Below are 140,284 nucleotides of genomic sequence, written 5' to 3' on the forward strand. Positions count from 1 at the left end.
AAAAATATTTAAGTGCAGTATTTGCTGTTCAGCAGTTTTTGATTTCTTCATACAGGTTCGGTTGTGTGCACATAGCCTTACCAGAAGGGTTTTATTTAACATTTTTTCTTTCCATATATATTTTACTTCTTCTAAAACACTGAAACAAGTGAAAATAATTCAGCTATAACACTGTCTCACAATTGAAACTATATGCATTTATCTGAAACAATTTTACGGGGGGGCGGGGGGGGGGGGATGACACACATTGGTATCATTGTGCTTTCCATGTAACTCGTAAAACTCAAATTTTTAGCAAGACAAAAACAGAAGTCAGAAAAGGTTTTCATTTATTTAGACTTTTCATTTCATTCCTTTTAGAACATGTTGCTCACCAAATTCTAAACAGATTAATAAAATTATGCTTCTATGATTACTGGACACACTTTGAAGTAATTATCCTTTTTTGTAAATGTATATACACAAGTACAGGTAAATCCTTGACATAATAAATTAGCCAAACCTCAGGTTTGCACTGTAATTTTTCATATCCTTATCTTCAGTGTCTTTGATATATTCAGAAAGCACACACAGCATTAAAATATCAAAGGATGGTAGCATAATTTGTTTATTTCAAATATTATTCAGAGCAGAGTTTATTTGCATGGTAGACTTATTAAGAAAGGCTGTCCTATAACAGTGTTTGTTGTAATATTCAGGCAAGCATGATTAAAACACAACTTTTGTCCAATGAAATGAACTGCCATGGGAAAGGGAGACCTTGGCATAAATATTCAGTGCAATCCTTGTGGATGCTGGGTCTTGTTACATACAGCAGTTTACTTACAGCCTTTTAGGTCTGTTTAGAATCTATCTCCCATGCATTCTCAATGGCTGTGCCAACCAAAAAACCCAGAGAAAACACATACACAGCTTGACACAAATTGCTTTTAATAGCAAATTTAACAACAAAGAGATTAGGATAGTGAAAACTAGAGCACAAATGGAGGCAAAAAGGAAAATTATCAACTAGATTTTTGAAAAGAGACTCGGTTTTGCTGCCCAGCACTAACAATATGAATCCAAAGCAGCTGAAATGAAATTGCGCTGAAATGTTCTGTCGACAGCTTGCTGTCCTTTTATACCACAGACATGGTGCTGTCGGGGTTGACGCGCATCGGCCGGAAGCTCTTTCTCAAGTCCTGCAGCTGCTTGGCCGGCTTCCCCACCCCTTCTTCAAACCTCTTCTCTACCACTGGGAGGACCGTGTCGTGCAAGAAGGTGATGTTCTGGAGGATGAAGGCCTTCTTCTCCGCCTCCTGCTCGCAGCGCAGGCTGTAGTCCACGTGCTGCACCGCCACCAGAATGATCTCCCGCAGGCTCTCCAGGAGAACCATGTGGAGCTCTGGAAAGTACAGCTTCAGGCCCTCTTCCAGGAAGGCCATCATCTGCTTGGTGAAGGCCACCACAGTGTAGCTGAGGTTGACCCAGCAGTCGTCCCCCGTGTACTGCTCAAAGCTGCCCATCCCACAGCTGCGCATCTCCTCCTTCAGCTTGGCCAGCGCCTCGGGGGTCATCAGGTTCATCTTGCGCCACATCTCCTCGGAGTTGCGGTGCTTGGTGGCCTCGATGATGATCTCCTTGTAGCTCTGCAGCGCCGCCTTGATGTCCTTGACCAGCAGGGACTGCAGGGTGAAGGTGAGGTCCAGGCCGATCTCACTCAGCTGCTTGCAGTGCTCCTTGGCCACCTTGACGCACTCGGCAGCGGTGGAGAGACTCTCCTTGCTGTCAAACACCTGCTTGCTGAAGGCGTCGACGAACATCTTCATGGCCGAGCGCGACCAGACCACGAACGCCGAGTAGCAGCCGGTGTTGCCGGCAAAGTCCATCTCGAACTCCTTGGCGGTCTCCAGCAGGCTGGTGAAGAAGATGTTGCAGAGCTTGTGGATGTAGAGCAGCGTGGCCCCCTCGATGCGCAGCTGGCGGATGGCCGTCTGCACGGCGGCCTTCCGGTTATTCAGGAAGAGCTCGCAGGCCTTGGTGGACTGGCCCAGGCGGATCAGCTGCGAGACGGCTCTGCGGGTGGCCTTGGGCCCCCCGCGCAGCGAGCGGTCGGGGGAGAGCTCGAACACCAGCACCTCCGTCAGCTGCCGCACGCGCTCGTCCACCTTCGCCCTCAGCTCCTTCACGCCCAGGCTCACGGGCTGGTCCTTCAGGTACTCGTTCAGCTTGTCCAGCAGGTCCACAGCGCCTTCAAAGTCCCGCTGAGCTATGCACACGTCCAAGTCCTCTGGAAGCTCCTGGATCCACTCCAAGCTCAAGTCCACCACCTCCTCAGAGCCCAGGGGCTCATCGTCCACATCAAAGGGGTTGGTGGAGACCTCTGGCCGCACCGGTGAGTTTGGCACCTCTTCCTCTTTCTTGTGCCTCTCTTTCACTGCCTTGTTTTTCTTGGTTTCCTCAAGGATCTCCAGCCACTCCTTCTTGATTTTGCTGTTCTCTGCCTGAAATATGCGGCTATCTGGGAACATCAGTATTTTGAACATGTCTTTCATGGGAGGGTTGTCCTTCACATTAACTACAGCGAAGCTTTCTAAATCATACAGAGCATTGTATTTATACTTCACTGCACCCCGGCGGTTTGGTAACCAGGTGGCAATAAGGAGACAGTCGTTCATCAAAAAGGCATGCACTTTTTGGATCTGTGACATATTGTCAACATCATATTCTAACAAGTCCCCATTGTAGACCAAATACCTGCCAGGGGTCTCCATAATGTTTTTACACCCCTCCACTTTCTCCAACAGCGTGGTAAGCGTTCTCTGCTTCACGTCTTCGGTTTCTTTTGGGAATGCTGCAAGCATTTCCTTGGCAGTTTCATCTTTATCCGTGGAGAGCAGCGCTTGGGTTATGCTCTCCATAATGCTTTTCTGCTCTGTCAAAATATGGCTCAGCTGGTACATTTCGCTCTCTAAATATGAAATTTCTTTCGCAGTCTCTATAAACTGTCTGTAATTCTTATAAACATTCTTCTTCAGGTTTTGCGCTGTCTCGTCAGCCAAAGTCTGAATTTTTTGACGGTGTTCCTGCAAATCTCTGTCGCCATCAGACTGTTGTGAGAGGTGCTTGACATAATTCTGGGGATCGAAGTTAGCCGATTCAAGCTGTTTGCGCAGTCTGTTTCCCGTGTCTGCCATCTTCCCTTGTCTTATTTAGCGGCTTTGCAGGATGTTCCGTGTTTTGACAATAATATTTCCGACAACTTGCTTGAAAATACAATTTGGAGCTAACCAGCTTCGCCTTTTTCACTAGCTAGCTGGCTAGCAACTGTTGACCGGAAGGGCAACTCCCTTTGACATCACGGGATCTGAGAATGGTGGCCAAAAATGATGCACTCGTAAAAACCGCGTATATCGAGTATTTAGGCAGAAAGTAATAATAATAATACGCAACACATATACAAAACTATCTCATATTTCTTTGAAGCAACTATACCTTAAATACGACCTAACCTTTTAAAACAAAAACCACTCCACGAACCCCGAGTAACACATTAACTGGACAGCAAATGAGCGCCGCTAGCGTAGCTTTACTGATCTATATATCAATTGCATCACATGTCCCATCCCCTCTGATAGTAGTACTTAGCCTGTTCATGTTCGATAGTCCTTGAGCCTACATGATATGTCGCGCAATGTGACGCCATCAAACATACCGGAACTTCATCCCTCGTCTCTGAACACCATAGAAATAAAACTGATGTCAACAGGAAGCTAAGATGTTGGTTACGTTAGGTAACGAGTGCTAGCTAATTCATTCAAGCTAATTATGTTGGCTAGATAGCAAGATATTGCGTTGTGGTAAGAAGCTAAATGTTTGTTCTTAGTGGTCCCTAGCAGCGGCACTGGTCCACAGGTATAGTTTATTTTCAGTTTAATTAGATAGCGTTAAGGAACGTGGCTAAACTGGATCGTCTAAACATGTTATGTATTGAGAGATGTTAATAGTTCAGCTATGGACAGCACTGGCTTGCTAGGAAGCTAGCCACTTTGTCCACAAGTTAGCCAGCTAGGTTGGGTGATGTTTGCTGTGCTAGCTTGCGAGTGGTAGGGCTCTGCAAAAATGGATGAAGATTTCTTGTTAGCGCTCCAACTGCAGGAGCAGTTCGATTACGAGGCATCCACGTACTCGTCGAATGTCGATAAAAGTGTTGATCAAGTCAGTAAGAAAAGAAAAGTCGGAACCGATGACAGCGTCATGCCATATTACAGTCATTCTTTTGAACCCGAGAAGCCTATGTCAATCGTTGATGAGTCATGGGAGATGCTTGACCCGAGTCCCGATGTCCGAGCGATGTTCATGCAATTCAATGACATGTTTTTCTGGGGAAAACTCTGTGGCGTGGAAGTTAAGTGGAGCCCCCGAATGACGCTGTAAGTTTGAATCACATTATAAGCTCCTATTATATTACTTAACATAATTATTGATCAAGCGTTATGTCACTACGTAAGGAAAATACACAGCCTATTGCTTGATTGCAGCTGAATATACCTAGTGTGAGTCAGCTGGCTTACTACTGGATTGTTTTCACTGTCGTTAAATAGTTTAGTTAGCCTAGTTAGATAGTCGGTTATGTAGAGAATGAAGCAATAAAATGTGTGGCTTAATTAGGTATTGATGTCGATGCTAAATCTGAAGTGTTCGACTAATATTATGCGAGAGTACTTCATCTTCCAGTCAACGGTATTGGCGAAGTATTCCTTATAATTGTGTAATTTCAGGTGCGCTGGTGTGTGCTCTTATGAAGGACGAGGCGGACTGTGCTCAATTCGTCTCAGTGAACCCTTGCTGAAGCTGAGGCCACGTCGCGATCTGGTCCAGGTGTCTGTCATTCGCTTGCAAACCTTGAACATGCAGTGCCATTCGAACCTGTCGATTGAAAGGCACCATAAACAGTAATTTGTGTGCCTCTCTCATTTTCTCATATATTTAAAAATAAAATATTCAGTAAATTATGGTAATAAATAATTGGTCCCCGGAGTGACATCAGAGAGGGATGAGCAGATGAAATGTTGATTTTTTTTTTTTTAAACAGACACTTCTACATGAGATGATACACGCGTTGCTGTTTGTCACTCAAAATAACAGAGATCGGGATGGACATGGGCCAGAGTTCTGCAAGCACATGGACCGAATTAATAAAGCCAGTGGGGCAAATATCACTGTAAGTCCTAAAGTGTCTTCCCCTATTGCCAGTCACATCACAGTATTTGGTATTTGTAAATCTGGCACCCTAAACAGTAATTGTGGCACCTCCACAGGTCTACCACACATTTCACGACGAGGTGGACCTGTACCGTCAGCACTGGTGGCGATGTGACGGGCCCTGTCAGTCTCGAAAGCCATTTTTTGGCTATGTGAAGCGTGCCATGAACCGTGCCCCCTCGGCCAAGGATCCCTGGTGGGCAGATCACCAGCGCACTTGTGGGGGCACCTACCACAAGATCAAAGAGCCTGACGACTATGGAAAGAAAGGCAAGAAAGGTGAAGGCAAGGATGACAAAGGCCTGACCAAACCCACAGGGAAGAGCAAGCCTTCCAGTACCGTGACAGGTAGTTTCTCTCCACCTACAAATTTGCATCCACTTTAGTCACTGTCTTTGAGTGTTATTGTAACTGAACTGAGATGTCAGTGACCCTAAAATGATTCCACTGTCCTTTGGTAGTTATTTTGGTAGTTTTTTTTCCTCAGGAGGAATAAATAAATGAGGAAAGGAGGAAAAAACTTAGGGGGCAAGGACACATTTGTCTAGCCCTCATTTTTAATAACACTTCATGGCTCAGGTTTTTTATTCCCATGTCCTTAAAGAAAATAAATAAAATTTAGCAGATTTGAAGGGCTTATTCCATTTTGTTTCATGCACCAAACTAATGGACCTAGTTTTGAAAGTTGGGTGAGCATAATGTAAACCTTTATTATGCAATGCAGCTAATGTTAGCCATGACCTTGTCTGTGTTTTCGTAGCTATATAAAGGCACTAATGTTTTTTTGTTGTTTCTTTGTTCACTTCAGGCAAGTCTGGTTCCCAGGACATCAGGAATGTCCTTCCATTCAGTGGCAGAGGGTTTGTTCTGGGTGGAAACTCTCAGTTATCTTCCTCTCAAAACCCACCTACCAGCAGTCATCCAAGGCCCAATGTCCCAGCTTCTCCCAAGCCTCTGTCGTCCCCAACAGGTGTTAACTCTCCCGGGTGGCCAGGCCAGAGCAGCCTTCATAAGACTGCTAGTACAGCCACCGTGAGCCCTGGGTTAGGGGGACCCCGCCCACTGGGTAAAAAGTCCATCAGCAATACCAGGGCTTTCATCAACATCAATGGGTCTCCAGTAAGGATTTCAAAGGACGGTGGCCATCCGGCAAATTCATTCAGTAATTCCACAGATTTTGCCCGTGCAAAGCAGAGGTCTGTCCACGACCTCTTCAACGCCAAAGGGCTCAAGTCTCCCGATAGGGTGGGGACAAGTGCCAGTGCTTCAAGTGCCTCCAAAGCAGCAGCTGAGATCAGAGGGTCACTTAATGATACACAGAGCGGAAGACCACTGGTGGAAGGCTCGTGCTCAAAGGCGTTCAGACAGCCAGCAGGAAGTGGGGACACTCTAAAACTAGGACACCCCAACAGCCTTCACGCTGGTAACCCTGGAAGCTCAAAGCCTGGGTTTGCAAGCTCATTTGATTCCAAGTACCCAAAATCCCCTGCAAAGCCAATAACCGCTACTGCAGTTTCAAGAAAGAGGCCGTGGGACGACAGAACCTCTGCCAGCATCTTTGACTTCTTCCAACGGAAGCTGAATGAGACGTCTTCCCCGAGGGGCAAGACAGAGGGCACTGGTGCGATTGCCCCCACTCCCACTGTGCAGACCGCCCCTGTTAGCACTGCCAGCCTCACGGTCAGCTGCCCTGTGTGCCAGAGCACTGTCCTAGAGTCCAAAATTAATGAGCATTTAGACTCTTGCCTGACATGATGATTATAGTTCCAGGAGACTGATCTGCAGAAGTGGCTATGGATTGCAGTATTGCTGATTTAGAATGTTTTAATTAGTTTTAATAAATTGGTGAGTAGCTGTATTTTAGAACATGTTGATTTTAAATAAAGGATTCTAAGAGGTTTTAACAGTAGAGGCATTTTGGTGAAGATTCCCAGTTTGTTTGCAAGGCAACTAGTAAAGTCTTTTTTCAGTAGTGGACAAATTCAATTTAAATACTATTCAAGTTTTTAAAATAATGCAACTTTAAACATGCCATACCACTCTCTGAGAACAGTGTGCTGTTTGTTCTTAATCATTTATTTTTGTTTGAAAAATAGTTTTCCAAAGGCTGAAAATGTTTTTTCTATTATGCAGGCTGCTGACATGTCCCTACTTTTCAGCACCTAGGTAGGAATTATTTGCTGCTTACAGCAGATGATTTACTAAGATTTCATGTAAGAGAACAGTTAAGTGTCATAATCAGATAACCAACTACGGTTTTGTCGATTTCCAGTGTTACTCTGTATTTTGTTATGAACAAAATGAAAATTTGCTTTTCATTATTGCCATTGTTTACAATTCTGAGACTTGTGCCTTCATTTAAAAAAAAATGGCACAACAGCATGCAATAATGGTGGTAACATTGTGCTAAATCTTTACTCACATCACCAGTAGGTCTTTACCTCGTATCCCCAACCTATGCTTTTGCCTCTGAAAGTTCAGTGTTGCCCTTACTTGGGGTGAATTGCCTGAATTAGCTGGGCAGTAACTGTGAGGCTGCCATGATTTACAGAGAATTTAGAGAGTCCATTTTTTTGTTCCTGGTTTTGCTACACTGTGTGCTGAATAGGCTGTATTATGTTTCACACGAGCCAGCTGCTTCGCTGATAGTGGCCTTCAGATTCACATTGCACAAGTCTGGGTCAAATTTTGCAAGGGCATATGGCTCTCTTAAAAAGGATAACATGAATACCTAGAGAGATGTCTTGATTCAGTGAAGCAATATTCAAGCCTCTCATGTTATGCACCTTCAAAGAGGTTGTGCTACCAAAATATAACCTGTTATTGTATTTTTTTATCAAACTGTACAAGTGTCATGTTTTAGAAATATTTTCAGTATGACTGCTGTGTTTAGTTTGAGTTGTTGTTTACCAATCTTAATAAATGACTTGCTTGCTGTTATTCAGAATTATGCTGAATTGTGAAAAATTATCTGTTGAAATGTTTTCATACTTGTATTTATATGTCGTTTTGGCTCAAATACTATTAAATATTAAATTTTTACCCTTTGTCTTTTGTTGTGATCATTTTCAATAGTCTCAGATATTTGCGTATATTAGTAAAAACATTAGATACTGTAGTATCAATGACACACAATGCCAATTCAAGTGACTCGTAATCACACTATTATAAAAGCCATGTACTTAAATAGTCTCACTTCATGCTCAAATGCATTTGAATAGATTGTTATTTGCCCCTTGGGCACAAAGGTACTGATAATACCGGACGATTTGCTCTCAAAGAGAACAGACAGGGCTAAATAGGGATAAAGCCCGACAGCGGCACCAGTGATGAAATCCTTTTTTGCAACATATCTATAGGATGCATCTTGACATGCACAGTTTTAGAACAATGCTCTGTCTCCTCTTCGGTGCTAAATGAGTGTGAACTGAAATCCTATTATACATAAGACATTGCTTCTGAATCAAAGCCTATCTCTGAACTAGAGGCAGGTAGATGGCTATTGGATGTGATGGGTGTGTGTAAATCTGCACAGACGAGGTTTTGGAGGCAAGAGAGTGGAAAAAATAATGACACACCAGAGTGGTGATTCTCAGTGTGATGCAAGCTGCAACTAGTGCTGTATTGTTGGTGTGCAAAGTCACAGTGATAACAAAGTGGGCAAACAGAGTTAGGGGTACGATGGCCATTATTTAAGAGGCCAGGCAGGAGGGTGCTGCAATTGTAAGATTAGTAAATTTTATCTCCGCCCCCGCATTCACGTGGAAGTGCCTCTGGGGTAAACACTTAATCCCTTCTGTGGGCGTGTATGTTCCAGTATTTATGCTCTCCTGCTCCAGGACATGCCCACTTAGAATGGATCAAGATTGCTGTTTGCCTTTTTTGAAGTGCTCCAGAAACTAGGGGTTAACTGCCCCTAGACAGCTATCTAACTATATCCAGCGATATCTAGTTATATAATCTACTTTAGAATGCTGAAGACTGTGATAATCTGTGTATTCAAGCCCTATAAACACAAACAGTTCTATGGCTCTATGGTTCTATGTCACGTAAAACTGTCAGTAGCTGACTTGAGCTTGCAGAGTGGCTTGTTAGCAATCCTATAGATATGGTCATATAAAATGTTGCAAAATATTATTATAGCTTACTATTATTATTCAATTGGCCAGTTTGGTTAATAAAAACAATACAAATAATAAACTAAAAGAGCCCCCCATTGTAAAATAGCTGTGTCGGGAGGGTAGACGGAATGAAACTTTTGCCCTCCAGTTTAGCCTGAATGATTAACAGGGAAAATACTGTACCTAAGATAGTGTTTGAGGTTTCTAGGTGCCTGAAATTATAAGCATTTGGGTACTCATTTAGAGAATGAGAGACGATATAGAGAGTTGACTCAAAATATGGATGTGTGTGTGTGTGTGTGTGTTGGGGGGGGGGGGGAAATGGGGGGTAAATGCTGCCCCACTCTGAAGCAGATAATGAATCACGTTACAGTGATAATGTGCTACTTATTGGTGAGGATTTAAATGCATGTATTTTTATCTGGCGTCTTTGCGGACAGCTGCCGTTGAAAAGTTGCCACATGTGACTCTGGAGATTGCTTTTGTCTCTTTGTTTAGGGGTAGTTCATTCTTACAGCTAGACCATGGGACGAGAGCCCACCATCTGTCCCTCAGTGACACCATTGTTCTGAGGTCGCATTTTTGGAATAACCTTACCTTCAGTTTTACAGATTATTATGTCTAGCTATGAAACCAGCAATACTGACTTAATCAGAAAAAAGTATTATTTCGATACGCCAAAGCTGCAGTTGTAGCTATAAAATGTGCTAGTCACTCCCTTAAGATGAATATATTTTATGCTTCCAACTAACTCATTAATGACAATTATATGTATATGCCACGTTTCATTTCAGCACCATCGCTATGTTCAACATGTAACACTAATCTTCAAATTTCCATCAAAGCTGCAGTGATTATGCGTTTTATTTTGCCAACCTTTTTGCTTGCTGTGTTGAGGCTCTCGGAGCACATTTTGCGTTGGTGTCTTGTAGTTAAGTTGCCTTTTGCTTGATACTTGTTATATGAATGGGAAAAGCACATATTGTAAACTGATGTGTATTGTAAGTCCTAAGTTAACTCATGTGCATTCCGTTCACATCGCCTTTGCTAATCAGAACACTGTTGGTGAAGCAGGATGTTTTTGAATATTCAACCAACCCTTCCTGTCTGTCACCCGGGGAGACGCCCAATCAGTCCGGGAGCAATTTAAAGGGACAGGAAGTGGAGCCTGTCAGAGCTAAGGGGAGAGATTACTTGTTTAGCAGTGTTTAGAGGGAGTGGAATGCAGCACGGTGTTGATCGAAGCACCGTGCCTGTTCTCCGAATGCAGTAATCTCAACAAAGGCTGTAACTTTTTTTTGGCTGTTCAAAATTATTTAGATTGTAACGGTTTATAACTACACATATCGATACAATGAATGGTAAATCAACGAACGGTACGTCAGGCAGCGCATTGGCCTGCATCGAAGGGCTACCCCCACTACCGAAGAGTCTTAGTGGCTTGCTGAATTCAAGCGGCGGGTCTTGGAGAGAGATGGAAAGGATGTATGCGAAAAAAACCATGATCCAAGACGATCTGAGCCGCGGCCGCAGTAACGCCGACAGTTTGGTGGCTACTAAACCGGCTAACCTGGATGCGGCTTTGGCGCTTCTGAGGAAAGAAATGGTAAGATCTGAAATCCGTTTCAGACATGGTTTAAACTCCTAACGTTAGCTGGCAAGTTATACGAAATTATTTTGGTTCAGTGAAAACATGCAGTGAAGAGAAAGCAACAGCTGTTCAGACAGGATCACGAGATTACTGTGTAATCACTTCGTGTTTTTCAGTTAGCTAGTCACTCCTTAATCCAGGTTTGTCGAAACCCCCCTTTTGTATTTAGCTAATGCAGCTAATGTTGTATGTTTTACTGTTGCACACCAAACAAAAAGGTCTTTGCAAAAGTGTACTTGCCTAGCCAGCGAGGGTCTACAACAAAGGGTCAAAGGAAGCCTGCTAGTTACCAAGTAGCTGGTCTATATCAAATGTTCACAATTTTAAATCGGTATTTTCAGGTTGGTTCAGAAAATTGCTTGCTGTTCTTGCTGCTTGGCAACTTATTTTTTAACTGGGCTACGAAAATAATCACAATCTATTTACAAAGCAGCAGATTTATTCAGAATATCATGTACACGTTGGTTAAAGCATACAAATAATTGCATTAAGTAGGCGTACTGCTTGCTATTCGTGAAAATTGAATGGTAATAATTAAGATGTTGCTCTCTGAAAATAAAAGTCGGCTGTAGCTAGTTAATATGTCATCCCTTTGCGGCAGATACTGTCGTCAAAACAGGAGAGTACACATTTGTCAATTTATGTAGGTCTCTTAGTGAGTGGGAAAATTGAGAGCGAATACTTCAAACGTTAATTTGTATAATTGCTTGGGTGTATTTAGGAAAACTATGGCGCAAGTCCGCAGTGCGTATTCAAAGTACTGAAGCGAACTTTGTTTGCTTTTAACAATGTGTTTTAGATAACATAAAAATATGAATAATTCTTTTTTTTCTTTCCAGGTGGGGTTGCGTCAACAGGATATGTCATTACTGTGTCAGCTATGGTCCCTTCACGAGTCAATTCAGGAGTACAAAGGCAGTTGTCAGGACCTGAATGCGGCGTCTAGTGCAGACGGGCCTTACGGGATGGAGAACGGCTATTTTGACGAAGACGATGAATACTATCAGGATACCAGCATAACCCCTACCGAAAATCCAGATGCAAGCGAATCCTCCCCCCAAAATGGCAACGCCAAGGACAAATGGCTGCACGACTCCTTTCATATCACCATCTGAGGCACCCCGGAATAATCTCTTTTGCTCTAACGCTCGACTCAACCCTTCTTCACTAGAGGCAATACGCTTTTATAAAGAGCCGTGCCAGGCATTTGATTTTGCTGGCTTTTAGTCATTTTCCCAGCAGATTTTTTTTATATAAAGATACAAATAAAATTGCTTATTTATTATTATATATAATACATGAAACATATTGCAGATTCTTTTTACATAGAGGATATTGGACATTTTATAACCTGAAACTGGTTGTAAGGACTTAAAAAAAAAAACTTATTTTCATCACTCGTGTTTACAGTGAAACAACGCTGAACTCCTGGCAAACGGGTCATTCTTGATAAACACTTTGCATTATTCTATGGTTTAATTGTTCCTTGATCAAGGAAGGCAGTGGTTTATCAGTGCCCTTACTCTTGCATTGAGGTAATCAGCTTTGGAGAGCAAGCATCCGTGACATATGTATAATAATTTGACATTAATATGGGGGCATACTGCCAGACACAGGTTGAAAATGTGAAAAGATTAAAAATGCTGGAAAAATTCACTCTATGTTGAAACTGGAAACACAGGGTAGATAAACATGTATTTATGTAGACATCTTCATATTGTCAACCTTGTGCTCCCTTTCCCTCCACTGTTTAGCTGTCCTTTTATTTTTCAGTAGTTTGTTCCGTTAAGCTCAGTAAAAGAAAGTAGTATCTTGTTGGCAAGTTACTTGCATCCCATGAATGGCAAGTACCTGTGATGACGTTCCTGTAGTATCCAAAACGGATTCTGACTACGGCCGCCTCACGTTACTGTGAGTGGGTGCCGGTCGCGTAAAACCCCAAAAGCAGCTTGAATGTGATCCTCACTGCACAACTGAAACAAATGGTGCTAATGTCATCTTCTATAGCCATTTGGATCTCTCTAACATCCCAGCAGAACCCTTATGCACTCTTGGCATTCATCAGCTGCCTTCCGAGTAGCATGGCTGCTTAAGAAAGGGAATTTTGCAGACCGTGGGATACAAAGGACTTCGCTTTCAAATGCTGTTGATTTTGATTGTGTTGAGTGCAAACGGATCCCCACAGCAACAATATAGTAATGAGTTTGTGGCATGCTAACCAAAGAAATACATTTTGTGTACTGCAAAATAGAACACAAGAATGATATTCTATGAAACATACTACGATGTACAATGAAAATGTCCTAAATGATCTTTTTTGGTTGTATTTAAACACGCATAGCACTTGTAGTGTTGTTACGGAAAGTTGGTCTATCTTGTATTGCTAGTGGTTGTTTCTATGGATGGGGTGTGGTGTAATAGGGAGCTGCACATACTTTATAGCCGGTGGTGCCAATCAATCACACTGCGTGTGATGTCAAGAGAAAGGCTGGCGTACATTCAAGAAAGGGAGGAGTAGGAGACAAGCCTCCGTGTACCCTCCCAGAAATTCAAGTCCCAGGTGACGATGACATCAGGAGAAGTGTATGTTATTTTCTACCTCTCTCTGTGTGTAGATATGCACTAAAATGCAGCATTAACCTGTTTTTCATGCTTCACCATGCACACCAGTGCAATATGATTCCAGTACATTTCAAGATGATCAGTTCCCTATCAGTGTTTGATTTTTTTTTTTAATTGCCATTACAGCCTGCTCCTACATCGTTTTGTGATTAAAATCTTATGACTGACGCAGAGAGACGTGAAGTGATACCAGTTGCGCAAACGAACATTTGCAAAGACAGAATGACTGTTGTCTTTAGAGGGAATTGTCTGACACGTCCCTTGAAATTCTGCGAATGTGCAGAGCTTGAGTTGATCTGTATTTTGACAGAATCCTCAAGTAGCACTGGGTTGCCAGTCACATCAGCAGCTAGGGCTAAGGAATATGTCCTGTGAAAGGCTTTATTAATAATGTTTTTATTTTTGCGCAATCTCATAGTCGCTGTGAAGTCATGATGTTCTCTGCTATCTCCGGCAACACTTTACAGCAATTCTTTCACTGTGTGCCTTGTAGCCATGGTCTGGAATCCTGGCTGTTGCTGTCATTGTTTTGAGTCCTGACCATGCAACACTCTCAATCGCTGCTGGTTGGGACAGTTTTGCCCTTTTCGTGGCGACAGATCTGGTGCACCTCCTCCACCCCCAGCTGCTGCCAATGGATTCTACACCAACATGAACATACGTGTTTCTGTAATGCATTTTGCATTTTTACTTGCCACCATTGCTGACTAGTAAATTCTGTGCTTCCAAATTATGCAGGTGTGATCTCTATTCCGTATTTAAAGATATGTGAAGTGTAACTGTTCTCATTAACTGACAAGTAAAAAGCTTAATTGTCTCTGCCATAGTATCACATCTTATTAATTGGCTTTGTAGTAAGCAATATTTTTTCTAACCAAGGCTGTGACGAAGTGAAAGAGAGGAATCTTCAAGTAGCATTTTTGTTTCTACATTACGTTTTTATATTTATAATTAACATTTAGTGGTTCAATAACTCACCAGCTTCATTTTTATGCCCCCCCAAAAGTTCATAACTTGATAGACTAATTCAGAAATAAAGGTTAGAGCTGAATTGTAGGCAAACTGCCACTATGGGGCGAGGACAGAGGTGAAACGTCATAGGTCTGAACATAAGCTGTAAGGGTGTATGTCTGCAAATTCCTGCACTTGAAGAATTTAGAGAACGCTTTATTTTCAAAATGGAGGGTGTTTTTGGTCTGATCCATTTCTCACATCTGACATTTTCCACTGAATGAACATGCTACTGTATGACAGTTTTGGTAGGAATTTGTATTTTGTATGCTCTCTGTGAAAATTAAACTTATGCATTAAATAAAGGATTATGATATTCATGTCTGTTCTCTATTGAAATTCTATTAAGAAATTATCTGCCTGTGTGTTTTTCTGCCAATTATCTGAACTATCCAAACTTTGCAGCTGGAAACTGGTTGACATTCCTTTATGGTACATGACCTAGTTTAACCATTGACACTGCATGTCACAGAAGGTGAGCTATCTGAAACTACAGGAAGATCCATTTTCCTTTTAAAAGGCTTTCATTGTCCCTGCATAAGACCTGCTATTGAATCCCCCCAGTGGATGTTTTTGTTAGTCTTCTTTCATCTCTTTACACGGTGTCAGAGGGTGAAATGTATCAGCTTTACTGTGCCAGGCTGACGCCTCATACTGCTCCTTCAAATATGTGCTTTTATCAGTTCCATGTTTTGTTTCTTCTCACTCATTGTCTTTCTGAATGACTGGTACAGCCTACATTTGATGTGCTATCCATCACAGCTGGATATTTTGCCAAAATAGTTAATCTTGAATGAGGTACTTAAAAAGTACTACAACAGTTCTCTACCCTTGGGACTGGAACCTTCAGCCATCTGGTTACAAGTCTAATCTCCTAACAGCCATGACACAGTGCAGATCTTTGTGCACCATTACCTTGTGTATAAATTCTGCAAATAATTCAAATTCTTGCCACAGAGATACTGCTTCCCTCCATTGTCTGAAGGGCAGATATTTACAGCACATAAATGCTTGAGAAGCTATTCACCAGCCGCTTACAGGGCGTTTCAATGGATTCAATTTCACAATCACTGCATTACTGCATTGTAACTAGAGCTCAGACCACCATTAAAACCTTTCTCATCTTACAACCAACATTATGATACAGTATGCAGTGTCTCCTCAAAGGGGTCATTTTGTATTTTTAAAAATTTAGAACACTTCATGAATTTCTTAAAATCCCATTCATTCCCTAAAAAGGGCATTGTGCGGTTTTTCCACAAACCAGGACTCCGAAAGAGCAGCTGAGGATTATAGTATTTATTCCTGATTTTTGAGAAATAAGGAGAAAATCCTCAGGAATTTCCTACTGAGATAAAGTTGGCCTCCTTGTGAAAGCGGTTGCACAATACAACGCTCCAAGCATGCTGTTATCTTTTCAGGGCTCCATAGAAAAGCCATGTGTTCTAAGATCACGGCTTGGCTGCTTCGTTATCTGTTCAGAAGTAGGCACACCAATTGAAAAACTTAGCTGTCGTGAGCCAACAGATCAAATCAGAGTGCAGCATAACTTAATCTTCATCCTGTTCCTGAAAACATGTACACAACATGAAAACTTTTTTGTACAGAAAAAATGCATTGCATAGCAGAGAGGCTGACATACAAATTGACTGTTTTGGTATGCAGTGCACATGCGTGGCACTCAGCTTTGGTGAGCACACCTGTTCAGGAGATTTTGTAGGATTAGCATAATCTTGATTGAAAAGCAAAGCCAAGGTATGCGTCAGTCAGCCATAGGGCCCCAGGACATGGCGTCAGAGGGGAGTGGAAATGTGTGCAGCTGGACTTTGACTGTAGTCAAACATCAGTAACAAACTGTACATGAGTGCTGTGTGAGGTCTGCTTGCGGGGAAATCAAGTTTACAGCACAGAACTAAATACACAGCCCCTTGCAAGATCTGACAGACTGAGGTCAAAAGGGTTAAAATCACCCAGAAGAGCTGGGCAATTATGAAATGATGTTGCCCATGACATAAAAGATCACTCATTTCAGTGTACCCTGGATTTCACTGAAATGAATTAAACATATCCTCAGAATGAACCCTGAAGTTCCATGTGAAGTTAATTTCATTCAGAATCTGTGGATCATATCTTCTGTGATCTGTGGATCAACTTTAGGGTGCGGATTAAAGTTTTCCTCACAACTTTGACTCACTATTAAGGGCAAGCAATCATGAAAAATATTTTTTAAGAATACTCTTTATATTGAAAAACAGTGATGCTTGCATTTGGTTGTGAGTCAGATTTAACAAATGTTGATTCAAACCAGGCCTCAGTGCCTCCACCGTGAGTTGTGTGAGATGTTTTCAGTGGATTACCCTTTATTCAGAGGGCTTTGGGGAAAATAGAGAGCTCACAGCCTGGCTTTAGCACAACAAGAGATGCGACAGCACGTGAGAGCTCTCCTGAACTAATCTCTGCTCCAACTGTATGGTGAACCCTTCTCCCCGAATATCCTCATAAAATGTGGTGGACACAGATACACAATACTACAATCTCTATCTCTGTGCCAGATATTACATTCCACATGGTGTGACACAACACAGCTGAAAGGCAGAGGACACAACAGATAATACAGCCAATATTAGCAATGTTTTGTGACTGTGGCATGATGGACTCCATAGTAAAAATGTTCATTTCTCCAACTGAATAAGGCAGCTGGTTGGAAGGAGCCTCCATTTTGTAACAGCTTTAATGTGATTCTTGTTACACTAATCAGATTTGCTGGAGTTACAAACAACTATGTCAGGGGCCTGAAAAGCCTCAGAAAGTAACTCTAGACTAGAGCCAACCGGGTGCCGCAGGGGATGCATAGTTTCAGCCTGCCCAAGAACAACCCTTGCAGAGCGGACTGGGTGTACCTCATTTGGGAAGCTTATTAAAAGAGAGGAGAAACCAGTTTCTGTTATCCACACCCCCAACTATGTCTCTGACTTTGACGTGTCTTGGAAACCCAGTTTTCCATTTCAAAAAAAAAAAACAGCCAAGTTTCCAGGCTTTGGAATGTCCTTTAAAACACAGGTCTACAATTATCTGCAAGCAATCAGGGCCTCTAATAACACACTCTCTGGTCTGAAGAAAAAAAGATGGGTGATTGCAACATGGGTTAGGAAGTCATGTTTACTGCTTTTAGCTGTGGTTCACCAGAGCAGAGCACTCATCTGACCTTAATGACACTTAATTTCTTTAGCATGCCCAAGCCTTTATTTACTACTTTGCAACTTGTACTGTACAATTAGTACATACCAATTCAGAATAATAGTGAATAGCCAATATAGTAGCTAAGACTCATGTACATAAACAGTAACACGAGTCAGTATCAGTACTAGGCAGTGCCACATCTAGTGAGTTCATCCATGGCTCCTCAGATTTTTGTGGTCTGACTGAGCACCCCCCCTCACCCAGGCCTCAGCCCACAGAGACAGTGTGTTTGGACCTCATATGCTTCCTCCATTTGTTAAACATTGTTTACTCCTGACGTGTGCCTGCAAGAAGTTCCAGAACAATGACTGTTTATGACCCAGACACCCCTGATCTCTTACACAGCTGCTCAAATGCTGCTGAAATCTCCAACCAGGGCCCCCACACAACATATCCCCCAACAAAAGTGAGCTGTCGAACATTCATTAGCCTGTCCCAACTTGAAAACATGATGTTGCTTTTGGAATTCAGTCATAGCCATCATAAGTTATGTGAGGAATGTGTCTGAGATAGAACTATTCAGCTAAACTCTGTGCTGAAAAAGTCAGCATAACATTTTCAGTCATTGTGAATAAGTTTATTACTCGGTCAACAGAACACGAAGAGATGCATTTCAGTTGAGAACAAACCTTAAAAAACCATGACCAATTCTGGTTTAACTGCAATGCTGTTGTGACTAAAAATATTAAAAACCCAATTTCAAATATTTCAAAACCCAACAGAAATGGTCTAAAACATTTTCTATGATAAAAGGATTAGAGAATGGTTGACTCACAATCCAGTTTTAATAGATATTAATTTTATGCTTTGTGAATTAATCTGCAACATTTCCTGAGAACATTAACTCCTTCACACCTGATGCAAAACCATAGCAGTATAACAGTACTCACCACTGCAAATAAAAGCACAGGAGAAAAAAAAATTACAAGAAATACCAAAAACAAATAATTTATTTAAAAAAACAGGAACCAGCAAATCAACTGCTCAATAGCTCTATACTCCTTACAGCAGTTACACACCTGTATTTATTCCTTGCTAATTAGACAGGTGTGGCTCATTAACCAACCATTGGCCTTAGGCACATTCACACACAGACACTGATAATTTAAAATATCCAGTTACAAATGATGAAAAGGGAACAGATCTGATATTGCTATTATTAAAACTGAGCAGCAATGATCCTCAGTCTGACACATTTGCACAAAATATTTGTACATTTAAAATACAAAATACAGTACAAAAATCCATTACTGACTTTTGCCTGAAATATCTTTAAAGTCAGTCCAGTCTCTTTGGGGAGAGTGAAGGCCCTTCCTTCATGTAGAGCCACCTTCTGTGGCTGAGATACACTGTGCACCTCTGCTACACGGCTCACCTCAGGGTGCCTGGGTTAGATGTGGTGCGTGTCAAATGTTTGCAATTCCACCACGTCTGGAGTTAATTATTATGTGAACCCCCACCAGTGTCAACCAGATTTCACAAAGTCCAGTCTGATGACAAAAGGATATAATCACTGGGAAACACTTCACCTTACACAAATGTGTCCGATCTTGTGCCTGCATGTAAGATCATCAGAGCTGTCAATGTTCATTTCTGTTTTTCCTACATTACTTTGAGTCAATGTAGACAACTGATGTGGTTAAGTATTCACAAGCCCTTGCACACAAAATTTAATCACAAGACGTTCATTGAAAACATAAAGAACATAAGAACATAAGAAACTCAGTTTGGATGTCACAGGCAAAAGGGAATACCTGCTCAAATATGTATGGTGTCTGTTCTGCAGGTACCTGAGATAATGTTCCTTAGCTGTATAAAGCTATCGCTCAGACGATAGGCATTTCACAAAGCAGTTCAGAAATTCCCAGCCCCGCCACCAACTCCAGCCTAAACACCGAGAGGCCGTCTGTGGAGGTTTCGACATCTCCCTTTCATTTCAGAGGACACACTTCTCACAGTGCCCCTTTTTCCCATTGGCTTTAATTCCCTGGCAGCTCAAGTCCTGGGGAGGGTCAGTGTTGGGTCACTGGCTCAGCAGGAAGTCCTGCACGCTCCACTGCAGTCTCTGGGATGCAACTGCTGCACAGGTTTCCATCAGCAACCCCACACACACCGCCAAAATGGACAGTCTTCTGCTGCAGTTCAGAATGACTGTAATTACAGGAGGGTGCAAGGGGGGTGGACAGAATTTAATTTCATTTTAACAGAATCATGATCACAGTTCTAAATGGTGGTAACACATTAAAAGCTTGTCTGTATTGCAATTTCATGTAGACTTGCCACTGATCTTAAAGCTGAGCCAACACGAAACTATACTAGAATGTCCTTGTGAATGATGTACCACGTTAAAATGACTATCTGTTGCATGAAAAGCCTTATTGTGACAAAGCAACTCTATGGCCTTGACATGTGCTGATACAAGACAAGCTTCAGAAACAATGACTTCCCTGTTAAGTCTGGTTTTCAGGTTCATATATGAGAAATACTCCATTATGAGGCAGGTTATTTTTCCTCTGCAAAGAGCAACACTAAGCAAACAAGACATGTGCTGCTCAAACTGAGTTAATCAAAACATGTGTCACTCAAACTGTGAGTTAATACCTCTTCCTCACAGAGAACAAATGTTAGCAAGATTAGCAGGTGCTGACGTACTGGGATAGCAACAGGCAAAGGCTTGATTGTGCTGTACTTAACTACTAAACTAGCATTAAACCATTAAACCAACCAAACCAACATAAAATTGCAGGAAGATATGATTTTTAGTAGACTGTGACTCCATATGTGTTCAATTGCTTCACTTCTGCCTTATCAGAGGACAAACTTGAATTGTGTATTATTTGTAGGATGTATGGAATAGAATTAAAACTCAATAGATATAACTATTAAAGGAATAAATAAATAAATAAATAAATAACGATACTCAGTAACTCACAGTGAATGCACCAACAGCTAAATTGAAATACAGTGTGTCGTTGCTTGAGTTTAGACTAAATCATACCACCCCCAGTGAGCATTTAAGCATGGCAAGCATGGTCAGATGGCAGTAGGGAAACTTGGCCGATTTGTGGCATCTGAACCGAACACAGATGGCTTTCCTGCACTGACTAAGGGCATTCTGATCCCCTGATTGGGATCAGACTGCAGAACATAGGGCAGTGCTCTCTGACTACTTTTTCCAAGGGTCAGTTTAAACAAAGAAACAGCTGGCAGGTCAGACATTGTCCACTTCCTATTGAGAAAACAATGCATGAATAAGCAGTGCATAAACTACATGTGCCTACACAATGCAGACACATTCTTAAAATACTGAGATAATTTCAGTGTCAGAAGCTTTTACATTCACAATAAAACATCATTATTACTTTCCTCGTGTTTCCCATTTGTGGTGAATGACCAGTTTAGAACAGATGAGTGCTCATTACACACATTAAAAAGTTCACAATCAATAACACTCGAAAATCCAACAAACACAAATAACTGCACACATTAAGAAGTGAAAAACAAGTACTTATTCCAGGCTCCACTGCCCTTAACATGTAGAAAAATGCTACACTGGAGCAGATTTTGAGATACATGAGTATTTTTTTTGTTTGTTTTTCAGTGATGAACAGTCCAACAGGAAGTTCTTGACAGGCTGCATCTGGCCCCAAGCTGCTAGCTGAATAGGCCTGACAGTGAAAAGACTGCATTCTCTACAAAGAGTTGGAATTTAGGGCCCAGAGGGAAAAGCTGCCATCTATTGGTCAGTGTTAGTGCTTGCAGTGGTCATTCCTGAAAAGTCACTGCCCTGTTAATTAGACTCAGTGGCCTGCTTCAGTTGCCTTGCATTTACAGTGCGCACCCTGACCTCTGAGGGTCTGTGGGAGCAATTCCTACCCGGCTCATTCCAGTGACTTTTAATCTTCACGCATGGACTCTGCTTGGCACTCAGTTCTGAATCAAGGATGGACCGAAGTAATGGCTCTGTGAGACTGGCATCACCGCCCCCGGGAGGGAACCTCTACATCTGCCCCACTCCACGGAAAGTGAGACACCTTCTAATCCTATGAGTCAATGAACCTCAGACACTAAACCTATGGTGAAATATGGCAGGCAAGATTAATGGGAAACAGGAAAAAAAAACAGCTTAGGGATGGACAGAGGACACAGCGGCCTACCTCGGACAGCCTGGGAGTTGGAAGTGAGCACAAAGAGCTTGATGAGACTGAAGCAGAGGGGGGAGTAGTCGTGCTCCCATATGACCGCTGGGATGAGCAGCAGCTTCCCATAGCTGGACAGGAGAAGGGCCTTGAGCAGCGTGGGCAGCTCCACACTGGACTGGAAAAACCTTTGTACCATCCACACAAAGGCTACCACTCCACCCAAGAAAACGGCCAACTCTGCCGGAGACAATCACAGACAGTCTCACGCATGCTAAAACGCCGAACAGCAATGGTCCCTCACCCACAGCACAGGCACAGCATATCCATGTGTTTAAACATCTTTCCAGGGTTCTAGTTAAGTCAGTTACACCTTTGTTAATGTGTGTGTCCTCATGCATAACAATGAGGAACACAGCTGTGTTATTTGGGTATTTGTGGTGTAGTGGTAAAGGCTCTTGAGTGGTAATTTGAATGGGAACCTTTATCCTAATTTACAGCAAATATCTGCCTGCAACTTGTAAAATGTATGCTATATGCATTGCTCCTTCCAAGGTTGTCTGCTGAGCAAATACGTAATGTTAGTGCAAAAGATGGCTGTATGGGTGTGCATGATCAAACTAAACAGGGACATATAAACTTTCCCTTATATGATGTTTCTTCACAGTTCTCGTTCACTTACCCAGGGCTGCGAATCCGAACATGCAGTAGAAATCCCATTCTTTGGTGTACCGGATGATGTCTGCCGGATCGCTGCTGTGCTCGGACCCCTGCAGCTGCGACCACCGCAGGTACGCCTCACAAAGGAGGCAGAATACACACAGCTTCCAGTGGATCTACAACAGTGAATTAAATACCTGAAGCGGCAACCTGGGAAAAACGCATCTTCTCTGACAACATTAAATGGTGCAAAAACACTCAACTACAGGGTATATCAGCACACCATTAGCATTATTCTAGGTAGCCTACAACTGATACATAATTTTTCAAACATTTTATAAGATTTATGTGAAATTACAGTGCAGCGTGTTTAGTTTCGGGTTCAAATATAAAATGGTATCATACTCACGTTTATTTTTGTATTAAATATGATGTGCCTGAAGGCTTGGGTTTTGCATAAAATGGCATCAATTAAAATAATAGCTGGATCATATTCGATATACTTGTCCACGGGCTTCTGGCACGAGTCCTGGAAGAAATGAATGGTGCCAACATTCAGCATCTGGACATTACCGTATTCAATATTATTAATGCACGTAGCAGCAGTTTAACAACACATTTCGGAGTCTCGAAGCATGAAAGTGTCAATGTAGTTTTCAAACATCTCTCCAGCTATCTGGCTGGTACAAGATAGCTAACTTAGCAACTCCTGCTACTATCCGATAGCGACCACTTGCAATGCTTTACCATCACGATGAACAATCTGGTACATTCTAGTTCTTTTTTAAGTACTTACACATATGGTTATTTTCAGTATCCCATTGCTGTAATCTCGGTGAAGCTCGTATGCACTGGAGCTACATTCGACACACCTGTATGGTGCCTTTGCCATACTTAGCCGTTTCCAGCAAGCTATCTACAGTTGCCAGTTAAATGAAACCGGGGCAGCCGGCTTGTAAACGCTGACTTCCTGGATTTACAGAGGGGGTGGCTTTCACCGCTGGCTTATCGGGAGATGTAGTCTCAGAGAGTTTTGTCAAGCTATTGGATTTGGAGGAAATTGGCGCCTTGGAACTACATTACCAAAGCATCGGCGCTCCTCACCTGCACATTAAACACAACATGGCACCTGCTGGCCGGGGTGTTGTTGTGGTTGCGCTGTCGTTGCTGTGCTTATGCCGAGCCATATTTTCCACTGAATACTTTTCTACACTCACGTTCTTCAACAGTGACCTGCACAAGCATGGCTGCAGCTCTCCATCCGAATGGGAAGAATACGCGGCGGATTGTGGTGAGCGCTGTTTTTACACACAATTTTGCCACGTACTCCTAATTCGCCGTAACGTAATAGCCATCGGTCACCCGCTTCCGCATCCGTTGACAGGAGGTAGCGGGTTAGCTTGCAAGCTAACGAGAGCCTACACACCGTGACGGGTGTGGAGACGTGATTGTTTTGTGTGGCCACGAAGGGTTTCTGGAGCTAGCATGCAAGTTAGCTACCTGAATTCTCGAGATCACATAGCAGGCTTGTTATCATCGCTCGCTTTACAAGTTTACTGGTTCACTCATGCATTTAGCTAGAGAGCTAGTTATAGTGAGAGACAACATTCTTGTACTGTATGACTGTGGCTGATCTGCTTATTCATTGCCCTTTCGTGATCTTCAGCGTTTCAGTCTCACTGCATCGGTGTAGTGACAATACGTACCAAGCTAGCCAGCAAGCTACTTAGTTTGCCAGGAATCGTAACATCACTTTAGCTGTCTTGCTGACACTTGCATGGAACAATTATGTGAACGTGCTCGTGTAGATTGCCCTACACTGGTGTGGCACGGTGTTTTGCCTGAAATGAATCACATGTGCGCTGGTGATCAAATACTCATTCAGACTTTTTTTTACTTATCAACATTTTGCAAGGGTAGTACTGTTATTGAAGGGAAGCTAAAGTCATTACTAGTTAATACATACACAATTACTGTATTCAGGTGTGCCAATGACATCAACTATCTCTGCAGAGATTTCAGAACATGAATCTGTTATGGGCTGTGTGCCACTGAGTGGCTGTGTACATTTTATGCCCTTGAACCCCAAGTTTCACATTAATGATCCTAGTTGCTTCTAATGACTGCATGTGCCTGGTTACAATGTGGTAACATGCGCGCCTTCTTCTCTTTCGTAGAGGCGTCTATTCTTCAGCTGGAGGACCCAGACTGTGAGGAAGGGGGCAACCCGCCATGCGAGTCAGTCTTCTCTCTGAATGCAGAGAAGATCCTGGTGAGAGCATCTACCTGTGGATGCACAGGCTGATTAAAGATGAATAAATGAATCGGTGGACGTGTGCTTCCTCCATGCATCAGCGCATGCTTCTTAGCATCGTACCAATTCTGACAGCATTGAAGACCCAAGAAATTTATACACAGTTGATTTCCTGTCACTGGTTTATAGGATTTGATGACAGTTACAGGGTGTCTTTGCAGACCACTCAGTCTAGACATTTTACTTTGATGCGATGAACTTTCTGCATCATTCAGTGCTGCAAGGGGAACGATCCCCTTCTCTGGTTTCTCCATGAAGAAAATAAGATAAAACTAAACCCCTTCGATTTTTCTTTGGTGGGTTTCTTAACAGAGCCAGGCGAGACTGTTCATCGAGCAGAAGCGTTTCCCTTTTGCGGTCGACAACCACAGCACAAATGAAGAGCTAGGTAAGGCAATGAAATAGTTCCATATTAATGTCTGAAGAACTTGGCCTATGTAGACCAGTAATTATTCTAGTGTCATAATGCTGGTGTGTAATGCTGTTGATGCATTTCTTTTTAAGCAATAGGATATGTGCTGATTGGAAATGGCCTGTACGATGAAGCCATCAAACACTTCTCCTTAATGTTGCAGGTAGATGACTTGAATTCATTTGAATATTTCAGCCTGTAAACAATAAAACCCCTTTTCACATGCTGTTTTGCAAGAGTCAGTGCTGTGGAAAGACCACACAAAATTGCACTTAATTTTTGCTTATCAAAATCTGTCCTTGGATTTAAGTCAGAACAGTATAGAGAGAATTGTTCTTCCTCTTGCTCAGTTGGGGGTTGCCTGAAGACAGATAGAATAAAATCTTACCACAATTAAGCAAGCTGTTCTCTTGTATATCAGTTTGGTCACGTTTTTTTTCTTTGTCTAAGGGGGATCCTGAGTTGGTCAGCGCTATCTATGGAAGAGGAATTGCATATGGCAAGAAGAGTTTGCAGGTGAGTGGCTGAGACATAATGCTGTGTTTTAAGCTGGTCCCTAAAATGTTTAGACCAGCAATGTTCCCATTGTGACTGTTCAGAAGAGCAAAATATAAATAAAGATAAACTGTGCAGAGCCTCTCCTTCATAATATCCCTTAACATGTGACAGCAGTCAGCATGATGTACATACTATATATCATTGTGTATTTGCCTGTGCGTTTGGGGATGGAGATTGATGAGGGTAGGGATCTGGCAGACTGCCATTTGGTCATAATGCTTGGAGGTGACTATGACCTCTTTTCTGTTTTTCAGGACATTAAGAATGCAGACCTTGCACTTTATGACCTGAGCCGAGTGATCGCCCTGGAGCCGAACCGCCCAGAGGTGTATGAGCAGCGGGCGGAGGTGAGGCCCAGGTGGCAATGGAGTTACCTCATTAGCGTTTCCTCAGTTTGTCTTTCAAAACATGTGCATGAGACCTGCTGAGGACATTGGGAAAGTGACCACCTGTTTCCTGTTTGTATCCCTTGTTTTTTTTTTATCTAATATATTGAGATGTTGTATGTCTCTTGCTGCTTGGGCCAAACCCAGACGTAACAAAACTGTAATTCCAGATCCTCTCTCCACTTGGGCGAATCAGTGAGGCTTTGAGTGCTCTCTCCAAAGCCATTCAGCTGCAGCCCTCTGCCCGTCTCCATAGACACAGAGGAACCCTGCTCTTCATATCAGAAGTGAGTCTGCAACCTCTTTCCTGCTTTTGTTTGTATCATATCATTTGTTTGTATCAATATCTTCCTGACAGTTCCTCTAGGTGTACGATATGTCACAGGTTGATTCAGTCAGTGATGAGCAATGCCTGTAGTTGAGTCTGTGGTCCTGCACCTGAGCTCAGAAAGCTAATAACAGCTTTGTCGCAAAGGAGAGTGGCCTGTTCAATTTTGTTTTGATGTGGTTGTCTGCTGGCACAATTGCTTTTTTCCAGTTGCCTTTCCTATTACCTTTTCTGCACAGGACTATGTAGCTGCTATGGAAGATTTTCAGCAGTCTTTGGAGCTGAAGAAGAACCAGCCCATCGCCATGCTGTATAAGGGCCTGACGTTCTTTCACAGAGGAATGCTCAAGGTAAAAACCCTCCAATTATGGAAAGAATATCATGGTTGTTTGAGTGCCACCACCATTAGCATTTTGACCACAGCAGCATGCAGGTATTCAGCCCAATACTTTTACAACATCTGTTACAGGAAGCCATTGAAACATTCAAAGAGGCTCTGAAATTAAAGTCGGACTTCATAGATGCATACAAAAGTCTGGGACAGGCTTATAGGTAAGCTCATTCTCTTGGCATGGCCACTTAGCCTGACTTTAGTCTGACTGGAGATGCCTTGAGACCTGTAGAATATGCGGGTACTTTAATCATCTACATGCATTCCAACCCAGTCCTCAAACGTGTGTGTGTGTGTGTGTGTGTGTGTGTGTGTGTGTGTGTGTGTGTCTGTGTGTGTGTGCGCGCGTGCGTGTGCTTGTAGGGAGCTGGGGGATTTTGAAGCTGCTATGGAGAGCTTCCAGAAGGCACTGCTGCTAAATCAGAACCACATTCAGTCCCTGCAGCTGAGAGGCATGATGCTTTACCACCATGGCAGCCTGCAGGAGGCCATACGCAATTTCAAGGTAATCTCTGGGTCCTGTTGCCCTGCTTCCCTGTCAAAATTAAGAGTAATCATTACAGTGTCTCATTTCAGTCTCCAGTGCTGTTCTTAGCCCTGCCATTTCAGTGTGTCCCTGGAAATGTGGTTTAGACAACCCCCGCAAAGGACATGTTTAGTCTCGAAAATGAGTTTCAGGCTTCAAGAGGTTTTAGTTTCTGTGATTTTCTTAAAATGAGATGTCTAGAAAACACCCTTCAGGCGTCGTCTGTCTCCCTCAGTGTTTCCCTCCGCCCGTTGCACGCCATGGCATCGCAGCTATTTTGCGTTCTTATTTTTGTGTCAGTGTCAGTAAATTTGACAGCAATAGAGATTATCGGGCAGTTCCCGCATATAATTACAGAGGCATTTTGTGTGTGGCTGTGGTTTGTTGTCATTCCCGCTTTGTCTACGACTGAATGAGGAACAGTTTGCCTGTCGCTTAGAATCCTGTTGCTTCCAAGTTATCAGATTCATGGCTGGGGTTGATTCAGCTGGCAACACGCGTGACTTGTGCCCATCGATTAATAACAGACATGAAGTTGAAGTTTTTATGGCAGCTCTCCTCCTTGACTGGCTCATATGATTGGCTGACATTCTGTCTGGCTTTAGTGTGTAGATTGTGGTCTAGCAGGCGGTGATTCACCAGTCTCAGACAGTTACGGACTGTCTGCACAAACGTGCCTGTCAGCATGGTGAATGTAGAACAGAGTGTTGGAAGAGTAGGACAGTGTGTGATTCAGAGCTATGCTAAGTGTGCCTTGGGAAAGATGCAGCTTTCTCTCTGTAAGAAACTCTTTGCCTTCCTTGGCTTCCTTGCCTTCGTTCTTTGTGAGAAACGTGTAGCCATAGTTAGCTGATAGTTTTATGTGAATTATGGTGAAGTGTTTCTCCAAACAGAGGATAAGAGCCTCCTGACAAGGGTGTATGCATTAATGTTAATCAGTTCTTTTCTGAAGGCCCTCTGCTGTTTCTGTGAAAGGTTATTTCAGTCATCTAAATCTGAAGGACCTGCTTTCTGCTGTTTATACAGAAGGTGTTACTTCAGCCATTTAAATCTGAAGGCCTTCCTTTTCTTCTCTTTCTATATAAAGTGTTATTTTGTTTGGTTAAATCTGACAGCCCTCCTGTTCTGTTGTTTCTATAAAAGGTGTTATTTTAGTTTTTCAAATATGAAGGCGGATCTGTTCTGCTATTTCAGTAAAAGCTGTTATTTCAGTCTCTTTTTTTTTCCAAAGGGCCCTCCTGTTTGACTGTTTCTGTGAAAGGCATTATCTCAGTCCTTTTTTTTTTACTTACATCCCTCCAGCTCTCCTGTTAATGTAAAAGTGTGTTTTTTTTTGCCTTGCAGAGGTGTCTGCAACTGGAGCCCTACAATGAAGTTTGTCAGTACATGAAGGGCCTCAGTCATGTGGCCATGGGCCAGTTTTATGAAGGTATCAAAGCGCAGACAAAAGTCATGCTAAACGATCCACTGCTGGGCCAGAAGGCCAGCTCTGAATATCTCAAAGTCAAATACCTCAGAGGTGAGTGCTGTGCCTCTTTTACAGACGGTGTTAAAGTGTGAAGTTTTTCTAACTGGGAATATGACAACAGCGCTTGATATTGATGTTTCTGTTGTTCCTCTTTTTTTTTTAATTTCATGCAGAATACTCTCGTTATTTGCACTCACATCTTGATATACCTGTGGCAGAATATAATGTTGATCAGGATCTTCCAGGAAACTTCAAAAACCACTGGGCAAAAAATCTTCCTTTCCTTATAGAGGACTATGAGGAGCAGCCAGGACTGCAGCCGCACATAAAGTGAGTGTAGTTACTATACTGTACTGTACTATACTGTATAAGCATCGTAAACTGCAAACATGTGTGTGTGTGTTTGTGCATGTCAGAGTCAGTTCATCGGGACCAGTTGGCGCTCCTTTTTAACTTTTAACCTGGTGACTGCTGTTTCAGGGATGTTCTACCTCAGAACTTTGACAGCTATAACGCTGAAGTTCAGAAGCTCATATGCACTGCTGATCACCTTGGTGCCCTTATGCAGTACAACACGCCAGGATTCCTGCCCAATCACAGAATACACAGAGGTGGGTGGAGCAAAAACACAGTCCTTCTGTTAGGTGTTGATGTTTGTAGAGGCACAACACCAGGTGACTCAGACTTAACCTAACAGCAGGGAGGCAGGCCGTACTTGAATAAAAGCATTATTTAGTTAGTTAGAACAGAAGACTGGAAGACATTAAACACATGTTGTAGCATTCAATGCTACAAGATAATTTAATATTATAGTAGATAGGAATGTCAGGATATATCTGGAGAATTCATCCCTTCAGCTCATGGATGGTTTCCCAACCATCTCAACATCCCAGCCTTGAGGGGGAGAGGTGCAGCTGTAGCTCCTTCCTGGTTTCTACCCTTCAGATTTTGTGCATCGTGGTTGCAGTTTCTGAAAGGGCTTTTTAACAGTGTGGGTTCTGACCCTCTAGCTATGGGCCTGGCCACGATAGAGGTCATGCAGGCCATGCAGCGCACATGGAGCAACTCGAAGGTACGAGTGAACGGCAAGACCAGGCAGATGCAGTGGAGGGACATGTTCGACATAGCAGTAAAATGGAGGAGGTGAGTGATGTTTGGTGTTTATTGGGGAGGTTTCACGGACAAACGGACTGAATGACTGACAGACTTGCCCACTCATTCACCCAACTCGCGCATTCACTTACTCACTGACCTGCTCACTCATTAACTTGTTGGCTCGTTTACTCGCGCTGTCAAGGTTCCCGAGAGAAGAAGCACTCTTTACTTTGGACTTTGTCCTCCCTTCAGACCAGCACTGTATGTCTGTTAATCTGAACATTCGCTGCTGTCATTTCTCCATTTGTCCTCTGGAATTGTCTCTGTAATCCAGCAGTGACGTTGTAAAGGAATCTCTGAAACATTCTCTGGTTGGCTCAGTAACAACAGCAGGGCCTCATACTCCTGTGCTCTCTCTTACAGGATTGCAGACCCAGATCAGCCAGTTCTGTGGCTGGATCAGATGCCAGCAAGGAGCCTCAGCAGAGGCTTCAACAACCACATCAATCTAATCAGGTATCTTTATGACTAGAGTGTGACTCCCCCAGAGGAAACCCAACATTTATTAAAGTGGATTTACAGGCAGTGGTATTAAGCAGCTCATGAGTTTGGCCACATAAAGGTGCTATCCATGGTGTTCTTTGTGTAACTGGGGGAATAGGGCATTTGATAGGAGGGCTTGTGTCACTGCCTGATTCACGTACTCGGCCTGAGCAAATTAGCCGTTAGCTTCAGCCTCCAGAGGGTGGCGTCTCATCTCTCACCTCAGACTTGGCTGTCATTGTGATTATGTTTTGTTCCTGGTGTCTGCTGAATCACATCTATCATTGTGGATTTTATTTTCTCATTTACAGAGGGCAGATCATCAACATACGATATTTGGATTACTTTGACAATATACTCAACTTCGTCAAAGACAGGATATTGGTTTACCATGGGTAGGTAATGGGAAGAAAATCCTCTTCCTGAAATCAATAGTTAAGCTATTTTTCTTTTATTTAATTGAATAGTGCCACAGTCCCTGAAGAACTTGTGTTTAAGGCACACTTATTATTTGTTGTGATAAATTACTGGTATCACTGCACGTACACTGTACCTCATACACATATCAGATGTAAGGTGATATCCGCAGAGGGAATTGCATTGTTTTCACTTTGAATGCCTTTTCTGAACACTAAGATTCTCCAGTTTCCTACATTTTTCAAGTAATAAGTCAGTTTATCTCTTTTCATTTTAAGAGGGTTTTAAGGACAGGTGTGATTAAATTAAATGAAAACTTTAGACTGGATTCATATCTTTGGAATATTTGATGACCAGGGCGTATAACCCTCAAGGGCTGCTGGAAGTAAGACAAGCACTGGAAAGTGTCAATAAAGTGGAGGACCTTCTCCCTATCATGAAGGTAATCAGGTTCTCTGGAACCAGAGGCATATTTATGAAAGACAAGCTTTTGCTCACCATCATGATTACCATTTACAGTTTAAAGAGATTGACAAGAGAGGATTGATTACTATTGTGGGTGCAGATTTCTCACTTATGCATGTGGCTTTGGTTTCTCCCCTGAAGCAGTTTAACAGTAAAACCAAGGATGGCTTCACTGTAAACTCCAAGGTGCCCAGTATAAAAGACCCTGGGAAAGAGTATGATGGATTCACCATCACCATCACAGGAGACAGGTTTGTTTCATATGCATATCAGTGTAAAATGTTCCCACGACTCAATATATATGACCGCATATTCAAACAAAATATTGAATGTAACTGCTACTGGAAATATCACACCATGTCAGATTGCGTGCAGCTCTCTGTATTATTGTTTTGACTATCTGTCAAAAAAGATTTGGCATCTGTTTGACTTTCATCTTTAAACCTATTTAAGTACAATATTCTAATCCCATTTTTAATTCAGTCCTTTTTTGTTGACAGTGTACACGTAGGCACCTTATACAATTGAAGGGTGTTGTAAAACCTCTCTCCTTAATGACAAGATAAACTTTCACATCAGCTTTTTGGAAAGATAAGACAGCAATGTCGTTTGATCATGAGACAGAGGGAAATCAACCCACTAGGGAGGGTCCAAAACAGCAGTGATACATATAGAGTTCCCCCTTTGTGAAGGTGTGCAGGGGCCATCCCAAGTCTGAAATGCTAGAAGAAACTTGATAGCTCCAGCGCCTGGCCTGTTTCTTTTTCATCCAGTTCCCTCTCCATTCATGGTGATCTCATTAGTTTTCCTGTTTATTGAAACTGTGAAATAATAAGTGACCTGTGCTTCCTCTGCTGTTTATCAAGCATGGTGAATGGTGCCAGGTGAGTGCTAAACACTGCTGGATATGATGAGATACTCCCCTCGCTGTAAATGGCTCTGAGATGCTTAATGAAGAAGGTTCCACATAAAATGGAGGTCAGTTAGGATGTCACAGAATCCACCTACAGACAGTGTGTGTGTGTGTGTGTGTGTGTGTGTGTTTGTGTGAACAGGGTGGGGAATATGCTGTTCTCCGTGGAGACACAGACAACTGAGGAGAGAACGCAGCAGTACCAGTCCGAGATTGAGTCCCTCTACAAAGACCTCACCGCCAAGGGCAAAGCTCTCATGCTCTCCACTGAGCTCGGGGTACTGTCTCCTCCTCCTCGTCTGGCTTTTATTCCGCCTGCTCTGCACAGCAAAATAAGTGCTTACTCCTATTCACAGCACTGTGAGATGCATCTCCAAGGATTTCTCAAGTCATTTGCTGTCGTATGTTCAAACAAATGGGCGCAACCATTCAACTCTTATGTATGCAGCGTTTAGACAGTCATTTGTGTGGGCAGCAGTGGGGTTAGTGGTAAGGAACAGGTCTCATAACCAAAAGGTTGCTCATTGATTCCCCAATGGGACGCTGCTGTTGTAGCCTTGGGCAAGGTACTTAACCCAGAATTGCCCCAGTAAATATCAAGCTGTATAAATGGATAACATGTAAAAACTGTAATCTATGTAAGTCACTCAGGATAAGAGCATCTGTTAAATGACAGTGTAATGTTATTTAGTATTGGGAGGGGGCATTGATAAATATGCTGTAGGAGAACTGTATTATGTTTTCTGTCGGGTCTCTCCAATCTTATATAACCTGTTACAACAAGTGGCTGCTAGACAGTTCCATTTCAAGACCTGCAGATGTGTCATTTAAGAAAAAGTCCCATGAAGCCTTCCAGGAAAAAAGCTTTTTAAACTTAATCGAGCGTTAAGCTTCAGACTGGTGAAGTATGGCGTATGTAAAATGTCTGCAGTGGTGTTGCACTTTCATGGTGATTTTGGTGGTGTTTCGCTAGGTGTTGTATGTCAATGTTGTGTTATGTGCTGTTTCTCCAGGATGCTGATGCTGTGTGCAATTTAATCCTGTCCCTGGTTTATTACTTCTGTAACCTAATGCCTCTGTCCAGAGGTTCGAGGTGAGTTTGCGCAAGTTTTAAATGCCATGCATTTCAGCCTCTGACATTTGAATGGTGTGATGCAATGTCTGTGGTAATATTTACTTTTAACACACAGCATTTTTTTGAGGAAGGGCTCACATGTTATTAATAACGTAATGTGTAAGTACTGTGTTTCTTTGTTTTTGCAGTGTTGTGGCATACTCCGTTGTTATGGGAGCACTCATGGCGAGTGGAAAAGAAGTAATTGGGAGAATTCCAAAGGGAAAGGTGACTTTGCTGTTTTTGTTGTTGTGCCACAGTGCACACGTCAACCTGTACTTTTTCTGTTTTCCTGTTCTTGCCTAACAAGCCATTCCTTTTGAATCCTAATGTGATTTAATTTACCCCGTCTTTTTCAGCTGGTAGATTTTGAAGCTATGACAACACCGAACCCTGACGGCTTCAGTGAAACAGCCAAGAGCTGGATGAGTCTAAAGAGGTGAGTGGCTATTCATGGGGGCTGGAGGGTGGTTGAGACTGGAAAGACAAATGAGCTACACGTTTTGATGGGCTGCAGTCATTGGAAACTGTCGTCATCGTGTGTATGTAACCATTAACCCTCTCTGGCTACTTCCTCCTCCAGCCTTCCAGTGTGGTACCACAGTCTTCCATCAGTAGCAGAAACGTTTCCGACAACAAGAACCATGATCGAAGTCCTGAACACAGACTCGACGTCGCACTGTCCGAAGAAGTCCTAACGCTGCTCCTCCTGACGTGAACAAAGGCTGCTCTCTTCACGCTTTTTCTCTGCTTATAGTCACAGGATGGGCTTTATCGGGCCTGCACTCTTCCAAGAAGCACAACTTTTAAACATGTTTCTGTTTAGTTTTGGGCTAACCCCCGCATGACCCGCTGCTTGTATGAGTATGATTCAGTATAGGGGGAAACACTGTGAAACACACAACTGAGGTGAGGTATTTTTCATTTTTTAGTTATTCTTTTTAATTGGCATTGATTGAATAGTTTGATTCGAGTGCTACAGTTAGCCATGTCATTAAGCAATACTGACATCACCTCCTCATGCAACTCTGCTGTTCCTGAGAGTTGCAAATTTGGAATTATAATCTGAAGGAATGTAAAATGTCACTGCTAGATCCATGCTCTGGACCTCATTTCCCAAAAGTTACAGCCCTCAGTAATTGATGCCAACCGTTTTTCCCCCTCAGCAATTACATAAAACGGGTGGTGGTCATCAAAGTAGACAGGACTATGTTTTTCTGAAAGGGAAGAAACCGGAAAACATGTGAAGCACTGACAACATTCTTGTTTTGATGTGAAACTGCAGTCAGTAACATTCTGTACTATAAGCAGAGAAAGCGACTGAAAAGGTTTAAACAGAGCTGCCTTTCAGGGCTGCCTAATTCCTACAGGAATACTTGAAAATCTAAAGATACAAGCAATCTTTTTTCTCTATTTTGTGTTGGAGGGTGACTGAGTCATTGCCATATTGATATCTTTGGTAATTGTTTTACTGGTTTGACCAATAAGGGGTGGGGGCAGGGTGGGCTCCTCAGAGTATATGCACTACACAGTGCCATGAAGTACAATCATTCCTGTATTCTCACTGTTAGGATGGCTCTTAGTATAATTATTTTTTTTCCATGTGTTTTTAATGATTTGATCCTCATCTGTGCCACACACATTAAAAATGTTCAGGAAGAAGTCTTGGGGATTAGTGCAATTGAACTCAGAATAATAGCCACTCTCCTGCAGGGCACACCGATCTGTGTAGTCTCTGTCTTGACCTCTCCCCTCTTTCTTTTGCTCTCTCCCTCTCTTTCGCTCTCTCTCCCTCCCTCTCACTCTACACAGGTTGTTGTGCCAAGGCACTGTTATATTAATCCTGCACCCCCCCCCCCCCCCCCCCCCATTTCCCTTACTGTGAACGACGAACAATACTCACATCATATTGGTTCTATGTGTGTTCAAAAGATCAAAAGGACAGCCAACAGTGAAGTTTTTTTTTTAATTGAAAGGAATACTGTTTTATCATTTGAATTTTATTAATCCATATCAATGAAAGTTCTGTATGGCTGCTTTTTTCCCTGTTTGCACTGGGTGAGTTCAGATTGTTAAAGTACAGAGGTGGGAATTAATTGGTTTTTAAAAAGTAGATGAAGAGGAGCTTCACTTTTGTCCATCTGGGTCTTGAATCTTGAAGATTTTAAAAACTTGGGATTTTTTTGGGGATATTCATGAATGGCCAATAAAATGGTTTGACAGTCATTTATTGCTTGTTCATTTTTATGTCTTAAGTTTTATTCTAGTTCTATTCTAGTTTTATTCTGTAGTGTTTATTTTTGTGTTTACTTTATTGTAGCCATTTTGTGGAAACAAATATAAGTGTAGCCATTACTGTACTAAATTATTTATCCATATGGCAAAATACAAAATTAATTTTTCAGTGACATGAGACTAATTAGGAAGAGGACAAGATGGTTAAAATATACTGTGGGAAAGAAGTTACGTTAAGTAATGATATCCAAATACTATTTAATTTTTTGGTACTTCTGAGCAATGTTTCCCAACCTAGTTCTTGCTGGCTGGTTGTGGAGACTCGCTTTCATAAATTAATCGAGCTTAATTACTGCAGCTCTGTTGACTTTCAGGGCCAAACAGAAACATCAATTTGTTGAATAAACAGCTGTAATATTATCCCTCAGTTACCACAAACACACCTCCGACAGCGCACTTTAACAAATATGCTTAAACTCGCATCAGTATTCAATCAACAGCTCTGTGCAAATGAATTACTGTAATTAGGAGCAGCTGGAGTATAGCACACTGTAACACATACCGAATGGGAGCAGGGGTCGGAAAACGAACCTTTTGTGTGGCATTCATAGCGCTAGATGGCGTATTATCTTGAGGCTCCTGAGATCCGCTGTCATGATGAGCAGCGTTGCAGTCGTGTGACTTAACGATCACCCGTGCTGCGGAGTGGTCAGGAAATGGATGGGGATCCGACACCGCAGGGAGATGATATTCTCATAAATGCCCTGAAAGATTTGGTCCACATTGTACAGAACTTATTAGAAAATGCAGAGAAAGAGAGCAGCAAAGGTAACTTTCTTGCGACACATCACCCTGTGTTTTGAAAGGGAATGAGTCAGCTAGTTTGCTAACTAGTTAGCTGTGTGTTAGTGATTCCTTGCGTAGCTTTTTCACTTGTCATGCGACGTATGTGCTCCAGAATGTAAGCATTGTCAGTTAGCTAATTAGCCAAGTTGCATGATAAATGGTTAGGTAACGTTAGCCAGTTAGCTTGATCTAGAATCGTTCGATTCTCCGTTCGGTGTAATTGATTCCTTGTAAATGTATGATATTGTGGCTAGCTATAGCCAGATCCCTTTCTTCGTTTGTGATGTGGCTGTTTATCCAGCTTTATATGAATCATTCTTGTATGGATGTCTTTATATTAACTTTTCATTATCAGATCCAGGCTATCTTATTTGACACTTAAATATTCGTTCTTTTTCCATAGGCTCTCTGGAAGAATTTGTCTCAACTAAACTTGGCCCCTTGTTCGGATTAATTCCTGCAGGCGCAAAATTTTTAAACAGGTGAAAACAGTAAAGTGTTTTATTTACGGAAATCTAGAAACATCCTGCCAATCATCTTTAACTTTTAATCAGTTGTGGTCATTTAATTCACAGTTGTTGCGTGAATATGACTGCATTCATGGATTTGTGCTCTTGTCATTTCTAACCAGCTTGTCTGTTAAGAAGATGAGTGAAGCCGAGGACCTATGGAAGAATGCTTATCAGTAAGTCATTGTTAATACTGCAAGGCGTAGTTCTTTGTGGAAGACTTGAAACTCCTACAATGATTACAATGATGAATTTTGGTTAATCATTATTCATTTACTACATCATTGCATGTCATTTACAGATGTGTCTGCATTAGAAAATGTAATCTGTTCTTTTCTTGTCCTTTCCAGCCGTGCTGAAGTGCGGGACCTCGTTGAAGATTTAATGCAGCTTGGGGTTAGCTGCCCCCCTGACACACAAACACAGAAACAAATAGCGCATTTTAGTAGTGCAGTCATGCAACACACTTTATCACCACCCAGAACCTGTACAGTTTTACAGCTAACATGGTAGAGCTTCCAGAACCTCTACAGGTCTGGAGCTAACATTTCTGAGGTTCTAAAATTGTTTGATCTATGTGATTACTCTGCTTTTGCAGGAGAAATGGGATGCCTTCCTTGAGCAGCTAGACGTGGAGCTGCAGATGAGCGACAGGCTGCTGGCCAGCAGCCCGCAGGCAGTCAGTCTGTGTGGAGAGATGGTCCTTACTGATGCCAGGAGTGGGGAGTGAGTGAAATAAAATTAATACGCATACACCCTCTACAGCTCTTCTGTTGAGTTTTAAAGTGCTCTCTGTGGTAGCTCTGTATGTTCTCTTTAAATAATGTTAATGTTGTGTATTTACAAAGTAGCCATGTAGTACAGTAGTCACTCAAATGAAGAGCCTCATATTCTTTACATTCAACATGAGGTCTTATGACAACTGACACAGACTTACATTTGCAGTACTGCTGTCCCTGAACAGAGGAAGCTTGCTGACAGTTTGTGTTTTGTGCAGGAGCGTGACCCTGGCTAAGTACCTGGGGAAAGGTGAAAACTTGCTCCTTGTCTTGCTCAGGCACTTTGCCTGACTACCGTGACGAGACCATGTGACTGAGCTGGAGGCCAATCAGGTACATCTTCAGCTAGAGGCTCCTCCCTACGTAGAGGTGAAGTCGCTCTTTGTTTTTACTTCTCTCCTTTTTTGGATGTCTGCGCTTCAGCCAAACTCAGGGTGTCTGTGAGGAAAGGCCTGAGTATGAATTCTTAGTGCGCAGTTATAGCTGTTATAGCTGATGTTTCGCAGGGTCTCCTGGATGCTCAGTCACTGCGGGTGCTGGTGGTCTCGTCTGGATGTCAGGAAGGGGCTGATTACTGGCTGCAGGATACAGGGTGCAAGTATGACATGCTGCTTGACCCACAGAAGAAGGTAGGAGCTGAGCCTGACGCTCCAGAGAAACCTGCTCCAGTGACTGTCAATGCTTGTGACTTTGAGTGAGTCCTCACATGGTGTTTGTGCCCTGTGCTGTAGATTTACAGTGCCTTTGGCCTGGGTGCATCTTATGCGAAAGTACTGAAATTCAACAGCATGCTTGAGTATGGCGAATATACGGTGCAACAGAGAACCTTTCCTCAAGCACAGCCTAACATCATCAAAGACATCTATCAGGTAACGTGTGAGAAGACATGGTACTACACTGCTATGGTCAATATTCTGTGTCCACTTTAATGTGTTTACTGGTATATTAGGTATGCTTTACAGAGTGTGTCCTGACAAGATGAGAATTGTGAGAATTATATTTTCACATTCCTTTTAAAAAAGGAACTAAATGGAAACCAAATTATTTACGCTACATATTTTATGACGTGAAATTTTTTCTTGTGTGTGCAATTCAAAACAACATTGCTCGTGAACATTTTTTAAAATATGACAGCCGGTCATCTTCAAAATAGAAGACTGGTGTATGTTACAGAGTTTGAATTTGATTTCAGTTGGGTGGTGACTTCGTCCTGGATGAAGAAGGGAAAGTGATCTATTCTCACCCCAGCAAGAGCCCAAGGGACCGGCCTGCAGTGTCAGAGATACTGGCGGCCATTGCTGAGGGAAGTCACTCCTCCAACCCGTAACATGCACTAGCCACAGAGGGGCGCTGCTGATCCCACAACAGATGGCTCTCCCCCAGCTTGTGTATATGAAGGCAGGGCTCAAATTCACATTCTCCTGAGGAACCTTGTTGGACAGGAACTCACAAGCTGAGGTTGACGGCTCCTCCTGTTCTGAGATCAGTGCCAGTTGTTTGTTTTCGGCCGTGGCCTCGCCTTCTGTCTCACATATAGTGATTTTTAGCTCTGATGTGATTTTTAACTGATTAACCTATGATTTAAACAAATTAACCTAACCTGAATGTCTGCACTGTAGTATTTACATTTCCTTTGCTCTCATTTAATTGATAGAATGCTTTTGTCCCTGGTAAAAGCTGTTTTTACTAGCTCAGTGCTACTGAATCATTTTATATACGTAAAATGAAGAAACATAATTGCAATGATATATAATATATATATAAAATCTGAAAATGTTTTTGCTATACTGTCCATTTAAATGCCTAGAGTCTTAAGCAGGAAATCAGAGATCTTGCCAATCTATGTACTGTAATTCTGTTTAACAGGTACTGTAGATGACCTGAGTACTGTTGAATCATTTACCACAGGAATTGTACCGTTTACCACTAAGAAGTGTAATGGGAATGCAACTGGATTGAATTCTTATTTTTTGTAATTTAATTTTGCTGTAGAAGGGATAATATTCACAAATAAAACACTACTGTGTTACTATATTGTTAGGCTGTGAATTGTGTTGTTCATTATTGCAGCTTGTTACCAGAATCCTAAAAGAAACCCCATTTCCCAGACAACAGTGCACCATAACTCAGAAAACAGGCAACAACTAAATTTCTCTAATTATTTAATGTTTTTTACATAAACAAAAGGCAGATGTCAGTGTATGAACATACTTTGTATACGTACAAGTTGTGAATAATCTTTTTTTAAATATATACAGAGCAGAACATTTTGAGTTTGTAGTAATAGTTGATGTCAGGTATGGTTGCTTGATGATGGTGTTTAGTAGATTTAATGGCTTCCTCTGATGCAGGAACTGGTCGAGTAGGAATATGGGGGGGAAGGGTTCAGGCATCAAACTCGCAGAGGTAGTACATTCGCCTGTCACAGTAATTGTCCCACCAGTCACCGTCGTCAGAGGACATAGCCACACAGTTTTCCCGCTTGCCTCCGTCCGGTTGGCTGGACAGGAAGTGCTTACGCCACTGGAAGTAGGTGACCCGCGTGCCGTCCTCGAACAGGTAGAGGCCCTCGGAGCGCTGGTCATTGATGCCCAGCCAGACCGGCCAGTTCCCGGGGTGGAAGAAACTGCGTGCGTAGTCGGCCAGGGCCTCCTGCTCCTTCCTGTCCCGGGGCATTGCCATTCTGCCGCCCCGCTCCTGGCACAGCTGCGCCGCCCTGGCGTACGTCTCGTACGACCGGTACACCAGGAAGCACTTATACCCCACCCTCCGGCCCTTCTGACAGCCTGAGGGAAAACAGGGATGCAGTGGGAGCAAGTGCTAAACACAGTCAATAAGTAGAAAGCACTGTACTGGTGTTACTGTGTCTTTGAATGCATTAAAATATTATGAAAAATAATAATAGGGTAAGGTAACGTTGAGACTCTCCTGTTTGGGAGAAAGAGACACCAGCACCCCCTACCTTCCAGACGCCCGACTTCTTTCCGGTTCTCCTTGCTCATGAGTGACACCTGATGCACGGCATCCTCCGTCTCCCCAATTTTGCCGTCTAATCGGGAGACCCTGTCCAGTAGCTGGGCCATCTTCACGTCCAGAGTGTAGTGTGCCACATTCAGCCTGTGGATGGCCTGGTCCATGGCTGCCAGTCTGGACACTGGTAAGGGAAGGACGATGGATCACTTTCAATATTTACCTTTATTATTTTGGCATGTACATATCTACTCAATTTACATTTACAGGTACTCGTTTGGCAGATGTTCTTATCCAGAGCAACTTAGAGTAGTGCATGTAATAAGGCTTAGTGAACATTCCTACAGATGCAAAAATTGTCCGAAACAAAAAAATGTGCAACAAAACGTATAAAATAATGCTACAATGAACATATTGTCACACACAGAAGCTATAGTGAGGGAAATGAAAGAAAACATGCCAAAAATGAAAGGTGTGATTATTTGTTTTTTTTGGATGAGACAAAGCAAGGTCCCGACTCTGGTCATTAAAGACCCTGTTTCATTTATCACAGAGTTAGGGGGCTCCCCCTGTGTATTGGCTAATTAAACTCTTTCACTCAGGCCATCTAATGATCCCCAAGGTGGATTGACTAAAATAACTCCTCCCCAAATAATTCCCTACCCCAGGTCATCACTGTAAAAGAGAACTGTTTCTGAATTGAGTCTATCTGGTTAAATAAAGGTGAAATAAATATAAAATCACAAAACAAACCATAAACGTTAAACGTCAAGAGTTTGCATTCAGTCATCACATTTTACATTTACATTTATTCATTTGGCAAAGGTTCTCATCCAGAGTGACCCCAATATTTGGAAATTAGTTTGTATCGGGTTGTATTTTGGGGGGAGACATACAGACATAATTGTAGGTGTTCTCGAAGTCTGAGATGGGGGATGTTGGCTCTGGTTCCTCAGGGCCTCCCTCCCCTCCCTCACTGTCCTGCGGTTTGACTGGCTCAGGACTAGAAAGCGGTTGTATGTCCTCATCCTAATGGACAAGAGGACTGGACTCAACAGTGCAACCACAATACAACCTAGCAGTACTGCAATTAACAGGGCAAATATTCAAAATCCCACAAGAAGAATTTTACATATATTGTACCCGGTGGCCTCACCATTTTTTGGAAATCCTCTTTGTCAATCTCTCACAGTCTACATAAAAGAATAAACTTCACGCCCCCACAAGCACAACAGGATTCATCACATCAGCACTGTCAGTCTCATGGTCGTTTATTTCTCCTTGAAAAGGTAGTTTAGGGGAATCATTACACAAGACAGTAAAATGATATATTTCTTAAATTTCCATTACTTTTAGGTTTCAACTGTGAAACATAATTTGGAATAATCTCCACGCAGCAGATCTACAAGCATGTCTTAAACAGCATGACAGTTTACCGTCAGATTAGATCTTTTCACTGAAAAGTTTGCTGCCAGAGTCCCCACCTGGATTGTTGTTCCACCGTCTGGACTCCCGGCTCCCACTTGGTCGTCCAGGCTCTCGTTACTGCTGTCGCACAGGGAAAGAGCAGACAGGCAGACGACGGCAACAAGGACGGCTGCTTTTCCCATTTTACCCTCAGTGTCTCGGGCTTTTCTCCGTTTCCGAAGAGGCCTCTTCTGTCCTGCCCTCCCTCCCTCTGCCTCTCCTCTCGGCTCGTCCTGAGCGGGTCTCACCAACAACAGGAAGCCTCATTGTTTTTCCTTCCACCTCCCATTTCCACGCTTTGTGGCAACAGCGCTTTTTCAGCAAAGTCGCCTCCGTGGCATGCGCTCACACTTAAGTACTTCAGGTCTAATAATCCTATTGGTCACACATGTGAGGTTTATCTGTGGGGCGATGAATCATTCTAAAGGCAGGCAGGACTGTGGTGAGTTAATGTGAAAAAAAAACTTGAGCACACATCTTCATACGCTGAAGTCATGGCAGTTCTTAGGAATTCCTGTTAAAACGTTATGAGAATCAGACTTTCCGTCCGCACGAGGGTTTGGATTAGAATTAGGGTACGTGGGTGGGGCTGCAGAAACTGAAAGAGCCCACTGTTACCCAACTGCAGTACTCCGCTCAGCAACATTTTCTCCACATTGGTCTGTGTAGAAAATGAACCATACATCATACACACCGGTGTTCTTGTGTCTTTAATTCATCACATTTAAGATTCTCCCCAGTGACATTCTGAAAATGAAGTTTCTTATTTTTTTTTGTTCATTTGTAGGAGTGAATTTTCCTGCCACACCAGGAAAATTTCTCTAGTTTGCCAGACTTCTGATATTATTACCACGCCATAATCATCATTTCACTATCCAAAACGTGGGTCTAAAAATGGACTTTGGTACTGTTATATTGCTTTAAGCAATAAACAGTTAATAGTCTTGTATGCATTCTTTCCATTGCATTATGGTTTACCATCACATAATAACAGAGTCCTGTTTAGCTTTGTGAGATTAGGTCAGTCTGCTTTACTTTGAAGCCTGTGGAAACATAAAATTTAGTGCACTCATCTAATTTGGCTGCTCCTCAGCTCAAGTTACTTTACACAGTGGACTAATTGACTTGAACCTGTACAGCTGCCTGTTTTCCTCTCTGAGCAGGATCATTACTTTCCCCTTTACTGGCACACTGTGGAAAGGTTTAATCGCTGAAAATCAAAACAGTTCTCTGAAGAAAAGAACAAGTATTTTTTCCTTTTTTTTCCCCTCAGCACTAATGATTTCACAGGAGTACAAGATTTACTTTTTGAAACACGGGCAATCAAGAAAACACTTGAATGAAATGTTCTTTTGCAAAATTATTTTATTTGTTTCATACTTTGGTAGTGTACAATGGATGCAGACCTACATTTCAAAGAATATGAATCTGTTGAGAAAAAAAAAACATGCTATTTTACCCAAACATATCACTTTTAGTGCTTATATAAATACAAACTATCTTCATTTTAACACTAGTATGAGGTCAAGAAAACAGTGGGAGGGAGACATTCAGAGGACAGCAAAGCACATGTGGAGAAATGCTACAAGCTGCAGGGGGTAAGAAGCCAGGTCAGTCCTGTTGTTGGCTTTCCAGAGCTCACGGAAGAATTAGAAGGTTCCTTCTTGTGGAATCCACCCCATGACTGCTGTTATCGCTGTTCGTTACCAGTTATCCAGGAAGTCAAAGCCTGTCTTCAGAATACTGCTGCTAGTATTAAACTGCAAATGAAAAAAATAAAGCATCACAAACACTGACAAATCACATCTTTAAAGAGGCTTAAAATAACCATAAATCATTGATCCACATTACAAGCCAAACAAATAGGTATTTGTTCCTATTTGTTTGGCTTGTAACCTAGGTATCTAAATGTAAATGGTAGGTAGGTATGTAAATGTAAATGTAAATGTATCTGAAAATCCGTCTCACAGGACAAACCAAAGTCTGAGACATATCAAAAATCTTTTCTGGAAGTGAAAAATGAAAACTGTTCATGGTAGTGTGCCTTCCATTAAGGTAAACCCAACTGTCTCATTACAACCTTCAACAAGACTATAAGCAAAGGCAACTATGTTACAATGCCTACCTGGGAGAACGTTGGACTAGCAGCAAGCGGAGACTCCGCCTTCTCGCTCTCCTTGGAGGGGCCTCCCGAGTGAGCAGGGGACTTGGTGGTGGGTGCCGGGGTAAAGACATCATCCAGGGTGCTGACGGAGGGCAGGGTGCTCTGAGCCCGCTCCCAGCCAGCCACGGAGGTCGAGACGCTGGCGGGTGCAGGCGGGGTCACGCTAATGGCAGCAGGAGGGGCGTGGGTGCTGACGGGCACTGGGGGCGGGGGCGCAGGCGGTTTGGGCGCCCGAGGTTTGGTCGCCCGCTGCTGCGGCTGTTGCTGGGGTGCCGGCTCCTCCACCTCCCTCGGAGCAGACTCCTGCCGCAGGTACGAGGGGAGCGGCTTCTCCCCTTTTTCGAGGGACTTGATCTGGCTCGGCGTTAGGGAGTGGAAGTCGGCCTGCTCGCCCTCCAAGCGGGACCTCTCTGCACTGATCTTCCAGAAAGAGGATTCCTCCTCCCCATTGGACACCTTGCTGCTTTGGGAGACCTTGGCCTGGTTGCTCTGAGGAGTCTTGCTGGGCTTAGAGTCAGACTGCAAGGACAAACCCCCTTGCTCTGGGGCTGCCGTCGATGAGAGACTGAACTCCAGCTGACTCTGAAATCAATGACACAAGCAGTGACACGGCCAGTTATTTCTCACTCCTCCCTGTTACAGATAATTAGACCACAAACAAAAAACTTATTCGATGTCATAGTTTTTTCTTCATAAGAGTCGATCAAAATGACTGGTTTTCAAGATGTTTCAAGTGCTGAGATTTTTGATAAACGGAGAGAGCTGTGTTCTGAGTTTAGTAGACAGGCTACCTTGGTTTCCCAGGAAAATGGTGCCGAGTGTTCATCCTGCCAAGTTATGTCCTGAAACCATAACACACAAAATGCTTAATGAGCAGCAAATAAATAAAGGTAACTGTAAAGCTAGCAACATGCATACATTACATATATACACATCACACCAATTAGCCGTTTTGCGATCTATTACTAGAGATCAAGAGAACGTCTAATCAGTAGCTTTCAATTCAAGAAGGTTTTCAAAAGCCAATCTGTAGTTAACATAGCTAATCTATAGATTTATGTAGCTAGTTCTCGAGCGAATGGATTATTTAACACATTAGTTTTACTAGCTAGCTACTGTATGTATAAGTTGTTTTATGTCTGGCTAAACCTGAGACCTTGCTAACTGGCTAGCTAGATGGCTTGGTTCGCTCGCTGACGGGCTCGTTATCTTGTTAGCTTGCTTGCTACATTACACAATTCAGACTCTCGCTTTACATAGACACCGATCTAAGTTAACTATCGAGCTGGTCTAGTCACTAGTAACTAAAAAGTTAATTACAGTAACCTACCGGTATTATTGTCTAAACTACTTTAATTTAACGTAGCTCTTTGTTTGACAGTAGCTAGTTAACTACACAGTAACAAAAATGCCGTGCCCGTCAGAACCAGACGGATATTTTGTTAACGACTAACAAAATGTCTCTCACCTCCTCCCCGAAATGTACAATCTTTTGCCCTGTTTGTATGAGCATCTTGGGGTAGCATACGATTTCTTCTCGGTCCAATCTGTGCATTGCATATCGAGCTCGGACTTGAGGATCCATCATCCCATTGTCGATGGCCGTGTCCTGCTCGTTTGGCGTCATTTTCTCCCAGTTTGACCCATATTTCTCCTTGATTTTCTCCCTCTCAAGCATAATCTTCCTGGCCATGGAATTGATCGAAGAAAAATACTCAAATTTCTTCGCCTCCATCCTATGGGCATCGCTCCCAGTCCCAACCATAGTGGCCGTGGCCATTTTCAACCAGCTGTTGTGTACCCTAGCAAACTAGACCGACTAGCTACAGAAGGGAGAGGTCAGTCGCTGACGTAGGCACATAGAATGGCACGCTGCGAATCTGTTCTATAAACACACAGCGCGCCATCTGGCGAGATAAACGTAGAAACGTGACGACTGCTGGATTCAAGAGGCAGTATTTCTGAAGTATGGCTGGGCTAAACGTATACTATAAAATAAAATGAGGTTTTGGTTAGTTTCTTGGGACCATATTTATGACACGTAAATAGCCAACGTACAATATTTGTACTGATCGATACTTTTGCCATCTTTATGTCAACATCTGAAATCCAGTGTGGACATTTTTACTGTATTATTATTATTATTAGTAGTAGTAGTAGTAACAGTAATAGTACTATGGAATAAACATGTCGTGCACAGTCGTTTCTAATGTAATCAATGATGTCACAGGTTGCTCAGGGTGAGACCTGACAATTGCAGTTGATAAAATGTAGTTGATGCAAAATAAAGGCATGCAATTAATACTAATCAAACTTTGATCAAGAATTATAACAACCCCCTGCATTGTTATTATCATTTTCATTATTGTGTTATTGTAGTTATTATTATAAATATATGTTAATAGTGGTAGGTTAATAATGTTAGTATGATGATGTTGATGATAATGATTATGCAAAGTGTTTTGACTAATTTGATCCAATCCTTTTTGTTCCATTTTGAAAATGGGGCTTCAACCACAGATCTCAACTGCACCCATTTCAGTGTCAGAGCTTAGTCTCCTGCCAGGACATAATAAGAATATTACTAAAATAACCACACAGAACATACAAAAATAATAACAATAACAACAATGTTAATTTATACAGCACCTTGGATTTCAAAGTAGTTTACCACAAAGGAGGCACCTCAATGCCAATCAATGTGTAGAGCCTGGGTGATGCACAAGAGCCATTTCACTGCCACTCACTACACAGAGGGGGAGAGGGAGGGAATTGTTTACCCAATTAAACTGGGGGATTATTAGATGGCCAGACTGAAAAAGCCAGATTAGGAGTTTAGCCAGAATATTGGAGGACCCCCCCCCCCCCCCCCCACACACACACACACCACCACTACCACCACCTTTTGCAAAAATTAATGACAACAGTGAGTCAGAGCCTCAGTTTAACATCTCATCTGTGTTCCTCTCTGTATTTCATTTAGGTCCTGTAGCTTGGAACATCTCCAACTGTTCTTTGGCCTGTTCTCCTTTCTCTTTTCATAGAAATGTGGTTTGGAGTCTGTTCTGTAACATCTTACACATAATTCCTGAGCAATTCACTCTTATGTTGCTGCTGATGTCCCCCGCTCAGTGATCTTCCAAAGCTCTGTATCTGTGGTTTTGTTGAGCCACCATATCTTAAGGATGCATTGCCGACAACTGTTGATGAAAATGTTAAGATCATTTTGGAGGGATAACAGACAGTCTTTTAGGTTTCTGAACATTTCTGCAGAAATTATTTCTCAGTTTTGTTGAAAGCCTTGTAATTTATTGGCAGCTGGAAAGACAGCCATACTGGGCACATGACGCTAAGGGTACAGTGATCCTCTGAAACACACAAGTTTTGTTCTCCAGGTAGGTGAAATCCCCTGCTTCAGGAATTACTTCCCAATCCAGTGTGTGCTTCATTGTTCTGCGTGTGGTTTTCTAGAAGTAGGGTCAGGTCATGAGGAAAAAAAAACAGTAGCTACTGATAGGTATTCCGCAGATTATGTGGTTCAGTCTTTGATGCTCTGTGGTTCTCCTCATTGCCCTGTCAGTGACAGTAATAAAAAGCTGGATGCCACGAAGCCAGTGAGTGGACTTCCCGTCATTTCGTGTTTGTCAGGTTTTCATGCAATTTATCAGGTGAACAAACATGTGGCTGAAATTCAGGATTTCTCGATGATATCTCGCTTGGAGTTTTTGTTTTTTTTTTCAATTTGGAGCAAAGAGGAATTTTCAGCGAGATTTCGGGGAATACAAGGTTTTTCATCTGCCGAGCAGGCAGGGGCGCTAATGAGTTTTTTTGTACGTCCGTTTAATCAGAAGCTGCAGGGGGAGCCCGGGGGGAAGAAATTCTCCCCACTTACACACATTTTAGTCTGTATTATTATTATCCATATTATTACAACGTTTGTCCAAAACTTTAGTGGGCATGAACAGGTCACCTTCAAGTTTTTTTTGCCTATTTTCTTGTTTTAATTCCAAATATCTGATTGTTGTTTCTTTTACGGTATGTGATTACCGATGTTTGTTGTTACTTATTAAACCAGAGATGGAAAGGATCCTGTAAAGATCCCATTAGGAAACAAACAACGTAACGTTGCAAACAACACAATTCCATTTCTACACAACTGTTTTAATGCTGCGCCCATAGCACATAAACAGAAGCCAGTCTACCTAGAGTCTATGCCATAAATACGACCACAATACATACATATGATGATGACTCATTCAGCCAACGTTAGTCAAGGTAGATTATACCATGTGACCCTCTATCATGTGGCAACTTTGTCATGTGATTCTGTTAGTTCCTGCTATCGGAGGACTTGCTGTATCATGTCGGACAGAGAGCTCTAAAACACTGGCGCAAAAAATATGGGTTCACCCTGCAAGTGTGTCCCAGTACCTTGCCAAATTGTCTGGTTGGCTGGATTTCTGACGCTTCTTACATTCTTGTTCAGTGCAGTGGGAGCCGATGATAACCCTTGGTACCAAGATTTGTGCAGGTAAGTGATCGTTATCTTACCTACCTAGCTAGCTACAACGTTGCAGATACTGCCAGCTGTTGGCTACTCAATTGGCGCACTCACTGACAATACTAGGTAGCTATGTAGGTACCTAATTGACAGAGTGCAGTAGCCAGGCTGACATTACTGACATTAAAGCTTCCACACTATTAGCTAGCAATCCAGCTAGCCATACGTTTTGGTGGTTCTCTTATTGGTAGGTAGCTAGCTAGCTAGATAGCCAACTAGAAGTAAAGTAGGTTGGTAACTATTATTTGTAGCGAGTTAGACGGCTGTAGAAAGCTGTATAAAAAAGGGACGCATATGAAGCAATTAAAACGTTGATAGGTCACTACTTAGCAAGCTTATGTTAGTTAGCTTGCTAGTCACCTATGTTAAGGTCGCTAGCTAGCATGTGTCGGAGTCTGGTCTGAACATGCAGTAGCGAGCTAGCTAGCCAAACATAATGCTGCACTGTGGTGTGGAAATTAAATTATGTTCTTTAGGAAGTCATACATTTGCAGTTTTATAGCTTACTGACCGTAAACTTTCAAAGTAGTGTTTGAGTTCGTATTAAATCGGTTGAACAAAGCAAATGTGTAACAGTGTATGACACCTTTGGAATTCATTCCAAATTCAGTCATTTAGCTAATCACGCAGATGTTGTCTAACGCTAATGAACGATACAAAGAGGCAACAGAGCGACTCAAAATCCTGACATTGTTCAGTAGGTAGTCAGACTTTGGGAAAATAAGTCACAATCTGAAGTATTTTTCCTCACTCATAAGTTTAAAAATACCACGTCTTTAAGTTCTACTTTTTTCACATTTCGAGGACGGCTGTTAACTTGTTCCATTGATGTTTTGCTTCTGGATGCAGCTACAAATGGGAGGCCATAGACGAGGACAGCAAAGTGAGGTACTCTCTGAAGCTTTGCGACTCCTCACCCAACACAGCATGTGGAGACGGGGTTTCCATCTGTGCCCAAAATATGAGCAGCAAGGTGCAGTGGTCAGTGGGTGAGTAGTGGGCTCTGAGGATGCCGGGAAGGCAGGACCTGCTGATTAAGACAACATGCATTAAATGATGAGTCTGCACACCACGGAGCACATTGCATAGAGCAGCAGGGGCGGTCATGAGATTGCTAAGGGTCTGCTGTTGGCATTTCTACCGCACTCCAAATACCTTGAAACATAACGGGTTGAATTATGTCTGCCTTTGTCAGCTGCTTGGAAAATGGCTGTCACTCCACATGTGGCCTTAAGTTGATGAAAATATGGTTGAGAGTGTGTACCTCAGTCCCAGTTTCCCTATAAGAAAGGTCACTCTTGCAAAGCCGTTTCAGTTGATCAGGCTGAGGATGTGTTGGCTTAGGTTGTGTTATTGTGTAACAATCTCAGAAGAATGCACTCAAACCGCACTTCCCAGGGCTCGCCGGACGTAGTACATTTCCTGGAGTGCAATTTTATTTTCTTTGTAAGAAGCAGCTTCGTGTTGTAATGTGTCAGTTTGAGTTAGAGGTGGCTGCAACTCTGTGCTCTCTGGGCTGTGACAGACATGATTTAGTAGAAAGAGTGGTGCATTGCTGAATTAGCGTTGACATTCCCTTTTGCGTAAAGTAGCAGAGGAAGACGTGAAGATTTCTTTTTTCCTGTTTGGAAATAAAAACAACAGTTCAATTCCTTTTTGCCCTTAGGCATATTAATACACAGTAGACGGGCGTAGTAGGTAGCAGAATATCTTGAAGCATACACATAGTGTACTTATGTATGGTATGTTTTGTGGTATAGCTTACTCTGCTAATTCCAAAATAATCCTTTTACTGCCAGTTTATTTTCCTTTTCTGCAGCTCATGCAAACTATCGTTTTTACATTAGGCAGCAGTTTCAAATATTTGTCATTGTACATGAAGATACAAAGATTGATATCAGTGATATCAGTACATTTAAAACACTGAATGTTGAAGAATGAAAAGTGTGATTGCTGTTAGAGACACAGACTGAGAGGCTTATCTGTTTCATTACGTAGTTAAATTTAATTTTGCTTTGTGCTATTGTGCTTTGTTCTGTTGCTGTTCAATACAATTCACAATACAATTTACCCAGTTTAACAAGTAAGACCATATAAATCTGCTTGTTCTGCTGTTTCCCTTCTCAGAAGCTGCTTTTAGATCCAGTCCATGACTTAAAGCAGTGCCATGTAATTCTATTTCTCTGGAAATCAAATCCGATTTCTTCCGTTTGGTGCCTTAGTTGTGTTTGGCAGATCTGGAATGAAAGAAGTGTTAAAAACTCGAAGCTACCTGTCGCAGTTCATTTAACACTGTCATATATTTCCTGTTAACAGAAGCCGTTGTTGCCCCTTTTTGCTGTATTTCCTCTTTGTTTCCCACCAGGATCTGAAAGGTCCTCCCACATAGGGCCTTATCGTCAGCCTGTGCTGAATGCTGGCAGTGTTGATGTCCGGCTAATTGAATCACGCAAATTGGTGCTTGTCTCTGCCTTGCATTTGCCCTGATGCACGCATTTCTGAGGGAAACGCTGCGGGATGAAGGGCCCTGTTTACAAATGGCTTACTTCTTGTTAACTCCCGGCAGTTTCAGTTTCGTGCAGATAACAGAAATGGTTACTAGGCTAGGGTTGAATTTGGCATACCTTCACCAGCCCCAGCCTGCGTTCAGAGTGTCTGTCACGTTGGGTGCCATTTTACCGTGTCTCCCAAATCTATCCACTTCTTTTGTATTGTGCATTGTGATACTGGAAAATTGGAGAACCGTTTCACCACTGAGGCAAAATAAGTTACGGACAACATGTTCTGAGGAACCCCTCAATAGGAGACTGTGTGGTCCAGTGGCTTTCGCCCAGACTGACACCACATCATGTGGCAGATTTCCTGAACTCTGTACCTCTGAGCACTGATTCAGTCAGATAAGAAACGCTCTGTGAGCTCATATGCAAGGGATTCCTCTGTTCCTGTGAAAAAAATAGGAAGGTTTGTCATGGTATAGGTCAAAGGTTAACAGATCAGCCGGCTGTTTATGCGTTTGTTTGCGACTGGGCAGCTGGCAGTTTTAGATGGCTGGAAATGAAGATTCACTATGAATTCCAGAAGCGGCCAGAGTGCGGCCAGTTGAATGATTATAATTTGAATGGGGAATCTCCCTGGCTGTCTCCATTGTTCTGTAATTTATGTTACTGGGTCAGCCGAAGAATAGCATGTCAGCACTGGATCCCATGATCACAGCTGAATAACTTTCATTTATGGGAGTCTAGATATCTAAGTGATATGAGAGGAGGCGTGTATCTGTACTTTATATGGCTAAGGTGTTGTGACTGCCTCTTTGTCACACTGTTGTGGTTTTGCCTCAGGGGTAAGAGCCTGATTAGGGACAGTGGATGTTCACAGTGTTTACTCAAGTGTAAGATGAATACAAATGCTCATTTGGTAAAACTGCTCTGCCAGCACTACTGTGAGTAATTAACCTTACCCACTCACTAATGAACAATAACGGTCCCATTAATGATAAATTATAGTAATTAATAACAATTATTGTAAGTTTATTATTTCCGCGGTAGTAAATGGAGGTCGTAGTGTTGCTACGAAAAATTTGAGACATTCAGAAGAACGTAACTGGGTCTTCTGGACCACAGAGTCACCCAGGAAAACTGGTTTTTGAAAGTGTTGATTCTTGAGGGTCTCACTCCTCCCTTTTAGTTGAGCCATCAGTCTGGTGCCCGCAGTCAGTGTATTCTAAGAGCAGACAGAGACAGACTGATCCATGATCTCTGGGTCAGCTTCTCATGCTGTCTGTGTTCTCCGGGCCGGACATGCCCAGACTTCTTGGCAGATATACGCTCTGAATTGCTGACCTTCCCAGACTGAGCACTGTAGTGCTTTAACCTTTGCCATGAAATGGCTTGCAGACTGGAAACTGACGTAGAATACTTTGGCTTTGTGCATAAGAGAGAGGGTCGTTTCAGTGATTTATGAATGGGTTCAGCCAAATCATTGACTGAGGCCTATTTTATAGTGTCAGCTAATGTACACTGTAAAATTATTAGGGGGAAAATAGCGTATGTGTTTATATAAAATATAATTAAGACCTTGGCCTGTACTTTTTATTTGGATTCTGCATTTCTCTGTTGAAGTGAGTGAAAAAGCATGCTCACATTCAGTAATGTCACAGTGTGTATTGTCCTTAGCTCATTTAAAAAGTGTTTTTTTTTTTACTTGCACAATACTGTTTGTCAGCTTCAGTCAATTGCTGAGATCATCATTTGGTGTGAGAAACAGAATGAATGCTTGCTCAGATTCACAACTGGTACTTATCGGAATCCTGGCGCTACTTGATACAGTGTTTTTAAAACAGCAAACCTGTTAGTATATGTGTGTGTGTGTGTGACTCCTGTCCTCTGCTCCCATAGGTGACCAGTCCCAGCGGACGGTGTCCGCGAGCGTGCTGGATTTCAGTACCTCCCAGAACTGCGCAGAAGGTGACAGCAAAGTGCAGAGCAGCATCAGCTTCCAGTGTGGGAAGACCATGGTGAGCCCTTGGGTGCAGAGTCGAGAAGAGCTGTCCATTCTCTCTCCCCATGGTGTGGAAGGGTTTTCATTCCAAAACAGCAGGGGCCTCACTTTACCCATTTACATGCAGTGTCTTTTTTATTACATTACATTAATGGCATTTAGCAGACACTCTTATCCAGTGCAACTTACACAGATTAGTTTTTTTACTTTACCCATTTATACAGCTGGATATTTCCTAGGTTAAGTACTTTGCCCAAGGGTACAACAGCAGTGTCCAAGCAGGGAATCAAACCAGCAACCTTTCGGTTACGAGTCCTGCTCCTTACCACTACACTACACTGCCGTCCCTTTTATCTGTATTACCACAAAACTTTGCATTATGCGTGAGCATATTTGTAATTTAACTTGGATGCACATGGTCTGCAACAGCCTGCTGATGTAGTGCTATGTAAATACACCTGAATTATTTGTCTCATGTTGGCAAGCAGTTGCATTAAACAAACAGGTGTGCCTGTAGTGCGTACATTCAGTGCAGGATGGTAACATGGCAGGTAGCCAAACAAGCCACTCGTGTTCTCTCCGGTTCCTGTTAAACAGCTGGGCTCTCAGACACAAACCAGACTGTGAAAGAGGCCCGTGACAAGACGTCAAGCTTCAGTCCTCAAAATATTCAGTAGAAATATGAGGCAGTGAATTATAGTCTGTATTTATGGGAAAGGACTTTATTATAGAGTCATATAAGAAGGGCCATTTTTTTGTCTTCAGGTCTTGTGCACCGCAGGCAGTGTTACTGAGAATCACTGATGGAAAGCGTGAAGCACAGAAAGTGTTTGACTAATTTCCTGTGAAACATGATTGTGGGCTGAGCCACAGACCTGAGAGAGATCCTAAACCGTTATTCACGAGTCTGCCTTTGAACAGAGAAATAAAACTTTGTGGTTCCTATACGACATTTTGCTTGTTTCTATTTCAGTTGAGTGCAAGATTACTGATGATCTCAGGATGTTTACATATTTTTAATTTGGACAGCCTCTCAGAAGAAGATTCAAACACATAAATATTTAAAAAAATGTTGTTTCAAACAAATGCTTCATCACTGCTGTTCCAACATGAATATTTGTTATATTATGCAGTTATGTTATACACTTTTCAATATTTTACGACTTATGTCTTCTCCAGGGAACTCCTGAATTTGTCACTGAATCGAAATGTGTGCACTACTTTGAGTGGAGGACATATGTGGCCTGCAGAAAGGATAAGTTCAAGCCACACAAAGAGGTGAGTTTTCAAAATGACACAGGAATGTGTGTGTCACCTCTACGTGTCAGAGATGGGCAGACGAGTGTGACCTCACAGGGTCTCTCAGTTACGGGAGATAAGGGGCTTTGACTGTAATTACCTCATCATGGAACAACCCTCAGCCAGACCCTTCATTTTCTAATGAAATTGACTTTCTGGGTGATCAGCAGACTGATGTCTTCAACATATGCTTCCCATAAATAGTAAATCATTAGGATTACACAGACCAGTTGTTCTTCACAATGTTGTAAATCCTGTACAGCAGACATTACATCTTTAAATTATTGCAATAAAATAATTTAAAACTGATTTTGTGAAGATTTAATGAATTAACAAACAAATTTAACAAACTTATTTTTTAAAGAAATTTATATATAATGGGATATGTATGGGAATATAATGGGAATAAAAATGTTAATCATATAAAAAAGTTAATTGAGTTGTGTGAAAACTCTGAAACCTGTTAAATTCATACTCAGTGCTCAAGTCCATCAAATCAGCATGCTGAATGTTGCTGAAATATAACAAAATATGGAGTGTGGGGGTTTGTCCACAAACCCAGCATCCGGGTTGTCTGCTGTGTTCCCCTAGTTGATCATGTTGCTTATTGTTTCTTAACCCCTGTACATGAAGGTGCCTTGCTACGTCTTCGATGGAGATGGGAAAAAGCACGATTTAAACCCGCTCATCAAACTGACGGATGGTTACCTGGTGGATGACTCGGACGATGAGATCGACTTGTACATAAACATATGCCGTAGCATCAGTAAGTTTGCTTTTGAATAAACTCAATGAGGGGATAGAAGGTGCACTTTTAAAAATACAGAAATGATTTGTATGCTCCTGTGTGTCAGACCAAACAATAGCTGCCCACTCAAAACAAGTAACTATATTTTGTAGTGGTAATTCATTTGTTTGTAGTGAGGATTATGAAACTAATTGGTATTATACCTTGTTAATTCTTTGCCATTACATTATTAGACATATCAAATAATATCAAAATAATTCCTCAAAAACATGCAAATCCTCACTGGAAACGAACTGAATTGTTCATTCTAATTCATTGTTTTTATGAATATAATATATTTTACGTTTAAATATGAAACTTCTGGAATCTTAGATCTATACATGCATATCTTTTTGTAAAGATGTTGTGCACTGGGATGACTTAACCCTTTTTCCTGACATGAGTTGAGTTATTTGTCCATGATGTACTTGTTGAAATCCTTGTGTAAAATTGCTCTAGTAGTGAATGCATCTTTATAATCCTGCAAAGTGTGTTTTGATATCCCTGTTAAGATGATGCTCTTGAATTCTCTAAGTGCTGGGTCCGGTAGCATTCAATGTCATATCAGTGAGTTGTTTACTGTGTGACCCAGGCTGAGGACAGTGAGGAGAGGAAGTACTAAATGACTAAGCCTGTGTTCACACTTATGTACCACACAACACGCCTCGCTGTTAATGAAGACGTTGCCTTCGTCTGTGAGGATGTGGAACAAATGACATTCACAAGGCCAGGGAACCTGAAAGAATGGCACTAAGACTGTGTGTGCCTGTTGTAAGGGCCGTAAAATGGGAGGAAAGAATGACGTTAGTACCTTTTTCTTTTGGTGACTGAAATGCATGGGTGACTAACGATGAGCCATACTGCTGCCAGTGTGACACTGTGGGACGCTGTTTTGTCTGTGTGCGTGTCAGCTTTTAAGAGCCGTAAACTGACACAGCAGACTTACTCTGTGCTGTGCTCCTGAATAGCAGTAACTGTATTTTTATTGGACATAAGAATATTGTATGATATTGAACTCAGTAGCTTCCAGGCTGTAGGCACTGGTATGTTTTGCTCCACTCCTATAGGGCCAGTGTCTGTTTCCTTGGCTCCAATCTGTTTTATCTTCTTTCTCTGATCTCCCATTAGCCTCAGTGGATACTGGCTGCCCAGAGGGTGCTGCTGCTTGTTTGGTCACCAGCAAGGGTAAATTCAACGTTGGCCGTCCAACACAGCAGCTAGAGCTAAACGCCGCTGACAGGTAAACCACCACACACTACAGTTTGAGCTAATCGTCGCTGAGAAATCAAAGCAGATCAGCTAAACAGAAAATGATTTCACCTTTATTCTTCTAACCACCGATGCGGTGACTTGCAAACAGATTAACCACACAAATTACACAACCCCTGAGAACGGTCAGGAGTTATTGCTACTACTGATAATGTTGTTCCAGTGAACAGGGTGGTGGGCAGAGGGGGTTCTGCATTATTATTTTTGTAGTTTTATAGGTTTTCAGTCAGTTTTTAGACTTGCCTGTTTGTAATCCCTTATCATGCTGCTTCTCCACACTAACCTGAGTGCTTTTAAATGCTGAGAGTCCTTCCGCACCACACTCTGTATCGACCCGCTCCAGAGATGATGACCTCTGTGCTGAGTTGTTTATTTCTCATTCTGCCTTAATCAGATTGAGGCTGCACTATGATGGAGCGTCCGACGACAAGCCTGACTTCTGCGGCGAGCACACCCCCGCAGTTACGGTCACCTTCATCTGCCCATCACGCAGGCAAGAGGTAGATACTGGGGGTGTCCATCTGCCCCGGGGGCCTGTGGCCTTTGAGGGGGGCTTTGGGGGCTCCCCTCTCCCTTGTTTTGGTAGTTTAACCACACAGGGAGTTCGACCGTTTGTGCTGACTGCTTGCGTTGGTCCTCAGGCCAGCAACCCCAGGATGACGGCCAAGACAAACTGCCGGTACGAGGTCGAGTGGGTGACAGAGTACGCCTGCCACAGAGATTACCTGGAGAGCTCCAGCTGCACCCTGACCAGCGAGCAGCACGACATCGCCATCGACCTGACGCACCTCACCCTCGGCAGTGAGTACACCTGGGTGCAGACGCCCCCTGGCTGGCTGTTCGGAACACTATACCAGAAGGTCTTGCATTTCGTATGCTTGTCTGCATCAGAGGGGTGCGGTAACAACATTAGAGAAGGGTAAACTGAAGCGGTGGGAGTCTGCACTTGTTCACAGAGGGATTGTTTCTGTCATGGAGCTCTACTTCCTATCAGTGGTGGAATTGTTCCTAGTTTGCATCTGTACTTGCTGTTTAAAATGAGATTGCCTCTGGTGTGGAGCTCTACTTCCAGAGGGAGTACAGCCTTAGACTGGCACGTCCTCTCAAGACATTTCCTCAGTTGTCATCATCATCATCATAATCATTCATTTACAAGGCGCATGTCTTTATCCATTAGATATAAGTGGAAAATTAAAATAATTATAAAAGTTCCATATATATATAAGCGCCAGTTGAAAGTCTGGACACACTTACTCGTAGAAGGTTTTTTTACACATTTGATGTCTTCACTGTCATTCTAAAAACTATGAAATAACACAAATTAAATTATGCAGTGCCCAAAAACATGTTAATCAATCTTATACTTTAGTTTCTTCAAAGTAGCCTAAAAATATTTTTTTTTGGAAAGAAGTTCATACAGAGGCATCAACCTCACTATTTATATTTGTCTAAAAAACAAAATTTTCAACCATTTAAGTCTTTAGATGAAAGTGTCTCTGAATGCATGTTTCCCATTATCTTAATCACGTGTCCAAACTTTTGACTGGTACTGTATATAAGAGTGTGTTGATGACATAAGCAAGTCAATAATGTGCAAATTTTTTTGGGTGTGGAAGTGTCACTATTTTCTGTTGTGCATAATGAGTATATATGAATGTAACTCTGTTGTTGTTTGTACGTATGTGCAGGTGGAGAGAATCCCTACTATGTACCTGCCAAGAGCAAGGATGGGAAGGACAGCTACACGTACTACCTGAATGTGTGTGGAGAGACAAAGGCAGGTGGCTGTACCGATAGCACGGGCTATGTGTCCGTCTGCCAGGTGAAGGACACCGGGGACGTCAGGAAGGTCGGCGGCAGATACAGGAATCAGACACTGAGGTTCGACCCCAAAAAGCCTTACTGGTCTGTCAGTAATCGTAACCGTTGTTCCGGGCGTTGGTATAACAGACCGCTTTGCTTTTTACTTTTGAGTTTTTACTTTAAAGAGATGCGGTGGTTTACTGTGCTTTGGTTTCCTTGTTCCTGCGGCGTGCCAGGTACTCGGATGGGGACCTCACTCTCATCTACCCGGGTGGGAACAGCTGCAGTTCCGGCTTTCAGCGCATGACCATCATCAACTTCGAGTGCAACCGCACAGCTGGTGAGTATGTGGTCGCCGTCTGTGAAAAGTGCCAACACTGTCTTTTCTGACTGGGTAAAATGTACCCTGATTTTTGTAATGGTTCTGAAATGGAGGCATTCTTAGGTCGACACAAAGCCAAGAACCACACCCTGACCTGAGGGTGTTTTTGGGTCTGAGATTTTTAATGGGTTGAGTAGGTGATTTTGACATTAAGTATTACAGTCTCTCTCTAACTTACCTGTGACTGGTCCACGCTGGGTTTCATTATTTGGCGCTTGTGAAGATGCTAAATTTTTTAGAGGTAATCTAAATCTTCAAAGATATTACGAGAGCTCTGCCCAATTTAAACTACAGATATTTTCCACTGCTGTTATTTTGAAGTGCCCAGCCTCACAGCCCACAATTTTCCTGTCAATCTGGGTTACTAGGCAACGATGGGAAGGGGTTCCCCGTGTTCACTGGTGAGACCGACTGTACGTACTACTTCGACTGGCACACGGCGTATGCCTGCGTCAAGGAAAAGGAGGATCTCCTCTGTAGAGTCACGTCCAACAAGAAGCACTATGACCTGTCACCCTTAACACGATACCCAGGTGAGCGACTGTTTGTGGATCACTGTAAAAACAAACTCCCATCTATTGAATAGTGGGGTTACAGGTCCATGTATCTGTGAGTCTAGCTGTGTATCTTGGTGTTGATGAGATCCAGCTCAATTTTAGAAACTTAGCTTGCCTCCTTTGTAGGTCTTCACAGACCTGTGTGTGGCTTTGAGTGTATGGTGGTGTGTGTGTGTGTGTGTGAGATGGTGCAACTGCATGCATATGCATCTGTCAGGGAATTTATGGGAATGTACTTGGTTGTGTTTTAGTATCAGAGACTCTCCAGAATTGGGAAGCAGTGGATGGCAATGCACCAGAGGCAGACCGGAAGCGCTTTTACATAAACGTCTGCCACAAAATCCTCCAGCAGGGGGTGACAAGCGGCTGTCCAGAGGAAGCTGCTATCTGTGCAGTGGGTGAGCTGTGTAGCATGCCTCGGTCCTTCTCTCTGTGTAACAAATGACTAAAACGAAGCCGTAAAAAGGCACGAAGAAAGGCGTTAGAGGGAAAGTGGTTGTTTGGGCATGGCAAGCATGTATATATAACTCTGTGATCAGCATGTGTAAAGGCCTATTGATTAGGTGTCTGCTTAGTATGTCCTCCTGAAAACATGTTCAAATACCTTTTGAAATTCCCTAGAAATTCCCCTTTGACTTTCATTTCAAGCCGCGTGAAATATATCTATTTGTCTGTCTATTGACACTTTGTGGTGCTTCATTTTTGCAGGAAAAGACGAAACCATCAGTTTGGGGAAATTCCTCTCCCCTCCCAAGATGGATGACAACAACATCCGTCTGACCTACACCGAAGGAGGACAGTGCAGGAGCAACAACAAAATCAAGACCATCATCACCTTGATCTGCAAACCAGGTGAGCCAGGCGCTTTACCAGGTGCTAGCAGAATGGTGACCAAACACAGTTATGGAGGTCGACTCTGTGTCTACCAGCCATAAATCTGCTACTCCTGAGTTGCATGCCTACCCTCACCTGTGCCCAGGTGACCTGGAGAGTGCCCCCCTACTGAAGAGCGAGTCCAGTGATGGCTGCGTCTACGAGTTCGAGTGGTTCACCGCCGCCGCCTGCGTCCTGTCCAAGTCTGAGGGGGACGACTGTAAGGTGGCCGACCCCTTGGCAGGTGGGTCACGTGACCAGGCCCATTCCTCATTGCCTCAGCATGGGCCTTCTTCCCTGTATAGATTTGACTCGACCTCATTTTGGGGCAGCAATGTGGCATAGTGGTAAGGATCAGGGCTCATAACCAAAAGGTTGCTGGTTTAATCCCCCCCTGCTGTTGTACCCTTGGGCAACGTACTTAACCTACAGTTGCCTCAGTAAATGTTCAGCTGTATAAAGGGATAAGGTTGTAAGTCACTCTGGATAATAGCATCTGCTAAATGACAATAATGTGATGTAATCTTGCATAAGATCTCGTCCAGACTGACTTAAAATGCAAAGGTATATAAATGCATGTAATAAGGCCAAATGAATAGCCGTGCATCCAGAAACCAACAGACCACATCTGAATAACTCTCAGTACATCCCACAGTGATGTAATTACCAGTGACCTACTGAAATTACACACAGTAGTAAGCATGACAATAGCCAAAGTTTCAACAGCACCTGGTGACTGTATATACACCAGTGCAGTAATATCCTTAACGTGCCATACAAAAAGGTAAAAATTCAGTGCTACACTAATTGGATAGGGGAGCCAAGGTGTAGTCTGAAGAGGTGGATAGGGAACTGCTATTGGAGTGAGTGGCAGTGATCTGACAAGACCACTGATCTGAAGACCTCCTTTTTCTGATCTTGCAGGATTTTCCTTTGACCTGTCCCCCCTGCGGAAGGCTGAGGGCATGTACAACATTTCCAGCGGAGAGTACGCATACTTCGTGAATGTCTGCGGCAAAGTCAGCGCCGCCAAATGCCCCGACAAGGCCGGAGCCTGCCAGGTGGACAAAAGGTAAAACGGCCATCCTGCATGTAACCGGAGGTCACATCCCTGCTTCCACCCACAATGTAATATCTCCTGTAAAAAGTAGCATAGCACTCTTGCTTTATAATATTATGTATTTTCTTAACAGATTATCTTATCTGAGGTGAATCAGAACATTTGTTTTGTTTTTTGCTTTACATGTTTGAATTTATATAGCTGGACATTTACTCACACAGTTCAGGTTAAGTACGTTGCTTAAGGTTACAATCACAGTGCCTTGCTTGGGATTCGAACCCATAGCCCAGTGGTTACAGGCTCAGCTCCTTAACCACTACAGCACACCGTCACCCCTGTTATGAGTGAGCAGAAGCATAGCTGTGATCAGGGCTTGTTCTCAAGTGCGCCTTGCCGTTCGTCTACAGCGGCAACTCCTGGAGTCTGGGGGAGTTTAACTCCAAGCTGTCCTACTACGACGGGATGATCCAGCTCACCTACAGGAACGGGTCTCAGTACAACAACAAGCAGCACACCCAGCGCTCCACGCTCATCTCCTTCCTGTGCGACCGCGGGGCTGGAGTGGGCAAGCCCGAATACCAGGTAGGGGGAAGGGGGGGGGTTTCTCTCATAACGGTGAACCTGCTCTACTGCTGTACCTCTGAATGCGTTTATCACACGCTTTCATTCATATCATATGAGGTGCAATAATATCCTCCTTGATTATAAGGGCAAACGCAGTGAAACCTGGAGCACTGATGACAAAATGCAGCCGGGACATTTCTGAAAAAAGGCTACCATTTTGGCTGAAGTGTGAATGGGCTTTCTGGAGTCCGTTTCACGTCGGTATTCTTTTGGGGATTTACAGGTAGAAGACGATTATACCTACAACTTCAGGTGGTACACGTCGTACGCCTGTCCCGAGAGGCCGCAGGAGTGTGTGGTGACTGACCCCGTGACCCTGCAGCAGTACGACCTGTCCAGGTGAGCTTACCTGTGTGTCTGTGGCGTCATGTCTGTGGGGCGAGGCGTGCGCGCGTGCTCACACAGACACACACACACGGTTCTTCCTCCCGTCTACTCCTCCAGCTTGGCCAGGTCTGACAGGAATGGTGGGAAGAACTGGCTGGCCATGGACATGTCTGACACCAGCAACCTGAGGAAGTACTACATCAACGTCTGCCGCCCGCTTACGCCTGTGACGGGCTGCGACCGGCTCGCCTCCGTCTGCGAGATGAAATACGAGCCGGAGGAGGTCAGTGCTCAACTCCCCCACGCCAGATCTCTGTTTGAAGCACATTTGTACGTTTCTAAGTCAGCCCTGTTTAAACCCTGGATTTGCTTTTACGTTTGTGCTCAGTCTAATGAAGCACTTTCCCTATGAGATTTTCAGTGTATGTATGGCCAGCTGTGTGCCCTTTGAAACAGCAGCAGCACACGCAGACCTTTGAACCCATCTTAAGGTTAATATCTATGGCAGAGTGTGTTATTGCAAACTGTAAGCACTGTGATTGACATTGAGGCGTGTTTCTGCACTGCCTACGTGTCTTTTCAGGGTGGCGTATCTGAGAAGGTGTCGATCAGCAACATGGGTATGGCAAAGAAGGGTCCCATCATCGAAGAGAAAGGGCGCCTGCTTCTGGAGTACACAGACGGCTCTGCCTGCGTCTCAGAAGGAAGGACCACCACCTACACCACCCGCATTCACATGGTCTGCCAGCAGGGGGCAGTGGTGAGCACAAGGACTGTGGGACCACTGAGCATCAGCTCTCTGCCCCACTCTCTTTATAGCAGTTTCCTTTCTTTACAGCGCCAGAAGTAATCTTTTTATTTTTGAGCACAGGTTTTCCTTACGTGACTTGCTTTGATAGTAAAGTGATTTTGCCTGTAATACTTATTAGGTTTTCGAAAGTTCTGTTTTGGATGTAATCTTGGCTGTGGTTCTGTGAGGTATCGTACTGTTTTGCATCGGTGTTGAATTCCAGCTTCTCTTCCATCCTTTAGTCCTCCGGACCTCGTTTCATCATGAATCAGAACTGTACTGCTACCTTCCTCTGGCACACTAGGGCAGCATGTCCCATATCCAGTACCGAGGTCACAAACCAGGTGAGCAGCCTCTCGCAGAACCACCAGAAAACGGGTGAACGGCAGGGCCAGAGGGCACCGTGCGATATACTTAAGTGCTTTTGCTGGCAAACGAGATGTGTTCTGAATTTCTACAGACTTGCACTGTGAAGGACCCCAGCACGGGTTTTGAATTCAACCTGCTCCCCTTGTCCAACGAAACTGGCTACACGGCCACTGGGAATGGCAAGACTTTCTTGGTGAGCCATTGAAGAACGCTGTCAGTCCTGGCGCATTCGCAGCTGGTCCATGTCACTGGTCATGTATTATTTTTACTTGTTAGTGAAAGAATATGACAGATGGTGTATATAGTTGAGCATTTCCATGGTTGACCTAACTCAAGTCCACACAGATATTCCCAGATGAAATTAGCACTGATTTGTGTAATTTACACAAGTTTGTGAAAACCGTAGATTTTTTTGTGCCAGCTTCAGGCAAGTGAGAAAAAAGAGGATGAACATTGTGTGGCCTGTAAGTTTAAGAGTTTGTGGAGGAGGGCTACCCATGCCCTTGCTGTCAAAGACGTTGAACTCCGGTGCTCGTCGTCCCCAGGTGAACCTGTGCGGCCCGGTGACGAAGTGTGGGACAGACGAGGGCAAACCGGTGGCCGGGTGCGAGCTGGAGAACGGGCAGCCTTTGGGGCGTGTGGGGGTGGAACGTTCTCTTCAGCTCTCCACAGACGGCGTGCTGACCCTCACATACAAGGGGGACCTGAACAAACCCACAGGTAGACTCAACGCTCTAACCACGGTCATTACGTTTGCCTTTTCAACATTTGGGAGACACCTCTTATACTAAGCGAGTTTCAAAGCTAAGGTACAGGAGTGGGTATTGATAAGGCCACACAAACAGCAGTATGCTCAGAAAGTGGAAAGGCTCTTTGTCACACTGTGCTGTAGTACCTGGTGCCATGCTGAATACAAAAGAAGTGCTGCAGTAACTAAAAAAAATCAACAGCTTGTGTCAAAGTGCAAGAATACCCTACCACAAGAGGAAAAGTGAAGTGTTACAATTATGTAATTTGGAGGGGCAGGTCCTCAGTCTCAGGCAGAAGATGAGCAGCTACTCTGCTGTCCGCACCACTGTGGGAAGTATATTCCAAAACGCTGGGGCCAGAGCATATAGCAGGTGTCACCGCAGTTTAGGGGTGAGTTTGAAAGGCGAGAGATGGTGCTGTGGGGGGGGGGATTGCCGTCCAGCACTGGAATACTTCATGCGTGCCCGTGTGATGTGACGTGCAACGGCAGTGCGCTAAACAGCTTCAACCTCGCGTCCACCCCAGGCACCAGGGACACTTTCACCATCAGCTTTGTGTGCGACCAGAACGAGAGCCCGGGGACGCTGCACGTGCTGAGGGAGGAGATGAGCTCGGCCGCTCGGGTCACCCACGACGTGTTCTTCGAATTCAGGACCGCCCTGGCCTGCATGCCGGCACCTGTGGAGTGCCAGCTCACTGGTGAGAGCCAGGAGAACCAGGAAGTGTCGTTCTCGACTGCATAACAATCAATTCTTCTTAATATGTAGAGCTACTGCCTGTAAGAGTGGGTGACAGAGAGCATTACAGAAGACTCTTGCCATTTGAGAGCTTGTAATGAAGTCTTAAGGGGATTTGCTCCTGAAACAAAACAACAGATTTGTTATCATAACAGTAATGCAATAAACAAATGATTGGCGTGCATAATAATGTAATGATGCCATAAATTAGTGTAATATGTAACATACATTGTAAGAGAGTGGGAGTGGCCTAGGACGGCCAAGGGTGAATACTTTTATAGTGATGGAGTACAGTACAGTAGTGCAGTTATACTGAAACAACGAATGTGTAAATGAAACATCATCTCCTTACAGATTCACATGGCAATGAGTATGACCTCAGTGACCTCAGCAGAGACGACAGTCCTTGGGTGGCCATTGACACCTCTGATCAGGCAAAGACAAGGAGCTTCTACATCAACGTGTGCAAACCACTGCCCCGTGTCATGGGCTGCCCTGGTGAGTCTCTTACATTTAACAATTTTTCATTCAGCAGATGCTCTCATACAGGGCTACTTACAGAGGTGCAGAAATGCTTATAATAATGCCACATGAACAACAGTACATACAGAAAACCTCAGGTCACAGCTGATCATGAGCCAATGCATCACACAGTGCTATAATAGCCAGTGCCACATACAGACTTTATTTCAATGGTAGTCAACAGCTGAACAACTTCTGACAGTGTCAGTGGCATATTATCACGTCAGAACTGCTATATAAAAAGGGAAAGATTTACAACATAGTCAGAGGAGCCAAGATGCAGTCTTAACAAGTGTATCCTCATCTGCGTCAGAAGATGACCAGTGACTGTGGCCCCTGGCCCATGACTGGTGTTGTGTATCGGCTGGATAACATACCTCACTGTTTGCAGGAGGTGCACTGGGCAGCTGTGTCAAGACTGGCAACAAGGGTGTGAACCTGGGCTACGTGCAGTCCAGCCCCCAGGCGGCCGCGGACGGCTCCATAAGCATCGTCTACCTCAACGGGGACAAGTGCGGGGACGACCGCTACTCCACGCGCATCATCTTCCAGTGTGACGACAGCCCTGTGAGTGCGCTGCACCAGCCCTGCGAGCATAGTGTGACACCCTGTTAGTACAGTGTAATGGTTCTTAGAGTATATTAGAATATAATACTCGGTGTGTATTGCATAAAAAATAGTTTTTTTTTCTTCTTATAACCATCTTTTTTACGTAGCCAAAAATGAAAATACATCTTGTTGCAGTTGGTCAGTCTAGAGCTGCTGCTCAGACATGTTTTACAACAGCTCTCTGTGAAAACCCAGAGCATTGGGGAATTGGTTCTGAGTTATAAACTGTTTCTCCCTGTCTCCCCTCCAGGGGTCGCCGGTGTTCGAGAGTCTGAACAACTGTGAATACGTGTTCATCTGGAGAACCTCAGAGGCCTGTCCGGTCCGCAGAGTCCAGGGTATGAGAGGAATCTGTTGGGGGGTTGTGACCCAATGGATTGCCAAAGTGGGGGCATGTGATTTAGAGAGGGGAAGAGAATATTCAGTGTCATAAACTGGGTACAACCCCATGATCTCCACACTGTGTGGCTCTCTCTGCCCACTCTTTCATCTGGCCAGACCCTGCCTGTTACTGGGGTAAAGTTCCAGCTCATGTTCCTGTTGACACTTTTGGCCGCAGGTGAAAACTGTAAAGTACGGGACCCGAGAAGCAGCTACATTTTCGACTTGACGCCCCTCTCTGGGAAGGACTACGAGGTGAAAGACAGACAGTACGACTACCACTTCGCTGTGTGCGGGCCGCTCAAACAGAGGGTCTGCGCACACAAGGACGCGGGAAGCGACCCCGTGTCTTCCTGCCAGGTGGAAGACAAAGTCCACAGGATCGCAGGTGCGCAATTCCTTCGCACAAAGGCACTGCTGAAATGCACCAGTAGCCCCTGGGAGAGGGACCATACTGTCGGTCTCTCATGACCGGAAGCGGCTGACAAAATTAAACAAGTGCAAAGAAACGGACGTGCATTCCAACAATGATGGAAATAAATCCAAGTCTACATAAGCTTGTGTTTTTTGTTTTCAGTCTAGGAAGTCAAATAACACAAACACGTTTGCAGAACCTTTCCTTTGGACCTGTGGCTAGATCAGTTTTGGACGTGTGCAATCCGATAAGCATTAAATAATCCACTGAGCGCTCTGTTCTGAGGATGTTTGGCATAATGCAACCTCATGCAGAAGTACTGGGTGGTAGTCTGTGATATCTGCACTTGTTCCATGGGTACTTCATCAGGGTGCTTCCCTCTCTTCTGTGTCTTTTAGGACTCGCCACTCAGAATCTGACCTTCGATGACGGGCTGATAATGATCAATTACACTCACGGAGAACGCTGCCACAAGGTTTATGAGCGATCCACTGCCATCCTGTTCAGCTGTGACCACAGCAAGAGCATGGTGAGTCAGTATGGTGGGAGCTAGGGGGAAGATCAGAAGCTACATGAAAAAGAAGCAGAGTCATGGGCTTTGGAGGAGCAGTATTATTACTGTCCATGTCCCGATCTCTCCTGCATTGGAAACCTTACAAGGTCATGCTGGTCAAAAAAGTCATGTACCCAGCAAACCCTTAACAAAGCTCCTTCAAGACCTTTAGAGAGGTTTAAATAAAGTGGATTTTTGTGTAATGGTGAATTTTGTATGGCACATATGTAACAGATTTTTTTGTACTTTGTGGTGGTGTCTTGGTTTGTGAAAAAACAGGTCTATTACTTGTCACATTAAAGGTTTTCTGTATTTCTCATATCCATTCAGGTTATTAATATAATTAAACATAAACATAAACAATTTGTTATATTTAGAAAGGATAAAAACAAACAGGCACAAGTTAAGAAGTATAAAAAATGTTAAAAGAAAGATTACAAATGGTTTAAAACAGAGTACAAACTTTCCGCTCAAGCTTTCCTGTTCTTCCTGTTCTGCACTTCCTCGTTCTCACAATCCTCTTCATTTAAACCACCTGGTTTTAAGTAGGAGGTGTGCCCAGTCAGTCAATTAACCGGTTGACCAAGGCCTGAGCAGACTCCCATTGTCATGCAAATGAACGCTGTAAAAGGCAAAACTGATGTGATGATGCAGTCTTTTGTCATGTTCATTGAAACTAAATTGTGTAATATGTGTAAACCATATTACATGGTCAACCAAGTGTTTTCCCTCTATAAACTTTCTGACTGGCTGGAGTTTTGCACCTCTTTCCCCAATGAATTTGAACTGTGTTTATGTGCTCCTCCCCACCACCAGGGGGCACCAGAGTTCATCAGAGAGACACCTGACTGCACCTACCTGTTTGAATGGCACACGTCGCTGGCCTGTCTCCCCTTCAAAACAACAAGCTGCTCTTTCAAGTAAGAGAATTGTCAGCGTGTTGTGGTGGGCCTCTGATTTCATGTTCATGAGCACTCGGTTAACAGGGCCACATTCTGTCCCGCAGTGACGACCAAGGCAATTCCTATGATCTCTCGTCCCTGTCGCTGCCGCGAAGCAACTGGGAGGTGGAGACCAAAACGGGGAGCAAGGACCGTTACTACATCAATGTGTGCAAATCTCTGGTACCCCAGAGCGGTGAGTGTGCAGTCTCCGATCCTTTCTTTCCAGAATGCATTCAATAAACAGTGGATTTTGAGGATGGCATAAAAAAAAATCAGAAGTGTGGCTGTAATTATGGGCACAAATGCCCGAGTTTGCACATGCATAAACACGTGCATGAAATTGCCATAATCAATGCTTTCCATCTTTCACAAGCCTCTTATGTGCAGTGAGATTTAGCTTCCAGTTCCAACTTCGTCCATAAATGTAATAGCTTATATTGTTGTTGATCAGTGTCTTGTTAAGAGCCCATTTAAATTTCATTACATTATTGTCATTTAGCAGATGCTCTTATGCAGAAATCTTACACAGGTTACAGTTTTCACGTTATCCATTTATACAGCTGGATAATTGTGGGTTAAGTATCTTGGGCCCCTGTGGGGAATAGAACCAGCAACCTTTCAGTTGCGGGCCCTGTTCCTTACAATTATGCTACACTGCTTCCCATTAAGAGGTTTCTTTATGTAGGTGATTTGTTATGAGGTCACGGTGTTGTGATGAGAGCAGAGGCTCCATGGGGCGGCAGTGTAGCATAGTGGTAAGGTGCAGGGCTTGTAACCAAAAGGTTGCCAGTTTGTTTCCCTGCTGGGGAACTGCTGCTGTACCCTCGGAGAAGGTATCTTAACCCAGAATTGCCTCAGTAAATATCCAGCAGTATAAATGGATAACGTGTAAAAATTGTGAACTATGTAACTCGCTCTGGCTAAGAGCGTCTGCTAAGTGACAACAATGACAACAAAATGACAACAATGTCCATGTGGGAACCATCGTGCCGGTGTGCTCCAGGTGCCTGGAGCTGCCCGTCCAGCGCGGCGTCCTGCCTGAAGAGCAAAGACCGATATGTGAGTCTTGGGGAGGCGGAGTCGGGGCCTCGGTGGGAGAAGAACGTCCTGGTCCTCAGGTACACCAACGGGGAGAACTGTACGGACGGCGTGCGCAAGCGGACCACCATCATACGCTTCAAATGCGACAAGAACAAAGTGGTGCGTGTTCCTGCCCCCCAACACTGTCCCCATCTAAGGCCAAAGGGGTTCATAATTTAGCTGAAAGATGCTCTCTGTGGAAAGTAAATAGTGCTGTTGAGTATGTCTTGTCATCAGTAATTAGTATTTTGGATGCCATTGCTCTGGAAGGAACATGCATCCATGATGGCGCATATTCTTAGTAAGTCGTGCTTTAGACAGCACATGATCGGGAATGGATGTTGCTTTTTGTGGGCGTTCTCTTCAAAGTATATGCCACTACTGATGCTGTTGTATGAAGACCAATGCAATGCCATACCCCTCTGGCATTTGCTATGCGCCGTGCCTCAGTCGTGTTGGTGAGGACATGCACATGCTAGGAGCAGGGGCGCGTAGCTTCCCGTTTCCTCTGCTCACTCCCTTGTGTCTCAGGACTCCATGCCCACCCTGATCACGGCCATCGAGGAGTGCGTGTACACCTTCATGTGGTTCACCGCGGCCGCCTGCCCGCTCCAGTCCAGCGAGCACGGGGACTGCAGGGTGACCAACCCCGTCACAGGTGAGGCGCTCGCGCGCGCGGCGGTGGCGGCGGCGTCACCTGACACCTTTCGTGGCTGCGTGAGGTCCCTTCCTCGAGTGACACGTGCCCTCTGCGTCTTCCCCCGCTCTCGCAGGACACCAGTTTGACCTCAGTGGCCTGAGGCGGCCCGAAGGCTACACGGTGTACGACCACGCCGACAGGAGGAAGATGTTCCGGCTGAACGTGTGCGGCGAAGCGGCAAACATGGGGTGTGAAGAGGGGACCGGTGAGGACCTGCCGGGGGCTGGTCTGCTTTGGCTCTGACAGAGTTTCCATATTTTTTTTCCCATCATGAGTTGTGACCTCTGCCAGCTGTTGTGCAGTAATGATCTGCTCAGTGAAGCTGAGAGGAGACTCTTCAGCTTAAACATTAAACTCATTATGACATGGATAGGAACCTGTTGAAATGATCTACTGAGTTCATGGGTTTTTGTCCTTAACTAATTATGTAAGGCCGTTGGACATATTATGTAAAGCTATTCTGCATTTGAACAGTATGACCTGGCAGTTGTTACATGCAAGTTATATCCTGCCTGGAGACAAGGAGCTGAACTTTGGGGTTAGGGTTTGGGGTTAGGGTAAAGTTGTATATGAGTGAAACAAAAGTAATCAGCTTTGTGAATCAAAGAAACTAATCAGCCAATGCTTTGTTGCCATTAGTTCCTTTTAGTTAACGGGGTTTATGATGTGTGTCTTGTGTTAAGGAGGAGTTGCAGACTGGCTTTCTGCAGTGCAACGTTATTCCATTTACATTTACATTTATTCATTTAGCAGATGCTTTTATCCAGAGTGACATACAAAAGTGCATATAGTGGGCAAACAACAGGCGCAAGGGCAAGATGTGTACAGGTCATACAGTGCAGGTAGTGCTGAAGCTGAGCACAAGGTCGGTGTAGCGAGACAGAACTAATCATCTAAGGTTACGTATACCAAATACAGTCACTGGGACAATAAAGTGCTGCTATACTACCTAGGCCAAAAACGTGCTACAAATACAATGTAAGGGATAGTGCTACAAGTACGAGCCAGGAATCTTAGATTTACAAGGTCAAATGGCAAGGGTGTCAGTCCAGGTAGAGTCTATTCCGCGTCCACCACACACACCTACATACTGTAAACCTTTTGTGCATACTCCTTACCATGACAGTCTGCCAAGCCTGTCACAGCCACAAAATCACAATGCGTTGGCCATTGGCAGTTCAGCCAGAGATTGTTAATGGTGCCCTATTTGCTCGTTCGTAGGTGTCTGCATCAAAGACAGCCAGACCGCGGTGAGTGGCGGGAAGTTCTCCCAGACCCTATCGTACCTGGACAAGGTGGTGCAGCTCACCTATGAGGGCGGGGCCGTGTGTGCCGCCAATACCGCCTACCATCACAAGAGCGTCTTCAGCTTCGTGTGCAAGTCTGAGGGCGTCGCCAGCGACGGGCCGGTGCTTGTGGACACGGACACGGAGAAGTGCGTCCACTTCTTCTCCTGGCACACGCCCTTAGTCTGTGAGGAGAAGGTGAGGCCTTGCGAAAGGAGGGGGGGATTTAGATAGGGAGGCATAGGCAAGACAGGAAATGCAGATTTTCCATATGCTTTGAAGCTTACATGTTAGGCTTGTGTAGCAGAGCTGAAATGAGTAGGCTGTGTGAGCCCTGCGTAAAGCCTGTAGGGTAGCAGGTAACAGGTAGCACAGCAGCTTCAGTGGTTATGTCGCTCCCTGAGACTTGGTTAGCTAGCGTTGTTGCCGATAGATAGGGGAAAATTGCCTTAAGCTCAACTGGTAACGACGCTGGCCGCAAGGGTTGAGCTGAGCAGCCAGAACCTTGGATCGAAACTCACTCACTCACTGACCCACGTAGCATCCAGTCAAATACACAACGCAGACTACACCCATTACACTTGCAGTGGGAAGGAGCAGGGCTTGCCTCCTGAAGGTTGCCAGTTCCATTCCCATGTTGGACACTGCTGCCATGCCCTTGAGCGGAATCCCAGATTACTTCATGAAGCACTCAGCTATAAAAATTAATGATATGTAACTGCCGACCAATGCAAACAAAGACAACATGTAATGCAGTGTACTTGGGATAGTATTTTTAATAATAATAAAAGCTACATTTATATAGCACCTTTTAAGGACCTCAAAAAGCTTTACAGTGAAGAGAGGGAAGGTGACCCATCAATGCGTAGCCCATACCTAGGTGATGCATGGGGGTTGGTCCTCATACAGGGAGAGAATTATTAGATGGGCAGGTTGACAGACCCTGATTGGGATTTTACTGGATGTGCTGATATGTATTCTAGAGATGTGGCCTCTCACTGTGGGAATCACCTGTTCTTTTCAGTGAAAGTCACCTCAGACCAGTCAGTGCTTAAGGCAGCTGGTTGTAATTTCATGGCAGTCATGAACACGACTCTGACATCAGGTATTTGTTACTGATTGCTGATGCTAACTGGCAATGTTTATATTCCGGTTAGCGGTTACGTAGGTACCAGTAATATGTGCTTTTATTGGTACTGTCTTGCGTTTTGTTGAAAAATTATGCAAAGTAGTTCTTTGTGGATTTTTGTTAATGCGTAATGTTTTATTTTCTTTCCGCTTCAGTACGCTTTTTATGATATACTCTGTGTGTGTGTGTGTGTGTGTGTGTGAGTGAGAGAGAGAGTGTGCATGTGCACACACACACACACACGCACACACATATATGTGTGCTATTATTTTATACAGTAATATATATCACACTACATAAACTATTAAAAACCATGGCTATATGATTAGCTCCCATGCAAGAATGCAGCAGTGTAGGGCCTGTCAAGTTTCTCAGGCAGGAGAAAAAAACAGCTGACAGCAATGGAACAGATTGGCTTTCTTCCGCTGGGTTTGGAGGTGGGGGTGTTGGTCAGGGTATCACACCACTCTCAGCACCCTGCAACTCGTGGAACAGTAGTGTGAAGAGTCGCGTTGTGGGTGTGTTCCGCAGGGTTACAGTCATTTTGCCCTGAGCTCCTATGCAAATGTTCAGAGGTCATTGTGGTGAGAAAAGCCTATTTTATGTACAGTTCAGTAAGTCAGGCAAAAATAAACAGTGAAGCAATGCTGTATCTGCAACTTGTGTTTTCCACATCTGAAGGCAGTTCTGCCCTGAAAGATCAGTCATGCACTACTGTGGTCCTTTCGTGACAGTGCTGCCCCTGTAATTACCTAGGAAATTGCCTGCACCTGGGGGGTCCTTAAAAGCAGGCCCTGTGACCGAAGATATTCTATATGTTATCCGGATAGTCAGCTCATTATGCTTCATATTAAATGTTCGGTCTCTGTTATTGATGAAGTTGTGTTGTTTTTATTTTTATTAATTTTTAAGCTTGTTGAACATGCTTCAACGGGTATGGTCTAAAATTAGACATCCATACCTAACATACAAATGCAGACTGTACCAACACTTCTTGTTACCCACGAAACCTTTGCCAACAAAAAAGCACAAGAAGAATGGAAGCAATGAGCAGCTGCACATCTTGTCATAATATAGAGTGTCTGTGCTAATGACTCGGCTTTTCTCTGAATTTTGTGTATGTGTGTGTGTGTGTTCTGTGATTACAGGTCAAATGCTCTGTCTGGAATGGGAGCTCCCTTATTGACCTCAACCCTCTCATCCACAAAACGGGATACTACATGGCAACCGACATGGACCTGGATGATAACTCCCCCGACTTCTACATCAACATCTGCCAGCCCCTGAACCCCATCCCGGGGGTGAACTGTCCCCCAGGGGTGGCCGTGTGCATGGACCCTGCCGATGGTCCTCCTGTAGTGAGTCTCGTGCAGAAAGAGCTACCCCTACTGCCTCCTTAATCTGTCTCCTAATCTCCCCCTTAATCTGTCTTTAAAAATGGAAATTATTAGAGATGGGGAGGAAAGCTGAATTTGCTTAGTCTGATTTTCATAAGCACCTGGTAGTCCTCAGCCATTGTTGCGCTGTAAAACCGGGGCTGGATAGCTTGTAGAACTAGAGTAACTTGTGCTTCAAAATCAGCACCAGGCTTTAGTCTGTGAAGCTGAACACCAGTGCCAGGGCCTCTTACAGGGCAGATGATTTTCGTCTCAACAAGGCTCCATCATGTTTGACCCCCCGCTTTCTGTCCCTCTACAGGACATTGGTCGAATTGCATCCCCACCACAGATCAACGAGGCCATAGGAGAGGTGTACATACCCTTTAGCAGCAATACCCCGTGCCCATCCAATAGATCTGTGAACTACACCTCCCTCATCGTGTTCAGCTGCCAGAGGGGCACAGAGCTGGTGAGTGCTCTCATCTGTCCTCTCCTCTCTGTGGAGGTTATGTGCATACCCACCAACCAGTGCAGTTTGCTATATTAAGTACGTACGAGTACGAGTCAGCCATATTTGCATTACATTACCTTACCTTACCTTAAATTCATTTAGCAGACACTCTTATCCAGAGTGACTTCCAGCACAAAAGAACATATTTTGGGAATATATTTTATTTTTTGTGGACATATTTTCATATTTACATGAAATAAAGGAAATCTGTGACTAGTACAGTATAGAAAACTTCAATGAGTAGAATGAAAGCAAATGGACAAGCTGTACAATAAAAATTAAGCTCGGTCATGGCAGATCAACCCATAAGAAGGTCATGAAGTCTTCTGCCACTATCTGCTACCATTCTTTCCTTTCCATTTAGACTTTTCTTCTGAGCAAGTGTTCACAAATGTAATTGCATACCAAAATGAACATGCCCTTTGTCCTAAGGCACTGCTGTTATTGCTGTATATGATGCTACTTGTTTGCTACATGCTACTGTTCTCATGGATTTACTTTATGGCTTTATGTTTATTGCTTGAAAATTTGTGCCAGAATATTCATTTGGTTCTTAGCTATGAGTAGTCCGGTATTGCGTAACAGCATACTAATACTCTTAGCTCATCACTTTAGAAAGATCCTGTGACTTCCTGATGTCATGTCTTCCCAGGGCACGCCCCAGATGATCAGGAAGTCAAACTGCCACTATGTGTTTGAGTGGCCCACCCCAGTGGTGTGCTCAGACTCAGTCACTACTAAGGGGTGCACCCTGAGCGACGAACAGCTGCAGTTCACCTTCAACCTGTCCTCGCTGACCGGGCGCACCTACCAGGTGGGCGGGAGCTTAACGCCTTTTCTCGCTTAACATTGTCTCTCACACTCTGTATCCACGTTCCTGATACTGCCCCACACTCTGTGTCCATGTTCCATGTTCTGTCCCACACTCTCTATCCACATTCCTGATACTGCCCCACACTCTGTATCCATGTTCCATGTTCTGTCCCACACTCTCTATCCACATTCCTGATACTGCCCCACACTCTGTATCCATGTTCCATGTTCTGTCCTTCACTCTATATCCACGTTCCTGATACTGCCCCACACTCTGTATCCATGTTCCATGTTCTGTTCCACACTCTATATTCATGTTCCACATACTGTTCCACACTCTGTATCCATGTTCCATCTTCTGTTCCACACTCTATATTCATGTTCCACATACTGTTCCACATGCTTAATCCTTCTTCCACAGTATTTATCACATTCCATATCAATGTTTTGCACAATTTCCTACTCTCTGTGTCCATGTTGCATATTTTTCACGTTTTACATGCAGGTAGATGAGCCCTTTGTTTGAAGAGATATTGTAAACAAAGCTTAGCTGCTGATGTGTGTCTTTGCAGGTGTCCTCCGCCTCTGGTACTTACAAAATCAACGTGTGCGGCACTCTCCCTGAGGCTGACTGCAAAGACAGCGCGGTGTGTCTGGCGTCGGGCGGCTTGAAAGCGTCGTTTGGGAACAGCAAGGCCATGACGATGGACTACAGGCACGAAGACGAGGCCGTGATAATGCAGTACGGCAGTGGCGACGCTTGTCCTCCAGGTCAGACGGTCACTAAATTGCTCCAATCATACGTATGACCTAGGGTAAATCCTGTGATTTTGTGCCATTCGGAATGTACACGATGTCAGCCGCAGCTGTTTTAAATGTAAACGACTTGTTCAGATTTTAATTTTTTGTTGGGTTTAATTTTTTGGACAAGTTCTAGTATTGAATCAATCAAATAATCAGGAAAAGGGATGGAAAGAGTCCCAGTTGTAGCGGTAGTAATAACGGTTGCTGTAGTAGTAGCAGTTCGAATGACTTACTTGCTCATCAGTATGCATTGTCTCCACTGCAGTGACGGTGAATGGAGAAGCCTGCATCTTTCCATTCAGATTCCAGGGCAAGTCGTACTCCTCCTGCACCACCGACGGCAGGACGGACGGCCAACTTTGGTGTGCCACGACTGGCGACTACGACAAGGACAAGCTATGGGGATTCTGTCAGAACGGTAAAGCCTTCTTTTTGCTGAGGACTAATTGGCAGAACAAGTAATGCAAGTAAAAAGTTCCACTTACATGATTTTTTTGGGGGAAAAATGTATATCACGTTCCAGCCAGTTTTAATCTATTCCAAGTGGTCATTTCATTTTGTGGTATGTTCTCTTAAGGATATGTTCCACTCAACATTGTCATTGTATGATTTTGCGAAGTTAATTTAAAAATTAACTAATCAAAAAAATTCAAAAAAATTCAGCCGATTTCTAAATGTTCAGAGCCTGCTTGATTGCGCTAGGGGTCGCTGTGAGGTTTTAAGCAGCGGTGTCCTGCACGTGTGTGTGTGTGTGTGTGTGTGTGTGTGTGCGTGCGTGTGTGTGCGTCCAGCCAAAGGACAAGGCGAGAGGAGGTCCTCCATCCTGTTCACCTGCGACCCCTCGGGAGCGCTGGGGACACCCCAGCTGCTGAGCGAGACGCAGGGCTGTGCCACCACCTTCCAGTGGGCCACCAGCGCCGTGTGCCCACCCAAAAAGATGGAGTGCAGGCTGGTGCACCAGCACAAGACATACGACCTGCGCACCCTCTCCTCGCTCACCGCCCCCTGGAGGTTCAGCCACAACGGCGACTCGTAAGTCAGCTCCTGGCTCCCTCTGCTGGTCATCCACAGCTTGCGTCAAACTAATGTGTTTTTTGTTAACGCAGAGCATTCATTGTCTTAAGTACCTGCAGACAGGGCAGGTATTTCAGTGTTGAGTGACACCATGTTATTGTGAACATAACGTGTCCATTACATACGTTCCTTTTTTGTATATTTCAGATATTACATGAATCTGTGCCAGGGCATCTATGGAGGCGCGACGGGTTGCCCCGAGGGGGCCACGGTGTGCCGTAAGAAACAGGACGGATCCACACAGAGCCTGGGCCGGGTTTACACCCAGATGATGGGCATCGGAGGTAACCACTGATCTGGATCGGACCTGTGGTAAACAGGATGCAGAGACAGACTCACCCCCACAGCCATGCCACTGTCCTCCACCTCACCGCACACGTGCCCTGTCTCTCCCACAGCGGATAAGGTGATTACGGTGAACTACACCAAGGGCGACACGGCCTGTGGCAATGGCCGCGCAGCCAAAACCATCATCCAGCTGACGTGCGGGCGCACAGTGGGCAGCCCTAAGCTTGTGCGGTGAGTAGACGTGGCTTTCTGCAGTGCACCATTACATTACATTACATTACATGCACTTAGCAGACGCTCTTATCCAGAGCGACTTCCAGCACAATAAAACATAACTGTATCCATTCAAATTAAATGAGCAATAGTGTCAGACCAGGCTAGCAACACTCACAGACCAGTGAGTGTGAAATTAACACCATTCAAGATCATTCTATAAATGACCCTATGGTTATAAGGATGCGGAAGGATGCAAACCCTGCAGGAGAAAGTCTAGTTAACATTAGTTGACTGAGTAGAATATCCTGCCATACGAATGGAAAACATGAAAACGGTTTAGTCATCCCATTCAAAGGCTTCTGATCTGCTGGGACAAAATGTGCTGAATTTCCAGGTAGGCCCGGGGGAGTTCCCAGTCTTGACTCGTGGTTCTCCATGTGTATCTGACAACATTCTGAGATCTACGCATTTGTATTGATTTTCGCAGCATGCTGCAGTAACAAGTTACTGAATGTTTAAGTTCACCCTTCAGTCTTCGCAAAAATAGATTAAACAGTCACTATTTGGTAGAATTTGTGTTTCAAGAGTTGCCCATTTTTCCCACTTAAACAGTGTCTAGAGAACAGAAAGCGCTCGGTCCTTTATGATGCATTTGATGCTTATTGGAATTCATCTGTCAAAAGTAGTTCATATGTCAAAAGTAAATCAAGTTACAAGTCCAAAGGAAAAGACCTGGATATCCTATGTTTATTCAAGAAAACATGTATTTTTAGTATTCAGACACAGCAAACAAGGCAAGGGTGTTCCAGTCCTTGAAAGTGTAGCTGAAAGTGTGACTGAAATGTCTTTGCCTTATTTCTTTACTTGGTCTGAAAAGAAGAAACAAAAGAATGTTTTTTCGAATACACATTGGATTTATGCTGTTTTTCTGGAGGAGTACAGGTCTTTCACTGTGGACTTCATGCATATTTAATTAAAACACTGAGTAACATTTGGCTAATTTTAGTTAAGTTCTGTACAGGTACTTTTACCTAGGTTTATTTAAATACTGCACAGTAGTATATCCACCTATATTAAACAAAAAGCCCAGGTGGAGATTTCCTTTGGACTTACAGTATACCTACTGCATACTGATGTAACTCAGTTTGCAATATAAGTCAATAGGTAACATGTTATTTTGTTGAATAATTCATTTACTTCCATCTCTGCATCCCAGGTAATGCTGCTGCTTCTGCACTCAGTAGAAGTTTTACTGGGTGTTTAAGATGCCATGTGTCATTAATGTTTTAACACATACCAGTGCTCTCTCAATGCATTCCACAGTATGGAAATGGTTTCCTTTCTTAGGATATTCCCACGAGGTTTACTGTGTATTTTTATGGTTGATTGGAATTGGGATAAGTGAAATGCATGTGCTATGTAAATATTCATTTGTGTGTGTGTGTGTGTGAGTGTGTCTGTGTGTGTGTGTGTGTGTGTGAGTGTGTGTGTGTGTGTGTGTGTGCACGCACGCGCTCTGACAGGGTCGATGAGGGCGCGTGTGAGTTCTGGGTGGCGTGGGAGACGCGGGTGGCCTGTGCAGTTGAGCAGCAGGAGGTGGAGATGATCAACGGCACCATCAGAGTTCCAGACACTGGGGCCAGCTTCAGTCTCGGTGCCCTTTACTACAGGTAAAGAGCATATCCTCCAACACCCCAAAACCCCTTGCCATGTTCCTTGCATGAGAAAAAAAAGATCATTATTCATTAAGGATATAACTACGTGTAAGGCTGATAAGATTAAAATATAGTGTTTTTAAAGCAGGAAATAATTCCCAGTCCAATGCACAAATGTTTCTATATTTTGTTTTTTGTTCAGATTTCATCAGGGCTATGAATAAATGGAGGCCATTGTGAAAATGTATGGATATATTATAAAGAGAGAGGGTGTAGGTACTCTTTGTCCTCTCAGGGCCCTGAATGGATGGTCTACAGCAAAATTTGCTTTTAATGCAAGACTACCCCTTCTTTTTTGGAAATGGGATCTCGGAAGTGTTGCATGCCAGTGCTTTGTGAAGAGAACCATATTAAATGACACTGGGTTGATTAGTGTGTTCTGAAGTGGAATTTTCCGCCCTGCAGGTTGCACCAGGCCTCCGGTGACATCCGCTCCAATGGCGACAGGTATATCTACGACATCCAGCTCTCCGGCATCACCAACAGCTCCTCTGCCTTCTGTCTCGGGGCCAACATCTGCCAGGTGAAGATCAACGGCAACCTCCAGAGGAAGATTGGCTCGTCCAGCAAAGCCAAGTACTTCATTAAAGGTAAGGCAAGAGCACATGCTAACCCTAACCCTAACCCTGATATGCTTGCCACAAACACGTTTTATGCAGAACCATCCAAGCTCATTTAAATCAAGATTTGAGAAACTGAAAGAAAAGGGCAGATTCAGAAAATGAGTTTAATGGTGAGAACAGGGCATTCAGCCCAGCTAGGCCTGTCATTCTGCCTATAGTCTATAGTGTATCTAGCACCTTGTCAAGGCAGATCTGGAAACCCTGTGAGTGGCTACCTCCGCGATGCCTACCAGTACACTATTAAATGCATTGATAACTTTGTGACCAAGGGTGTCTGCTTGTGCAGTGTCGAGATAAAACCATGCTCTGGCGCTTTGTCTTCAGATGGCAACCTGGACGTCCTCGTCCCCTCTGACTCCAAGTGTGGGCGGGACATGTCCAAGACAGTCTCCTCCACGATCCTGTTCCACTGCAGCCCGTCTGCCGGAGAAGGCATCCCAGAATTCCTCCTGGAGACGGACGGCTGTCAGTATCTCTTCATCTGGCACACATCCACTGTGTGCAAGCTTATGTGAGTAGCTGAGCTGTCAAACAAGGTTTCTACGCGTTCTCTTTTCTCCTTTCTTTCCTTTTCACCCATGATCCTCTGATACAGTGGAGACCACTGGGCATCCAGAGATTTCCAGAATTCCTTCCAGCTCGGGTAGTAATTGTAAGTGTATCTCGGGCAACAAATTAAAAAGAAGCTTCTTTGTTACAAAGTTATACTGATATAATTTGAACAGTATCTTCCCCAAGGGTAAAATGGCAGTGGTGCACCTGGAAATCTAACCAGTAACCTTTGAGTTACAAAACCACCTCCTTTCTTTAGCAGACGCTCGTATGCAGAGAACATTCATGTAGCCATTCAAGTTAAATGAGCAACAGAGTCAGGCCAGGCTAATAACACTCCGTGACCAGTGAGTTGGAGTACAACACCCTTTAACACCAATCAATCACTACACCACACTGATTTCAAGGTAACCTGCCCAGCAAGTAAGGTTTGAAAGTTTGCCTGCAATGATCTCTCACCTCTCCCTTTCATGATTTGTTAGGAATGGCACTGATAAAACAAGTATGTGCTTGTAAACCACATTGTCTCAGTATCAAAATGCAAATAATGAAGACAGTGGAAGCTTAAGAAATAAAAAAGTATGATACTTTTGTACCACGTAGCGCAGATGTTATTGAAAACCTTTTTTAAATCAAACAGAAAAGACAAAGACTTTGGTGCACTGAGCTAGTGACATTACCATTTGGAGCTAAGGCATTTAAGCCAAGAGAGCGCTTTCTCCAAGTGCAAATTGACTGCTAGCACACCTTAATATATGTGCATGTTCAATACACCTTTACTCAATAATTGTGTAGTTCATGTTTAAGACAGATCTGATGTTATTTATTTAGTAGTCATTATTTCTGATAATTACACCAATTTTCTGAAGCCCTGGAGCATTCAAGTGTCCCATTATAGGCCATGGTATGTGCATCTCTGGTAAGTAAATATATGATACAGGAATGATCCATTCCGTAACTGAGGTGCACCTGTACAGTATGAATCTTTTATGTTTATTCAGTTGATGGCTAATTGCGGAGATGTAGCAGCGACCTTTGGCAGGAAGATGTGAGGTCAGTCGGACTGGAACGGCGCTGTGTGCGGGTAAAGCTTAGTGCGATCGGGCGTCAATCTTCCTCTTTTTCCTCTGTGCGCAGCGCGATGGACACCAGCCGTCAGACTGACGAAGGAGGGGAGGAGCAGGTGGGTCTGTCGGGGCGGAGCCAGGCCGTGGGGGCGGTGCTGAGCGTGCTCCTGGTGGTGCTGACGGCCTGCTTGATCATCCTGCTGCTGCACAAGCGCGAGCGGAGGTGAGGCCGACGCACATGTTCACCACGCGTGTCCCACAGCGGCTACTGCATAAACACCAGGCTCTCCGCTTTTTTTTGGTTGCGTGACGGCAGGAGTGTATTTGGCAAGTGTTTTGTGTTTGTGTTTTGGCAATGAAACATGCACGGGCTTGCTTATCTTCCACACCAAAAATGGGCACAGTACCTGTGTTTTTCCACCCTGCCATGAACTAAGTAAAGCTGTCAGTAATGTACTTGCTGAAACTGTGTGTTGAAAGATATTTTCAGCTTGGAAAAAAAAAAAAACATTGTTCATGAAAAAAGAAGTACAAAACATTCCCAGGGCAAAAACCTCTCTGTAAACTCATAGATATACAGTACCAGTCAAGTTCGGAACACCTGATTAAGCTAATGGGAAGCATGCATTCAAAAACATTTTGATCTATAGACTTATGTTTAAATATGACATTTTTTTTCTTAGACAAATATAAATAGTGAAGTTGATGCCTTTGCATTCCAAAAAATCTTTATTTTAAAAAACCTTTTTAAAACCTTATTTTAAAAAGCCAAAACACTTTTTTAAACACTTTTTTGGTCACTGCATAATTCCATTTGTGTTATTTCATAGATTTGATGGCTTTACTGTTATTCTAAAATGTGGAAAATGGTAAAAATTAAGAAAGAAAAGTGTGTCCAAACATCTGACTAGCACTGTACATGCTGTGTAAAGGTGCATATGGATCTCTCTTTTTGATGAAAAGAGTATTACATATGGTGAAATATTGGTTTTGGTTTTCCCATAGGGAGCTGGTGATACAGAAAGTGACGGGATGCTGCAGGAGGGGCAATAATGTCTCGTATAAGTACTCCAAGGTATGTTGGCACAGTGTTTCCAAAGGCTTTTTCCAAACTAGGGAGGTAAAGAGCAGTGAGAAAGGATTAAAGTTATAACGTCACAGATGTTAGGGCTTACACAATGGCACAATCCACGTGCTCAAGTGTCATGCCAAATGAATCAAATTCAGTTTCTCACAACAGGGAGAGCCAGGTCTTTGGTAAATGTAGAGTATTATTCAACACAATGCTGCGCTTCGTCACGACACTGGGAATTAGCTACCAGCAGTATAGTTCTGTGGTTGCTGGTGAGAGTTCTGGCTCTTGTCTTGTTACCTCATTCCCCCCCGTCTATTCTGTGTCTGACAAAAAATACCGACCCCTAGTTATTTCTGGGATTTTGTCCTCTGAAACCCACAATTAAAAATATGTAGTTTTTTCTTGTCAAATTGTGTATTAAACTGTGATGTAGTCTTATAGTCCTCGCCCCAAACTGAAAATGTATTTGTATGTGGTTAAATTCAGTATAGCGTAGAAGCGGAAGTTGCATTATTTGCATGTGAGGCTGGTTTCCTCTCTCGGTCTAATACAGAAATGGACAAATCAAGCTGCCATGTCCAGTTTCAGCTTCTTCAGCCTGAGAGTGTTTTCATGGTTTTCCTGCTTGTAAATGTGTTTTTTCTCCTTGACCAGGTGAACACGGAGGAGGAGGGCGGGGAGGACGAGATGGAGTGGCTGATGGAGGAGATCGAGCCACCGGACTCCTCCTCCTCACGCCTGAGGAAGGAGGCGCAGGAGAACGGCCACATCACCACCAAGCCCGTCAACGCCGAGGCGCTACGTTCCTTCCCGCTGGACGAGCAGGATAGCGAGGACGAGGTGCTGACCGTGCCCGGCGTGCGGGTGCAGGCGGGACGGGTCGCCCCGCAGCAGCGGCCCCGGCGGGCGCTCATGCGGGAGGAGAGCGACGAGGACCTGGTGGGGCTCCTGGACGAGGGCGAGAGGCGGGGCCGGCCCCAGCGCAGGGAGCGGCCTCGCAGGAAACGAGCCGACAACCCCGCCTCCTTCCACGATGACAGCGACGAAGACCTGCTCAAGGTGTGAGGGTCCGGGCCCTAAAGCCCGGTGCCTCTCCTCTGACTGATTGTCTCTGCAGGTGATGCGCAACATCTGCTCTTTTGAGTCCTTTTGGTTAATTTTTTTTTAAAGGGAAGAAAATGTTGTCTGTTTGTTGTTTACAGTCTTGGAAAAAAAGATTTTTTTTTTTGTCCCTTCAACAAAAAAAGATTATTGCCTTCCTGTTACGACAGACAGGCCAGAGTTTTGGTAGCATTTCACTCCATTTATGCGTATAAATATTTATGAATATTTATATAAATATAGACATTTAAATGTTATTTCCCCTCAAGGCCCTCTTGCAATTTTTCCCTGAAAAAGAGTCAAATTATGTATCTGCATATGAAGTGATGGCTTCCTATTTGTTAAGAAGGTTGCCCAAGAGAGACCTGTCAGTATTTCAAAAGATCATGTGTTATTAACTCATTAAAAAGGGGACAATAAATGCATCTAGTGCATCTGCAGTCATATGAATTTGACCTTAAATATATTGACAGTCACATTTTATTTGATTGACACAAAATGGAGGCAGAGTTGTTTGGTATTTCGACTCCATGCTACAAATGCACTCTGCGTGTTATGGCTTGTACTTTAAGTTACCAAGACTGGTAATAGCAACTCCTCAGAAAAAGTGTTTTCTCTAGTCCTGGGACGTCCCCTTTTCTGCCAAAAAAGCATGTGCTATCCTTGCTGAAGGATAGGTCTCTACTGAGGTGTTAAGGTGCCATCAAACATATGAGGGTCCCTCTTAGCGCAGTTCTGCTTTGCCCCAGGGTTTGCCATAGACTCTCTGTTATGAGCTCATTATAATCGCAATTTAAGGATTGATTTCCTGGACCTCTGTTGTATGTATATTTGTTTTATGTTTTAAGTTAATTTTTGCACAAAAGAAATCAGTTGCGGAGGATACCACATGAAGATATATTCGAGCTTAGCAGTTCTGGCATTACAAATGTAGTGTAATGCACCTTGCCCTAACACACATGTGCAAGCACACACGCACGCACGCACGCACACATACACATTTGGTGGGACAGTGTCACTCAGGTGTATTGCACTGTGAGGCTGAAGGAATTCCCTTAGAGAAACAAAAAGCCAAGCCCCTCAGCCACAATACCTGGGTTTCACCTGGCTCGTCAATGGGTGACGCTTAAAATCATATCTGTTACTGCACTGGACTGAAACAACTGCATGGGTATTACTGAAATCAAAATGATTTTTTTTTTTTTTTCCAATAAAAGTGTGAGCTTTGGCAATGGTCAGCTGGCTTAACAGCGACTTGTACTGCTGACCCCTCCTAACAGCATTACACCTTTAACTGTATTCCTGAATGTAAGTACGGAGGCGGGAGCCTATATGACAGATTGTGTCGATTGTTTCGCCAGAAGCCTTCCTTACCTTTCTTGGAAAGGGATGCTTGGGCCCTCTGTGTTAAGTTTCCTGTGGTGATGTAAGGGATCCAGCAGATTACATTTGTTTCATTCCCTCCATTAGTGCCACCTTGTCATAAATGCAGTTTTTCCAAAGCTGAAAAAAAAAAAAAATCTCGACAAGAGACTCTCAATCCTCACAGGTGGAGGAAAAAGAAGTGTTGCGATGGAGCACAGTGCACTTGTAAAGCAGCTCACACAAGCCTGTATCTTCGATTGACATGGATCAAAAAGCAGCGCATGAGAGGTGAAATCGTACCTCTGCAATGGAGTTAGTGTGATTATAGCAGCTTAAAACACGCAGGGGTTTCTGCCCCTTGCGAAGCAGGCTCTTCCAGAGGAAGTGGGACTCTGAAGCAGATCCTTCTGCCTCCTCTTGTGGGGGGTCAGCGGGAGACGAACGCTTGCCACAGGTTCTAGTCTCAGCCGACCTCCCGTCTGTCACTGCTGTGAGTGCCAAAGCATTTGGCTTGGTACGGCCTCGTCGGTACAGAGGATAAGCTCCTGAACCCCCTGCCCCTTTAGTTGTATGTTTCCTTACTGATTTGGGGATCTGGAAGCTTTGTTTCTCAGATGGATTTACTGCTTTTTTTGTCTGTTGTTTTTTTTTTCTATTTAAATAAAGTTGATGTTAAGATGAGATATTGCATCATTTCAATAAAAAGATCAGCTGTGGCTTGCTTGAGTGTTTTTAATTTGTGTGCAGTGTTTGATTAACCAATTCTAGGTATGGATCAGCTTCGTGGCTGGAGGCAGAGGCTGCAGGGCATGTTCTGTAAGCCAAAACTAAGCGCTTTATCCTGCTGTTGTCTCTGTTGTTGTACCCCTCCTTCCAAATGCTGTCCTCGTATCTTGTTTCTGCCTGCACAAAGGGGGACTTGCTTGGGCTTGCTCGAAGTGCTACAGAATGAATGAATGAGTAGGTACATACCCTAATGATGAGTAATCCATGGCACAGGTGTGAAAATGGTAATGCTCGTCATTACCATGACTCGTTGCACAACATTTAAATGAAGGTGCCCGATAAGTCTCAGAAGGCCGGGGAGAGGACGGAACGAACCCATCTCCTCGGGGGACACCCATGTTTTTCAGCCTCGCCAGCACACAGGTAACCCAGTCTCAATCTGATGAATCTTTCAGTGCTAGAATGTGCTAGCCTGGGTAAACCCATGGTGGCGGGTCAGTCTGATCAGGGGGGGGGAGGGGGGAGTCTCTCTGCGGATGGTCCTGAGGCTGACAGCTGTGGAAAATTACTAACATGACCATTTTGGTTATATTCTGCCTGCAGCTTTTAGGTATGTTTTCTATCTACCGTGATTAAAAAAATCAAAAAAATTTAAAAAATCTCGAGTGTTTTCGAGTCTGATGCTGTAATGTGATGTGGTTGTTTTTGCCATTTTTATTGCCTGGTATGTTGAGATTTCATCTCTGCTGCTGTGTCTCTCCTTTCATCTAAACGTTTTCCTTTTATTTCACACTCATACCTTTCAGTAAAAACCTACCTCAAAAAGCACAAAGTTTGCACAGTGTCACCATGTCATTTTATTCTCAGACAGTTCTTTTAAGTCACTTTAAAATACATACTTGTCAGACTCTATCAGCCTCTCTCTCAATTTAGTCTAATTATGTTTCCTGATTTATTTTTTTACTAGTTATTTTTTATCTTGTTTTGTATTTTTCCACTGTGTGCTTTAATCAGCATTTGTTCTAGCTGGTATTTTGCCAGATTAATTCCACCTTTTTCTGTATATTCATTTGTTTTGGATAGAGCACTGCATGTTTGTGTCTGAAAAGAGTTACATAAATTAAATTATTGCCGAGGCATTCCACTTGTATAAATGTGTTGTGACATGAAATCCATCTTTTGCAAGAAAATGGAAAAACCTGTAAACCAGATGATATTTTGCTAAAATTAAGGTCATTCAATTGTCCAGTATCCTTATTACAAATATTTTAGCTGTATTTCCTCCTTGTGTGCATGCAATTTTCCATCCTCCTCTGTGACACCCCTGTGAGGTCATTTGCTGTGTTGTCCAACAGCATCCGTGTCCTGTTATTAGGTGTGTTTATTTTTTAAATTCTGCTTCATCCATTTTTTCAAGCTGTGCCTTATGAATTAGACTTTTTTCATGTGTGCTATACACCCAATACCTACTGCACTGGTAAGCAGTAGTGTTTATATTCCATCACGGCTGTTGCAAAGCTGAGTCTGTTTTCAGCCTTTATTCATGGTAATGAAAATCTCAGCCCCTGGGAGTTACCTCTCTCTAAATCAGCTGGAGCGCACTGAAACCCCGTGTCGCTGCAGCTGAGATGGAGCACAGCCTACTCTGTTGTGAAGAGGTAAACAATAGGTCAAAGCATTTAACTGGGGGTGAATTTCATAGGGAATGTAGAGGAGTTCTATTAAGGTGAACCCCTGCCCTTTGTACAGATTTCATAGTATGTGATCAGAGAGTAGAGGAGAGGTGGAATATTTCATTTGAGTTGGCCCTCAGTCAGAACCAGATAGGACATGTCCGATACGCTTGAGTGTGCCTCTTTCCAAACATGACGCCTGCTTTCGTAACATAGTGACATCTAAGGCCCCCTCTATTAAAGAGTAACGCACTATGTGTGCGGGTGTCTGAACATTTGGTTTGTCGATTACAGCAGTAATGAAGCCTAAGGTCAATCCTCATTTGGACTTTTGATCTGATCTGCCTCTCTAAAAACCCTCAGCGTGAGCCCCTCTGAAGCCACACGGATCCCAGACGCCCCTCAGCACCGCAGCCATGACCACTTTCGATGACATCCTGGAGGAGGCCGGGAAGTTCGGGAGGAGCCAGAAGCGAGTCTTCGCGCTGCTGTGCCTGGTGTCCATGCCCTGGGCCGGGGTGTACGTGGGCATCGTCTTCCAGGGCTTCACCCCGGAGCACTGGTGCCGGGACCCGGCGGTGAGCGAGCTGAGGGAGAGCTGTGGCTGGGGCCCGCTGGATGCCCGCAGGCACACGGTGCCCCTGGTGAACACCTCAGCAGGCATGGCGCACAGCCAGTGCGAGAGGTACGACGTGGACTGGAACTCCACCGGCCTCACCTGCGAGAACCCTGCCGCCAACTTCAGCGGCGCCGCCCGCAGCAGCGTCCCCATGACCGCCTGCAAGGACGGCTGGGAGTACGACTACGAGGGAAGGGTGTCCTTCGTGACGGAGGTGAGTCCTTCCACGCTGGGAGACGGAAGGCAGGTCTTTTGGGAGACTGCTGTAGCTGCTCAGAACTGTCTTGGAAGTCTAAATGGGTCAAATTTGGAGAGAAGTAAAAGTCACAATCAAATGAAGGCTAAACTAAAACTAAAGAGATTGCACAGTTCTCTTTGGCAGACATGTAGAGGGAATCATTTGTAGTGAACAATTCATTTTTTGTGTAGGAGTTGCTGCTTTTAAAACATCCACAGTTCAGATTGCATTTTGGATTTGCATTTATCAGGTTGTCTGAAAGATTGCCTAAGCCACTGCACACAGTCAGATCTTCATCTTGTGCTGTGGAGAAAGAGAGACAGAGACAGACATAGTGGAGTGGAGACTGGAAAGTGGTTTTGGGTGTGGACCGTTCTGATGATGTCCTCGTGAATTCCAGTTTGACTTGGTTTGTGCCGATGCCTGGTTGGTGGACATGTTCCAAGCCACACTTAATGTGGGTTTCCTGGTGGGTAGCATCGCCATTGGATACCTGGCTGATAGGTAAGTACATACATGATTGTGAGCACCAGATCAAGCAGCATTGAATATTTGTAGAACCTGTTTTCACATTGGAAAGATATTTCTGTTGCATTTAGTTCCAGGAAGATTGTAGCAGGGGGCCTTAAATTAAACACCAGCATATTGCCTACTAATTGCACATTATACTGGAAATGCTAGTGCAGTAACATAGTGACATACAGTAACATTCAAACCTTTGCCTGTTGCTTTTTTTTTTCCTTTTTTTAGATTTGGTCGGAAAATGAGCTTCCTGATGTCCAACGTTTTGAATGGGATAGCAGGAATTCTTGTGGCTGTGGCTCCAAACTACACTGCCCTGCTGGTGTTCAGAATGCTCTACGGCTTTGGAGTCAAGGGTGGCTGGGTGGCCGGCTATGTTCTGAGTAAGAAAATACTTACTGAAAATGTCAAGAGTAAAAACTTTGGAAATTATATTTTCAGTATGGGGAAATGAATTTGCCGTAGCATGTGACGTCTTCAGTAAAATGAAGCTGAACAAAATGTCTAAACAATATGTCTTTTGTAAGACAATTAAAATTTTGGTTTCTCCTCTTTGAACCAGTAACATTTTTAAAAAATTATGTATTAATTTAAAGACACTTTGTAGAAGGAATTCTCAAAAGACTGTTGCCTGACTGTTGAATCTATTTCAAAAAGCATCCGTTGCTGTTTATATTATCTACAGCGAAAAAACATTTTACAAGAAATTACAGCACCAAAGATTAAAATTTCCTGAATCATACCATTTAATCTGAAAAAAATACTCCTGAAACTTTAGTTATGTTGAATAAATGCAACATTTCTTGGTGAAGTCCTGTGCATGTCAAAAAATGATGCCATTGGCAATACACAAATGTTTCCTTTCCTGGAGTCCTTGGCGTATTGACTGTGTTCAGCAACTTATATTTGCCCCTCTGTCGCCTTCTCCAGTCACAGAGCTGGTGGGTGTGGAATATAGGAGGACAGTGGGGGTCATCTACCAGATGTTCTTCAGCGTCGGGATCCTCATTCTGCCCCTGATCGCTTACTTTATCCCAGACTGGCGCTGGCTGCAGGTGGTCATCACAGTTCCTTACATCTGCTTCCTTGCTTATTACTGGTATGACACCCTCCCTGAAAACAATACCACTCCACATTTGGAAGTTGAACACTGCCCTGCACCCACATGCACAGTGATGGCCAATAGCTTTTCTAAGATTATTTGCCATCATTAGAGTATTTGCCAACATTATCTCGGCCAACATAAAGTGTACTATAACAGCAGTACACGCTATATTGGTGTGCGGTTATTGTTAGGTTTTTTCAGTTACTTGCCTTTTTTTGATTGTTTCAATCCTCAAGTTTATGTAATAATGTTGACTTCCAGGTTCATCCCAGAGTCTCCAAGATGGCTGCTCTCTCAGAACAACTCCAGCAAAGCAGTGGAAATCACTGAGGCAATTGCGAAAGAGAATGGGAATACGCTCTCCAAAAACATTGAGGTAGAGCAGCCTTGATGCTTTCGAAACTTCTCCAGGTCATTTACATATTCATGTGAGGCTGAAAATACACAGAGCTTACACACCTTTCCTCTGGGTGTTCCTCGAAATTTCTAGGCCAAAATCACATTCTACCTTTATAGTTAAATCAGATGCCTTGGGTCTCTGATCTACAAGCAAATGATTCATGTAATGCACAAGTTACAATTGATTCATGTAACGCACAAGTTACAAATGATTCATGTAACGCACTTTATCATTTGAAATACAGATCAAACACCTGCCTGTCACGTTTGTCTAGCATCTACTTCATCCAATAGCTTTGTGAGAGTATTGCCTGCCTGAGTTAGCAACAACTCACTAGTCTCCCTTGCCGATTTGCAGACACTCAAAGATGACACAGCAGAGTCATCAACTGCCTCTTTCCTTGACTTGATCAGAACTCCAAATATGAGGAAACACACATTCATCCTCATGTTCAACTGGTAAGTGATATTTTAGATTTTAGTTTAATTGTGTGTATGTGTTCCAGATCTGGAATTGGGGTGTTTCCTGCACCATGTCCAAGAACCGGGAGGGTGTTCTGCAGGGCTTGAGCCCCTGCCCTTTAAAAGTTGCCTTCCCAGTCAGATTTAACATTGCTAAGCCATGCCCTATGTTAAATCTGAGCCCCGGCCCTGTGGCCCTGCCCATGTCCCTGAATAAGCTCCTGCTTCTTCCCTCTCCCCAGGTTCACCAGCGCTGTGGTCTACCAAGGCCTGATCATGCGCCTCGGGATTCTGGGAGGAAACGTCTACATCGACTTCCTCATTTCCGGGCTGGTGGAGTTTCCCGCCGCTTTCCTCATCCTCTTTACCATCGAGCGCATTGGGCGCCGTGTCCCGTTCGCCACGGCCAACATTGTGTCTGGTGCAGCCTGCTTTATCACTGCTTTCATACCAGAGAGTAGGTTTCTTTTTCCCCTGTTTCATTTATAATGCAGTGTTTTTTTTATTGATGGAGTCATGCTGTGACAGGAAAGAAACTGTAAATAGCAAAGGTCTATTTCTTCTTCAATTGTGTGTTTGAAGTTTTTTTCTTTAATTCTTTATTTACACTTCTAAATTTAAATTTCCTTCTTTTTAAAGGTATGTTCTGGGTGAAAACGGTTGTGGCCTGTGTGGGTCGTCTGGGTATCACTATGGCCTTTGAAATGGTGGTGTTTGTGAACACAGAGCTGTACCCAACCTTCGTCAGGTAAGCAAGATCAGACATGCAGTGCCACAGTAGTTTGTCCAAAACAAAGTTATTCTGTTAGAATTTGTGTGTAATTTTCTTAAAAAATGTATACATTTAATATAAACAATTGTCATTGTGTATACCCTGCAAATAGCAAATATGCAGATCAAGCAGTGGTGTTAGGTCCGATCATTCGGGGCTATAGCCCCGAATATTTTAAGCCTAGCCCCGAATACTTTCACCCTGAAAAAGGAAATGTTTATAGCAAAACAACAGACAGACTATGTAACAGAGCAGAACTTGACTTGCAGTATCCGAAGGTGTGATAATATATGTATTATATATATACATATAATACATATTATATTATGTATTATAAAGGTAGATATAACCTCCCCAACCTACCGATGCCAATCTCCCTTAAAAAAAAAATACAAGCCCCAGGCAAACTTGACTTAGCTCCTGATCTTTTCAATAGCTAGTAATGCCCCTGAGATGAACACTGTCAGTAGCACGTCTAATTTTTGTTGTCAAAGTTAATTTGATTTGCATAGCTTACCCTTATATCCTCCAGTGCTCTGTTGATGATTGGTATCTCTCAGTGAGTCACCTTGTTCTCACCTCTGGGTTCTGCTTCACCTGCAGGAACCTGGGTGTGTCTGTGTGCTCCACACTGTGTGATGTTGGGGGAATTGTTGCACCATTCCTACTCTACCGGCTGGCCGTCATCTGGCTGGAGCTGCCACTTATCATTTTCGGTAGGAATCCGAGATGGCAGCCATTTTCACACTATCCAAAACACCCGGATCCTGCACAAGCTGTAGCACCACCATTTAATACCAAATTTGTCCTTATGCTGTATTCCGAAGTTATGTGCACGTTATGTACAGCTACACTGTATTCTTAAGTTTAATGAGAACAGAGTAATCAGCCCAGCCAGGCTCACTGTTCCACCTGTACATTAGACTGCATCTGTCACTGTGTTCAGCCTGCTCTTCAACACTGTAAGGGTCTCTGCTTTCACTATGAAACCTGATAAGCTATCCCATACTTTAATGGAGAAATACTTCTTAGTGTCAGTGTGAAATTTGCCTCCACCCCATTCAGCACACACACCAGGTATCACTGAGGGAGTCAGTGACATCACTAAATGAGTCAATGGCAGGGTGTCAAAACCTCTTCCTCTTCACACACCTCAGGTTCAAAAGGCCAGACTCCATCAATTCTGTTCCTTCTGGGGAAACCTTAACCCCCGCAAACAAGCATAGTGTTGGGGTAAGGCTAGGGGACCAGGAAGGACTCCAGCCTTCTTTCCATCAGGGGTTGGGGTGGGTAGGTCAGCCAGGGTCCCCTCAGTGTACCAAGTGGTTTGGGCATGTAACTGGATGATTGCCCTTGCTACACTTCTGTGCCAAGTTTTCTGTGATGAGGCCTGCCTATGGACGAAAGGCGATTCCAGTTGAGAAGAGTTGAGAAGAGGTCATGCTTATCAGCGAGATACAGACACGGCAGCCTGAATGTTCTGCTTGGTAACATGGGCATTTTTCTGTTGTCTGAATTAGGGGTGCTTGCTTTTGTTGCCGGCGCGTTGGTCCTGATGCTGCCAGAGACCAAAGGCGTGCCGCTACCTGAGACGATCGATGACATCGAGTTCCCAGACAGGTACTCTTTTCTACTGAAAAAATACTTGTTTGTAAGAAACACAATTAAAAATAAAACCTGTTTTACATACATTTTTGATATATGTACTACTGTGTGTTTCTCACTCCTCTTTATCTTGAATGGATTTTTTAGAATATTTTCTTCAAAGGGAATCATGAAATTGTATACGAAATTTAAGAATTGGCAAATAACATCTTGAGTTTGACAAAAATCACATAAAATTGTTCTTGCTGTAAAGAATTACTATAGAATATAAATTATGTGAAGCCATACATTTAAATACAAACTTTATTCTGAAGCATTTCTGAATTTGTCCCTTTTTGTATCCTAGGTACAAAGAAAGCCCCCTGAAGAATCAACAGCTGATGAATCTGTTGCCTTCAGATGTAACCACCAACAAGGAATCCATGACTGTATGATCCCTGTTAAGACCAGCTTTGGTTCAGTTCAAACTGGACGATGTTTGCACACTGAGTATGAAGTAGTAAATGGCCTTTTATCAATACCTTCATTGCAATTGATAATGGTGATGGATAATAATCTTATGTGTACATTTTGCTTATTATTTATTGGAAATTTCCTTTTTGGATAATTTCCTGGGTGGCAGTGTAGCATAGTGGTTAAGGAGGAGGATTTGTAATTGAAAGGTTGCTGGTTTGATTCCCCACTGGGACACTGCTGCTGTACCCTTGGCCAAGGTATTTAACACAACACTGCCTCAGTAAATATCCAGTAAATAACATTCTAAAGAAAAAAAAATGATGAAAGTTGCTCTGGATAAGAGCGTCTGCTTAATGCCATTTCCTTTTTTGTTGTAAATTGATAAATTGATAGTGTTTATGATGATATTATGTTATAATGTTATGTAATAACACACAAACTCAAGTATTGTTGAGTATCTGTATTATATTAGATATTATTATCATTAATATATTTTTTGCTCTTTCTTCCTGTGACCAAAATAAAAAATATCTATTTCAAAGTATGCATTATGTATTTTTTGAAGAGCGCATTTTTTCATGTGGCTAAGGATGTACTTTACCTGGGTCATTTTGTGGCAGGTGTTGCTTTGTATATTGGAGCGTGAAGTTAAATAATAGTGATTTATTACAAAAAACCTTGCCCTTTGATCTGTGGCCTGGCAATGGTCAACTAAAAATGTCCTTTTCAAAACATTGTTGAGTTTAAACATATAAACAATGTTTATTAGTTTCACAGTGCAGTAATTTGATGGGCAGCAGAGAAACTAGACTCTCCAGCATCAATGTTGGATCAATTATTTGATTTTATTCCCCCATTTGGATGAAGGCTCAACAAAAAATGATGTACAGTATTGTGGTTTTACCCAAAATAACTAGTCACGTGTAATTAATCCATTTTGCCAATTCCAAATTTTGTTTTCCAGCACAAAAAACACACAAACAAAAAAACTTCTCATCTTACCCAAAAAAATGCTGATGGTGCAATTAGTTAGTTATGAATATTTCTTGATCTGTTCATTGATCCAGTCCACAAACTTTGAGACTCTCACATACACGCCAGGCTTCATGGGCATGGCACAGCCTCTCCCCCAAGACGTCACCCCCTGGAGAACGAACGTTTCTTTGGCGTAACACACGAGGGGGCCGCCGCTGTCACCCTGGGGGGAGCAAGCATTTTCTCCCATCAGTGTCAACGCTGACATCACCAGAGCTTCCAAGACACTGTGACTACCTCTATTACTCAAATATTAATAAGTCCTGGCTCAAACATTTTGCGCCTAAACAAATTTCCAGGCCTCAGCATCTCATGCAGTACCAGTCAAGGGTTTGTACACACTCTATTTATTTTTTTACTATTTTCCACATTTTAGAATAATAGTGAAGACATAAAAACTATGATATAACACAAATGCAATTATGCGGTGACCAAAAAAGTGTTATAAACAAATCAAAATTTATGAATCTGATTTTTTAAAAATAATAGTCAAAAAATATTTTTGACTATTATATCAAAACGGTCAGTTTTTTTAATATTATTTTTTTGGAAAGAAATTCATACATAGGCATCAGCTTCACTGTTTATATTTGTATCAGGAATAAATTTCAAGTATTTAAGCATGAGTCTTCAGATCAAAATATCTTTGCATGCATATTTCCCATTATTTTAAGTGTGTCCAAACTTTTGACTGGCACTGCATATATATAATATATATGACTGAAAACTGTGGACATACAGATCTCAAACATTGAGATGGAGTAATCCCAATAGGAAGTCTCAGCGTTGTGACCCTCTCGTACCTGGCAGCTGTCTGAGCCTCCCTCGATGTTCCCTGCACACATCTCATGGTCCTTCACCGCTCCGTTAAGGTACGCAGGCCGGTTGCACACTTTGTTTTCAATGACAGGGAAGCCTGTTTCCTTCAGCACACCGTCTCCACCAGTGCCTGAAGGAAAAAGAATGTGTCAAAACACACAGCCATGAACTTCAGCTCTGTTTCTTACAGAGAACACACGTAGAGAGCCTTTTTAAAAATAATGTTACCTTTAGTGTCACCCCAGCCAGTCACGTAGCACTCTGTGTCGCTTGGCACAATGTAATCCTTTTCAGGTAAGCACACAGTTTGCACCTGATCATTTATGATGGCAGGTCTGAAACAACAGGCACAGACATGACTGCTTTCTCCACCACCAGCTGTTCATGCATCCATTTCAATTGTGTTGTTTTGTCGCGGAAAATAAAGGTCATATATATTCGGAGATATGCTCCTATATTGTTGCGCCAACAGTGATTGGGAGCCCGCATCAGTGGAACAGATTAGCCTCGTTCCACAGGGGATAGAAACAGGGAGAAATTCAGAAATTCAGAAATGCTTAAGTATCAGGTTTTGATTTAAATATATGGCTTCACAACATTTGTATTCAATAGTTGGTCTGCCAGGGTGAAAAAGGGGAATTAAAAAAAAAAAAAAAAACAAGACTCACCTGTCTAATTTGAGCAAAGCTATGTCTGTTCCGTCTGGTCCCAAAACCAGGCGCTCCACATCTCGGACTTGCTTCGTTGCCTCCTTGGCTGCCTCTTCATGAATTCCGAGATACACTTTGTACGCAGATGGCCTTCTGGACCTGCAACGCAACAGCAATGCAGGATCTTCTTGTGTTCATTCCTGTACATGTGCTGCACATACTGAGCCCTTTATCTCAGTGTAACAGATTTAGCTCCATTCATTCCCCAGCTGACACAGCTCAGTTCATCACCGTCCTCACAGTACAGATCATGGAAGACCAAACAGACCCAGTACCTTTCCACTGTAATCATCAATATCTTGCATGACAATGAGTTGCCATGTTCAGTTTTGGCTATGTAAGGGTACAATTGTCCTCACCTCTCCAAGCAATGTGCAGCTGTCAGAACCCACTGCGGCTGGATCAACGTCCCCCCACAGAAGTGCTGGTGTAAGCTGAAACATTACATTGCATTATCGGCCTTTAGCAGACGCTCTTATCCAGAGTGACTTACACAGGTTAAAGTTTTTTTTACAATGTCATCCATTTATACACCTGAATATTTACTGAGGCAATTGTGGTAAGTACCTTGCCCAAGGGTACAGCAACAGTGCCCCAGTGGGGATTTGAACCGGAAACCTTTTGGTTATGAGTCTTGGTCCTTTACTACTATGCTACACTGCAGTGTTATCATTGTCGCAACAGGTGAAAAAGGTTTCAATGATAACACTGTCAATATAGGCAGCTGTCACCGTTTATACGGGTTCAGTTTTCACGTGCTGGTATTTGTGAGTTAAAATTCACTTTTGTTATTCACTAGCATATTGTGAGTTACTATTCCTTCATTCCTACATTCCTTCATTCCAGCCTTCATCACATTCACACTGCATTTTAAAATCCAGTTTTAGTACCACATCGGGAGATGAAAGTGTCCTCTTTACCTGGTGCGGAGGCTGATCTGCCAGGGCCAGGAATGAGCCATGGACACACATCCTCCGACGATTCTCCCAAAGCACCTCCGGGGCTTTACCTTGGGCTTCCCACACGTGCTAGCTGGGTGGAACAATGGAAACAAGGGTGGACTACTGTGCACTAGGCATTTACAACTTATGCCATATAGCACTTCTCATTATTTTATTAGTATGGCTTATGCCTTTTGGCTGTAATCATTACTTTATTAGTATGGCTTATGCCATTTGGCACTTATTGTTACTTTATCTGAAGGCAAACAAACAAGAATGTCTGAAGAGATGTAAAACCACTGGAACAATAAGCACTGAATTCAACATTTGTCTCATCCATACGTCTGATGCATTTAGAGTTGCTCTATATCATGCACAATATTTAATGTGTAATATGGAAATATGTCCATACAACAATCTGGAATTTGGCAGTAGTCCCATTTTTTGTTTGGGTCTGTTGTGTAGCACCATGGTCCATTCACATCGTCATCAGGGTTTCTGCATTGCTGATGATAGATAGATAGATAGATAGATAAGCACAACTAAAGTGCCCTACCTTAGCAAAGAAATTTATTTTACATTTACATTTCTCACACAAAGTACTGTGCATATTTTATGGATTCCTGAGAAAATCAAGAACTTACATTTTTGTTGGATTAACCTCTGTAATTAAACTAGCAAATCTAAAGTTATTTGGGAGTTTGCATCTGCAGAATGTGAAGGCTTCCTCGTGAGACATGATTTATCATAATAGACTTTTTTCAATTAACTTGTGAGGTTAAAAGTGCATGTTCAGTGCAAGTGTTTTTTAATCCCTCTCAAGGTAGAACTCCTTCATCTTAATAATTGATTGGCTGAGAATGAAATCACCTGTTATCTGTGTTAAGGGTAGTGTAGATAAGGAGGAGCTTGACCCAAAAGCTGGAGGTTCTATCCCCAAGTAGGTTGCTGCTGTTGTGCCTTTGAGCAAGGTACATGCACTGAATTACTTCAATTAATATCCACCTATATAGAAAGGTGGTATATCAGTTGCTCTGGCTAAGGCTGTCTGGAAAATAATGCCAATGAAAGGGATCAACTGCTAACTAAATTTACTAAAATTAAGGGAGACTCCTCCTTTAATATCAGTGCCTAACTTCAATTAAGCACCTAATCTGCTTGTTTTAATATACCCCTTTCTTGTTTATGCAGCTGTCTTTCCAACTTCAGTGCATAATACTAGTAGTTAGCTAGCCAGCTATCGCCGTTGAAAATGGGGCCCACTCTGGTTTGGCATGGCACCCCCATACTCACGTTGGATTCCAGGCCTTTGGTGGGGTGTGTTTCGGGCGTGAAGCTCGAATGCTGATGGGGTTTCATTGAGCTCCAGGCTTGACAGGTTACCCCAAGAGCAGTCATGGACGTGGGGCCACGGTAAGTTGCACCGTTGCCAACCTTGCAGTCTGAAGAACAAAGCGTGTGATAGCTAAGAAAGCCACAATGAGCTGGTAACTGTCCCTGGTGGGTGTTCATATGGATTGAAATTCCCATTAAAATCTATTGGCTAATGTGTCTGATTTGGAGGTGCGAGTGACGTTACTAATTGTTGGTGAAGATTTAAGACTGCTGGAGTGGTCCCTTTCTGTCTTGCGTCTAGCGTAGGCAAGTATTCACCAGAAAAATAAAAAAAACGGCTCCAATGTGAACTATGCATAAGGTAATAGTTAAGGTTGCTGTGGTCCCCAGTCTTTCCTTTGTTTGATCTATACATTTTTGGTAATTATATTCTTCCCTAGTTGAAGATACTGGAAACATGACAGTGCATAAACACTAAAACAGCTGCTGGCCTCGTTTTGCATGAGGCAGCACAACCATCATAACTTTCTGCATCAGCGGAGAGATCCCCTATTAGTCTATATAATAATAACGCACGGAAACATAGTGTTGTCCAAACTCTTAAACAGGCAGGCATACACAACAATCAAATTGTGCCATCTGGTGGAGAAAATGGAGTGAATGCTGAAGCATTTTGATGAATCCACACATGCTTACTCTGAATCTTTTCTTTTGATGATGTACATGGCTTCTCAGTCAGTGGTAACAGTATGCAGCAATGACTAACTTCCTCATCTGGGAGACTGTTACTTATACATATATGCATATTATATGCATATACATATATATATATATATATATATATATATATATATATATATATATATATATACCCGTACACCACAATGCACATGTTTCTACATGATCTGGTAGCAACATCGATGATTATAATACACATATTTTAAGAAAGGAAGCTTCATAAACCCAATTTCTGAATGTGACACAGCTTAAGCCTCAAACCCATTTGAATGCAGCATGCATGGCTTGAAAAATGAATCATATAATAATAATAAATAGATAGATAGAATAATAGAACCTAATAATAACAAACAGAACAACCATAATCACAATAACCATAACAGTCATAATAATCATAATATGGTTAATGTATGGTAATCATACTAATTAATTATGAAACCAAATGAAGTTTCTGTTTTTACTGCTAAATCATGTAAATGTGTTTGCCAGAATTCTCTTAGAGACTTGTTTTTTTTATTATTTTCTTACGATTGCATAAGTACTGCAGCATACGTATTAACCCACCTTTAGCATCTGGTGTTCCTGGGCTGCTGGTGGCTACAGCTATGACTGGGACATCAGGCTTGGTTGTAGGGACTTCAGGTGGACACTGCTCTACCTTGCAGTACTCCCACCGGACAGAGGGGTCAGTGGTGTAGCACCAGGGAGCGCGGTCTCCATCCGGGTTCCTGCACAGGTTCCGCCTCAGGTCTCTGTGTGCCAAGGAACGAGGGGAAACACATTCACCTGTATTTAATCCATTTGTCTTCATTTAGCCAGGGAAACCACCTTTGAGGAAAAGATGTTCTGTGCTGTTCCAGGCCCTGTTTGCCTCAGGTCTTACGCGTTAGGGTACTTCCTGGACGTCTTGTTGTGGGCGTGTGGAACCATAGAGCTCCAGAACTGGCACTTCTTGCCGCTGATGGTCTCAGACATCACGCCACGGTATGACTCCCCGTTCCCCCTGTAACAGTCCACCCCTGGTTCAAGTGGCTCATCTGGGGAGCAAACAGGAAGTTACTTGCTTCAAATGGTGCTCCAGGCATCATTGCGCTGACCACAATGGCACCAGTACACACACCAGAGCTTTTAAATGCTGTTGTATTGTATTGAAAAATTCTACATTGTTATTTCTTTCCATTGGAAATCTCTCACTGTTCTACTGGTGAAATGGGCCAGTGGTTTTTATTTGCACCCTATGAACTCTGCAGGCTGATATTTAGGGTTTTCCATTTGCCTTCCTTGAAATGTTACCAAAATTGCCAGGAGGCACACTATTAGAAATTTGTAAAGCAGTGCCTTTGCTTACTTGGTGAGGGCTCATCTCCACAGCTTGGTACCTTGCAGTACTCCCATCTGGTGTCTGAGTCGGTCGTGTAGCACCAAGGCATTCTCTCATTGTCAGGGTTTCTGCAGTAATTCAGCTGAAGACCCCTGGAAGGGAACACAAGGTACACAGGCTGACTTACCTGCTCTACCAGTTTGGGGAGAATGTGCACAGTCCAGACATTAGAAGACTATGTATGCTATAAATGAATAGGTATGAATAAAACATTTATGAATTAAATATTATACATGAAACAATTCACTTGCAAAATATGAGAATTGGAACAAGAACTGACAAAGACAAATCAAAGAAGCAACCCAAAACAACTTATTTTCAAGCATGTACAAAGTTTTAAAAATATGTAGTTTCCCTTATGAAGCCATTATGGTCAAGGAGCACTGCTCACTTGCATGGGTAGTTGTCAGGAGTCCTGGTATGTTTGTGTGGCTCCTGAGACGACCACATCTGGCAGGCTTTCCCAGACTCGGTCACAGCAATGGTGCCCCTGTAGGCACTGCCATCTCCAGTGGCACAAGTCAGCTCCTCGACGATTTTGGGAGGTTCAGAGGCTAAAGGTCAGGGGTCAAAGAGAGGAGAGGCTGAGGAGCTTCATGTTCACAATGGTCTACCTAAACTCCCACTGCCTTCTGATTTTAAGCTCCTAATTACTGCTCCTCCTTCAATGTATAATTTTTTTCCATATGAATATCTCTTAAGCATATAAATGCTAGAAATTCATCTTAAAATAGTTTTTAGAGTGTAAAATAAATCATCTTCCATAAATGTTAGAAATTCCCATATGTATGGAATGTCCTACTGATACCCTCTACAGGCAGGCAACTGCAATAAACTCTCTCCACTGTACAGAATAGAGCAGTGTTTCTCAACCCTCTCCTGGAGTACCCCCTGCCCTGCATGTTTTAGATCTCTCCCTGCTCCAACACATCTGATTGAAATGATCAACTCGTCATGAACTCCTGAAGCTGCTTAATAACAAACTGATCATTTGAATCAGCTGTGTTGGAGCAGGGAGAAATCTAAAACATGCAGGGCAGGGGGTACTCCAGGAGAGGGTTGAGAAACACTGGAATAGAGAAACTAAAGCAATAAGATGCTTCAGGAAAAAAAAAACTAAATGTTTATTTCTTTGTGTATAATGCAAAGTTGAAAGTATTAAAATAAATACTAAATAATCTTGTTTGACAAGAAAGTAATAATTGAAATGTGTACACACATATGCCAGCATGTGTGTGTATGTGTGTGTATGGGAGAGAGAGAGAGAGAGAGAGAGAGAGAGAGAGAGAGAGAGAGAGAGAGAGAGAGCGTGTGTGTGTGTGTGTGTGTGTATGTGTAACTTACTGCAGCGGGGGATGGAGCAGAATTCCCAGCGTTTGGTGGGAAGGGTGGTAAAGCACCAGGGCCTGGGCTCTCCATCTGGGTTCCTGCAGAAGTTCTCCTCAAGGTACTTGTCAGGCAGACTGGTATATTTACAGGAAAAAGACAATGAAAGAGAGAGCTACAGTACCTTCTATATTTATTAAGACTCCTCACTAAATAAGGACAAAAACATGCCATACAAAGAAAAATAAACAGATAATGGATATTATTTTAGAAAACACAATGGTCCATTTATTCACATCACTTAGTCAATTACTTCATACTTAATACTTAATTGGTATTTCATAAATTCTCTTCTGGCATGGATTACACAAAATACTTCCTTGCAGTAATTTATGAAGTTCTCAGTGGGATGTGTAACTATTCTGCCTGGTAAAATTTATCTAGGTCCTTCAGATCTTTTGTCAACTGCTTTCTTAAGTTTGAATTACAAACATTGAAATCTGGAGATTGAGTTGAGAACGTTTATTTTGTGCTAAATTAAAAATTTCTTTGAAGATTTGAATGAGTACCTTGGGTCATTGTCATGTTTCCACTGCTAAGTCTGAGCTTTTTGGCAGAGGGAACCAGGTGTTGGGCCAAAATGCCTTTGTATGTTTTAGAGATCTAAAACTCCTTTAGCTCCTAACCATAGCCTTAACCACAACCATACCACTAGTGAATCCCCTTGTGTTACCTCATTTCATCCAAACACAATACATACAAAAATAAAATACAATCAAATAAAATAAATCTATCCCTCTTTTGTCCTTGTTTGGAATGAATGCCAGATTTTCTGGTTGGTCTCATCTTGTATTTAAAAAAAAAAACATCAACTTTGTAAACTCCAGTTTAGGAATGGTAAAGTCATTGTTTGAGAATGCGGAAGATGGTGAGGTTATGATGCTCACACGTGGGGCTGGTAGCCATGGGTATGGGGCTTCTGGGAGTCCCAGCGCTGGCAGGTCAACCCGCTCTCAGTTTTGGAGACTTTCCCCCTGTAGTCCTCCCCACTGCAGTGCATGCATTCCTCTGTGGACCAACCAGAACGTGTTTAGCTGGACACAGGTTTCTAAAGCACATTAACTAGCAGAGGAGTACACGCAACCATAACAATGTGCCATAAAAAGTTTTAAAAATGATACTGGTCTCAATGAACAGCTGCTCAAATCATGCATCATCACGCTTTGCACAACATGCAGACAGACATGCAAATGTGTGAAGCAACTGAAAATTCCTGAGATATTAGTGTGTGGTTTTCTTGTGATTTCTGTCCATATTGTGAATGTTGCTTGGAGAAAATAAGCCCTCAAAGCGGTCACTGGCTGACAATCATTCACTAAGTTCCACTCAGATTTCTGTGCTCAGGGCTGGGTGGCAGTACCACTGCAGTCTTGGATATTGCAGTGCTCCCATCTGGTTTCCCAGTCCATTGTGTAGCACCAGGGGCCTGTCTTGTCTCCATCTGGATTTCTGCAGAAATTAGACTCCAGGTCGCTGTTGGGGTGAGTGTCCGGGGTTATACTGCAAACAATTGTAGGACACTTAATTACATTACATTACATTTGCATAGCATTAACTAATGTATTTTACCAAAGAGACTCATGTATTTTACAATTGTTACATGTTACTCATTTATAGAGCTGGATGTCAACTGAGGCAATTTGGGTTACATTCTTTGCCTAAGGGTACATTTGCAGTGCTCCACCTCAGAATCGAACCTGCAGCTTTTTAGTTACAAGCTCTCTACACTACTCTCTACCACTAGCTCTCTAACACTGCTGCTCAGCTTTCCATGTTCCTTTTATACAGACCAAAAACAGAACCATTTTACAGTGGCTGCACAAGCTTGCCTGGATTTCCTCATTTGAGCCTTGTTGATATGCTTTTTTCTTCCCACAGTGGAAACCATTCAGAAATTAGTTTTTCTTCTTTTCCATGCTTTAACTTCATATCTCACCCCATCAGCTTGTTCTATGAGAGTGCTCTACGCTGGTTAAAATGGAGGAGAAGGAGGGCATACTTGGGTTTGTGTGGGAAGGTTGATCCCCATCTCTGGCATTGCTTTCCTGACTTGGTTGTGGACATCGTCCCTCTGTAGTCTGACCCAATGCCGTTTTTGCACTCAATTAAATACTCTAAAAAGAGAGTGAGGCAGTGGTTATGCTGGGCAGGAGAGGGAGGCAAAGGCAAAGGGGAACAAACCCCTGGGTTCAGTTAACGTTCTTCCTTAACTCTGATGAGGAAATTAATGCAAACCTTACTTTTTTTCAATTCATTCTTTTTGTGCTTATTTAGGTGGCCGCTGAAATCACTCAGCTGTGAAGAGGATAACAGTTATGGCAAATGTTGATTAAATCCATGGATCTTTTTTTTGGGTAACAAGGTAATAAACATCCCACAGACACAGATGTCCTGAGCCATTTTCATTTATGGAACAGTTATTATCCTGTAATACATTGTCATTATCACCTTCTACAGAGCCTCTCTGGTGTAATTTTTGTTGTTTACCTCTCACCAGACACTGTCAAAAATTGTCAGTCACCCACAACAACTGAAATGTCTCTTTATATTGTTCCTAACAGTAGTAGGTCTGGAGGGTGAAAAACCTTTGACCTCTTAATCTTTGAAGTTTTGTAGTCTTTGAGTCATTTCACAAACACTGCTGACAAACCTGTTGAGAAACATCAAGCTAGAGCTATCTGAAAGTCACCTTTTGAGATGTTACACCATTTTGAACTGATGATTACACTATTTCACTACTGCAAACGCTGAGCTATTTATTTAATCTCCTCCCTTTATTTACTGACACACACTGAACCTGCTACTGTCAATTTCAGGGAGGTTAAATATTCACCATAAAAAAGACCTACAGGAAAAATTTAGAGGAAATCCTGTCATTTTTTCAGCATACTTTCATCAGAAGTAGGACCACTAACCATATTTTCTGTATTATTTCGGTTAATCTCTTTTGTTACTCCATCACCAAAGCTGTGACCTCACCACAGCTCTAAATACAGTTCAAGTGTAAATAACTGTAAAAGAATTTTCAAAACAGAAGAAAGTTAGCCCAGTCTGTTCATCAAGAATGTCAAGAATGGCTTTCCTCATTGTTATGCTGTTGAAATATTATTGTGTGTACCAAAATTATACTTTGTTGAGTCCTTGAATGAATGGTTAAGTTTAAAACTACAGAGCTGTAGTTGAGATTTAGGTTTAGGCCTTAATTCAAGGACAGCAGGAAATGAATGACTGAATGAATCTTTCATTCTTCGTGCCATTGATGTTGTGTAGACAGGTTATTTCTTCCGATGCCTGTTCACTCTGACCCTAATGCCTCTTGTGGTGACGTACCTTTTTTTTCATACAGAGCAGTGTTCATTCTCCTTGTAAGTGTCTTCGTTTTTGAGTTCACTGGCAAAGTCACACATTCTTGGTCCTTTTGAGTGTACATGAAAGACCTACAAAAGGACAGACAAATGGGGTGTAAAACCAAAAACTGACACAGCCCTCAGTCCTGCTCCTCTTTTATTAAATGTAGAAGTATAAATAATATTGTATTTGCTGTTGTCCTTATTATAGATTCTCATGACTAATTCCTTCTAGGAACATCAGAACTGTGTGTTTTTCCAGAGCAGCCAGTTTTGTGAAATTATTATTATTATTATTATTATTATTATTTGCAAAATCACAATGGAAGCACAAAAACTCCAAGATATGCATTTATAAATATCCATACATTTTAAGTTAAAGTTTTATTAAATTCTAACAAAATGATGCGGTAACAGTGTTGTACATACCTACAAGTGAAAGCTGTTTCATCACGGCATTTGGCGGCACACTCAGGGACCGTGGTTATAATGTACTCCCTTCTAAGAAGAGATATAATCCATGCCCCTTCTGTTTTGGTGTAACCATCTAAAATATCAGCAAACACTAGAAAACACACACACACACACACACACACACACAAAAACGGCATCAGTCTTCTTGTTTGCAATGTAATATTATCAGTTACTTTTTCGATTTTGAGATTGCATAGCACAGTTTTTTTCAGAGAGTAGCTATGAGAGCAAGACAGACAGAAAATAGAAACTAATGCAACACATTTTCTATGCAAACTTTCAAGAGTGAACTTTCAGAAGTGTGAAATCCTGCAGACTGTCTTCATGCAGCCGCAAGCAAATGATGAAAACTCATCCCATCTCTCTTCACTCCAAACCCCCAGAGCTATACACATAAGGCTGCATGCAGTGTCACATTGAGCAATAAAACCTTTAACATTGTCTTCAGCAGGATTTCAATAAGGATTTAACCAGTCATCTGCTCTTTAACACAACAAATTCACATTAAGGTATACGTGCAAATGTTATTTGCATTTATACAAATAAATTAGGGCTGTCAAATGATTGCCTGTCTGTTTTAATTTGATTTCTGCGCTCCTTGCCACCCATGAAGCCCCAATTCTAAGCAGTAACTGCAGGAAGAGTGGCCTCTTATTATTTTGTTTCCTTTGGTAGTAATCACTGATGGTAATTGATACCAGTTATGGGACAGTGTTATGGTCATGCTACGCAAAGGTGATTAATGTGTTTTAAAATTAATCAGTCAATCCATTATTTAATTAATCAGACAGGTTAACATGTTGACAGCTCTAAAATGAATACATCTTGCTATAATGTGTCAAAACTCTAGCCAGTGCCCACTTGTAGTTTCCTAATCCTTTCACCGAATGGCCCTGAACATGTTGTCTGTCAGTACAGTTCTGCATAGAACACTTCTGTCAACAACAACCAGGATATATGGGTCATTGCTCTGTTACACCAGCTATGCAGAATACACATAAAAACATGTGGTCTTTCAACTAGTTTAACTCCAATGTAATGTGGAAATTTCCCACAGAAAAAAAGACCACGCAAATATGAAAATCAGCAGGAAAATAAGTACATACCAGTTTGAAACATAAGTAAAAAAAACTTCATCTATGAATAGGCCCAACAGTCTTTCTCCATTTGTTTCATTGCATGTATTTAAATCCCCCCTCACCAAGAGATTGATATAGTCTGTTTCAAGCCACTTGTTAAATAAATACCCTATCATAGTTTCCCAGTCATCGCAATTAATCATTTAAGTACTGCAAACAGAGTACATAGGCAGATTGACCGCAAAGTTTGATGTATTCTTTAGCAGCAGAGTCAATGCAGGAGTAAAGTTATATTTAATCATTGTCAGTCGGTTTACTTTTACCTCTCTGTCTTTGATGATAATGTGTAAAAATCTGCCTATACAAAAATGAATTTCTCTCAGCATTGACAGAGATGGTGACAAAATAGTTAAAACAGATTTATCCCAGAATTCATCCAAAGACATTGTGTTGCCATTTTCTTTTAGCCTATTTGTTCATTTGGAATTTACAGTCCACCACATCCAAAGTGCAAATTTGTTAAGGGGTAAAAATCATGACAGCCCAAGGAGATTTCTGAGCTTGTTAACATATCATGGATGTTCCATCTATGCAATTAATCTGTTGTACCAGCTTTCCATATACAGTCATCAAATCCTCACATTTATTGTAGGTTTTGGGTATGCCAACCTTATTCTGGCAATAAGTCAAAAAGAATGCCGTTTAAATGTGGTTTGCTTTGTCCAACACAATCACGTCATCGTCAAATGCATTTAAACATCTTACTATTCCATCTGCAACTGAGAATAAATCTGAGAATAACTCTCAGAGTAACCATAAGTAATTATTCTTATACAACAAAATAATGAAAACATGAGGATCTTCTGCATCTGATACACTGTCAGATGTTTTAATTTTGTGCAAGTCAGCAGTCTGCAGCAGATACACCTTACAAAGCTCCTCCTCTCTTAACTAGGACTATCAGTTTTTTGTTTTACAACAGTGAACTCCTCATTTTTAAACAAAAAAGTGTTGTTTTTTGTGTTTTGTTTTCATTAGAAAAATTCAAAGTAACTCCTTCAAGGGAATGCCATTTAAAAAAAAATAAACACTCCATACTAATATTCCATATTAATACTCCAACCTATTCCAAACCCCTAGTCTTAGTGTGAGTTTGGGAAAGGGACCTGGTGTTGACCAACAGCCAAATTGGCTGGACAGCAGCATGTTACATGCTGTGTGTATGTGATATGTTGATACTTGTATGTATGTAATATTTTTCGAGCTTCAAAAAGCCTAACTTATCAAGTAATTCACTTGAACATTTTTCATAGAACATACTTAGCTTTCCACAACTCCTAGCACATTGGTAGTATCATAAGCACATTATGTGAAGTGTGCTCTCTAGGGCCCTTGGGACTCTGCATGAGTGAAGTGAACAAATTTCTATATTGATAACCAAGGGTATTTCACTAGACTTCCTTACTGCACTGATTAACTATGATTCTGAATTGTACCTAGTCAGCAAAAATGTAGAGTATGGTTGGTTGGCCTCACCCTTATTTTAAGGAATGCCATTGAACATACAGTACATCTATAGAAAGGCTAAATAAAACTAAGCATTCTCAGATTTTGGTCACTATACAGCATGGGTCTCATTTTCACCTGCTTTATGTCTAAATGGTAGAAATGTACATGTAGGTAAACATTAAGTTTTTAGTACCATGCTACCACCTATCCTGGGTACAGCATCATAAAAAGTACATAGAAGCTTTTTACAAAGTTCAGAGAAGGGCAACAAGACTGTTTCCAAATGTCAAAGATACAAGCTACGAGGAAAGACACATTCCTTTAGTCTCAACAAAAGGAGACTACAGAATTTTATTGACAAATTTTATGTTTTTAAAGTACAATTAAAAAAATGACCTGCAAATGATATCTCAACTTGAATTTTGTCAGCAGAGCAAGAGGACGGTTGAATGAATGCAAATTTCACACTGGCTCAAGTATCAATAAAATAATTTAATTAAATGGGGAATGCTATCAACAAAACAAGACCAACTCATTACTCATCATTTTCTCAAACAATTTACACTAGTGTTTCACATTATTTTTAATTCCCCCTTTTAATCTATATTATACAATGGACATGATAATACACGTATTATCAAGATAAACATTTATTTATTATAAATTACAGCAATCTTGATGAACGAAATGGTCCAACGTTTGTCTTGTCAGAGAATGTGTTTAAAGAATCCAGTTTAACAGTTTAGCTAGCTTCATAAGATGCTGAAAAAAAGCTTACCTGCAGAGAGGAGGTTGCAGAGCAAGAAAGTTCTATAGACCTTCATGATGGAGCACTGGCACACAGTGCATAGTCTTGCTCCTTTGTTATGTGTTTTTATTAGCCAAGTCCATTAGACAAATAGATAGATACCGCTCATCAGTCAATCATTGCCAATACAAGGACACAGAGCAAAGGCCAAAATTGGTTTCTAAATGGGCTTTGACCCCAGTCTTCCTACTAAACCAGTAGATTACCCTTTCTGATCGGTTGGCAAAGCTCACATTGTTTTATGGGCAGAAACGATTCTTGTTTTTACTGAAAATTTTTGACCAATGAACCAAATGAACATCAACAACAACAGTGATGCACATTCACACACACAAATACATACTCGCACCACGTACACACACACACACACACACACACACACACACGCAAAGCTGAGACGAAACTTCAGAAATGTTTTTAGGACAGATTTTCATGTTCAGGTATTTTGTAACTTAATATCAAATATCAATCTCATGAATTTATGAGAGCAGTTGACCAACAGAAAATTTGAATTCAAATTCCTTTAATTGGAAAAGCTTATGTTTGGTCTAAGTCAATATTGACAGCTTAATTTTTAACTGAAAAAGACCAATGTCTTCTTTGCACACAAAGCAACGTTGATGTCTAATCTGGTCATTGTGGGTTCTCCATTTATCTAAAAAAGCAGTAAATGTGTGCTGAAATTCAGTCAATCACTTTGCAAGACACAAGAAATATTTAGTTTATATAATGTCATGCTTATGCTTATATAATTTCATACAAAAAACTAGTAATAAAAAGAGTTGCTACACAAAATATTGACAACCTTACTTTCTTAAAATGGCTCATACATGTAGGAAATTGCATTCTTCTGAATTTTGCAAAACAGATGAAATTTGGAGACCTCCAAAAAATCAAAATAACTGCAACTTTTTAAACAAGCTTTGTGTAACACTTGATTTATGTAAAATGAGGGCTATTCCTTGTAACACTAATAGAGACCCTACCTAAACCACTACACTGGCCTGTACAGTAGGAATGTAGTACAGATAAGACTTTATTACATAGTAGGAGGTGACTGATAGCTGAATCAATGTGGTGCCATCTCCAAAAAGTGAAGTTCTGCTCTAGACTTGGTTTCTTCCAATAAACTTTTTTGGTAACCTGTGGCATCATGAATTTAAGATGTTTAGCTGTAAATTTAACCAGAGATATCATCCGTCTACAACCTGTGATCAATCATATGCACAGTATTTGCCCGGCTAAACTAGTTTACTGCTGTTTTTTGGAGGAAAGCGCTATTTTGTACTTTGAACCTAGTGAACTGTTATGCCTTATATGTATTTAGCAGGCGATGGGATCTTTTGGCCAGGCACTGCCATTTGTCTAACATTGCAAAGCTGATGAGTGCATGCTGTTCTTAGTCATACCCTGACAGGCCAAGCAGCCTTCGAAAGACATGTGTTGTGTTTTTATGAGTCACAGTAAAAGACATGATTTGAGTTAAGGAGGACAGAGCAGAACTGCTGACATGCAACATTGCCCCTGACATTAACAAAACACAACTTACACAGCAACCATAGAAAGACAAAGCAAAAAGAAACAGGGAAGCATGCACGGTCCCTTAGAGTAATGGTGTCCGCTAAAATGTTCTTGATATAAGCACGACTCCTTTCTCATAAGAATAACAGTGGGGCAGTCCACAGGTAACAAGCAGCCTGGAGAAGCAGGTCCAGGGGGAGAGCTGTTTGTACAGATAGTATCAGGTGGGAGAAAGTGAATATGCCCCCTGTTGCACTGTAACTGTGCTAGTAATTTCAGTAAAGCTGAGTGAATTATTATTCACAATATACTATTGTTTTTGTCGAATTGGGGGTATATTTTTGTCCTGTCTGAGTGCCCTTCCGGGTCACACATTCCATGTAGGTAGTCCAATGTGCATGCATACTATCTTTTGCATACGTTATGTGCAATAATACATATTAATATCTAAAGTTTCTTATCCTTGAACATTTCAATATGTAGTCTTAATAACACCTAGAGCTGATATTCATACTATTAGAATTCTTGGATGTTTACTGCTTGGATATTCACTAAACTTAAGTCTGGTCATCTGTCTATCCTTAATCTAGTGTGTTTATAGGCTATTTATCAAGCCATAACAACATGCTCACTCATAGGCTAGGCACTGTGGCTAAATCCTTTGATAAATTAAATTTGTACAAAGGTGTAAGATATGATTAGCAATGATGTCATTAAATTTGAGTACAATACATTGTGTTTGTAAATGATAAATGCACAAGTCGTATTAACTGCAGAACAGATTATGGCGGCAGTGTAGCATAGTGGTAATGGAGCAGGACTCGGAACCTCCTAGTTCGATACCCTGCTGAGGCACTGCTGCTGTATCCTTGGGCAAGGTACTTAACCTACAATTGACTCAGTAAATATCCAGCTATATAAATGGATCATTTGTGAAACTGCAACATATGCAAGTGGATAAGAGTGTTTGCTAAGTGACAATAATTCAATGTAACAAACATTGCCCAAACTCAAAAGGGTACATGAAAATGCATTTCCAGGTGTTTCAATGCACCTTAATTTTTTTTTGGAATATAGGACCCATGAAAGCCAACATGTCAGGGCTATTTCTATTTTGAGTAAAACTAAGAATATACTGTGTCAGCAGTCATTATACAGTGTGCATGGTGCACTTACTTTTCCATACCAATGTTACTGTGTGGAAGTTTAGGGCAGTACTCAAAACTACTCTTCATTGAAGATGCATTAAAGAGCTATAAATTAAGTGAGCTGTACCGAACGTGAAAACAGCCTCTTTTCTATAATTTTGCAAGCATTGAAGCTCAGAGAATTGACTGCATTAACAACTGTAATAATTGTGTAGAAAGCAAAATAAATAAATAAATAAATAATAATAAAAAATAAATAAATAACGGATGACTTTGAAGATGATGATATACAATTTCTTGTAAGTCTAATTTGTTTCAGTTTTGCGGAAATTGCGTAATGTTTTGAAAAGTTGTATACAATATCAGTGGGTCAAGTGTCTACAGACATATTTTTATTTTTGATCCTAAGAAATGAGATGCATATATCTATGCATTTGCTACGAGTGTGGGCACTGGTTACAGAATTTATAAATAATCCATCAATACGTGACAAATGCATGATTTACGTGTACATAACGTCCGTGTATGTCGCTCTTCACTAGGATCCAAGACCGCCAATAGGCTGTTCAATAGAAAGAGAACGTCACACAATTTGGTGCACGTTTGTGCGCTTATTCACCGGGACTTGAGTTACCCCTTACAAATAGTAGGACTCCAACAAAACTTCAGGTTGAGGTGAATATGGTGCAGTGGTCTGTGCCGTAAACACATAGCCTACAATATCACTTTGCTTTCAAGCGTTGCCTTTGCGCTGCCGCCGAAACTGGCACTGCTTGGCGCCGCGTCCGCCTCGCAAGAACGGCCAGACGCACTGCGGCTAGCGTAGAAGCAACAGGCAGAGAATACAAACTACCCTTAAATTTTGTTTTTATTAAAACTTTGTTTTTAAATGAACAAAATGTAAAATGAAAAATGTATATTACGGTATAAAACACAAAGTAAAAAGTTCAAACGCTATATTAATATCCATGACGTAGCGAATTGTTTACAGTTACTGTAACTAATAACGACGGATGAAACGGTGTGCATTCCAGTGCACGAACGTCAGGAGATTGAGGAAACTTGCATATTTCAGGTGATAGATCGCTAATTCATGAAGAGAATGTCAAAGGTAAGGCTACTTTTCCAGGCTTTATGGTTAGTGGTCATTTTTTGACACTCCTGAATAACACAAACAATCAGAAACACTGATTTGCACGAGTGTTCGGATGCTTTGATTGGATGTAGGATGTAGGCTACTGCCTAATAGGTATATTGAATATACCGTATATACAGTACAGCAGTATTGTATATATGTATTCATTTCAAAAGTTTGATGAAAACATTTAACTAACGGACTGCTTTGTTCAACATCTAATTCTGAAGTTCATGCAAATATTTCACGTAAGATTTTCATGTGTTGCAGTTTCCATTATATAGGCAAGTGAATGACTGAATCGACTGAATTTTGTTGTCTTTACTTATTCAACAGAAAGGTTTTGTTTGTAGACCACAGTGACAATCTCATTTTGTGTATGCCAGTATTTAAACACATATCCCTCTCTTTTTTGCAGCAAACTCCATATAAATTTAAGAGAGGAGGGATTGTAGCTATGATTAATCACTGTTCATAAGGCTACAGCTGCACCCTCCTACACACACACCAACAGCAACAGAACAGAAAATAATGTCTGCAGAAATATCACATGATAAAAGTTGCTCAAGACAATGGACGGCAGTCATCACACCGTCTGAGCCAGAATCTCGTCGAGACAGCGGAAACGGAACTGTCCAGTCTCCTCTGGAAAGATCTTCTACAAAAAACACCCTCCCCACCTTTCCCATGGAAAATCAGAATGCCCCCCAAGATCCTGAGGCCGTTAATAGGAATGAAAGGCCTCTCCCTTTACCCTACACGCTAAACCCTTTGATGGACCAGGGGCAGCGCCCCCTGGAGATAGCCAGAGACAGCCCCTCGTTGCTGGCCTTCCAGCATATGACGCTACAGAGGGCTCTTGTGCAGGTAAATAGAGAGATTCTCCATGTTTGTATTTTGCTTTCTAGTAAGCAACAGCTTTAGCACACTAGTGCATCACTTTCAGTTAGCTCAGGGGTGCCCAAACCTCTCCTGGAGGGCCACTTCTCCTGCATGTTTTCAGATCATAACAAGTTGATCATTTAGATCTTTATATCTGTATGGCAGGACAAGTGGCCCTCCAGGAGAGGTTTGGACACTGAGTTAGCTAGTTACTTTCAGTGAGATTGTAAGTTTTTTTTTTCTCCACAAGGGGGCATGAAAATACCTCTGGTGACTCTCTTTATAGTCACCTGTAGAATGGAGTCATGGGTGGTGGGTGGAGTTCTCAGTGGCCGATTAAGACCTTTTATGTAACTGTACACAGGAGTGAGTCTGCAGTATTATGTGCTTTGTTCCACAAACACTGATTCTGTTTCCTAGGGAAGTTCCCTGGTTTATTTATCATATGATAAAAGGAGCTACATTATACCTATCTAATACAAATTTGTGTGTGTTACCAGTAAATGTGCTGCCAGTCTCTATTTACATCTATATTTAGTCACTTTGTAGATGTTCTTATCAGGAGCAGCTTACAGCAGATGTTCAAAAGTGCATAAAACAGGGTCACACTGAACAACAGTGCACACAGAAAATCACAGGCCACATCCAAACATGTGTCAGCCCTTCTCGCAGTGCTATAATTATCCGCACTGTCTTGATTACAAAAGCTCTACAATTAAAGTAGAAAAGCATATGTATAAAGTAGTTTTTTTTTTTCTTTATCACATAATTGTAAGAGTGCATATAAATTTTGCTCCTGTTTTCCCTGTCACAGACACTGTAGTCAAGAGCGTTAATGTGGTCGAGATGATGAATGTGTTGCTGTTCATCTTGTAGGGTCCGAGCCAGCAGGAGGCGCCGTCGCAGCAGCACGTCGAGCTGCTTCAGAGGGTGGTCCAGGAACAGAACAGACTCCTAGCGCTTATCAGCCCAGGTGGGTACTCCAATCTTTTCACCTAGTACTGTCATTGTTATTGTTTGCTGCTAGTGTGATGATGTGGATGCTGAAGGGTCAAGTAGAAGATTAGGAACTATTAATTTCATGTATAACTGATAACTGTCAAAAAATGCAAGTAATGTGCATTAATAATAGCGTATGAATTTTGTAAGGCATAGACTGAACATCAAACAATCATCACAAGGGGAAAAAGCCATGTAATCCGGCATTGTCAGAACTGGTTGGTTTCATCACAGGATGTTGGACATTCAACAAAACATGCCCCCCTACACTGCAGTAACTGGCATAATAATACACGCAGAAATACAACAGAGCAGCTCCTTTCCCACAATTGCTGTACTCATAAATACAGAACTTGCAGGAAGCCTCTGCTAGAGTTTGTCTAATTTTTTAAATCACGTTGGCTGATTGTTTCTACAATAGTTGTAGATTTGAAGTAGGTGATAAGTGTGTGAGAGGCCAGGACCACACCCTGGAGTGACTTCATGTGATACTGTAGGTGAGTGGCCAGGATCGTCTGTGGTGAGCTCATGTGCCTGCCATACACGAAGCTGCAGTACCCCTCAATGTAAAGAACAATTGTCCTCATTTTCAGTGGAATCTGATTTACCATCTAGCTGAGCTCTTTATTAACACTGCCAAGCTCAGCGTAAGCTTACTTGCACAAAACATCATAGTACCCCACAGCCAGACCTTGGAATGGATCAGTCACGGTTTGGGTCAGAGTAATTTTTATACATGGAACAAACAACATTGCACTCCCAAACAAGTACTTTCTACCTTCCTTCTAATTTTATGTAATTTTAATGTGGGTTTTCTTTCACACCCGTGCATTTTTTTTACCTTTGTTTTTGCTCCTGTGTACTCTTCTGAAGCGTCATAGCAGCACATTTGCCTATTTAGTGTATGCCTCAGGCTAGGATTATCATACTAGCCATATTTGATTAAAAACTGATAACGTAGAACTGTGCAAGTTGCAGCACTGCAGTAGCGGTAAGAGGTAAAGAGATAAGATGCCATGCAAGTTCCACTACATGCCACATTCTGAACTCTGATAATTTTTACAGATAGTGGTCACCATGTATCTGCTTTCATATTTAATGTAGTAGCACACATGCACAGTGCACATTTCCAGTACGGGTAAGAAATCACAATATCTTAACAGTATACAGGAGATCCTTGTGGGGGATATGGCCGAGGGAGTGTATAGTGTGCTGCATTGATTATATAAAGTTTATACACAAAACAGATTTGTTCCTGTTGTGAAAGAAATGCCAGAGAGGCAGGGTGCTCTCTGACATGGGAACAGAGAGTGAAACCAGGGACAGGAAATGATGCACGATGTGAATATTATAAATAGCAGATTACACTTTCACAAAATGGCAATCGTCTTCCTCTGTAGACCTCTCTTGTGGCATGGATTTCCATTGAAACAATGACTTCATATTCTGCCGAAACACAGCAAATGCAAAAGGATTTTAGATGTTGCTGGTTGTTTTGTCTTGATCCATCCCTCTGACCGAACAGAATCCAGTGTTGATTCTAAATCAGAGTTGTTTGCAGTTGTCCAAAGTTAAGTTTGACATAAAGCTCTCTTGACATTCTTCTGGAATGTAGCTTTGTATGGAGGTAATGTTGATAATGATTTTTCTTAGCTTATCTTATTCTATGTTTTTTTTTCTAAGTTTCTTTTCAGCATTTTGATCATAAAGAGCACGCTCAAACTTTGATGCAGAACTCATGATTGTTTCCTCATTTTATCCTGCCAGCGACATCAGATCCTTATAGTGTTGTCACAGTTTTTTGAGTTCATAATTTCCATTAGGAGAAAAAGCTACATGTAAGTAAATTTCTTATTCAACCAATGCCACTGGCAAGAGTCCTTAGGGCCTTCTAACTGTAAGATGAGTTTTGATTCTGTCTGTTTCAGACTCAGGTCAAAGGGCTCAGAGTAAGTACTTTGACTGGCTGAGTGACTGGGGAACCCCCTCTAGTTATAGTTTTTAATGTCTTCTGATATCTGATGGCCAGTAGTGTCTTATATTATTTACTGTATGATCCTTGGATCAGTCTCTGATAGGATGCTGATTTAAAATGTTAGTGTTTTCCTGAACGTCCAAATATGAATTGTAGAAACCATTTCATAATACTTTTGTATCCAAAAGTTAATGTGGTTTTTTGGTTGAAAAGATCTTTTCTACCCATGCACATTCATACTTTCCATGATGCAAGACTTGACAGACAAAAATCAGACATCAGCCTAGTTAATTGGAGTACCTAAGAAAAACCGTCATTTTTCATAAGACGTAAGACATAAGATATAAGACATGAAAATTTACTTTGCTTTTTGTGATCAAAATACTACACATAAGTTAGTTTTCAGGTGATATACAGGTTCTCACCAATACATGAGAAATGTAAAGGCCAAAAATGCTTGCTTGACTGAAATATTCATGTCTAGGGCTGACATCAGAAACAGGTGTCTGTTTAAATGTAGGGGTGACGTTTTCTGATGTTAGAGACTGTGTTACCAGAAAAGTCATAGCAACAAAGACTGACTCCACAAGTGGGAATGGGAGCACAAGAGTCAGAGTGTGGCAGCCAGACACAACAACACTGATATCTGGGTGTTCTCCTCACAGAGGGACTTTGGTTTGATTCATTATTTTGTCTGTAGTATTCTAGCTTATGATTCTCTTTGGAGAACCTTCGATTTCATATGTGTTTTGAAAACTCATTTATGATCGTTTCTAAATAAATGTCACTGATGGTGAGCGAAGGGCTCCAGTGGACCAACCGCATGGTCCTTGGTTTTGACCAAGGACCGTGCGTTCCGAGCAAGGGCCATGGATTCTGACCTATGACCATGTGTTCCAACGAGGGCTGTTCATTTATTGCTAGCGTGCAAAATGTCTATTCCTAGGAGAACATCAACACCCCACTGTGTTTGTGATACCAGATCAACTTCAACCACTATCTGGTATCTGTGTAATACTAGTCAATTACATTTCCCTTAGTAAAGGAATATCAGCCTTGAAGTGCATTTATCCTGATACAACCAAGGCACCCAAGCAGCATGTCAGTTTAAAATATACAATATAAATATACTGTTTATCAAATATACTGTTTATATACTGTATATCAAATATACTGTTTACTTACTGTGTAATAAGTTCATGATGAACAGCTTATTTTGTTTTTCAAAATAAAGCAATAATTCTCACTTGTAGTACTTGCAGCGTTGTATATAGATGTATAAACATTGTAACATGGCACTGAAATGGAATCTCGGTGTGGTGAAGCACTGGGGTGCTGGAGGTGGTACTTGAGTCAGAGAAGCAGAAGCGTTTTTATTTGCGGTAAGGCTGAGTGAAGTGTTCCAGTAAGCCAGGACTGATTATTCTGTGGCAGTGCTGTGGGGGAGGCCACAAGATTGAGGGCGTCTTGAAATGGACACCACACCATAATCGTGCTGATACTGACTTTCCACTCAGCTCCTTGGATAGGTTGCAATCCAACAAAGATGAGTGGCCCAGACATTTGCTTGCTTTAATTGTAAACGAGCTGTTCGCGCATGTTTGAGACTCGCTCTTATCAGAGTCACAGTGTATTACTGTATTACTGAAACATGACTTCAGATGAACAAAACAAAAAGGAAATAGGTTATGGCTGTTGAGAGTGAATTGTTGAGGATTTGATTCCTATCTGATGTTCTTCAGAAAGTTTAAATTGTCAAAATAATTAGGAGGAAGGCGAGAGCGCATGTTGATATTTAATCCTGCCGCTTAGGAAACTGCTTCTGACATTGAAATAATATGAACAAACAGGTGTTTTGCAGTGCGTCCTATACCTTATTATGCAAGTGACTGCTGCAATCTGCCTGTACACTACAGCATATTTGTTGAAGTTCTGGTTTTTGGGCAGTTTATTATTTATTTATTGTAATTACTTTTATCCTTACTGATATGTAACTCAGGGAAAATTGGACTGCACACGCATTATGTTGGCCTGGTTGTCCAACCGTTGCCCTTGAAAACCAATAAAAATTTGGTCACACAAAAAACAGCAAAAAAACAGAAAAATGTTTGATGAAATAGTTCATTGCATCCTCTTGTTTGAACAGTCAAATTAGGTCTCAACATTCAACATGAAGATTCAGTTTATACTTAACACCTTATTGGCTGAAATATGAGAGCTTGAAAAATGTGTAAATTACCATTGGTTAGAGAAAAAAAATCATTAATGGTTTACAAAAGACTAGGAAATATATCACTTTCACCCTTCATTAATCATTTATGTCTATTAGGTTACCTGTAAATATGTCTGCAAAAGATTATATTACCTTATGTTCTTACAGTCGTTGAGGTCAATACATTTATGCGCTGTTACAGATGAACACTTTGTTGTTTCAATTTCAGATGCATATTTTGCAGGAATTTCTGGTTTCTGTTGCTTAAACAGTGGCTTTTGGATTTGTTTGCACTTTTCTTCACACATCAGAATTCATCTTAATTGCAAAAATGTCAAACAGTTTGATGAGACAGGCTTGAACATTAAAATGCGCAGGCCTACATAAGCAAGGTAAAAATCTTAAAACCCGTTTTTTAGTTCAAATAACCACACCAAAATGCTCAGTACCCACATTTATTGCAAAATCAAGTCATGGAATAACGCATTCAATAAAACTGGATGTAATATATTATATTACATTACATTCATTTAACAGATGCTTAGAGCGAGTAATACATCACCTTCTGACCAAAGAGGTCCAATCTGTAAAGAAAACTGTATTTTGGAATCATAATTTCATAAATTCTTATAATCATTGCTTTGTCCATGTACTGAAGCATTTAAATGAGCTGATTACTAACTTGTAGTTGCCTGGTTCAGTGTGCAAATTGTTGGTTCTTGGCTCATATCTTTGGGCTTCTTCCTTTTCAGAAGAAATGCACAGTTTGTCATGTTCAATATGTATGCATTTTTGAACTTGGTGCTGCAGAAGCAATACACTAGTGGATCCAGCAAGCAGTCCATGTAGGAGAAACATGTGAAACCATCAAAGACCTGAACCGCAATTCTTTCTTCATTGTGCAGTTCGTTGACTCTCGCAATCAGCAGGACCATTCTCGATATGGTGCAGGGAAGGAAACAGACAGAAAAAACAAGCACAACGGAGGTGACCAGAAACACCGCTCTGCGAAGCTTTGTCTTGTTCCCCACTGTCTTCCTTTTTAGCCTCCGCACGACCTGCACTGTACAGAAGACCAGGATGGCGAAAGGGATGAGAATCTGGGTGAAAAACACAATCTCCCTCAGGGTGTCGGTGAAATTGTCCTTCTCGCGGCCGTAGCTGTTGCAGCACTCGAAGGTCCTTAGCGTGGTGGGCACGGTCAACGGGAGCAGCAGCACCCAGATTAGGACAGAAATGAGAGGGGTCTTTTTCATCACCTTGAGGAGGTTTTTCTTCTGGACCACAAGGAAGTAGCGGTCGATAGAGATGACCGTCAGGAAGACGATGCTGGCACCTCGGTTTAGGAACAGCATGAAGAGCATAGTTTTGCATGTTGCGTCATCCTCGCTCCTTCTCAGATTATGGCTGAAATTGTATATTTTCATTGGCAAGGTGATCAGTAATAGTAAGTCGGCCAAGACCAGGTTTAAGATCAAGATGTTGTCTCTCCAAAATCTAAATTTGAAAACGAAAGTATACAGGATGGTTAGGTTCAAAGGCAGAGCCAGAATGAACACCACAGCGATGAAGGAGGAGAAGAAAAGGTACACTGTGGGATTCTCTGTGGTGCAGTTCTCCAGTGCTTGCATCATGTTCAATGCTCCTGATGCCAAAAATAAGTAAATTCTTTTGATAGTTTTCTATACAAGATTTCTGTAAAAGTAAAATAAAAATTTGTTCACTGTTTGTTGGTTTCCAGAGAAATGGTTCTGTGTTGATAATGCAAGTGTGAGGAGATCATATAGGGTACATTATCTGAAATCTGTGAAACAGGAAACTGGTGGGTGTGGTCTAAAGGGCTGATCGAGTTAAATACTTTATGCAGGTGCTCTTCCGCTCTCCATATTCACTTTTTGTCCGATGATAAAATAGGCACATGATCAAATCTGCAAGTTTCTGCAAGTTATGTTCATCAAAATGATTGACACATTGAATGACACATTCAAGAATTAATTGTAATTGAATGCAATATCAAAGAACAAAACATTTTGCAGTTTTATTTGATAAAGTTAAAAAAAAAACATTTGGTCCTCAACTTAGGATAAACTTTTTTTCATGTCTAATATGTTCACAGTGTGATTCAAAGCCACTCTCTCCTTCACGAATCCATGCTTAAAACTTGTTTTGTTGTTTTTCCTTGTGTGAAGGGTATGTGTGTGTGTGTGTGTGTGTGTGTGTGTGTGTGTGTGTGTGTGTGTGTGCGTGCGTGTGTGTGTGATGTTTGTGATGTGTGTGCATGCTTGTTGATGTGTGTGTCTCACGTTCTCTTGAAGTTTAGTTGCTTCATGTTCCTTGGAAAAATGGAGAAGCATGAGTTACCCAACACTTGGACAGATAATGCCAGTGCAAAATATAGATGACCATAGAAGTTGTGATATAAGGTGTATTAACTGCCAACACGCTGTGATGGCCTCCCTCTGTTTGCCTGTAGGACTGCTGCTATCTCCGCTTCTCTCAGCACAGTGGCTAGGCACAACAGCTCCTCTGGTTCCGGGAACAGATGCAGGCTCTGGCAGCAGTAATGTGCTCAGTTCCAAGGGGAGCCCCACCAGCGCTCTGGGTCCTACTGCCCCGTTTCCCTCAGAGGTCAAGAATTGCCCTGGAGCAGCCTGCAGTTCTCCTGTTCAGACAGATCACCTCTCTGGTACGGCCTGAGGCACGCTGGCTAAATGGTGTGAACTGTGTGTCAAGCACTTCACAGTTAGCTGTATTACACACATTTTTAAAGATATTTATGAACGTATTAAAGTCCACTCACACTGATTACATGACATAAACACACTCCTGTTCATGGCATATATTTATGCCTTACTACACCAAAGAAGAAGAAAGGCACATTCAAAATCTAAAAAAAAAAAATCAGCTTCCCTTTCTTATTGTTAATTGTCCCAAATATTTGTTGTGACTCTAAGGCAAAGGTTTAAGTTTGCAAAAGATGCAGTCACTGATTTGTAACCATGTGATTAATTTGAACAGAGGGACATTCTGGCATCTTAGAGTAAAGGGAAAAGATGACACTGTGAGAACTAGCGTTGAGTCACATAAGGTTTGGTAATAACAGAGTTACACAAATCGTCATCCTTGGGATGTCCGTGTGAAACAGCTGATTTCCTCAAAAACAGCCATGATAACAAGAATAATAATAACAAAAACAATAACAATAATAAACTCACTTCTGTTTGATACATTAATTTAAGATTTACACATTTCATAATATTGAGATATTTAAATGAACAGTTGGATAAAATTAATTGTGACCCACTACAGTTTGTAAATTACTGTAGTATCACTCTTAGTAGATTTTACCTTTACAAATAGAATGTTAATTGAAATATACATTTAAAATTTTATGAAATTCTCTCATTCCAATACATGCAGTAGTATTTTAAGAAATGTATGTTTAAAGAAGGTCACCGGCTTCTTTTACTGTATTCACCCGCTTTGGATTTGGTGTATTCCCAGATGAATTCGTACTGTCAGTGTGTTGTCCATCCTTGCTCAGTAAAAAGGGGAAGAACTTGGACAAATACAGGTTTTTGAAGTTGGTGCTGCAGAAGCAGTACACCAGCGGATCCAGCAAGCAGTCCATGTAGGAGAAACACATGAGGCCATCATAGACCTGAACCGCAATTTCTTCTATGTCATACAGTTCTTTGACTCTTACGATCAGCAGGACCATTCTCGATATGGTGCAGGGAAGGAAACAGACAGAAAAAACAAGCACAACGGAGGTGACCAGAAACACCGCTCTGCGAAGCTTTGTCTTGTTCCCCACTGTCTTCCTTTTTAGCCTCCGCACGACCTGCACTGTACAGAAGACCAGGATGGCGAAAGGGATGAGAATCTGGGTGAAAAACACAATCTCCCTCAGGGTGTCGGTGAAATTGTCCTTCTCACGGCCGTGGCTGTTGCAGCACTCGAAGGTCCTTAGCATGGTGGGCACGGTCAACGGGAGCAGCAGCACCCAGATTAGGACAGAAATGAGAGGTGACTTTTTCATCACCTTGAGGAGGTTCTTCTTCTGGACCACAAGGAAGTAGCGGTCGATGGAGATGACCGTCAGGAAGGCGATGCTGGCACCTCGGTTCAGGAACAGCATGAAGAGCATGGCCTTGCACACCACCCCTTCCTCGCTGCGCCGTTGCCCGTTCTGGTATTGGTAGGCTTTCACAGGCAGACAGATCAGCAGGAGAATGTCTGCCAGGACCATGTTAAACAGGAAGACCATGTTGCTGTTTGATTTCCAGAACTTCATCTTGAAGATGAAGAGGTAGAGGACGGAGATGTTCAAAGGCAGAGCCAGAATGAACTCCACGATCATCACAGCAGACAGGAAGTCATACAGCGGCGTGTTCTCGGCTGTGCAGTTGTTGGAATCGTTGCTGACCATTTGTGCTCCAGGCATCTTGCTCCGTTCAACGTGGAAATTTCGGTTGTCCTCAGTCAGCAAACACTTAAAATAAAAGACGGAAGTTTGTAGTTAAAAACTACTGTATGAGCCAACAAATCCCAAGTGGTGATCTCTCCACCCGCTCTATGGTAAGATTCACAGTCTGCACTTAAAGACAGAGCAAGAACGCATCAGAGGACTGAAGCATTTGGCAGACTCCTGTATACTGAGAGTCCTGCCTGCACTGAGAGGAATAAATGACTCGCAGCCAACAGAGCAAACTGTTCAGACTTGCTGGCTGAGCACCTCCCAGGCCTGAAGCAGCAAGTCACCACATGTTGAGCAGATAAGCACCCGATCCTGTGGATCCCGACAAACAAACTTGCTCACCGTTCATGCTGCTGCCATCTCATTTGTCATCTGTGACTCCTGATTTATTTCTGTCTCCCATCCTGATCATTTTCAGGGGAGTTCCTGGAATAGGCTGTTGGTAGCATTAATCATAGTGCAACACTAATAGTTTCAGTGCAGCGGTCATGGACGACATTTGCCAAGTTTCATATACCAAAACAGAGTGCAAAGAGAAATGTCTGTGAATCCACAGGCATCTGCTGCCTGAAAGCGAGATCATATCTCCCAGCTGCTGGAATGTTAAAAATGCAAGTGAGTTTTGAGGAGTTTTTGCAGAGCACTAACTGTCAGTGTATCCTTATAATGGGTCAGGCCTAAAAGCAGAAAAATGGGTCCATGTAGAATTGAATGCTCTTGGGAAAACATAAATCCAAAGCAGTTGTTCTGAAGAGACGAAGGAGAAATGGAGGAATCGCTCATCTGTGTATTCCTTGTTTTACTTCCCACAGACTTGAAACCACCCTGAACTCCTCTGAGGCCAGTCCAGACAGGCAGAAGTTGTACTTTGATTTGCAGGGGAATGTTTGAAAGCCAGAGGGACAACATAGCCTGCTTTTACCCACATGTGTGCACTCCAAGGATTTTGCTTACTTTCTTGCCAAATGATGCTTTTCATATCTAATCGCAAATCACTACTTAAAGTCTGTTTTATATTTGCAGTTCACTGCAGTGATATAACAATGAAACCATATGACTTCTTTAGTTGAAGGCTATTTATTTAAACATCCGTCAGTTAACAGGGTTAAGCCGTTTGGGAGAACTCCCCTGGATCACAGAAAGTTGTTGGTAATTACAGAGAAAGAGAAACAGGAAACTCTTGATACTCACAGTTATTTGAGAGGAAGCTCAAGGGTCCAGGCTGCTGTTCCACACTGCTACTCACTCCTCTCATATCTGGCACATAATCAGATCCAGGCTGGAGATGTCATGTGTCGATCTAGATCCCAGGCCATACCACAATCACACGTAGCCATGCCCAATATGGTTGTAAAACATGACTTTTGTATAACCTTTTACTCTGCTGCTCAGTCTAATATGACAAGGTTTGTTGCTCATTTATTGCTCACTTGAATATGTGCGTGAAACTTTCCATTGCAATAGGTCAAAAGCCCTGCCTAATAAGGACAATAAGTGTTTTTTTTTTTCACAATCTGGCCAGCAGTCTCTTAGTCCTCTTACATAATTCCTCTGACGTATGAATCAGTAATTCTCGGGGTGCTTCCAGAAATGTGTGAGTAGTTTTCCTTAGCTCTTATTCTGATGCTTTTTTATTTTTATAATATTATATTTTAATAATATTTTGCATTTAACTCATTCATCACATATTTGACACAATTCTCAGATTTGGCCTTTAGCTGTACTTCAAGCTAAAAAGTCAATAAACCTGAAACCTCTAATTTTGCTAATTATTTGTCATGCAATGGCATCTTGTGTTTTAGATGGGACAGCTCCAGGAAATGATACAGTGCATCTCAGAAACCTCTCTCCTATTAAAGAGGAGGGTACAGAGCAGGGGGGGGAGCCCTGTACAGTCAGCCCATTTGGGATAAGGCGAAAACTACCTGCAAACCCTGAGGACAGGTACAGTCTAACCGCAGTGCGCTTTGTCAACTTTTCAGGCACACATTTCAGCAAATGTTTTATTTTATGATTCATCAGATGTGAATTCCATACAGTTAAATTATAAAGGTTGCTACTGATGTGGGTTTATCAGTACCAACCCGTTTGCATGTCATAAACAGGCAAGTGCTAAGAGCGATCTTTATAGGGACTGTCTGAAAATTCTCCTGCCGAATCTTCATTTGCAACTTCTCGCACAGTAATTTCTATGGCTGCTGAATTCTGGAAGCTGTGTATTGCATTGAAGTATTCATTCAGGTTGAAGATCTATTTTGATTTATCACAAAGTCTGTTGTTCTTAAATGTCCAGAGCATCTGCGCAGCATGTCTGCTGCTTGAATCAGTCAGTAAACCTTCATATTATTATATTATTATTGTGATTTTTACATTTTAGGCCTATCAGACCAGGTGTTGGAGTGCGGCAGAAGACATTTGAAGAATTTGTGGAAGAACAGCTGAAAGCAGATTTAGACAGTCTGCAAAAAGACAAACAGGTATTAAAAATAGACAAAAGCCCCCAGAACCTCTTTTTATGGGTTGGAAAATTCCATTGTCCTTGTCACATAATTACAGCCATGGCCAGTGAGCATTTTGGTAAGCATTTCAGTTTTTTGTGAGGAACCTGACTCACCCTGCCACTTCTGTAAGATTTGGCTCCTGTCTTTCTTCAGGGCAACAGAGAGGTCAGGGCGTTGGAGAGGAAGTGTTTCCTGAGGAAAGGGGAAGGGATGTCTCGTGTGGAAAAAGGTAGGGAAGGCGTGCAGAAGGTCCAGAGGAGAGTGTCCCTGGTCCAGCCGCCCAGGAGGGTGAGTTTTGTGGGACGGCAGAGGCGGTTGTCAGCGCCCACCCTGCAGTTCACCGGCGAGGGGCAGGAGGAGACAGATCCCCCAGTCAGACAACGGGGGAGCAGCCCAGCCCCACAGGCATTGCAGGGGGAACCCCCTAGGGCCAACGGGGGGGCTCTCACTCTCTCCACTACACAGGAGCATAAGACTGGGCTGGAGAAAGCACCACACAGCAATCCCAGGGAAGACACTGTTCCAAAATATAATACAGCAGTGATTGAAACTCCTCCTCCTGAGGACAGGGTCCTCCACCAACGCATGTGTATGGCTGAAAGTGACCCCGCCCACCACGATCAGCAGCAAAGGGAAGAGATTAAAAAGTCAGGATTGACGCAACCCTTTGAAAGCTGCAAGGTCCTGAGAGACAGGGAGCAGTGTTTCTCCTCAGGCCACAATCATTCTGAGGACAGGCTTCAAGCCAGTAAAACAGGAACAGGTGTAGAGTTCAAAAAAGTCAATGACCAAATCGTTAGAGTGTCCGAGGATGAACGCCACACAACAGACAGCGGTGTTGAGAGGAGGGACTCTCACTTTCACAAGAAGTCACTGTCACGAGACGGGTGGAAAGGGCAGAGCCAGGTCACAGAGGTGACCAGGCTCCTGCTTCCGAGGGTCTCCAGCGGAGGTGCGTGCAGCGAGGTCGATCCCATGGGTCGGCACGGCGAGCGGCCTGCTTTCCAGGCCCCTCCCGCTCCGGGACGAGAGGACCACAACCTCGACCTGTCGGAGGATGACTACGCCAGCGATGCTCCAAGCGAGGCGGAGGAGGGGGCCGTCTCTGGACCCCAGAGCGGCCACGGGCCCTCCCCTCTCCGCCGCCTCTCCAGCTCCGGCAGCTGCAGTTCCAGCAGTGGCACGGAGGAGCTGAGGGGCCTGCGCTGGGGCGAAGCTGCGGCTCGTTCCCCACACGCAAAGCCTCCCAGGAGGACCCCCGTGGGCTGGACCAAGCCCACGCAGCGGCCAATCGGCAGCCACGCTGTGGCGGAGAGGTCAAAGCCTCCTTCCACATCGGCGCTCATCGCAAGGCTGTTCCCAGCTGTAAAGACCAAAAGGACAGAATCATTGCAGAGCAGCTGCAGTCAGAGTTCTCTGGGTTCAGAGGCAAATCAGTGTGGTGGGTGCAGATGAATCTGGAAATACCCCTTTCCTACACACTTATCTCTCTCTCTCTCACTCTATATATATTTATATATATAGGGAGAGAAAGAGAGAGAGAGAGATATACATATCATGTAGGCACAGTATTTTAAACTGTCTGTTGGTATGTTGTTACATTACATTATGTTATTACAGACTCTCATTAAATATTAACCTAATAACAGTGTACTGTGATGCAGGAAATGAAGCCGTGTCAGGACTTCAGAGGGACCAACAACTGTGGACAGTGAAATCAGAAATGGACTCAATGGGTTCAATGCTGGAGAAGATGAAAGAAGAACAAGATAAAGCACTACAAGTTCTCAGGTGAAACTGAAGTGTAATAACATTTGGAGTTTAAAAAAGTATGATAAAATATAAATAAAAAATAAAAGTATTCATTCAACACAAATTTTGACTGAAGGACAATTGTGCAACCCAGTAGTTCTAGATTGTCGGTATTACATGAGGTTTCCTACTGACAAATGTCCTTTTGGAAAACCCTCCAAATCAGAAAAACTTGATAAAAGATTAAAAGATAACAGATAAAACTGTTATTTTTTGCCGGACTGTGTTACATAGACAAACTATGGATGAAAAGCCATACCTTCTCACCTTGTTTGCTGTTCAAATACATATGGTCTTTTTCATTTTTTCCTCTTGCAGAATGTGTAGGTGTTCTGAAAGATTACACATGGTTTTGTGGTTGGGTTTTAATGCATGCACATTCTGCACTCTTTTCTTTATCAGATAGATCATTTCCAGTTGACTTCAAAAAGCATGTATACTTTTCATGGGAATGAATAGTAGTCCATTACATCAGAGGGTTTTAAAAATGAAACAATTCTTACCTGAAATGCTACAGCAAGATACAAGAGATTTCATTTGACACAGTTCTAACTGAATACCATTGATTTTGTTCAGAGAGAAAATAAGTAGATTTGAGTGTGAAAAAAGGATTGACCTCGATGAATATAGCTACACATGTGCTCACAAAGACGGTCAAGGTCTGAGGCCTCAAGTGGAATCCCACAATATGGACTTTGAGGATGTACAGGTACTGTTGCCAATGATTTCTCGGCAATGTGCACCTCTTTTTTAAATAATAATAGTTATATTCCCTTTTACTTCAAAGAACTACTAAAACCAAAACATTTCTGATTGCTTTCCAGATGAGTAATACTGATTTGCATAATTTACTGCCAGAATGTAGATTACAGTATAATACAGTATTGCAGTGTGATAATATCCTTTCTGTTGCGCAAATAAAGAAATCACTTCTGCCGATGATTACACTGTACAACACGGTGTGAGAGGTGCGGTTGGAATGGTTTTTAAAAAATAAAAACTTGGACGAGTCTGTGCAGAGTGTGTGCGCGTGTGTGTTCCCAGGAGCTGAGGATGCAAATGCAGGCCCTTCAGGTTCAGATGAAGCAGAGAGAGTCCCGCTGGCTTCTGGCCCATGAGAGGCTGCAGAACCAGCTGGAGGCCCTGGCAAGAGAGAATGTGGAGCTGAGAGGGGATTGCCGTCTTCCCGTAAGACACTGCCCAGAGGCAGAGAGCTCTCATGACACGTTGACCAGGCCTCACAGAGGAGCAAAGACTGTGGTGAGAAGGCATAGCTTTTACTTACAGTAAGAGTAATGAAAAATCATGTTTTACACTGAAACGATTATATAGTTTAATGCTTTATATTCCCTGCCCATTTTTAAGTGCAGCTCTTATATTTGAAGTTAACACAGTATGTGTTCAATGTCACTGCAGGATCAAAAGTTGAAAATAAAGACTGTTCTTTTTTATTATTATTAAATTTCGGTATTTGCTGTTATGGAGGTGTCTGAAGCCATAGTGGCGGGCACCCGGCAGGTGAAGAGGGTCGAGAGGTCTTCCACTTGCTCCAGCCGCAGTTGCACACCTGTGAGGAAACAAGTGCAGGTCGATGGTACACCTTCAGAGAAACATGAGGGCCAGGTACCAGCAGGCCAACATATTACTGCCTGTCTAATATTATCTGCCTGTCTATGCACATTGCGCATGCTTCCTGTCATGAACCTATGAATTGTTCATTTGCAGTGGTTAAATATTATACTGATAACCACCTCTCCAACTGTGTGTCAGATTTTGCCATAAGGCTGTCTAAGTGAAACAGGCCGGATGAACACCAGGCTTTTTACATGCTGTTTACCTTAACCAACATGAAAAATAAGTCTAAGATTTAAAATTAATTGACTGCTCCCAGCTTGTGTTGTACTGAGAATCTTTGGGTATGCATTAATGCTAACAGTTAATACCAGCAGTCTGTCATATTGTGAGATTAAAATCCTCATAATTTTACAAGTCGAGTGCTCAAGTCACATTAGCATGAGGTGAGGGATTCAAAACTGATGCAATAATGAGAAACTGGCTCATGAACAAGGAAGTAAGAGACTCTTTATTATTACTCATTAGCGCATGTTAAATCGGAATGTACTGTACCTCCAGTGTTGCGCAACATGATAATTATCTGCAATCACGGAAAGCTGGCACTCTCAGACTGGTGCAAGTGCTGAGGTCTGTGCCGTGCCCACGTGGCTCATTCTTTCAGGACTCCTGACGAATAGGGTGCTCCATCTTAATATGTCAGACCAGTGCCCCTCTGTGGCCATATTCAGTCATAACATACAGAACACGACATTTTCATAAAAAGAATAATCTCATGCAAGTCCTACGCGTTGCGTCCTGTTGCGTTGTCATTTCATTAATGAAAATCTGGCTTTGTGAATCTTGTAATCGCCCATGGTTTGTGATGTTAATCCCATTTTGGATTGCGGCAACTGTGCTGCTGTGCAGAGGAGGGAGCGAAGTCAGTCAGTAGACAAGGCATGCTCTGACAGAGCTCCAGCTGCTCCCCGCTCCCGAAGTTCCACACCAGCACTCACTAAACCTCCCATCCAGCAGTGGACAGTACCCTGCAGCACTAACATAGTAAGTATGCCCCAGCAGTCTACTCTTCCTAAACTATATACTGGATAGAGAAACATCTTTTTCATTAGCAAGATTTTCAATGTGGAGATTCCCATTTGACAACTGCAGTTTACCTGAAGATCATAGAATTCATCATATTTGCACATTTCCTTTCCCAAATATTATTACATTCAAATTATTGTTCACATTTACAGCATTTGTTCTCAGACTTCCTAAACATATCTACATTACATATATATTGAGATAAGTAGACGTATTTGTGATATTCCTGCCAGTAATTTTACAAACGCAATCCACTGCATCAGTAATCCTCTTTAGAATGGAATGGTGTCTTTTGGCACTGACTGTAAGATACCCCTAATGTCTTCCATCAGCCAACTTGTCAGACTAAATTTAGTTTGTATTGAATAACCCAAGTGTAAAATCGGTTTTGGAGTGCTCTTCAAGCATCCAGTAATAATTTATGGCAGATAAGTATAACAAAGGGCAGTGTAAGTTTATCGATTAAGACCAGTATTATTTATTTAACACTGTAATGAATATGCTGCTTGCCATGTCAAAAGAAACTTAAGTGTTAAAATCTGATTTCACATTGTCATTGTCTCCTTCGTTTCTAATTCATGAGCCCTTTGAAACACAGAGTTAATAATACATGGAACAAGTTGTGTGTCTCAACTCGGAATCCTATACCATCTGCTCAGGTCCTCATTAAAACTGAATGCGTCATCAAATAGACATAAACGCAGCAGTTGATAGATTTCACAAATGATGAACTTGCATTTTTGTTTACTTTGTTTCTGATCCTAGATTTTCTCATTTAGGTAATTAGCTGAAACAAATTGTGCATAAATTCTTGACTAGCAATATAGATGGGCTGGGGCAGAGTGCTTTACAAAAAAAAAAAAAACGTTTACTTTTCAAAGGAAAGTAATAGATATGTAATAGATTTTAGAATAGAATAGAATAGAAGGTGCGTAGTAGCATAATAGCCTTTGATAAACAGGATGTAGTTTTAAAACCTGAATCTGGTTACAAGGCTTTTATTACTCTAGTGCATACACAGAACCTGAGGCAGGAGCACCATGTACATTGGTGCTGTTCTTTGTCTCTGCATTTGAGTTAGGAATCTATGAAAACAAACTTTATATCCAAACTGTTCATTATGTCTCTTTTATTTTGGTATGTTTTTAGCCTAACCGTCATTTTCATACAAACCTGCAGAGGACAAAGGGTCGGCCATCACCTTCTACAAGTAAGCGCCGTTACATTAGGCAGGAGCGGTTCCCACTCAGTTTTGCTAAGGAGTGCCTTTGAGAGTCTTGCCAGTTGGAAAGTATGCTTGACCTGAAATCTGTCACTAATGCATGTACCTTTCTAAAATCAGGAAGGTATTCCTCCATTTCTGGAAACTCAGAGGACTCTTGTAACCCTGGTGACTATAACTTCAAATCAGACACCAGCAATGATAAAAAGGTATTGGACCTGTTGTGAAATGAATAGAGTGTTTTGTAAACCTCAGCCAATACAATATGAAAGGAAACTGTTTAAGTAAAATAAAAGTCCTAGAGTAAGCTGTCTAAGACTTTGGTGATCCAGGGTGAAACCTTGCCCTGCGCCCAGGGTGTGTCCAGGTTAGGGGTGCTGCCGACATCACAGAGGGGTGGTCTGAGCTGTGGACACAGCGGACGGCAGACACCATTGGCTGGGAGAACCATACCCTCAGAGTCAGAGCACAAGGTAATGGAGCTTCAGTTTTCCTGAGCCTCCACACCTGAATGAAAAGAGCTCTCGAATGCAGAAAAAAAACAAGCATACAGAACAGACGTACGTGCAGGGTGGCCATACACTGTGGCTCAGTTCAAGTACACTGTGCCACTGACACTAAACAATCACGCTTTATTTAAATTGTGGGGCAAGTGAAGTCTTGCCCAGTGCTGCCCAGTGTTTGGCAACAGTATGACTGGAGATAAAGTGCTCTGGCAATGATTTCAGTTTGCTTTCTCAGGAACCCAGACACAATCAAGGTGTACTGAGAAGTATGTCTACACCTGTGTCAGACAGGAGGGGTGAGGTTGACGTGAGGGAGGAAACCCACTATCCAGACGGCAAGGTAGAGAGAACTCTGCAACGCTGATAACCCGCCAAAGATTATCCAGCACATTCAGCGCTGATAAAACAAACCTCTCACAGTAATGTGATATTTGATTGTGCTGAATCTTAACTAGTGCACAAGCTCCGAACTTGTGTTGAAGTTACCTGTGTGTCTGTAATCATTTTAGTAAGTAACTGCCAGACATCCTCTAGGCCCGTGTTTCCCAACCCTGCTCCTGGAGGCACACTGTCCTGCATATCTTCTATGTATCCTTCCTGCTTGACTAAATCAGGTGTGCTCAGCTAATCAAAAGTGCCACTGATGAGTTCAGTCAGGTAGGTAGAGCAGGGATAGATAGAAGATATGCAGGACGGTGTGCCTTCAGGAGCAGGGTTGGGAAACGCTGCTCTAGGCATTATCATAGCATGTTTTTTTTGTGCCACTCCTCAGCTCCCTGCTAACACCTGTTCACGCTGGCGACGTGCGTCATTTATGACACAATCGCCAAAATACCCAGTAAATGCAGTGTCACCTTCCGTTATGACAGATAGAATGCCTCTTCACAAGTGGCCGGCGCACCGTCACATTTCGCAATGGAACAAAAAAGGAGATTTCGGCAGATGGGAAATCGGTCACAGTGACCTTCTTCAACGGCGATGTCAAGCAGATCCTGGCTGATGAGAAAGTGGTAGGTCACGTGTCTGGGATATTACACTGTCAGCACCTGTGACCTGTGCTTTAAGAGTAGATGTCTCAAAATCTATAGTTCAACTCATGTTTGCGTGTGTTTTTTAAATGCCAGGTTTATTATTATTCTGATGCCCAGACAACTCATACTACTTATCCAGATGGTCTTGAAGTCCTGCAATTTCCAAACAATCAGACTGGTAAGATTTAAAAATGTTTGCGTTCATTTCATTGTAAATCCTTAAGTTTTCACAGAGTCTTACAGAGGTACAGACCCAAAAAACTACAGCCATTAAAACAGTGCACCAGAGCATCTTGTCCTGTGTTTCCTCCAGAGAAACATCACCCCAGTGGTAAAAGGGAGATCATTTTCCCAGATCAGACGATCAAGCAAATATTCCCTGATGGGCGAGAGGAGAGTGCCTTCCCAGATGGCACAGTGGTGAAGCTTGCCGTGTAAGAACCCTTAACGCATCCAAACATGACAGCAGCCACAGGAAAAATGGACAGAGCTGCATAACTGTCTGTATGTCCAATATGCAGGAATGGAGAAAAGACAGTGGAGTTCCCCAACGGACAGCGAGAGATCCACACCTCGCAGTACAAGAGGAGAGAGTATCCAGATGGAACCGTAAAGACCATGTATTCAAATGGAAGACAGGAGACCAAGTATTCATCAGGGAGGGTGCGCATTAAAGACCAAAGTGGCAAAATAATCATTGATAAGAAATCAAATGGATAAATGTCAAGAGCTAATAATTTACTTGTTTTTGTTTAAATCAATGACAACAAACTGAAAATTGGTGTTTTTTATCTGAAATATCCTATTTTTTTCTTCATTCAGTTCAACTTCATTCTCTTCAACTCAGATTCCCAGTTAGATTACATGCATTTTTAGATTTGTATTGTGTTGTATGCTTTTGTATAGTGATGAGGACTATGACATAAAGCAATGCTTTTGCTCGTAAATGGGCATTTGTTTCTGTTTCTATTTGTTGTGAATGAAAATCATGTATTCTTGAAATATTAATTGTATATACAAGGACTGTATATTGTGTAATGTTGAAACTTGCTCTGATCAAATTTGTGTGTGTAATATCCTGTCTGTAAAATACTTAAGTTTATCTTGGCTTTCTTACGTGTATAAATGTATATAAATTATTGAAGACTCAAAAATAATTATTGGGTTTAATATAAAATAAACAACCTGATATACTGCAATCAAATGTAGTCTACATGCTCCTCACTTCAGGCTTACATGTTGTATATGGTAAAGTAAAAGAAGGTGTGCTTTTTTAAAGCTATATGCTAGTTAAGTAGTTACTTATGTGCAGTACTTCAAGAATGTGTTTTAAGTCTGTGCCCCACTATCTTCAACAGGAGGTTAAGCAGAGAAGTAACTACTTAAGTGGGGAGTGGGAAACATTCCTCTACAATAACCTATTTGCCCTCTCCCTTTACATCAACGAGAAACTACTGTTGCACTGAACGACTTATTATTCATGAGATCCTCACCTTTCCTTTACCTCTGGCAGAAGACTGATATGCAGGCATGGACTCACCTTCCGACCTTCTAACCTGCTTCTGACATCAGCACACACCGGTCTCTCGTTTCACTATGTCCACCCTCTGACGGAAGCATTGAAAATGTCCTTTTTCACATTTCACAGACATGGCTTCACCCCTCGGACGGCTGAGGTGAAGTGTCAGTTCAAACACTGAACACAGAGCACCTGCAGTGACAAGGAAATGTCACATATGTCAGCTGAATGCAACTGCATCTGTCAGTTGTGTGGTTTAGTTTTTTAGAATTATATTCCATATAGCCTGGAATAATAATAATACACACAGCCCACTGATAATGTGCAAGGTTAAAGGGTGGAGATTTACTGCTTTCCCTTGCATGTAATAAATGAGGTGTTCTACAGAGGACATGAGTATGTGGCCTGCCACTAAATTACAGTGGTGTCGCATACATTCTATTATAACCACAGTGGTCCTTCCATCCTCCAGCCTGGAGTTTTTAGATGGTAACAGGAGGTTCCAGTGCTTTCTGCATTCCAGTGCTAACTATGGATGTTCTGTTTCAGACCTTTAAAAATGTTCACAGTGAGCCAGTAGTCAGAACATTCATAGCTGCAGCAATGGCAAAGAAAACATTGAACATTGGCCCACACTGAGCTGACTATCTGGCCAATATACAAAGAATCTGCACACAGTACTGCATTTCACTGGCCTCTGCGGTGATTATCATGTGCATACAGTATTTGTCTTGGGCTCCATAATGAAAAGAGGCCAATGTACAGTTCAAATACTGTTGTAGCTATGGGTTATTATCTATCGTGAGACTCCCAAAGAAAACACAACACTGTAATGTCGATTCATAAAGTGGTTTATTTTAAAATATATTATGGCATAGCTTACATTGCTCTGGCGTTTCAGATTTTGTTTCCTCTTAAGAGGTTCTGGAGAGTTCAGCTGCACTACTGGTAGGAGGACGATGGAAAAGAGAGTCTGCTGGTTTTCAAAATTTAAATGTCACATTAAACGTACTCACATCTTGTGTGTCACTCTGGATAAGAGTGTCTGTTAAGTGATGTAATGTAATATAATGTAGAATGCTTTAATTCTTTATCGGAAAATAGAGGTCTGGCACTCAGTCACCTTGTGGGGCAGCACTCGCTCAGAAGAGGGGGGTTCCTGGGCCCCCAAAACAATGACGCGAAGTTATCCTGTCCCACACACTTGTCCAGATCCCCTTCCCTCCTTCTCTTCGCCCTGTGACTTTGAGCAGAGGCCAGTCGATTCATGAGTTTCTGAACCTCCTGGACAGCAGTCTTGACATCAAGCTCATTCCTTGAAGCCTTGAAGGTGACCTCATTGAAAGGGAATGTCAGAATGAAGTCTCCCACGCGGGTAGGGGGCCTTCTGTTGTCCTTGGGTACATGGTCCCATGGGAAGGTCAGAGGCTTGTACTTTCGGATCTGAATAGCAGGAAGCTTGCAGAGACCTACAGGAGAGCGCCCCTGTGGCTGCTTGGCGCCGTTGAGCGGTGACAGCCCTCCGTTTTCCAACAGAGCCTCTGTGTCTGTAGCCTCAGTGCTCAGAAGAAGCTCTCGTTTTCCTGGAAATGGACGGCCTGCCATGCCATTCCCCCCCACCACAGCAGCCTTTGACTTCGGGGACGGTTTCGGGCAGAGGGCATCGGGTGAGCATGAGGAGCACGCTGTGCAGCCTGTGCTTTTCCGAGCAGAGCGGGTTCGCTTCCTTTCAGCCAATGGCAAGCTAAGGCTGGAATCTGAGTTCTCCAGGTCATCTTCCTGCAAGGTGGGAAAACCGGCCTGGCTATGACTGTGGCTGTGGGGAAGGACCAACAATGGTGGAACAGTGGTCTGCACAGACTGACTGCCCAGACAGGGAGGATGTTTGCAGCGCTGCGTCAGGTAACCTCTCTGTCGAAGGCTGTCAACCTTTCTGTAGCCCATCAAATCAAACAGGTCATTCAGAAGTGCCTTCTTCACCGTCAGGTCCGCCGGGCAGTCCATGGAAAGGGCAGGACTGTAGTTTACCTCTAGCAGCCACGGCTTGAAGCTGGCATCGATGAGAATGTCAAAGCCAAAAAGTTCAATGCAGTTGGGGCTGCAAGGGATGGAGGGGGCGATGGTGAGCAAAGTAAGCGTGACAATGCTGTTTATTCTTTGCCAGAGGAGAAGTTCATCGACATCCTGGTTGTGCAGGAAACAGCGGAATTTACCCATTGTCCACTTACACCCCTGACCAACTTGCTCTTTATGTGTCGTATAGAACGGTCCAAACTTGTTGATGCTGGTGTTAGTCAGATGAGCATAAAGATTGTCTAGGGATACCAGGCTGTACTTCTCTGTCGCAAACCGCACCAGACCCTCTTGGTGAATGTAGATAGTGAGAGGGTGAAAACTCCTCACACAAACATAGATGCGAAGGTCAAATTTGTACCCAGAGATGAGCAGGGGGTCACTGATGTACCTCTGCACGATGACTGGCGAATCATACGTCAAGTCCTTAATGTCCTCAAAAATAAATATTCCCCTCCCTCTTGACAGATCGACGGGCTTACAGATCCAATACCCTGGCCTGCCTCCATTCGCTGGCCGATACTTTGTGTACTCCGCTAAAAACCTTGTGTAATCGTTGGGAAGGATATAAGCAACAGGGCTGAAATCGTAAAGGGTGGAGCCAAAAGTGCCCCTCATCCTCCTGAGGTTTCGGGCTAGGCAGTCCTTGCGCGTTATGCCGACCGTCTTCGGATGGTGGTTGAGTCTCTGCCAGGGCAGAATGTTCCGGTAGTCCGCGTTTCGGAACGCCGAGGCGCGCCAGTAGAGATTCCAGTCGCCCTCCTCCTGCTCCTGCTCATCGTACTCCACCCACCCGCGCTCCAGCAGTACCTCCCGAACCAGCTCGGGGGCGCCCTCGTGCAACCGAAACACGAGGGGCGTCGCACCACAGACCCTCACTGCCATCCTGGGTTTGGCCCAGTTTTGCACCTTCAATGACAGACACAAAAACAAAATCACGTGTCTGACGTATTTCACTTACAAGTAAATGACTAATTTTGTGCACCAACTTTTTTGTCACTTTTGTCAAAGTCCATGTTTGCTTCCATTGCACGTTCCCTGAAAAATTCATATACCATGAAGAATGTTTTCACAAAGTTTATTTCAGTAATAGCATTATTCTTAATAATATACACAGTAAACAACAGCAGTAAATATGTTTATTATGTCTCATACAATGCAGAGAACACACTTTGAAAGCTACAGATAATGAAATAAAAGCTTTGTACCTACATACAGGGACAGAAAATAAAACCAGTACTAGCATTCTTCCACCAATGCCTTTAAATCAACTCAGTAACCATGGTGTAATTGGTTACTAAGCATTTGAACTTGTGTTCATTATTCTGTATTCACTACTGCAATTACTAAGAATGCAAATACAGACTACATGGTGTATTTCAGAACAGTTGTTATCTGGCAGGTTTGTGCAACGAATTGTAAATCTTTCAACTTCCAACAAAACAATACAGCTTGCCAAACGATACTGCCATGGGAACTCATTACAGTAATTTAATGACTTAATGACCTTAACGGTAACTTAATAAGCTTGTTTTGTTGAGGTCTTACACTGATCAAGAGTGTATTGATTTCTGTTGTCATTGTATAAACACAATTGGTATACAGTACTACCTCCTTAACCACCTGTAACTGTCTGTCAGTGTAATCTATAGAGAAAGGTAAATACAAGTTTTTTAAGTTAAAAAACAAAATATATAATCTAATCAAAAAATATAAGTCTAATATGTGTTTATACTCTGTAATATGCAAAAAAACAAACAAAACATAATTGTTTATATTTTAAAGCATGCAATTTTAGGGATTCTTAAATGCTTTCTAACAATCCATAGACAGATATTAGGCTAATTAATTTATGTGTCTTACTGAGTCTATACTGACAACTCAAATCTAGGTAAGTAGCCAAATCCACATATTAGTCCAAATAATTCTGATATATCCCGCTCTAAACTACCGACTATAAGGTAGCGATTCATCAAGAATAATTTCGCACAAACTGTCCACAAAAACTCCACAAACTGAACGCACTGAAGCATTTAATGTAAGTATATTTAAATATAGACAGCTGTATGTTTCTTTGAATACACACTGTGTGCAATCTGAAGCATTTACCTGGCTTGCACGCCCTGGTTCTGAGGTTTAATCGCAGCTCCGTCTGCTGACTCATTTGAGACCTCCAGGTCAAACAGGTTTTAACCGCTGTGCATCCGCCAGGTTTGCGTTGCTAGGACACCCTGGGACTCTTCAGTGCACATTTCATCCACAGGAGAATCGGCACGTGATTGCCAGTTTCAGAAGATTAGTTGAAATCGTTTTCACTGTAACATAAATATAAATTGGTAAAATGATCCCATCACCTATTTAAAAATATATGTTGCAGGGCAAGAAAACTGTTTCATCGTGAAAGTTGTGCACTTTAACGCGCACACACACGACGATGTAGGCTGTTTTTTTTTTTAAGAGACTGGACAAAATCCATTTTAGTTCTGTTTTAATAATACCTAGCTAGCAACGTGTAGCTGAGGATATTTTAAATACGATAAGCACTTTTTTCATCAGAGGTTCGTGTATAGTTTCACTGTCGGTTCTGGGATGAACTTGAAAAGCTAGCGTTTTAGGTAGCCACCCTATTGTTCGTGAGACACTATAGTGACAATATTTAAGATGTCCATTTGTGAGTGTGAGATTTTGGTTTTTACTTGCCGATAATATTGTGATTCTGCAAAGGAAGGATCTGCTCATACACCACCCATCTGTTCAGAAACAGCAAAAGGGACAACCTGCAGTGCTGAGTATAACCCCTGAGCTCCATTCCACAAGTACAGCGCATTGTACGAATTGGTTGTTAGCGATAACAACAGCGAATCATACAGCCTCCCAAAGTCTAAAGTTAGCCAATGCTGCCCCCCTCTGGTCACGAGAAAAAAAACCCACTGAGGGGAGGATTACAGTCTTAAAAACATAATGCCGTGTTTGTTTTGATAATCAGGACGATAATA

The 140,284-nt window shown here is 42.6% G+C and overlaps 14 protein-coding genes and 1 long non-coding RNA gene across 15 annotated transcripts; 7 read left to right on the top strand and 8 right to left on the bottom strand.

Annotated features, from left to right (window-relative positions):
* Positions 1-603: 603 nt before the first annotated feature.
* Positions 604-3,325, bottom strand: exoc8 (exocyst complex component 8). Its single transcript, XM_036549931.1, has one exon. The coding sequence runs from the start codon at positions 3,174-3,176 to the stop codon at positions 1,119-1,121; it is 2,058 nt and encodes a 685-aa protein (XP_036405824.1). The 5' UTR covers positions 3,177-3,325; the 3' UTR covers positions 604-1,118.
* A 527-nt stretch (positions 3,326-3,852) lies between these two features.
* On the top strand, positions 3,853-7,266 carry LOC118792326 (sprT-like domain-containing protein Spartan). The gene is made up of 5 exons (XM_036550154.1): positions 3,853-4,412; positions 4,761-4,860; positions 5,075-5,203; positions 5,301-5,592; positions 6,053-7,266. The coding sequence occupies exons 1-5, from the start codon at positions 4,102-4,104 to the stop codon at positions 6,997-6,999; spliced, it is 1,779 nt and encodes a 592-aa protein (XP_036406047.1). The 5' UTR covers positions 3,853-4,101; the 3' UTR covers positions 7,000-7,266.
* Positions 7,267-10,554: 3,288 nt separating this feature from the next.
* On the top strand, positions 10,555-14,883 carry fam89a (family with sequence similarity 89 member A). The gene is made up of 2 exons (XM_036549177.1): positions 10,555-10,971; positions 11,856-14,883. The coding sequence occupies exons 1-2, from the start codon at positions 10,720-10,722 to the stop codon at positions 12,129-12,131; spliced, it is 528 nt and encodes a 175-aa protein (XP_036405070.1). The 5' UTR covers positions 10,555-10,719; the 3' UTR covers positions 12,132-14,883.
* A 4,875-nt stretch (positions 14,884-19,758) lies between these two features.
* arv1 (ARV1 homolog, fatty acid homeostasis modulator) lies at positions 19,759-23,600 on the bottom strand. Its single transcript, XM_036550546.1, has 5 exons — positions 23,485-23,600; positions 23,098-23,217; positions 22,711-22,864; positions 22,047-22,268; positions 19,759-20,040 (listed from the first exon to the last, which is right to left on the bottom strand). Exons 1-5 carry the CDS (start codon positions 23,578-23,580, stop codon positions 19,913-19,915), a joined length of 720 nt encoding a protein of 239 aa, XP_036406439.1. The 5' UTR covers positions 23,581-23,600; the 3' UTR covers positions 19,759-19,912.
* A 204-nt stretch (positions 23,601-23,804) lies between these two features.
* Positions 23,805-35,473, top strand: ttc13 (tetratricopeptide repeat domain 13). Its single transcript, XM_036550542.1, has 23 exons — positions 23,805-23,979; positions 24,866-24,960; positions 25,315-25,390; positions 25,507-25,577; positions 25,865-25,930; positions 26,227-26,319; positions 26,529-26,645; positions 26,926-27,036; positions 27,156-27,238; positions 27,441-27,582; positions 28,948-29,122; positions 29,245-29,401; positions 29,552-29,682; positions 30,082-30,214; positions 30,590-30,682; positions 31,021-31,104; positions 31,484-31,568; positions 31,733-31,842; positions 32,647-32,782; positions 33,518-33,597; positions 33,768-33,846; positions 33,978-34,057; positions 34,202-35,473. Exons 1-23 carry the CDS (start codon positions 23,811-23,813, stop codon positions 34,314-34,316), a joined length of 2,481 nt encoding a protein of 826 aa, XP_036406435.1. The 5' UTR covers positions 23,805-23,810; the 3' UTR covers positions 34,317-35,473.
* Positions 35,474-36,500: 1,027 nt separating this feature from the next.
* On the top strand, positions 36,501-39,978 carry selenol (selenoprotein L). The gene is made up of 9 exons (XM_036550411.1): positions 36,501-36,681; positions 37,103-37,181; positions 37,331-37,384; positions 37,559-37,604; positions 37,807-37,934; positions 38,206-38,320; positions 38,494-38,616; positions 38,719-38,856; positions 39,180-39,978. The coding sequence occupies exons 1-9, from the start codon at positions 36,570-36,572 to the stop codon at positions 39,312-39,314; spliced, it is 930 nt and encodes a 309-aa protein (XP_036406304.1). The 5' UTR covers positions 36,501-36,569; the 3' UTR covers positions 39,315-39,978.
* Positions 39,979-40,188: 210 nt separating this feature from the next.
* Positions 40,189-42,731, bottom strand: clec11a (C-type lectin domain containing 11A). The gene is made up of 4 exons (XM_036550530.1): positions 42,442-42,731; positions 41,854-41,986; positions 40,950-41,141; positions 40,189-40,773 (listed from the first exon to the last, which is right to left on the bottom strand). Exons 1-4 carry the CDS (start codon positions 42,565-42,567, stop codon positions 40,373-40,375), a joined length of 852 nt encoding a protein of 283 aa, XP_036406423.1. The 5' UTR covers positions 42,568-42,731; the 3' UTR covers positions 40,189-40,372.
* Positions 42,732-43,866: 1,135 nt separating this feature from the next.
* On the bottom strand, positions 43,867-46,407 carry c17h1orf198 (chromosome 17 C1orf198 homolog). The gene is made up of 4 exons (XM_036549308.1): positions 46,057-46,407; positions 45,380-45,430; positions 44,550-45,170; positions 43,867-44,184 (listed from the first exon to the last, which is right to left on the bottom strand). The coding sequence occupies exons 1-4, from the start codon at positions 46,366-46,368 to the stop codon at positions 44,128-44,130; spliced, it is 1,041 nt and encodes a 346-aa protein (XP_036405201.1). The 5' UTR covers positions 46,369-46,407; the 3' UTR covers positions 43,867-44,127.
* Positions 46,408-48,938: 2,531 nt separating this feature from the next.
* On the top strand, positions 48,939-86,028 carry igf2r (insulin-like growth factor 2 receptor). Its single transcript, XM_036549309.1, has 48 exons — positions 48,939-49,119; positions 49,999-50,138; positions 53,544-53,662; positions 54,826-54,924; positions 55,579-55,711; positions 56,861-56,972; positions 57,396-57,501; positions 57,643-57,802; positions 58,690-58,882; positions 59,041-59,144; positions 59,555-59,719; positions 59,995-60,141; positions 60,452-60,595; positions 60,723-60,860; positions 61,541-61,688; positions 62,084-62,258; positions 62,524-62,639; positions 62,745-62,910; positions 63,211-63,387; positions 63,660-63,761; positions 63,878-63,979; positions 64,332-64,506; positions 65,062-65,235; positions 65,628-65,771; positions 66,187-66,362; positions 66,655-66,742; positions 66,964-67,173; positions 67,599-67,729; positions 68,570-68,673; positions 68,760-68,890; positions 69,701-69,897; positions 70,309-70,435; positions 70,551-70,682; positions 71,699-71,961; positions 74,041-74,250; positions 74,591-74,740; positions 75,435-75,596; positions 76,168-76,366; positions 76,665-76,817; positions 77,191-77,431; positions 77,621-77,757; positions 77,872-77,992; positions 79,501-79,647; positions 80,098-80,282; positions 80,640-80,826; positions 82,005-82,157; positions 82,940-83,009; positions 83,664-86,028. Exons 1-48 carry the CDS (start codon positions 48,989-48,991, stop codon positions 84,072-84,074), a joined length of 7,455 nt encoding a protein of 2,484 aa, XP_036405202.1. The 5' UTR covers positions 48,939-48,988; the 3' UTR covers positions 84,075-86,028.
* A 1,950-nt stretch (positions 86,029-87,978) lies between these two features.
* On the top strand, positions 87,979-94,236 carry slc22a2 (solute carrier family 22 member 2). The gene is made up of 11 exons (XM_036550083.1): positions 87,979-88,707; positions 89,132-89,235; positions 89,482-89,636; positions 90,184-90,352; positions 90,620-90,734; positions 91,116-91,216; positions 91,462-91,676; positions 91,859-91,967; positions 92,595-92,707; positions 93,512-93,611; positions 93,943-94,236. The coding sequence occupies exons 1-11, from the start codon at positions 88,291-88,293 to the stop codon at positions 94,028-94,030; spliced, it is 1,686 nt and encodes a 561-aa protein (XP_036405976.1). The 5' UTR covers positions 87,979-88,290; the 3' UTR covers positions 94,031-94,236.
* Positions 94,237-94,824: 588 nt separating this feature from the next.
* On the bottom strand, positions 94,825-109,692 carry plg (plasminogen). Its single transcript, XM_036550382.1, has 19 exons — positions 109,585-109,692; positions 106,174-106,309; positions 105,728-105,834; positions 104,397-104,511; positions 103,758-103,897; positions 103,285-103,405; positions 102,356-102,474; positions 101,403-101,565; positions 100,979-101,103; positions 100,514-100,667; positions 100,195-100,382; positions 98,851-98,999; positions 97,970-98,063; positions 97,537-97,648; positions 96,976-97,050; positions 96,575-96,715; positions 96,135-96,241; positions 95,891-96,036; positions 94,825-95,250 (listed from the first exon to the last, which is right to left on the bottom strand). The coding sequence occupies exons 1-19, from the start codon at positions 109,628-109,630 to the stop codon at positions 95,086-95,088; spliced, it is 2,403 nt and encodes an 800-aa protein (XP_036406275.1). The 5' UTR covers positions 109,631-109,692; the 3' UTR covers positions 94,825-95,085.
* Positions 109,693-120,163: 10,471 nt separating this feature from the next.
* On the bottom strand, positions 120,164-121,473 carry LOC118792426 (hydroxycarboxylic acid receptor 2-like). Its single transcript, XM_036550271.1, has one exon. The coding sequence runs from the start codon at positions 121,118-121,120 to the stop codon at positions 120,164-120,166; it is 957 nt and encodes a 318-aa protein (XP_036406164.1). The 5' UTR covers positions 121,121-121,473.
* A 1,455-nt stretch (positions 121,474-122,928) lies between these two features.
* Positions 122,929-124,143, bottom strand: LOC118792428 (12-(S)-hydroxy-5,8,10,14-eicosatetraenoic acid receptor-like). Its single transcript, XM_036550273.1, has one exon. It carries the CDS (start codon positions 123,931-123,933, stop codon positions 122,929-122,931), a length of 1,005 nt encoding a protein of 334 aa, XP_036406166.1. The 5' UTR covers positions 123,934-124,143.
* Positions 124,144-132,940: 8,797 nt separating this feature from the next.
* Positions 132,941-134,066, top strand: LOC118791799. The gene is made up of 4 exons (XR_005005572.1): positions 132,941-133,005; positions 133,535-133,675; positions 133,790-133,874; positions 134,010-134,066. It is a non-coding gene; the product is annotated as an uncharacterized LOC118791799 (long non-coding RNA).
* Positions 134,067-136,334: 2,268 nt separating this feature from the next.
* On the bottom strand, positions 136,335-138,173 carry ttll2 (tubulin tyrosine ligase-like family, member 2). Its single transcript, XM_036550275.1, has one exon. It carries the CDS (start codon positions 138,171-138,173, stop codon positions 136,335-136,337), a length of 1,839 nt encoding a protein of 612 aa, XP_036406168.1.
* Positions 138,174-140,284: the final 2,111 nt, after the last annotated feature.

The sequence above is a fragment of the Megalops cyprinoides genome, chromosome 17 (assembly GCF_013368585.1).
Source record: "Megalops cyprinoides isolate fMegCyp1 chromosome 17, fMegCyp1.pri, whole genome shotgun sequence".
Lineage (NCBI taxonomy): Eukaryota > Metazoa > Chordata > Actinopteri > Elopiformes > Megalopidae > Megalops > Megalops cyprinoides.

Bases quoted from the DNA above. Each gene is read 5' to 3' on its own strand.
- exoc8 (XM_036549931.1), bottom strand. From the start codon at position 3,176: ATGGCAGACACGGGAAACAGACTGCGCAAACAGCTTGAATCGGCTAAC.
- LOC118792326 (XM_036550154.1), top strand. From the start codon at position 4,102: ATGGATGAAGATTTCTTGTTAGCGCTCCAACTGCAGGAGCAGTTCGAT. The intron at 4,861-5,074 runs GTGTCTGTCATT...TTTTTTAAACAG, and splicing joins CACGTCGCGATCTGGTCCAG to ACACTTCTACATGAGATGAT. The intron at 5,593-6,052 runs GTAGTTTCTCTC...TGTTCACTTCAG, and splicing joins GCCTTCCAGTACCGTGACAG to GCAAGTCTGGTTCCCAGGAC.
- fam89a (XM_036549177.1), top strand. From the start codon at position 10,720: ATGAATGGTAAATCAACGAACGGTACGTCAGGCAGCGCATTGGCCTGC. The intron at 10,972-11,855 runs GTAAGATCTGAA...TTTTCTTTCCAG, and splicing joins CGCTTCTGAGGAAAGAAATG to GTGGGGTTGCGTCAACAGGA.
- arv1 (XM_036550546.1), bottom strand. From the start codon at position 23,580: ATGGCAAAGGCACCATACAGGTGTGTCGAATGTAGCTCCAGTGCATAC. The intron at 22,865-23,097 runs GTGAGTATGATA...TCACTGTTGTAG, and splicing joins TATTTAATACAAAAATAAAC to ATCCACTGGAAGCTGTGTGT. The intron at 22,269-22,710 runs GTAAGTGAACGA...TGTCTCCGGCAG, and splicing joins GTTCGGATTCGCAGCCCTGG to AGTTGGCCGTTTTCTTGGGT.
- ttc13 (XM_036550542.1), top strand. From the start codon at position 23,811: ATGGCACCTGCTGGCCGGGGTGTTGTTGTGGTTGCGCTGTCGTTGCTG. The intron at 27,037-27,155 runs GTAAAAACCCTC...CATCTGTTACAG, and splicing joins TTCACAGAGGAATGCTCAAG to GAAGCCATTGAAACATTCAA. The intron at 31,569-31,732 runs GTAATCAGGTTC...TCTCCCCTGAAG, and splicing joins ACCTTCTCCCTATCATGAAG to CAGTTTAACAGTAAAACCAA.
- clec11a (XM_036550530.1), bottom strand. From the start codon at position 42,567: ATGGGAAAAGCAGCCGTCCTTGTTGCCGTCGTCTGCCTGTCTGCTCTT. The intron at 41,987-42,441 runs GTGGGGACTCTG...CTTGTCCATTAG, and splicing joins ACGGTGGAACAACAATCCAG to GATGAGGACATACAACCGCT. The intron at 41,142-41,853 runs GTATGTCTCCCC...TTCCCTTACCAG, and splicing joins GAACACCTACAATTATGTCT to TGTCCAGACTGGCAGCCATG.
- c17h1orf198 (XM_036549308.1), bottom strand. From the start codon at position 46,368: ATGGCCACGGCCACTATGGTTGGGACTGGGAGCGATGCCCATAGGATG. The intron at 45,431-46,056 runs GTGAGAGACATT...TTATGGTTTCAG, and splicing joins TTGTACATTTCGGGGAGGAG to GACATAACTTGGCAGGATGA. The intron at 45,171-45,379 runs GTAGCCTGTCTA...CATTGATTTCAG, and splicing joins CATTTTCCTGGGAAACCAAG to AGTCAGCTGGAGTTCAGTCT.
- igf2r (XM_036549309.1), top strand. From the start codon at position 48,989: ATGGGTTCACCCTGCAAGTGTGTCCCAGTACCTTGCCAAATTGTCTGG. The intron at 57,803-58,689 runs GTGAGTACACCT...ACGTATGTGCAG, and splicing joins GACGCACCTCACCCTCGGCA to GTGGAGAGAATCCCTACTAT. The intron at 60,142-60,451 runs GTGAGCTGTGTA...TCATTTTTGCAG, and splicing joins AGCTGCTATCTGTGCAGTGG to GAAAAGACGAAACCATCAGT.
- slc22a2 (XM_036550083.1), top strand. From the start codon at position 88,291: ATGACCACTTTCGATGACATCCTGGAGGAGGCCGGGAAGTTCGGGAGG. The intron at 89,236-89,481 runs GTAAGTACATAC...TCCTTTTTTTAG, and splicing joins ATTGGATACCTGGCTGATAG to ATTTGGTCGGAAAATGAGCT. The intron at 93,612-93,942 runs GTACTCTTTTCT...TTTGTATCCTAG, and splicing joins GACATCGAGTTCCCAGACAG to GTACAAAGAAAGCCCCCTGA.
- plg (XM_036550382.1), bottom strand. From the start codon at position 109,630: ATGAAGGTCTATAGAACTTTCTTGCTCTGCAACCTCCTCTCTGCAG. The intron at 101,104-101,402 runs GTGAGCAGTGCT...GTTCCCTTCCAG, and splicing joins CCTGACAACTACCCATGCAA to GGGTCTTCAGCTGAATTACT. The intron at 96,242-96,574 runs GTGAGTCTTGTT...CTGTTGTTTCAG, and splicing joins GCTTTGCTCAAATTAGACAG to ACCTGCCATCATAAATGATC.
- LOC118792426 (XM_036550271.1), bottom strand. From the start codon at position 121,120: ATGATGCAAGCACTGGAGAACTGCACCACAGAGAATCCCACAGTGTAC.
- LOC118792428 (XM_036550273.1), bottom strand. From the start codon at position 123,933: ATGCCTGGAGCACAAATGGTCAGCAACGATTCCAACAACTGCACAGCC.
- ttll2 (XM_036550275.1), bottom strand. From the start codon at position 138,173: ATGGCAGTGAGGGTCTGTGGTGCGACGCCCCTCGTGTTTCGGTTGCAC.